This window comes from Brachycentrus maculatus, unplaced genomic scaffold (genome assembly GCF_059751285.1).
Source record: "Brachycentrus maculatus isolate JH-2025_06_01 unplaced genomic scaffold, ASM5975128v1 h1tg000586l, whole genome shotgun sequence".
In the NCBI taxonomy this organism is placed as follows: domain Eukaryota; kingdom Metazoa; phylum Arthropoda; class Insecta; order Trichoptera; family Brachycentridae; genus Brachycentrus; species Brachycentrus maculatus.
Window position 1 is genome coordinate 47,170 of NW_028281326.1, and position 144,179 is coordinate 191,348.

Sequence of the window (144,179 nt, forward strand, 5' to 3'; positions counted from 1 at the left end):
TTAAAATATTGAGAAACAAAAAAATCCTCTATTTCTTAAGTACCTACCTCAGTACTTTTAGCTATTTTAAAAAACTTTTTAAAAAACTGAAAATTGACAAAAGAATAGAAAATATGATAATGAAAACAAAGAAATTAGAATTTATTTATTTAGGAGGGTAAATAATATTTGATCTTAATTGCATTAATTTATTAAAAAATGTAATAGCGTAAACCTGGTCATGCCTTTAGACGTAAGACAATTTTTGGGCATATTAGAACAACTTGCACAAAAACATGAATGAATCATGCTTTTGTGCTAATAATGAAGATGTCTTCTTCTTTGTGGGTTACAATCTTTGTGATGCTTCTTTCATGGTCAGTCTCCAGCCGGCCCTATCCTCCGCTCGTCTCTTCAACTCGGCTTACCCGCTACAGCGCATTTCGGAGATAATTTGGACCATGTAGGTTAAGCGAGATCGTCCTCTGTAGTTTGTGCCTTCGCACTTGCCTTCCGCAATCGGAAGAAGCAGGCCTGGGTGTCTTCTATTTTGGCCCATCCATTTTTGCTTTTGTGCTTCTTTATTTAGTAAGCATCTACTAGACCCAGCCCTACTTAAAACCTCGTTTTCATGTGTTCCAACTAATGAATCTCATTTAACACCACATCTCAATGCCTCCAGCCGACCCCGTTCTGCCTGCCCGATAGTTTCAAGAATTCCACATGTCTATCTAGACCTTAGCGCAGATGAAGTAGTATATAAATATCACTCTCCTTATCATTCATCGTTCACTTTGTGTATGAATGATAACGAGAATGTTATATTACCATGACATAGAGTTAACACTGCCATTCATTTACAAAATATAAGCACAAAATTTTTACCTGAACCCGAATAGTTTTCTGACCATTATGATTTACATAGATGACACAATACCTTCACCCTAATAATAAAAATGAAACCATATTATATCATTAATAAATGATAATAGTAATTTAAAAATGGCATTAGAGACTGGTTATTTCATATATTAGTACCCTGACAAATTTCATGATGTTCATCACAATAGACCATATACATATGGACACATTATTAACGTATGTACTTGAATAATCATGAAAAAGGTATAAACATGATTTATTCATCAAGAGCATTGAAGAATTGAAATGGAATTATGAATAGCCTGATAATGTAGGCTATAACTCATGGAAACTTCGCGTGACGTGTTCTATTCTGTTAAACATTGCGTGTGTAGCGAGAAAAGTATGGGACAAAATTTTGACAGATTTATTTTGGGGTGTGTGGTAAAAAATTAATCCAATCTTCGTTTGGTGTTTAGAAATATCATCTTACATTTAAAAAAGAAAACATTCAGATAAGAATTCGTATTTTCAATCCAAACTCGATTCTCAATCAAACCCTTTTCTTAACATCCACCTCTTATTCTCCGTCTTATTCCTCATAACTGAGGGTTGTTACCCGTGTCGAAGCAATGTCTCTTCTCCAGTTATACCTTGACTGCGCTGTACGTAGCGCTCCAACCACCGAGGTGCCTGCTGCTGTCTTCATTTGAACGGTCCATCGTGTGGGGAATTTTCCTCTTCTTCTCTTCCATTCCAGGCAACCAATCACCACTATCCTCATATATATAAAATATAGATTGAAAAATAGTTTATTTTTCAATACCCTTTTTTTTGTAAACACTTTATAACAACAATTTTTTTTTTGCCATTTTTCATTTTACTTTTCTCCAACCGGTTTCGACAAGCATCTCATCATCTTAGGGACGGAGTACATATCCGTCCCTGATGATGACGAGGTGCTTGTCAAAACCGGTCGGAGAAAAGTAACAAAAACGAAAGTCGTTCAAAACAAAGTTTTAGTTATATTATAAAATATACTTTGGAATAATTCAATGGTAATTTTTGAAAGCAAACACAAAATAAACATAATAATATTAATAATAGCAGAGAAAAATTTTAAAGTACATATGTTTATTTGGCTCTAAACATTTGACGTTTTGGATTTTCAATTATTTTTTTACAGATATTACTTGTATACTATATTCCAAATTCCCCGCGGATTCCCAAAGCGCGATACGTCAAATAGCCGGAGAATATAAGCGAGTTTAAGTACAAGTACGAGCTTACAGTCCAAATAGGCTTTAAGTGAGCATGCAACAAAGATTTATCAGCGAAAAACGCTCTATTCATTGAAAGAGCATAAAAAGCTCCGTCGCGGAGAAAAGCTTTGAAAGCTCTGAGTCAGACAGCGTAGACGTAAATATACGTATACTCCAAAGTAGGTTTGTAGCCAGAACAGGAAGCGAGTAGGTTCCATGCTATAGTACCTACATCCGTACACTGGTGTACCGTGTACGTTGAGCTTTCTGTGGAACGTACTATATATGTATAGAAGGCTGTACTCAGACCTCAATACCTCTATACACCGTTCCCTGCAACTAACACTACCCTAGTTCTATATTTTTATTGGGTCTAGAGTCTGCGGCGCTTTTAAGTTAAGGTTTAGGTTGCCCTACGCTAATTCTGACTCAGCTAATTTAAAAATTAGATCTATTTTGGATGAGAAACTTTGAAGTGAGAGAGTATTAAGTAAACCTGGTTGGAATTCTTAACTCTTTAACAAATAACATAATAAGTTATAATTTTTTATTAATTGATTCGGTAGTCACTTTGTGGTAGAATCTATATACTTTTAATTTTACTTTAAATACCACTTTTCTTTATTTACCAAGTAAAACTTTAAATTGGTATTAACTAAAACTGGTCCAGAAAGCGAATGATGTTGGTTGTAAAACTCATTCGCTTTCTGGAATTTTTATATAAACTTTTTTCTTCAGATAAAAAATCTTCATGTTTAATTTGAATATGCATGTCGATCTTCAAAAAAATGAGATAAATTATTTTTGCAAGGATTTTAAATAAATTTAAAACTTAATTTCTTATATTTTGAGTGTATCAAAATGTTGTGTATAAAATAATCTGGTCAAATTATAAGTGATATATATTATCCACTGACACTTCGTGATGGAATTGCATTTTTAATTTATTATTAGATTAAAACCAATATTTTTAGCTTTTCCACTTTTTTATTTGACCAGCGACCGGGTTTCGTCGTTACAGACATCATCAGACTGGTCAAATAAAAAAGTGGAAAAGCTAAAAATATTGGTTTTAATCTAATAATAAATTAAATTATAAGTGAATTGATAATCATATTTACAGGCTTTTTCCAGTATGTAAAATAATCTGGTAAGGAAAGATGCAAGAGCATACATCCAAATAAAAGGGTTCTGCTTAATAAAAGCTTTCCTAATCCAACCATAGATGGCTCTAGTGAACCTAGTGTCATGAGATTAATGATGTATGTAGGAATTCAGTAAATAGCAGTAAATAACCCAAATACTGTCACGATTCTTCATTCATATCTTCAAACCGGATATTTGGGTTTAAAAAATAAATATATCCTTGTAATTCTCGAAAAGCAACGATAAATCCACATGGGTCATGGTTATAAACTGAAGCCATAACCTCTGGGATCCCATGCAAAATAGGATTAGTTCCACACCCCTCACCAACCCCTTACCTTTCCACAGGGGTGGGGGAGAGCTTTCTAAATCTAGTTCCGATAACATTTTTTTTACAAAAACGACCCCTAAGCTGCTCGGTGCCGTATCATAACTACATAAGTGTAAAAAAATATTGTTAAAAAAAACTTAATTTTTTATTTCAGAAATAAGAGGAGAACTTGAAAAAATGACCGTTAATTGCGTGCATTTTTGCTATTAGTACAAAATTGCTTGGTTTTAAGGTAAGTCTTTCAAAAATTCGTCCGGAAATAAAGTGTCAATATTTAAAGCATTTACTTTGTTATTAGTCATTTTTACTTTCATATATTTTTTTTATAAATATTAGTTATGTTAGTATATAACTACAACATTTTGAGGGTGTCCAAATACTTGTTCACAAAATCTGGATTATCTCCAATTAAAGGAGTAATTTTCATATTAATTTTTGACATCTCATCAAATTATTCTTCTTTTTCTTTGATATGTCAAAAAAAAATAGTATATAACCACTCACTGAGATTTTTGCCTACCAGTTTTGAGACGTACTTATCTCTTCGTCAGGACCATCACTACAACAGCGTGCAAAAAATACAACACATCACTACCATAGCACTATTTACACGAATGGGTGAAAACCTACCATTCAAGACATCAAATTTAAATTTGTAATTTGAGTATTGTGCATTTATGTAGTTTTTCACCCAGAATCCGTAGGCAAGTTTTGACTATAAAAAGAGATCCGTGAGCTAAAACAGTTTGGGAACCACTGGGGACTTACCTTTAAAATATTTCATATTAGTCATCGATACAAAAATATTAAACTTTTTCAGATTTTAAGATTATTTTACAAACTTAAACCAACTCTTACTTTTCTTTCTTTATAAAATTAATTTACTGAAAAACGAAACAAAAAGTTTTAATTCTTAATTTTCTAAAATAAATCAAGCGTCAATTTGCAAACAAAATGTTTAGTTTTGTAAATCTAAATGTATACTTACCATTTTCATCATTGTATGGTTATACAATGGCATCTTCACATAAATACAAAAAAATAATAATACCAGACAGATCATTGATGTAATAAAAGAGTGTGTACTGCACCTGGTGTGTACAGGAAGGGACAGAAATTGATAACCTTTTTAATAAATATATACTAAAACATCTTCTTCTTACCCTTATTCGCACCCAATGGTGCATAGGGCACTGCATCGTATTGATCTGCATCAATGATCTTGATAGTTACTTACACGAAGGCAAGGTGATCGCTCCCGCTCTTTAGGAACCGGTCCAGGGTAATGTCAAATAAACATTAAAATATAAAATCACTTATATTTTTAAATATTAATAATATTGACAATCTCACTTATGTTTATTGTTCACCCCCTCCCCCTGGGAATCAAAGCTGGGACCTCCAGCACAATTGCTAAACATGCTAACCATTACACGACGGAGGCGGATAAAAACTAGTGCACTTTAAACATTATATAATTTAGCATGATTTATATTTTGGCATCTCAACATGGACGAAGAAGAATATGAAAATCTGGGTACTTACAGGGCTTATGTCCTGTCATAGGGTGGATAAGTGATCACTTTACACATCCATAACATTTGCCATTCTAAAGCATCATTAATAATCATACTACTCAATTTTTTGGATGTCATACATATATGATCAATCTCAGACGTTTCGTGATTGAGTTCATATCAGCCAACATTGAACATTGAAGTGTAAGTATAATAATTATATGTTATATAGTATATTTAAACTTTTGATCCACAAAGCTTTACGTAAACTGTTTTAAAATCAATTTACTGAAGAGTAAAAAATATTTTTCCATTTAGTTTTAAAATAATATGTCGTGTGAATATTGTGGGTACGGTGTTATAATTATGGAATATAAATCATTTTGATAAATGGGCTAAAATAATAGGCAATTCATTCAAATGAGCCATAAATATACCGAAGTGTCAATGTCCAGAATTTTTGTTCGAAACGCCAAACAACGGTTTTGTGTCGACTTCTATTGTCTCACAGCAGGTATAATAATTGCTTTTATTTCAAACTTTCCTTTTGAGTGTCTATGAAGAATCCGCTTGGCCACTCCTGAACGGGACAAAAGCTCAAGATTCAGAAATGGGACAAAGAAACTCTACCCCATATAGGCTCGTCTGGCAGTGTGGAGTTCTCATGTTCTTTCATGCACCCTAATGTCTGCAAATTCCCATAGAATTGCCAGGAAGGTGCGACCTTTATTTGGAATACAAAAATCCCAAGGACTCTTTTTTCGCCTGCTTCGAGTGAATGCGGATTTTTTTGCCCCCAGACTTGTTCGATCAGCTGGTCTCCGATGTTATTGAAAGCAACGAAATATCAATTGTCGGTACATACAAAGTGGATGTCAATATATATAATACATGCACATATATATGTACTATATATACCGATCTTAAGCAATTTTGCGACACTTCAGAATTTCAGGTTTACCACCAGGTAGATTTATTATTCGTAGGTAAGAACGCAAAATTTGAGTAAGCTTTTTATAGCAGAGACATTTTACATCATTTTAAATGTACGCAAGATCCTTCCCGAATTATTTTACATACATTTACCACTAAGCCGCTTCCCCGCAGGGGTAAGCAGAGGGAATAGAACACCTTACCACCCCGTCATTGCAAACATTCTTCGCCTCTTCCACATTCATGCATCTTTTCATTATTTCGACTCCTGATTACACATACCTGATTGTGCTTCCTCTGCTTCTTTATCCAACCACATTTGCCTGAGAAATTTGTTTTATCATACTTTCCTCACTCATACGTTCTACATGTCTAAACTATCTCAACACACCTTTCTTTATTTGATCGTTAATGCTGATCTCGGCCTTGCATTCTTTCCTTATTACACCATTCAAACAATATCATATCTATACACCAAAAATGTTGTGAATTTGGTATGGATTGCTGTGAATAAAATATAATATTTGTTTATTACACATAATAACAAATTATAAATTAATATAATGTGCCCTCGCCGGGCTTTCCAGTCCAGTCCAGGGTAATATTAAATAGATAATAAGGCCCAGGGAATCAAACCCAAGGTCTATAACATCGTATCTATATATTCTTAGTTTCTATTAGATTTAAGTTTTGTACTGACATTCATGGTGAAATAGCATTTTATACTTATAATAAAATAACAAATGTGTAATTTTTTCCACATGAATTTTATTTGACCGGCAACCGGGTTTCGTCGTAACCGACATCATCAGACTGGTGTGAGGCTAGACAAAATTCTATGTTATGTGCACAACAAGGCAGGAGTTAAAAACCATGATTTTAAATAATTTTTTGACGGAACCCGGTTGCTGGTCAAATGAAATTCATGTGGAAAAAAATATATAGTTGTTTTTTAATATATTCAAAGTTTCATTAATTGATTCGACAGTTACATTTTGGTAATATATAAAATATTATGAATACCCACACACAGGCCATGCCTTTGTGGGATATTTTTACTGTATTTATATGCTTTTTTTGTACTTGTATTTACAACATTTTGAGTGTGTCCAAATACTTGTTCACAAAATCTGGATCATCATATCATATTAATAACAAAAATGAAAATGGTATTTTCTGGCGTTTCTCATGTGTGTTATTATAATCCGGGATTCGGACCTCACATACTAATATAAGAGTTTATGCTTAATAAAAAGCTTCTTTACATCTCACCAATAGATCGGCTGTCCAAACTCAAAACACAGTAAGGGACATTTTTTTGTAGTACATTTTTTTTGCATTTTTGGACTAAATAGATTCTACTTAGTCCAAAAATGCAAAAAAAGCGTACTACAAAAATGTTCCTTACTGTGTTTTAAGTTTGGAGAGCCGATATGTCTCTAGTGAAGTTCTAGTGATTCAAGAACAAGGTTCTAAATTGGTTCATATACATATGTAGAGCTTCCAAGAATTTGAGTGGTGTGGTTGTCAATAATGGGTAGAATTGGTGAATGTTACATGTGTGTAAAGTGATCACTTAAACCAGCCTTTGACGGTCGTCAGCCCCGTAAATGCCCAGACTTCCATATTCTTCTTCATCTTTGATGAGATGCCAAAAAATAATACTTGTATTTATATTATGTTGTGAAATGCAAAAGAATTTAAAATAAAGAAAATAAAATCTATCTATTTTTAATACAAGTCTTACTTGGTAATTACCACTATTTCTCAGAATCTATTTTCCATCTTATGAGAAATAATAATATTTACCAAGTAAATTTTGTATTAAAAATATTCTAACCACAAAATTTTATAGGCAGACATTATCGAATCACACAAATAAGACATTTTTTATAATTAGTAAATACATTATTAGTATTTTTATGTATTGTTGGTATTGTTTTCGTACGTTAGACTAATTTGTATTCATCTTATAACACCAGATGCCAATTAAAATTATGTAGGTACATAGTATCTTGAGAGATAAATTTATTATATGTATCTAAATTAAGTTTCTACTGAATTTAATCAACTTTGTTGTGTTGTAGGCAGTTAAAATACTTGGATACACGTTTCTACATTTAATTTGGTTATTTATCATGACCGACAGAAGGCCTTCTTATCCAATATGAATTGTACCATAATAAACCTCAAACCACGATATTTAACTTGTATTTCATTACAATACTTGAAATTAAACACGATGAAACATCTGTTCTGTTTTTTTATCTACTTTCATATTTGTACTTAAATTAAGTCAACGTGTCGCTTAAACAGCTTTCGAATTGCCCCGTCAACAGTTGTTTATTCACTCCTTGTTGAAGTGTGTCGAATAAGAGTGTATGATTTACAGTGGAACCTCTCATAACGAGATTAATTTATTCCAGAATATTACTCGTTATGTGAAACACTTATTAAGCGAAGCAATTTTTACCAAATAAATCATTGTAACATAGGGTTCCATACCGAAAAAGATAATCATATTTTAAAACGTTTGTTCAAATAAAATTACGTACACTTTTAAATTTTCAAAATGCGTTACAATCTGGAATGAAATTTCGATTTGCATAAAACAATAAAATATTAAATAACTAGTTTATAATAATATTTTCGAATTCATAACAAATAATTCATTCGTTTTTGAGACATTTGTATTTGTCTATGCTTCAAAATTCGGTGAAAACGTAATACCATCATCAATTATTAAATTTGTATTTATATGTTAAATGTTCAAATCAAAAACTAATTTTTTGAGTCTATTAAATTGTATTTTATTGTTAAAAAAACACAAAAAAATATTTTTGTGACAATTGTTTAGCCTTGTTAAAGGCATTTTCAAACTAATATCATTCGAATGTCAACGAATGACATTCCTTTGAAAATGCCATAACATACTTCTTAATGTAGGATGCATCAGTTTACCATGCTTTCAGTATTTCCCTTATTGCGTCAGAAGATTGTTGCTCTGCTACTTCCTCCACTCGCTATGCAAAATGTCGCTCGTTAAGGTGGAGACTGACCGGAGCATTTTGTCGTAACGTGTTACGTTACGACAAAATGCTCCGGTCAGTCTCCATGCGAGCATTCAGGAAGTCAGTACAGCGAGCCGAGCGCTCTATCCATAGTTTCGGATGCTCGCTGATGCTCGCCGCGAGCGATGTTACGACGTTATTTTACGACGAAATGCTCTGGTCAGTCTCCACCATTAAAGGAGCATTTTTGACACGATCATTTTTGCTCGTTATGCGAATTACTCGTTATGAGAGGTTCCACCGTATGTTGGATAGTGTGGTAATTAACATTTTATTGACGTGCCCTCACTCCTCGCGGTGTTCTGGGAAGTCGGGCTTCTGGAAATCTAGATTCGCAGACACCATTGTTTGTGAATTCCCGGTTGCATTTTAATACGCCGATCAGAAGTGCAATTTGCGCAATGCACAAATATTATTATTATTATTATTGCTGTTCCCAGACTCTATGGACGATGCTACAAAGGAATTAATTTCAATTGCTGGTTATGCTAATACCATATTGGTTATTCAAATGGGATCAGCGTGCATGAAATAATAACGGCTGTTGGCCGCAACCCTGATTTTAAGATTAAAACTATGGTACGTTTAAATATAACATAATAATACAACTCAAATACATAATAATACAACTCGGGTATGTATGAGGAGATGCATGAACGTGGAAGAAGCGAAGAATGTTTGCAAAGACAGAGTGGTGTGGCGTTCTATTCTCTCTGCCTACCCCTGCGGGGAAGAGGCGTGATTGTTTGTTTGTTAGTTACTTAATACAACTCAAAACATTTTGAGTGTGTCCAAATACTTGTTCACAAATCTGGTTTATCCCCAATTAGAAGTTATTTTTATATTATGAAGAATATGAAAGTCTGGGCATTTACAGGGCTTACGACCGTCATAGGCTGGTTATACGTCATAGTTAGTTAGTTACTTAATACAACTCAAAACATTTTGAGTGTGTCCAAATATTTGTTCAAAAATATGAATTATCTCCAATTAGAAGTTATTTTTATATTGTGAAGAATATGAAAGTCTACGCATTTACAGGGCTTACGACCATCATAGGCTGGTTTAAGAGTTTCATTCACTTTTACACACGTGTAACATTCTCCAATTCTACCCATGATTGACAACCACACTTCTCAAAGTGTCTAATTTTCGATAATTTCAAAAATAGTTGTCCAAAATATTTTGAGTGTGTCCAAATACTTCTAAATATATATATATATATATATATATATATATATATATATATATATATATATATATATATATATATATATATATATATATATATATATTTAGAAGTTCCAAGAATTTGAGTCGTGTGGTTGTCAATCATGAGTAGAACAGGCGAACATTACATGTGTGTAAAGTGATCACTTAAACCAGCCTATGACGGTCGTAAGCCCCGTAAGTACCCAGACTTCCATATTCTTCTTCGTCTATGTTGGGATGTCAAAAAATAATATAAATAAATAACTCCTAATAGGATATAATCCAGATTTGTGAACAAGTATTTAGACACACAAAAAATGTTGTAAATAAAAAATCATCATTACAAACATTAACAGTTTCCCGCAAATGCCCAGAATTTCATATTCTTCTTCATCTATGTTGAGATGTGAAAAAATAATATAAATAATTGTCTAATTTATCAAAACTCGCCATTTATACAATAATGTCGTCTCGAGAGCGCTTTACATTTTTCTTACTTAGTTACGTTTAATTTGTTTATTTCAATAGTAATTTATTTAATTACAGAATAAATACTATTATTTAATATAATAATAAATACTATTATTGTATAATAAATAATAATAAATACTATTATTGTCCGCCTCCGTAGTGTAATGGTCAGCACGCTCGGCTACCGTTCTGGAGGTCCCGGGTTCGATTCCCAAGGGGGGTAAAATAAATATAAGTGATTTTTTCACAGTCATATTTATTCAAGATTACCCTGGACTGGTACCTGAAGCGGAGGGCTGATCACCTTTCCTTCATGTGTAAACCATCAAGATAACACTGCGTTTATATGACGCAGTGCCCTATGCACCATTGGGGTGCGGATAAGGGTTTTATTATTTTTTTATTATTTATTTATTCGACATTAACCTTGTGGAATGACATGTTTATTATTTTTTTAATTAAACACTTATAAATCAACATATTAAAAAATATACTTATTATAAAAACCCCTCCCTTCCCTATATTTATTAACCTATATATACCCCTAAATATATGTTTTGTTCGTTAGTTTTGATTTGTACCAGAAGATGAAAACATCTGTAAAATTTCGAAACTAGTCGTATATATAAATAAAACTCATCAAAGTGGTATATTCAAGTGTTTAATTTAAAAAAAATAGTAAATACTATATTCATACAGTTGGGCATTTCGGCTGTCCAAATTTAAAACACAGTAAGGGACATTTTTCGTAGACTCTACTTAGTCCAAAAATGCAAAAAAAACCTACTACAAAAAAATGTCCCTTACTGTATTTTAAATTCGGACAGCCGAGTTAGCTAAGTCACCTAGGGGAAGTTTCTTTGCATTATTTTCTTGTTCCGAAATTTCTTTCCGTTTTATTTGTCCGTTAACATCCTTGCTTCCCTTACATTCTGTAACGGTCTTGGGTCCCACTGTGAAATCAGCTTCACTAAGAGGGCTGCCCGCGGAGCCATACAAATTGCCACCAAACTTTCTTGTATTTTGGGGTTGAAATAAAGTAATAAAAGATTTGTGAACGTTCTTGGGGTCGGGTAGCAGTTAGCAGTCCTCCCTTGTAGATCGAACGCGAAATCAGACACGTCGTATCATTATACTTTAACGGTTTTATAAAATATTGAGGGAGTTATGAAATATGCTCTAGAGTAATTTAAAATTCTAAATCGTAGACATTGAATGGAGGGTGAACCCTGGGATTGAACAGTATCTCAAAATAAGATATATGGAATAAGGCGGGGTAAACAATGTGTTTTGGAACCAAGCATAGAATTATCCATATAAATCGAAAAATATCTTCACCCCTGAAGGCAAATACGTTTTTAAAACCATCTCTAAATAACTTTGAAAAGATTAAATAACTATCACGCAGCTTCCTCGCAGTGTTAGGCAGAGAGAAAAGAACGCCACAGCAATCTATCTTTGCAGATATGCATCACCTCTTCCACATACCATACATGCATCTTCTCATACATACTCGCCGATGAGTCCATTTCCTGACATGACCCCGTTCAAGTTTTTGACATATTTAATTAATATGTATAAGGTAGGCAGAGAGAATAGAATGCCACACAAATCTGTCTTTGCAGACAATTTTCGCCTATTCCACATTCATGCATCTCCTCATACATACTCGCCGATTATTCTCCGACGTGCCCACATTTGTATTTGACAAGTATTTGACATATTGATTCAATATGTCAAATAATTGAAAGCGGTAAGGTTAGGAGTTGAAACAATCGCCGGGTATGTATGAGGAGATGCATGAATGTGGAAGAGGCGAAGAATGTTTGCAAAGACAGGTCGGTGTAGGATTATATTCTCACTACCTATCCCTGTGGGGAAGCGGCGTGATGGTAAGTTCGTTAGTTTATCCATACAATGTTATTTTGTGTATTGTTTATTGTACAATTGTAAATAGAAGTCATATGATTTTTATAGAATGAATATAATTGAACAATGAGCATAAAACCCGGTTTCGCTTATTTTAGGGTTCCATAAAATATTTTGCGTTTCAAAAGGGTTTCATCGCCAGAAAAGTTAGAGAGCCAATGTCCTACAATATTGGATAAAAAAATTGAAGATATTTTTGGATGATAAATGATTTTTTTATGTTTTTTCAAGTAACCCGTATCCTTAACAGTTGTTTTGCTAGAAATTTTCTTACATCTCACCAATAGATGTCTCTAGTGAAGTTCTAGTGATTCATGAACAAGGTTTCTAAATTGGTTCATATATATAGAACTTCCAAGAATTTGAGTAGTGTGGTTGTCAATAATGGGTAGAATTGGTGAATGTTACACGTGTGTAAAGTGATCACTTAAACCAGCCTATGACGGTCGTAAGCCCCGTAAATGCCCAGACTTCCATATTCTTCTTCATCTTTGATGAGATGTCAAAAAATAATATGAAAATAACTCCTGTAATTGGAGATAATCCAGATTTTGTGAACAAGTATTTGGACACACTCAAAATGTTGTAAAGAAATTTTTTATTTAGATTTACAATCCTTGGCTCAGTAAAAAAATAAGTCAACGTAAAACCATGTCCTCAATATAATCATTGAAATACAAAAGACCAACTTAACTTCAAGCATTTTTTCTATTTCAATTCGTAATTTATTTTTTGTCTTATATGTTTAAAACAACATTTCAGGTTATATGGAAATATCTTTCCAGGTATGGCCAAGAAGATATGAATAATTTATAAACTCAAATTGATCTCGATGCGGTTTTAGGAGATCAAAGATATTTGAGAATTTTACTACAGACTTATAAAAACAGATAAACCGAATCATAAACGAAATAGGAACAATATCTCATTGCAATCTTATCAAAAAAGGGGTAAAAATACTTCCTGAAATGATACAAAATCAAATAACACAATAGTCCTTTGAAAAAAAGGAATTGCTAATAAAACTATTTGTCCATAGAAGCCAAACTAGCAGTTTACAACGGAATGCTAGTGCCAATACTGTTATGTATAGAAGAAAAATATAGAAATGGTAAAAGAAGTATGAAAGCAGAATGAACGCTATTGAAATGTGATTCGTTCGTGTGAGAAAAACTATGTAGATATGACAGAATTCAAAATAAGGATAGAAAAAAGGAATCAAAGGATGAGATGCGGATAATTAAAATGAATAAGTAAGATTAATTGAACTTTATTGAAGTTATTAAGAGAGTAAATTTGCAAATTTGAATGGAATAACAGAACAAGGGCTACCAAGAAAGACTTTGCTTGACCAAATTAATCGTAACCTAAAGTCTAGTCGCGTAACCGGATGAAGTGTGTGACTAGATGTATAGATGTGGTGAAAGCTAGGAGTGTGAAGGAAAGGAAGGAAACGTCGTATTGGTAGTGGTACATACATAGTAACCCACACAAAAAGTTATTTTTGTGTAAGTATGTTCTTTTGTTCCTCAATTTGTTCCTTCGTAAATATGATATGTGCTTTATTTTTGTTTCGCGTACTTATGTTATTTTGTATACTTATGTCAGTGTAGATATCATTTTTATGCATTTCTTTTATTTTTTAAACATCGCTAACTTAAGTTTTCTGTTACTACTATTCTGTTAAACTATTTAAGATATTATTTTTGTTAATAAATTTTGTAAATACTGAATTTTTGTGTTTTTTTTTAAATAGGCATTAAGGGGATCCCGAGGGGTGGGGATGAAGTGTCGGCCTCTGTCCATACATCCTTCTCCCCTCTCATTAATCTGCGTAGACTTTTTTTCCTTAAGAATTATTTGAAAATTTTTCTCTATGTGCAGCTGACAAAGCGTCTCCCAGGACTCTATAACCGCTGCGGGTAGATTGTGTGTTTAGAATAAAAAAAAAATGTAGAAAGACAATATTCCTCAAAAATTCTACACTAAATCCTTAAATATAACAGTTTTGAGAAAGGTTTTTCTCATATTTTCAATTGTTGATGTTGCTTAACCACGAGATCTCAAAAGCTCATTTTCACATCCACAAACACGATTTGTAATAATAATTGAATGTCTAACCGCAGCCTAAATTATTACAGTAGACCCCCTCTAGTCCACCTTTGACCTGACCGTGCTGTAACTGATTATATCTGACATTATACCAAGTATTTTTTTACTATAGACTAGCTTCAATTTGGTATTATTGTAGGTACACATACAAGTATGTTGTATTGTATCGCTCTTATTCAATAATAGAAACAGCTTTTGGGCTGTTTATTGGAATGTTTTTAATGTAAAGAATAATAGGTAGGTACATACATTTCAACATAGATGAAGAAAAATATTAAAATCTGGGCCTTTACCCAAACTTCCATATTCCTCTTCATCTATGTTGAGATGTCAAAATGTTAAAATATTATACTTCCATCTTCTTTCATATAAAGAGGTGCGATAGATGTTTCACATCAATTGACATCTCATCCGTAGGGTGAATAATCCAGTGTCTGATATAATAAATAATATAAATATTGTACAAATAACTACTACGTGAAGAAAACCAGATTTGTGAACAAGGATTGTTCACAACATTTTTTGGATACACCCAAAAAATGTTGTGAACAATACATACAGTCGTTTTTGACCTCAGATATTGTTTATTCTACTGTAAAAACGTAGTTTTCTATATTTCTGATAATCCAACCTTTTTGCGATCCGACCATAAGTCTCAAAGGTGGCGGATCAAAGGTGTTCTACTGTCTAAAAAGTTATCCATATAAATTAATGATTGAAGAATTCTATGAGCTATGATCAGCCAACCATATCTTCCATCAGTCTTCATTAATACACACTGACAAATATCAGAATAAGATATGTCGTAAAACATAATATCTGATATTTTCTACATATTTCACAAGTCGAAAAAGCCGAAATAATGTCAGATCTCTCCGTTTTCCCTTTGATACTGTGTCACAAGCCATCGCGGAATTGTAAAATAATGTCGTGTAATGTTCTCCTCATATCCTCCGTAAGAAAACGTATTCTTATTATTAGATTGCCTACATATTTCAGAGCTCCAATTCGGCACGGGGAGATATACTTCTATCAGCCGATCACGAGGCACGTATTCCATACAACTGACACCCATCTTGCATATAAATGTCTTATTTTCTTCTCCAATTCACTTTTCCCGAAAACCTTACAGCAAAAATTACTTGACCCATTTCGTTGTTTGCGGTTCATATGTTGAGAATTTAAAAATAATGTATTCGATATTACGTATCTCGTAGAAAACCGTACACCAACAAAATATCTGTCATTATTGAAAACAAAATTTCATTTCTTTTTTTTTCTGGAGATAAAAAAAAAGCTTGAAAGGTCACAGAAGCATAAATTAAGTTATCCCTTTCGTATTTTTTTAAAAGATAATTAATTGTATTTAAAAACCTGTTGTGCACAATTTATGTAGGTAATTAGATATTCATACTCGTATGAGGATTACAAAATAGCAAAAATTAGCAAAATTTGTAATATTTTTATGATAATATTAATAAATGATATTAAAGTACATGGAAAGGTAAAAAATGCATTTCTTTATTCCAATATTACTAATTATAATAATGTAAGAAATAAACAGATTTTATTTAGGTGAATGGAAATTTTAAAAATACTCGTTTTTACATAATGGTTTTTTGTTACATAGTTTGCAAACGTAACAAGTTTTTCTCCTGTAGCCGTTTTTTTGTAGAACTATTTTAGTGATCAAGAAAGTTTTTAAGTAATCCGCTGTAAACCAATTTGTGAGATAAGTACTTTTTAACTATTTGGCAACATTTAGCTTTTACGGCTATTTTTAAGACCTCATATTAGGGGTTTAATAGGATGGTAAAATTTATTAGATTTTCACGGTATTTCTGTAAGTACTCATAGTGTTTTTATGGATAATTAGTACTATGTTATGCATCGTTAGCATTCCTTGTCGATGTTTTGGATCGCGTTACAGCCTCCATCTTTTACTATCAGTATTCAAACAGTGTTCACGTATTTCAGAGAGACATTTTACTATACTGTAAATGCATTTTAAATATTATTCTTAACACCATTTTCTAAATTTTTGTTTTGTTCTATAATGCTTTAAATATCAAAAGTTCTATTTCCTGTCTTCCGCTGATATTCGTATTAATTCCTCTATCCCTCGTATCGATAATCGTTAAGGGCTAGTTTTAAATAGAAACCGTCCCATCTAAAATCTTCTTTGAAGTGATTCCGATTGGCCGATACTCGTATTATATCTGACCCAAATATCGGCTCATAAAAATATTGTGAAATTCTGTTTTCCGATAGAATTATTTATTAAAAATTCAATGTCTCATAAATTTCATCATCCATGTCTGACTTCAATAATTTGAGAGTTTTGTCCTTGGGACGTTTAAGGATGAGGACAGGGGTTAGAGGTACTTCTTTTTGAACATTGGGAACATTATTAAATTTATAATTATTGATTTAGCCTTATTTATATTATTATATATTTCTTGGGTTACAAAACGTTAAAGTTTAAGATATTTAGTATGCTATATCTAATAACACCAAAGTTCTCACATTTCAACATTTTTCTTCAATTTAAATTTTACTTAGTAAATACCATTATTTCTTAAGAATCTATATACTATATCTATATACTTCACTATACGCATATTATACAGTATTCAATTTTTAAAAAGTAGTGATATTTTCAAATTTAAAGTTTAAAAATTTAAGCACCAAATAATTAATTTTCGTTGTAAGACTTTTATTTAACTTTTAAAATCCTGTGACCAAATCCCAGTATATTTATACAATTTATAAAATTCAGCGTTTTTAATTTTCATTATTACGTTAGTAACAATAAAATACAACTTAGTAGATTAAAAAAATCATTCAAACCCTTATCCGCATTCCATATAATCCCCATATAATCGATGACGATCATGACGATATCGATAGATCGTAAGCCCTGTAAACGCCCAGACTTCCATATTCCTCTTCATCTATGTATATTAAAATGTTTAAAAAAATACTTGATTTACAACATTTTGAGTGTGTCCAAATACTTGCTCACAAAATCCGGATTATCTCCAATTACAGGAGTTATTTTCATATTATTTTTTGACATCTCATCAAAGATGAAGAAGAATATGGAAGTCTGGGCATTTACGGGGCTGACGACCCCGAAAAAAGCTTCTTTCATCTCACCAATAGATGTCTCTAATAAAGTTTTAGTGATTCAAGAACAATTTTTCAAAATTGGTTCATATATATAGAACTTCCAAGAATTTGAGTAGTGTGGTTGTCGATAATGGGTAGAATTGGTGAATGTTACACGTGCGCAAAATGGTCACTTAAACCAGCCTATGACGGTCGTCAGCCCCGTAAATGCCCAGACTTCCATATTCTTCTTCATCTTTGATGATAAATAAAAAAATAATATGAAAATACTTGATCATGAAAAGTTATCCCCGGTCTTCTTCTTCTCTAGCCAACCACATTCACCCCATAAATTTGTTTAACTATCATTTCTAACTATCCGTAACAATCGGCGGATATGTATGAGGAGATGCACGAACGTGGAAGAGGCGAAGAATGTTTGCAAGGACAGAGTGGTGTGGCGCTCTATTCTCTCTGCCTACCCCTGCGGAGAAGCGGCGTGATGGTTAGTTAGTTAGTTATCCTTTCTTCATTAATTGATTCGGCAGTCACTTTGTGGTAAAATCTATCCATTTTTAACTAATGTTTTACTTGAAAACACGGTGTTTGAAAATGATGGGGAATGCATCGAAACACGTGTCATAGTAGATTTTAAGAAATAGTGGTATTTACTAAGTAAAACATTAGTTAAAAATATCATTTTTTCACTAAGAATACGGGATAATCTCTGTAATGAAAAAAAACCTGTAACCCGGTCAAGCGACCATGGGAGTCTACTGTATTGTAAAAATAATAATTCAACCAGTCACATTAAGGATACACAAGTCATTTGGTCATTACAAACACGTCCAGACATTCGACCACGCCGTCAATAAATTGTCCCATAATAAATAAAAATATTTTTTCGCGAATAGCATCAGCAAGCAGCATCTCGTGATGTCATGTTATCACAATTTTAAAAATGCGTCCGGCTACTCTTTATTTATTTTTAATACATCTTAATTTATGTACATAAAATGAGAAACTTGACTAACACAATGTTTGAGATGATCCTTACTGATTTTTTATTTATTGTTTCGGCATTAACATTGTGGTAAGACATGTTACAATGATCAAAGAAAACACTTCGTTTTTTACCACTTGAGTTTTATTATAGACTACATGTTTCAGAAGTTAAACTTCCATCATTCAGGTCTGTATAATAACTAGTTATTATACAGACCTGAATGATGGAAGTTTAACTTCTGAAACATGTAGTCTATAATAAAACTCAAGTGGTAAAAAACGAAGTGTTTTCTTTAATCATTCTTACTGATTTTGTGACGTTTCTCGCTTATTCACTGAATTGTCTTTAATAGTTTACCTCGGAATTAATACTATTACTATCAAACTGCAGACTTTTATCCGCAATCAATGGTGCATAGGGCACTGCATCAAATTGATGCAATTGATTGATCAAATTTATTTAAAATCGGTCGTTAATTACCATATGGTATAAAAGGCAAGATGCTCTGTCCTGCTCTGCGCAATCTAGTCCAAGGAAGTATTAAATAAATGTCAGAGTAAAAAAACATTTATATTTATTTTGACCCCCCATGAAATCGAACCTGGGGGGTGTGCACTTTTCGTCTCAAGGTCAAATTTTAACAGAATTTTTACTGTCTGTACTACCGTCAGTGAGCCACATTGTCATGATAATTTTTGCAATTTATTTTTTTAAATACTACTACTTAACCATTTCCACTCCATAGGGCGTTTAATAATTGCATATGGAGTTCACAAACTGCCTCCATACTCTTCTGTCAGCTGCCAGCTTCCTTGCACCCTCCGTCAGGTCGGCGTCTCGAAGTTCAGACGAGAACTGCCGACGGATTGTCAACAGTAGACGTCCTGGACGGCGGGAACGTGATGCCTTGTAACTGGATATGTTTTAGAGTTCCCTGTCGACTCACCTGGGCAACTGACACCTTAGTGCTTCCTATATTTATCGTTCATCAAAATTGATTAATGATGAATATAGGATTTTGGTATATTCAACTCGACATTGTCATCGCTGACGTCATTAACTTTGTAAGTCAACATTGATATCTTGGTGTGTCCCTCGTTTCATATAATTTGTCTTTGACCTGAGCTTTGATCTTTCGCCTTTCCCCTTTCCCTCCCACCCGTCACTCTTCCAGGTATTTTCGCAAATTTACAAATATGGAATTTTGCTATTGGAATAGTACTTATTCTGTAATGCTGGTATATGTGAATGACTTGATGTAAGTGTTCTGTTAAATTCCCAAACATTTTTGTAAAGGAAAACTTGATTAAGGCAATGTTCTTACACCTGTATTCAGCGTTTACTTAAACAGCCTGATAGGTCGTAAACCCTGTAAATACCCAGACCTCCATATTCTTCTCCATCTATGTTGAGATTTGAAATCTAACTTTGTATCATTATGACACCAACGCCACCTTATGCCAACAATGGGGCACTTCGAGAAACTCAATTATGGTTTACCAAATTTGTCATATTATATTTTGACATCTCATTAAAGATGAAGAAGAATATGAAAGTCTAGACATTTACGGGGCTGACGACCGTCATAGTCTAGTTTAAGTGATCACTTTACACACGTGTAACATTCACAAATTCTACCCATTATTGACAACCAAACTACTCAAGTTCTATAGGTGTATATGAACCAATTTTGAAACATTGTTCTTGAATCACTAAAACTTCACTAGAGACATCTATTGGCGAGATGAAAAGAAGCTTTTTATTGAGCAGAGACTCTTTTATATTTGACCTGGTCAAATCAATGTTCTTACACCTGTATACAGTGTTTACTTTAACAGCCTGACAGGTCGTAAACCCTGTAAATACCTCCATATTCTTCTCCATCTATGTTGAGATTTCAAATCTAACTTTTAATCATTAAGACACCAACACCACCTTATGCCAACTCTGGGGCACTTTGAGAAACTCAATTATGGTTTACCAAATTTGTATTTATTTTTAAATAATAATAATAAATTTAGATAATTTATATAGCGCCATTTTCTTAAAATACTACCTCAAGGGCGCAAGTTTATAGTTTAACAAGGACAGCAACATTAAAAGCTTTTAAATGTATATTCGTAGTGTACTTGGGATACAATTTGTTTTTTAACATTTTTTTATAATTTTCGCTTATTTCAAAAAGAATCCTTCGCGAGAATTGTCTGTCAGAAAGCTTAGAGCTTTTGTATCAGATCCGTGAATGCGATGGGAGCTTTCAATGTTTTTCACTTTTAAAGCATAATTTGATAATTTTATGTGTTTGGTTTAGTAAATAAGTAGGTTTATATTCCTAGAATACTCACATTTATTATAAAACCTTCTCACCTTTTTCCATTTGTAATATATATAGTTACGGAATATCCATCTCTCGTACATATATTAATGTACCCTTTGAATTCTTACTTATGTTATTATTAGATAGAGCTTTTGTGGATAGCATGGCGATTTTTTTTTCATATCCATTGAACAGCCATGGGAAAATATACAAATACTCTTTCAGCCATATATGTACTATACATTTTGTATGTATACTTTAAGCAATATACAAAATATCGTTTCGCCATATATGTATGTACATTTTAAGCGATGTATGTGTATATTTTAAGCAATATACAAATTATTGTTCCAGCCATGTACCTATGTGTAAATTTTTATGTGTATATTTTAAGCAATATACAAATTATTGTTCCTGCCATGTATGTATACATAATGCGTATATTTTAAGCAATCTACAAATTCTTGTTCCAGCCATGTATGTGTATATTATGTGTATATTTTAAGCAATATACAAATTATTGTTACAGCCATGTATGTGTAAATTTTTATGTGTATATTTTAAGCAATATACAAACTTATTATTCCAGCCATGTATGTGTATATTATGTGTATATTTTAAGCAATACACAAATTATTGTTCCAGCCATGTACCTATGTGTAAATTTTTATGTGTATATTTTAAGCAATATACAAATTATTGTTCCAGCCATGTATGTATACATAATGTGTATATTTTAAGCAATATACAAATTATTGTTCCAGCCATGTATGTGTAAATTTTTATGTGTATATTTTAAGCAATATACAAAATTATTATTCCAGTCATGTATGTGTATACTTTATGCGTATATTTTAAGCAATCTACAAATCATTGTTCCAGCCATGTATGTGTATATTTTAAGCAATATACAAAATATTTTTCCAGCCTTATACTGTATGTATGTTTTAAGAAATATACAAATTATTGTTCCAGACATGTGTGTTTATTTAATACGTATATTGTTTAAAATCTACAAAATATTTTTTCAGTTGTATGTTTATTTTATAGAATATGTATATTTTTTTCAGCCGTATATGTATATTTTGCATGTATAGTTTAAGCAATGTACATAATATTGTTTCAGCTATTTATGTACATTTTGCATGCATATTTTAAACAATATACAGAATATTTTACAGCCATATATGTAATTTTTGTATGTTTATTTTAAACAACAAACAAAATACTGTTTCAGCCTTAAATGTATATTTTAAACAATATACAAATTGTTGTTTAAAATGTCCAAAATGTTGTTTAAAATATGCAAAATATTGATCACCGTTACATTTTAATGCTGTGGCAAGTTTTTCGTTTAATGCCAAAGTAGCTTCGGCTCCTCCTTTGTGTCATAGATGGTAAGGGGTGTAGCGAGGAATAGAAGGTTATGTGCGATTAATAGGAGGGTTAGAGAAGAATGGGGTAGAAAGAATAACCATGCCATTTCGATACAAATACGTACTTTTATTATTGTTATATTTTAGCTAGTTTATGCAGAATAATGATTCCTATTAAATATAATGTATTTTCAGTAATAATAATATAATAATAATAATTATGCATCAATAATGGTTAATATTCCATACGTCATGCTGCAGTTAATATTTTAATATAAATATATATAAAGTCGACATATAAATATGACCAAACAAATGCTATTTAAGCTATCTCTATGAAAACCTTCACGTTAGAAAATACAGAACGATTTACAGTCGATGAAAACCTGCCCGATATGATAAATTGCACCTCTGTTTTTTTTAAGCGATAGCAATTTCTCAAATAGTACGCAAGGAATTCGTCGAAAGATAATCGAACTAAGCTGCCATTGCTTGTATTTCTGTTCCCCTCTATAAGTAATGTAAAATGATCTCCGTTAGTCAGAAAATATCGTGTTAATGAATACTAATCCTAATTATTTAACTGGTATAGAAATACAATGTATGGAAAATAATCTTCTGAAGAGAAAAATCACATTAATTATAAAGGAAGTACAAGAATTACAAGAAAATTCCATTTTCGGATTACACACGCGTTTCTTATCAACAGATATAAAATCTATATGAATTTGTCGATGGGCATAACCTCAGAACCAGATTTATCAACAGACAGCATACACAGACAGATCGGATCACATTGAGCTTTTGAAGCGCTGTTCGCAAAGACAGACTGGCACTATACATGTGCAGGTGACGTCACGAGGTGTCTGTATATGCCATCTTATACATTTATTTGTGATACAAGACATTAAACACAGACATAGAAAACTGTTTGAACGGATTTCGGAGGACCTCGCAGCGGTGTTAGAATACTATTGATCAGTATTACAGACTCGAGAATATCCAATGCGAGCGACCACGAAACCGGTTCAAGTTTGTTCACAACATTTACCAATTAACATATAAGATATAATATCGAGTAGTTTACAAACATTTACGTCGAGTAATATTAATATTCAGTTAATTATTGAGGTTATGTACGACATCCTTGCCTTTCGTGAGAAACAAACTTATCCATCGCCTTAAACCTACAGGATGATGAAGAATGTATCTGGAGTATTATTAGAAATAGGATGAAGGAAAGCTCCGAGAAAGGATTTGGAAGTATCGAGCCAATAAATGTATTATTATATCGTAGTTTATAATGAAAACTCCATTGCTATTCGTTGCCTTTAGTTATGTTCACAAAATACACTTCCCGTGCGGTAATTATGTCTAATTTAAACGTTAATGCCATTTATCTATGAATAAATACTAGTGTACAAATTTCACTATGCACATCACTTAAACAGCCTTCGTTTTTATCAATCCCATAGAACAGTCTAATATTACAGCTGACTGCCGATCCATCCTTCGCCGAGAGCGACGCGCTCCGAGGGCGACCACCCTCATCCCTTCAAGAGGATTTCCCACCAGACATTTCGCACACTTATACCCGAATCATTGGTAATAAAAATAACTTATCGATATTTATCGAGTGTCCTTATGAGTGAAAATATCTACGCCTACGTATAAAAAATTAGCACTTTAAATGCCTTTCTATATAATAAAATATCGTAAAGACGCGGTTCTATGGAAGCTATTAGGAATATTTTACGAATAGAAATATAGATAGGTATATATATCTATAACGACAGATTCTTAAAGGTACAAAAATATGATTTATCAACCGTGATTTAAACAATCAATACTGATCAATATGAGATGCGTAAATATTTCGTACCACAAGGTTAACTTCTATCGATACAACATTACCCTATCGTTACGTACTCCTACATGTATCGCGGTAATCGATCGGCAAATGAAAGGAATTAATCGAGCGTTCGCAAAGTTGTTGCGTGCGCTCATGTGGAGATGCATGGAAAATCCTTCTTGCGCAGAAACGGCTCGACAGATCGCAAGTTGCCCGACTCGGGAGCTGATTCCTTCACCTCCTCAATGTATGTACAACGTGTCAGGGTACCGAATGCTCCGGTAATTGCGTAGCAGCAGATTCAACTTCCTACACCTGGTCGCCGATACGTCGGACAAAATAAACAACAATAAAATATCCTTAATAATTTGTAATATAATTTTATTTTAATAAACCAATTCTTAAATCATATATAATAATATATAAATATGAATTTGTAACGAGCATGCAACATCGGGTCACTACAGGTTTCGGAGAGACATTCCACGGAACTGTCTTCGGTACAGAATAAAACTCAATCGATACATCAAACATAATAAAATTATGAGAACAAACACAAAGTAGAACACTCTTAAAATACGTATACATTTGAATAAAGGGCTGTGGCGAACATGCTCGCCTGCTCGGCGTCCTTCGGGGTATTCCTTTCCTAAGCGTATTTCCTAATAAAACGGATTTTCCTATGCCGACTGCCTTCCTACGACGGCGGCCAGTCGCCTTCACTACTAATATTTCACTAAGCATGTTCCAGCATTACCTAATCCGATCCTTCGCACGTTCTCCGAACTGAAAGAAACGTCCATTTTCAACTAGTTTATTTTACAATTCGAATAAATTTCTCCAAGCAATTTATAATTGTGTTGGAATGTATACATGATTTAGAAAAATCCAATAATTCTTTTAAACAACTTTTGTACTTAATAATATAAAATTAGATTAATTTGAAAATTTTAATAGGTAATGAAATCGATCAAATGATGATATATATTAAGATTTCAGTTCGATCAGCCACTTCCCAAGGATGAATCCACTATTACGTAATTATCATTATAGCTAAATGCTCGGGGTGGGCTTCCGGTGGAGGGGAGGGGGGCGGGGAGCCCTCTCGCGACCCTCTTCCTATAAATAAATTTTATAAAAAAAATAATCATTTTAAAATTCGCGTCACCGTCAACGGGCAATAGAGTCCGCGAAGTTTACGCACCCCGTCCTCCGACCCCGCCTCACCCCCGCCCCTTGACGCAACCGCTTCGGACTACATCTTAAGTACACTCTCGCGTAAAATTATTATATCTGATTAAACGGCTACAGAATTCCAAAAGGTCCGTTAAGAATACATATCGTACTATTGGTGATTTCTCCGTTAAGAATACATATCGTACTATAGGTGATTTCTCAATGATAACTCGAAAACAAATAGAGGTATTCAGTTTATTACTCATTTTGATTATTGGGTGACGATAAAATACTTTAAGATACAAATCTTAAGAAACATTATAAGTTTACGGTTATTAAGAATTACTCTCGAGTGATAAGATTATCTTGACGCCCTTTAAAACATTCACAATACGAAAATATATGTGGGTAATTTAGCTCGCTTACTGAATTAAGGGTTCGCTTTCACTCGTTTCCTTTCGCGGCAGATCGCTGCAGATCGCTGCAGATCGCTACAGATCGCTACAGATTGCTAGAGCGATGCGCGACTGGACTGGGCTCTGCGGAGCGGATGATCACTCGACTCTACGACCGATCTCTACTCAAAAATCAACGATCAAAAATTAGTAACTTTCATTGTAATTTTGGCACCAGGGTTTAATTTTAATCTTTAAATATTAAATATTTAAACTTACGTCTTTCATATAAAAACTGCGCGAATTATGTTTTAGAATCGAGAGTCCGATATTTTCTATGATAGCAATATAAAAATCGATGTATTACCGTAAATGATCCCAAACAGTAGTTTTAATTATTGATTTCCTTCAGTTCGCGCGAGCCCTCGCTTTACTGAACGCGACCGGTTCGTCCGAGTGTACGAGATACCCGAGGTAGCTCCTCGAGAACTGAACGAGATCTAGTAGAATCGTAGAATTTGAAGTTTACAACAAGGTTTATATAGAATATGCGTAGGAGACGAACCGGTCCGTTCGGCGCGTGACGCGCTCTGTTCCTGCAGCATCCACGTCCCGACCCGTTACAGCTACACCCACTTACCCGAGAGTTCGACCCTAATATTAATAATTACTAATGTCACTAACTTCACTCGCGACATCCCCCCGGAGCGCAGAGGGATGAAGGTTTACCGACGCTTACGTTGATTTCTCTATAGTATAGAACCGAACCGCTTGAAGACTAGGTCAATTTTGAGCACGTTTACAGGATCGTTCGACTCTATAACCTAATTATAAATTCTGCTTAACATGGCATTCCTAAGGTTTTAAATGCTGACTTAAATATTATAATACAAAAAGACAAATATCTGACAATTTCAACATAAAAAGTAACAAAATACTGGCCTACCAACTTTGGTGACCGCCTACTACCATATAACGTTTCCAATTGAATGTGATCACAAACGGGTATGTTGCGTCGCTTATAGTGCCTTTCCAATAAGAAAATAACCCTGTTATTGCGAATATTAATCATTGTTCGTCGTGAATACAAAATCTGTTTCTATATAATCTTTGAAAAAAGCTTCTTACACAAGCTGCTTATCCGTAAACGTATCAAAAATACAGATATTTTACACAGAATTTCTAGAGAAAACCTTACGAGAGCGGAGCAACACTTTACGAAGGAGACGGGTTCTCGTCGAGGTGTAACACTTACTAAATAAAACTTTTCTTCAAAACGAAACAAACAATCAATACTATCTTAAACGCATCGTAATTTAAATGGCACATTTATGTCAAATAACAAAGGTACAGAATTTAAGCAATAACTGTAGATTTACAGAAAATAGATATTCTAAAGTAATAGTGCGGGAAGAGGAATCAGCGACCGAACATCCGGACTCGCTGGAGCTCTGCGTCTTCGCCGTACAACGCCTTCCGAGTATGCTTTCATTAATTCAGTCTTTCTAATCACAGTAAAGCTTTGATATGATGCCAAAGACAATGCCGACGAATTTCGTCAATTTTATAAACATTTAGACATTAATTTTAATACAATTAATCCAACCCGCCAAGGGATCGTTACCAAACCAAATGGAAGATTCGTCCTTACAACATTACTCGGAAAGTGCGTACAGCCAGAGTGACTCGCCTCCCGTTGTACAAGTGCTTGAGCGGGGGTGAACGAGGAGACTTGCCCGAGATGTCGGTTCCTGATCTCTCCGGGTTTTTACAAAGATAAATAGATATTTTTCGGTAATTTGGTTTTATAATATAATTTAATGGTATTTTACAATAATAATCTGCTTCGTAATAGTTTAAGATCAGAAAGGGGTATAATTTATTTACGCGATTATTAATACATTCAATCTCAATACGCTACTTAGGTAAAGTGTGAATAAGAGAACCGTCAGGGTGGCAAGGTGGGCGAAGAGCTCAGGCGGGCAGCTCGCTAATGTAAGAGAAACGGTAAAAATATTATTGCTTAGTCCAACCCTTATTTACTATACTCGTACCGGCCTGAGCTCTCCGGCCACCTTTCCTAAAATACACTGGAATCTACAAAACTATTCATCCAATACACTTACGAGCTAATACAATATATAAATATTTCACTATTTTATACGAATATTTTCCGGTAGTATTCCCGAAGTAATAAAATACCAAAACGATTTTTAAACATATACGTACTTTATTACTTAATGACTCCGTTTATGACGACGAGCTATTACTGGGTTAGGCCACGCGCCTACCTGGGGATTCTGACTTTCCTAAAGTTCACCAACGAGCATTTCCTAATCTTCCTCAGTCTGTTAGATTTCTGTCCCTCGGAGAAGCGATCTCGCTCACATCTGCTCGCAGCGCGGCGCTAGCTAGTGGAGCTTCACGGCGACGGGTTCTGGGTGTCGGCACCGAGCTGTGGTCGTCGGAAGTGTTGACCAGACAGACTCGCATAGCTTGAGAGTGAAGATAGAGTGTGTGGAGAGGTAATATTAACAATATCAGTCATTATTATGTGAAGAGTCGAGCAGAGGGAGCCAGGTGAGGAGGCCCACGCGCGAGCGACGCGCAGAAGATTCGAGAACGCCGTCGGTAACATCTAGCCTACGGCTACACTACGTGGGGTATGTATTCCTAATCTACTTAGGTTCTTATCGTTTATTAAATTACAAAAATACAAACGTCCAATTGTTATATGTTACGAATAATTATTACTTACTAAGCACGTTTCATCGTTAAGTCTATGAATATACTTTAATGTGTTAAATATAATAAAACGGTTGCCACACGGACACTTACATAATTGAGTATTTTAAGTAAGAATATATTTTTTAAACTTTAAATGTTTATTTCTCGACAAAATATAAAACGCGTATGCATCTTTTCCGTATGTAAACCTATCGTGTAATATTTACGTGTAAATAATCTTAAATTACTTTCAGTATATTCAAAATGAAGTCGTCTTTTGTGCTAGATATAAACATGTCATAAAAGGACTCAATGTGAAAAAAACAAATGAGATCTCAACAACACCTAATCCTTATAATAAATATGTGGATAATTATTATTATTACGCATTCCGTATCATTATATAAAATATATAGGAAATCAATACAAAAATAAAAAATAAAAAAACAAAGGAGAAAAGATTAATTACAAAGTTTATTTCGACAATATTTGGTAGCAATTGTTCTAAGTTAGCCGTGCTCATAGTAAGCAGTACGCGGGCTCGCTAAAATGGCGCGGCCCGCAGTTTGAGCAGCTGCTTGTAGCACCTCGGTGCCGTAACATCCAAATTACTCAAAATGAAATCAAACATCGTAATAAATCGCCCCGTCACGCGACGTTTTAAAATATTTTCATTTAATCAAATATAAATCGCTATTTTAAATATAAATCTAACTAAGCTAATTGAAACAATATAATTAAACAATATTATAATGGTCTGAGTGGGAATCGACCCACCTTGTACTCGAATTAAACATTTTTCGTGAAAAATTACGTAAAAAAATAAAATAATATTTATGCAATAATAACTTAAACAATCTAATATAATAATAAAATGAGAAAATCTGCGAACAAACCTTAAAATGACTAATAATAATAACTGACGAAAATACACATTACAATTCATACAATAGAATAGTTAGTAATAATCATATAGAATAGAGAGAGAATGCAACAACTGTTCGGGGGTCGGGTGCTCGCACAACACACAACCAGGCCGGGGCGGGCCCCGAGGGCCGAGCGCCCGCGGGGCCCGCTCCTCGTATCATATACTCCGACACCGTACACCATACACCATACAGCGAACGTCTAACAATTAGGGATATGTATCAATTATTATCTTTTGTTTCATCTATCGGTTAATAATAATCATAATATATAATATACCCAAAGTGGCACCCGACCTCCGTATCATATATTCTAGCCGTCCTTAAGCGGCTCGTAATTTTTTTTAAATATTTATATTTTTTTACAATATCATCAATATATTATTGTTTATATTTTCATTATATTATATTATTGGTTTTTTTCATTTTTATTTAAATAATTCAAGAGAATTGCCATATCGATCAGCCTTAAGAGAATCACGGCGAATTATACAAAAGGAAACAAAACAAACAAAAAACAAACGATAAAAATACTTTTCAAAAACGAGTAGTAGTAATATAATATCGAAAATACGAAAAGGAGAGCGATCGGACCGCGAGGAGCGCGGGAGGCTTAGGAGATGATGCGGATGGCGGAGGCGGCCGGAGTGCAGCACACCGGGCAGGGCCGGGCGCTGGCCACCAGGCGGCGCGCGCAGTCCAGGCAGAACAGGTTGTGGCCGCACGGCACGAGCGCCGCCGTGACGGCGCGCTCGGCGCACAGCGCGCAGCCGCGCGGCGAGCCGGCCGGCGAGGGCCGCGTGCCCGGGAAGGCCCACACGCCCGCCGGGCTCTCGAAGCTCGGCGACTCGCCCAGCCCCTCGTCGCGCTCCCGCTCGGCCGGCGACCAGATGCTGGCCAGCCCGGGCGCGCACGAGCCCGAGCCCGACGACACGGAGCCGGAGGACGAGAAGGCGCCCGACGAGCACGACTGCCCGGCCGGCGCCGTCTCCAGCCGCCCGCCCAGGAAGGCGCCCAGCCCGCCCAGCCCGCCTAGCATGCCGCCCAGCAGCGGCGCTTCCTCGGCGCCCGCGGCTCCGGCGCCGCCCGCGCCCGTGCGCACGGCGATGTGCGCCTCGATCTCCTTGCGGGCCGCCTCCACGCTCTCGGGCAGGCCCGTCACCTCGAACACGGGCTCCTTGTCGCGGCTGGGCGTCACGATGTACGTGTGCGTCTGGTGCTGGATCCTCTTGATGGTGGCTCCCTTGGGGCCGACGACGAGGCCCACCACGCGGTAGGGCACGCGCACCTGCGAGGTCACGTGGCCGGGGGCCGCGGCCGGCGGGCCGGGCGGCGCGCCCGCGGAGGCGCGGCGCGAGGCGCGGATTTGGCTGAAGTGCTCCGCGGCGGACAGGATCTCCCTCTTGGCGCGCGCCACGTCCTCCTTGCGCCCGGTCACCACGAACACCGGCTCCTCCCCTCGGACGGGGGTCTTGATGTATGTGTTGGTCTTGGCGCGAAGTGCCTTGATTTTGCATCCTGAGGAAAAAAACGAAAAAAAAATACGTTAGCCGGGAATATATTCGAAAAAAACAAACAGAATAAAATAAATAATTACTTTTTAGGGCAAACGAGCCGCTAATTTTCCCATTACTTGGCCGTGATAGCGACCGACACGCTACATAAATAGCGACGCCTGGAGAGATAGGCAACTGATAGAGCACGTAGCCGGGAGAGTTGCCTACTCGGAGTAAACCGGCGCGAGAGAACAGTTCTGTACAGTCGGAGGGCTGAGAGTCGAGGAGAGAAATAAGGGAGAACGTTGTGTACGTTTATTTACCTTTTAGGTAGATACATAATACCGCAATTATGTAATCACACGAACAAAGTTAACAGGGGTATAATTAGCGATGAAATGAAATAACAATTAATTAAGAATTCAAACGCCATTAAGAAAAGAAAAAAATAGGACATTAGGAAATATAAGGTTTTAAATGATAAGCCTTTATCTATATCAGAGATTTATATGCAGATCTGTCCTAGTAAAGAAAATATAATAAATAAATGAAAAGAACGTAAAAAAACACTTGATAAAATACATTACCAAATGAGTAATTTATGCATCCCCAAATTTTGCCTCGTGCGAAATAAACGTTTATTGCTTTTTCTAATTGGGATTAGAAAAGTCTACGGTAAATGTACTTCTCGTTACCATAAATTTTATAGTTTGCACGTTTTAACGACAAGTTGGGAACTGTACGGAGTAAGTAAGCTAACAGAAACAAAACACTCAACTTAATTAACCACTAACTGGACCTAGCTATAAAATCCATTTTACTTAGCACTACCGGTGACCCGACGGGAATACGTTAGCAGCTATTAGTTCCTGCGCCGGTATATCCTAGTAGGACCTGGTCACACTAACGCATTGCATACTATACTATGTACATTGTAACACACATCGTTACTTATTATACGTACATACTTATGAAACTTTAAAATGATAGAAGTATTATATGTGAAGAAGTCTTTTGACGTGACTTTGATATCACAGAAATTGCCAACCTTCAAACTGGGAAAAAGTAAAAGAAAACGCTTATTTCGATGTTATTTTATTATGGCATAAGCTGAAAGATCGTCAAAACAAACGACTTGTCAACTGATATGATCAGATATGAAAAAAATATTATAGATGTCTCAATTTGACAAGAAATCGTTTGTATACGAAACAAGATGAAAGTCTGAGCATCCCAGGGTTTACAACCTGCCACTTCATACACTTCTGTAACGTTTTTTCTGCCCATCAATGAATAAACATTTCGCTTTTTTTTCAAATATATATGCAATGCAGGTCTCTTTCGCGTGCTAGTTCTTAATTCATGGAACTCAAGTAGACACCTGGTAAATTGAAATATCATCCGTGAGTAGGATAATCCAAAACTGATCAAAAAATATTAACGTTTGATTGTTACTAATTATTGTCAACCTGATATTGGCTTGATCGGTGCCAACGTTTTGTTTGGCTTTCTGATAAATTTGGGAATTGAAGTGAATCCCGTAATAGCCTCGTGGATCCCATTCTGGTGAGCCCACATTTTCAAAGTTTCCCGTGCGGCAACATTGACGAATCCCCCGCAAGAAACGTGTCACACGCGCTGCCGATACAGATTGTCCTAGTCAAAATACGACCAGCTCCTCTCGACAAGCTCTTACCTCAAGATGGAGAGCAAAGCGAGCGACAAGTGTAAAAAAGAGCGTCGCTAGCCATATACGAAAGATCTAGAGTCGTAGATATCCGGCCGCCTTTTTACTAGAAGCGAGCGGCTGTATCGGGTGTTTGACGGGTTCGGAACGAGGCATCGAGCTTAGAAAAGCGGGAAAATGGCACACAGTCGTCAGGGGTGGCGAGGGGTTGTCATGGCAACCGGGAGTCGGGGGAGGTAGCGGGAGACTTGCGTCCCAATGCGGCAAAAATCCGGCAACATAGCCCGGATACGGCTGTACTCTCCACTCTGTAGCGAGCGGCCCGCCGAGCGTGGCGCACCGATACCAGAAGAGGCAACACATACTTAATCATAAAATAAGAAACAATTATGATATTTTATGCTTTATAAGTTAAAAAGAAACAACAACATTCAAAGGACTCTGTTTTACTGAGTAAAACGATAAATATATCAAAATATACGAGGGAAAACGATACCTTAAAAAAGGTTTTTTTTTCATTACTTTTAAATTCTTTTGCATTTTACAATATGTATAATTACAAGTAAAAATAAATATATAATGTTAATACGAAAAAGATACAAAAAAGATCCAACAAAGGCATAGCCTATGTGTGGGTTTACATTATATTTTAGGTTATAATAAAAGGGCACTGGCAAGAATACAATAGATATCAGAAATAAAATTATATTACATATATATTACAGGTACATATTTATAGATTTGGCATAAACCTATATATCAAATATAAAAATCAAACACTGATTTTTAGAGTCTACTTAATTGTATTTTATAATTAAAAACACATAAAAATAAAATTTGTGACAATTGTTTCCACTTGTCATGGCATATACAAACTAATTGTACAAAAGTACTTAGAATTGCAAAGCTATATAAGGACCCTCAGTCCATTTGATCTTCACATAAGTTTGAAAATGCCATAAAAACACGAAACAATTGTCGACGATTTATTTTTTATGTGTTTTTAACAATAAAATACAAATTACATACTAGACTAAAAATCAGTGTTCGATTTTAACATTTCTCCTATTCTAATTTATTACTTCGCTAGTGCTTTTAAAAAATATTTTAATTATCGATAATCATAGCCAGATATAAAAATTGTGACGCATTTGGTCGAAAGTAAAATTATACAATACCAATCTGAGAATCAACCTACAATTCCAGGCTTGCGAAAATGTGAAATAAAATATCCCAAATAGCTTTTCAGCCGGGTATAAATATTTTCCATAAATTTCCTCGGCGCTATTGTGGCAGAGTGATTTGCAAGTAATTTCTCCATTATTCGGGGCTCGCTAACGCCGAAAATTATGTGTCCTTGATATTTGAGCGGTGGGCAGGCGAACAAACGTCACGTTTCGCGCTTCGGAAAAGTATTTGTAACGCGATCGTTAATGCCGAATAATCTTTCGCGAACTTATTTCATTGACAAGCAGAAAGAATCGGCGGAAATTAAAGACAACTTTATCTGTATAGGAGACATAATATGGTTGAATTTATTCAAAACGACTTGTATTATGAAGTGAAACTTCCAAGAGCACGGTAGAGGGTATCAACTTCAAACAAACGTACTACTAAAAGTTGCATAGGCCCTCGAACCTTATTATGTGGAGAAAACCCACAAAACTAATGATTATAATATGTAATAATTTAGAATAATTTTCAAAGCGCCATTTTCGTAAAATATTACCTCAAAGGCGCTTCACTATCATTTAATTGGGGAAAGGGAGATTGTGGGAATGATTAGCAAACTAACCAGCTTCCCGACATGTTTCCAAAATATAATCCAGTCCATCCAGGGATCCAAAATGAATGAACTGAATAAATACTTCATGGAAAGATATTTATGTTAGTGATTAGTTTTTTTTTCATTTGTTTCCTTTTAACATGCTTTGAGAAGCATGTTGAAAGAAAATAAGCCTAATATTTTTTATATGCCTTTTTACTGTACAATTTATAAGGTAAGGCTAATGTTTTTTTATATGCCTATTTACTGTACCTTTTATTGCTTTATATATTACATTTGCCCTGCGTTTTTTATTTCTTTTTTAGACTTGTTAGCCTTCATCCCATGTCCCTAAATGAGTAGGCAATAGAAATTATTCATCGGGAATATTATATATGTGTTTTTTTTTAATAATAATAATGCGTAAAGATGCACGTTATTTTTCTCCATTATCCTTTCATTTTTAACGTACCGAGAACCGACGCAATAATTTGAAGAACTCGTCAAAGACCGTTAGAAAATTTACATTACAAAAGTTCTGGTGAGAGCTGCAAGCGAGCCGTTTAAAGGGGCTGTATTTTTATTTTCACCCTTCCGTTGGCGGCCAACACAAATCCAGGGTAGACTTTTTGTCGACACACGCAACGGTATAGCACGGTTGTTAAGTCGATATATTTAGGGCAATTGTTTATACGTATTTTTATATTCGTGCTTATCTACATATTCGCCGTTGGCCAAGGGGTATTTATTGAATGAATAAGGAAAATATACGCGTAATTACTGGCCGACTGAATATGACATATTGGATTTTTGAGGTGAATTCTGTGCTAGCCTTCAGTCACAGGGAAAATGTTTCATTGCATTGGAAAATATGGAAATAATTCATGAATTTTATAATGCACTACTCGTACACTTGTTTAACATGCTTTTTTCTGTATAAAAATAAACTAATATTTGAAACTCATATGTTATTTCCCTAATGAAAAAGAAAAAAAATAAACGAAATATGACATTTACACGATAAATACCACTTTTTGGACATCTTAATATAGATGAAGAAGAATATGCAAGTGTGGGTATTTATAGAGCTTATGCCAGCCTATGACTTCTTCATCTATGTTGAGATGTCAAATATGTAAAATAACTCCTACATGGAGAAATCATAACATAGCAAGATAAAATAATCCAAACCACAATAGAAAGCACAGAAAAAATATTGATTCGGCAGTCACTTTACGGTAATATCTATCCATTTTTAACATATACGATGTTTCTCCACCGTATACGACGTTTGAAAATGATGCGGAATGCATCGAAACGAATGTCACAAAAGATTTTAAGTAATACCATAGTGACATTTACCAAGTAATCCTAAAATTAAAAATAACATAAATATCCTAGGCATGCATTTTTACGTAGATATTTTTACTTTATTTCATATAAATTGTATTTTATTTTAACCCCTTGCCGCATCAAGTAATTGAGAAGCTGTCAAAATAAAAATACGCGATTCAACCCCCATCAGTTTGAAGATATAATAAAATTATTAATCCCGGAAGTTCAATACGTCGGAGAGCCGGAAAAGTGTCGTTTATCATAATTTAAGATTTATTTCCGCCGAGAAATAAAGTATTGCAATTTATCGGCTGCGGGCGTCAAAACAGCCTCGCGAAACTGGAAAATTCCCTCGAGAGACTCGAGATGCGAGATAAAACATGAGAGAATTGAGAAGTCCACTTGCAAACCACGTTATGTAAAAAATCAATTATTTGAGAAAACTGATAAAAACGTTTATTAAAGTTTTACTTGGTTAATACCACTATTTCTTAAAATCTACTGTGATACGTGTTTCGATGCAATCCGCATCATTTTTAAACACTGTACTTTAGTTAATTTTGGACTACGATTTTGCATAAGTCACTACGCATCTTAGCAAGTTTACAGTAACTTTGAGATTTTTGAAAGTCTAACTGTCTTTTTTTGTTTTGAAAGAGTATTGATTTTTCAATTCCATTTTATTCCTACTTCAATTAATTTTCGGAGATTATGTTAAACATAGACGTTAGTATTTTAAATCTCCTACCGATTTTATTTTAAATTCTTTTGCATTATACAAACATGGTAAAATTCAAATACAAAAGAAAATAATAAAATATAAATACAAAAAAAGATCCCACAAAGGCATGGCCTGTGTGTGGGTATACAATATAATTTAGGTCATAGTAAAGGGTATAAGGGTATAGGCATTACAAGTAGAACTAGGATAATAGTGTTAATATAAAATACAAAAAATACTTGACTATCAGAAAACAATTTTTAATTTTAAATTGATTAAATTATTTTTTTTTTACATAAAGTGGTTTGCAAGTGGACTACTCAATTTAGAGTCTGTAAATGGAAAGGCGCTATTCCTTCGGAGGCTGGGCCGTTTGTTTTAGTTTGGCTGCTTTATTGGGGTCAGAGTGGAGGGACGCATCCCTCTACGCATGTGTGAACCCTCGGTTCGGGAACCTGGGAATTTCGGCGGGACCGTTAATAATTACACAACAGCATTAATCGAAACATGCCAGCGGGGAACTTTGATAATTTCCTGAACAACGGAGATGCGAAATAAAGGAAATGTGATATTAAGTACGGAATTGGGTCAACACGCTTACGTGAGATTGATTCACAAGCGCTTAAATCAAATAATGTCAAGACTCGATGGATTATTTTATTTTAATTTATCATTATCATCATATAATTGTAATAGACGTCTTTAAATTATCCAAATTATTATTATTATCACATATATGACAATGATTAAAATTAGTGTTGAGGTTAGCGCGTTAAGCTATCGTACTGGAGATACTGGGTTTGATAGCCAGGGAGGTTCAAATAATTATTATATTAGTGATTTTTCACTCTAATATTTACGAGGTACAAGATTGCCCAAGGTGCAAGATTGATCACATTGCTTTCATGTGATTAACGATCAAGATAAAATTGTCTCGATACGATGCCCTATGCACCATTGAGCACGGAAAAGAGTGAGAATAATTTTATGGCGTAAGAAAACCAAACATTTGTTAAAGTTGTAAAAGTTTTTTAAACAAGTATATTTTGTCGATAATTTAAATGATTCGTACGCGAGTAAAATAAATTATTATCTTAGATATCAAAGACGTTAACTCTACTTAAAGAACAAGCGTAAAAAAATCACGACTCGATGTGATCCATTCTGGCCATTTACTTTACTGAGAGATGGAGAAACTCCAGACTATCCAGCTTCTATAGAATATAGAGCCATCTGCAGCGTGGTGAAAAACAGCGCCGACTTCGTAATACTGGAATGTATAGCAGTTGAACAGTATAACCCCGTTTACAGCGTGGTTCATACAAACCAACCCTCATAGCGCAAGTAGGTACGGCAGTGTGGCTGTCTACTGACGGCAATATCCTCCGCACGGTTAATGGGACAACGAACGTCGGCGGGCGAGGGGAGGGTTATCAACCCCACACCACGAGCGAGCGTAGCCTACTACAGCACGTGGAAAACCCGATCTCAGCCGAAAATAGACGAAACCACCCGAGCAGCCGAAAGCAGAATGAAGCAGCCTTCGTCGAAACTCGGAAAAGCACGATTCGACTGGAAATACGGCATGGCGTAAACTGCGGGAAACGCGGGAGCTTTCATACCTCGAGTGTTTTCACCTGTTTACGAGGGAGGAATGAAAGAAACAAATAAATTGGGGGCGGTTCGCGGCTTACACTGACAGCTAATGAAATTTTCAAACGAGAATGGAAACCGAAAAGGTTTCACCGGATGCGATGTTAATATTTAAATCCTGAAAAAATATCATTCCGAATCGAAATAATACAAGAGGAAAATTTAAACTTTCAGCTTACGAGATTAAATTATTTCAATACATTTTACCACGTATGTATAATATAATATAAACAAAAATAAGCCGATCAAAATGTACGAGTATAAAACCGTCAGCGGAAAATTAATCCATTATTCAAGTTTTATCATAACAGCAACCTACCTGGTGAAAAGATGGGGGGAATTCGCGTCTTGTAACGATTCGGACTAAAACGCAAAATGATGATTGATTCCCGAAAGAATTATTAAACAATAGTTGACGCGTCCACAAAAGAGATGTCGCCTTAGCGACATGATTTATCGTCCGAGTTTCCCGGCTTAATTTCCTCAGCTTCCCGGGCGGATCTGTCTGGGTACCGTGGGTAGCCAGGAGCGCAGAGGCTGGTAGGGTATAGATACTGGGCTACTGCGTAGGGGGTGTGTCGGCGTTCAGGGATGGTATCGATCCATGCGCCAGGGTGCAGTGACCGCGCCCTGCCGCCGTTCCCGCCGACTCTGCAGCGCTGGTCTTGCCTTACTCCCGGCTAAATCTGACACCAGAACGCATCCTCTGCCCATACCCAAATTCTGACTAAACGCTTTCTAAATTCATTTATTAAATCGGCAGTTGATGGGGGGCAGGTTTTGTACATTTTAATCAAACATTATAAGATAAATATTTATTGACTTGGCGTTTAATTTGTAGAACTCCATTTTAATTTATGTATTAATTTTAAATCAAACACAGATTTTTGAGTCTACTAAGTTGTATTTAACTAACAAAAACACATAAAAAATTATATTGTGACAATTGTTTAGCCTAGTTATGGCATTTGCAAACGAATGATTGAAAATTCAACGGTAATTACAGAGTAATTTTTAATTTTGCTTATTTACTATTCTTATTGAAGTACATTACATCTAAAAATATAGGAAATCATTCATTTGTGAAAATACTTCAAAAATAATAAATGATAATGATGCATATTGTTCAGATTTTCTACTAACAGTGATCGGTAAAAGGTTCGATTCTCGAAGTGGGTCAATATAAATATAAGTGCTTTTTAGTTTTAATATTTAATATCTATCGCCCGCGACTGATTAGACGCGAAAGTGCTCATCCTGCCCTCATGTAATTAAGGATCAATGTAACACTGCGTCGATGCGATGCAGTGTCCTATGTGCTATTTGTCGCGGAAAGGGTCGGAAGAAATAAAAAAATTAAAAAACGTTTTGTATGAATCATATTTTCAACTCAATTTATAATATACGATGTAGGTATAGAAAAGTTAAAATACAGTTTTATTGAGTTTTTACAATTCATTTATTTTTTATGTATTTTATTTTTGTTAAATCTATTTTGTAAAATACGTTTACGCAACTACTGGGGCAAAGTATTGCTAAGCAAACCGAGAAAAGTACTTAAACAAGTCGAAGTACAAAAACAAGCGTTTTAATTAATTTTCGTAAACCCAGAAATACATGAAAATCCGAGAGGAGCAAGAGGGAGAATTTTCAAGACAAATATCGACCAAGAAAACGGTTTCCCATGGGCTAGAATGTCTTCATAACCCCCTCAATCCTGGTCTCCCAGACAGCTGGACACTACTTTAAGATTTTTGGTTAAAATCCTATTTCTATTTAAATGTAGAACAGTGTGGAACCTAATTATGTTGACAGCTTTGTATTTACTAAAGCAATATTATCCATTCTTTCATGAAAACAATTGTGTATTTAAATTTCAGCGAACTATAAAAATAACGCTACCCTGCCAGAAAAATAAAAATATTAATAATAATTTGTTGAATTTATATAGCGCCAATTTTGTAAAGTACTACCTCAAAAGCGCTAATATGTATTTTTTTAAATGAAACAAAACGTCGTCTATCTTTAATTCACACTCCAAACACAAACTTTACATGCATACAAACTTAAATTCATAAATATTTATATAGCAATGAACCCTTGCTTTCATTTTTTCAAATAAATAAGTAAATAAAATTCATGTATTTTTTTTTTTATTTGACATGTTTATGAAACTTTTTTTACTACTTCATATTTCTAATGTTAACTAGGCAATTTATACAGAATGATAGAAAAATATATCACATATCCTATATCATTCCTTACTGTGGAATTCATTTATACTTTCAACGAGTCCAAATATCGATTTTTATTTTATAAATAAATATCAATATTTGGACTCGTTAAAAGCATAAATCAATTCCGCAAAAAGGAATGATAGAGGAAATGTGATAATTTTAATCGAACAAAGTACAAAATTTCGTACTTAGTAATTCAGTTTATCAACTAAATAACTAATTAACCATCACACTGCTTCCCAGTAAGAGTGGGCAGAGGTAGTAGAACGCCACACCAACTCTGACTTTGCGAATAAAAGAAGAAGAAAAAAATCTTTTTTTCGTCTGGGACTGAGGAGGTTGAGGCCGCGTCCCTTTATGACCGACGCGCAGATGCGTGCAGCCTTCAATTCTCCCTTGTTTGTGTGCAAATTTCAGTAGCGTAACTTTACGATTGTGCGTCAGTGTTCGTACATCCCCACGAAATACTGACGCGGCAAATTTCCCCGCAAGGCGTGTTCCTGACGCCACTGCTGGAAAGATGGATTATGCATGATGAATGTGTTATTCCGAGATGTGATGGCGTTCCCATTATGAACAGAGGGTTGCTAGTTGCTAAACAAGGGCGGAATATCGTTGGCAGTGATATATTAAATATTATTATAGTGGCAAAACTTTCGGGTGAGAAACGTTTGGGAAAACAACTTGTAACGACTTGAGAAAAATTATGCCCTTTCAACGAAAGAAAAAACTACTACTACTACAATCACCTCCATAGTCTGGTGGTTAGCACTCTAGGTGGAGGTCCTGGGTTCGATTTCCAAGAGGGTCAAAATAAAAATTAGTGATTTTTCAGTCTTATATTTATTTAACATCACCTTGGACTAGTACCTGAAGCGCAAGGCACCCTTCCTTCGTGTATTTAACGATCAAGATAACACTGCTTCTATATGATGCAGTGCACAATTACTACAATCACGTCATTTTCCTGCAGAGAGGATGGAACGCCACACCTTGCCACACTTGCCAACCACAAGACTCTCTTAGTCTATTTTTTTATATTTTTGATAGCAGCACGGCTTGGAAAATTATGAATAATTTCTTGATTTTGAAAAAAATCAATGTGTCAAAATGTACCAGCACGATAAGACATACTTAAAAATCGTATTTTTACCATATCCATGCATCCATACATCTAGTTATACATTGTCTACGTAATCGTAGGGCATGTATAACTAGATGTATGGATATGAAGGAAGCTAGGAGTGTATGTCAGGACAGAAGAGTGTGGCAATCCATCCTCTCTGCCTACCCCTGCGGCGAAACGGTGTGATGGTAGTAGTATTAGTAGTAGTAAGTAAAATTGCGCTATTTATTTTAAGAATAAAGTCATGTGAGTTATTACTTTAAACTAATTTAATACATGTAGCCGCATTACTTTATAACCTGAATAATAAAACATCCAATCTCGTGAGGTCATCAGTCACCGATCCGTACAGCAGAAATTAAATTCTCGCCTAAAAACTTAATCGTCCTTCGTTAGTATTTAATTTGCAAGAAGCCGGCTGCGTAAAAAAATACCCATAAAATTCGTAATAATATATACACACGAAAATAATTACAATATTAAGTGTATGTACACGTTTAGGAGTCAATGTAACAATAAGAGGAACGCGAACTCGAATTAGCGTTTATCGTCACTCCGACATAACTACTTCCGTGGATAAAAATAATGAAATTACACACAAGACCTAGATTCTAGGAACACACCGTGACCGGCGCCGTTCTAGGGAAGTCTAACTAATAATCAGAGGACACTCACTTTAGAAGGAAAATTGGCCAAATAAACCACAACACAAGAACCGAACAAAACATGCGCTCGTGTCAAACAATACCTGATATCGTATCAAGCAAATTAGACATCATCTTTTTGGTGAGTTAAAATATTTAAAAAAAAATAGACTAGGGGCGCTACGCGAAAAAGTTTGAAAACCGGTGATACATATTTGAGAAAATTATACACACCTAATTAAAATGATCATTTTGCAAAAAAGTCTTCAGCAATTTTTGCATATTATATACTACTACTACCATCACGCTGTTTCACTGCATGGGTAGGCAGAGAGGATGGAACGCCGCATTATTCTGTCCTGAGATACACTCCTGGCTTCTTTCACATCCATACATCAAGTCATACATGCCCTCCGATCTCGTAGACTTTTGATGCAGCCAAATTTTAGGTTCCGATTGATCTGGTCGTGCCAAATTATTTTTGGCCGTCCTCGTTCTGTTCGCCCGTTCAAATTTGCCAAATATACTTTATTAGTCATTTACTCGCTATCCATTCGCTCTACACGTCCATACCACCCTAAAGAATTCGTTTTATTTTCAATTATCTCTAGTAACGCGAGAAAATGTAAAACTTGGAATTATACATAAATTATGCAGTATATTTCTGTCCGCTTCCATAGTGCAGTGGATACCGCATTTGACAATCATGCTAGACACTAGGGATCGGTTCCCAGGGAGGATCATGATAAACCAGGTGTTTTTTTATAGTCTATGCACCAACGGGTAGTCAGTAGTGGTACGTAAAAATTGATATAAAAAACTAGAAGTACGAAGTATAGTATAAGTTTAAAAATAATTATGTTTTTAAGAATCTAGTGCAAACTACATTTTTTTAAACGTTAGCGGTAACAAATGAGTTGATTTAGTTCCATAGGTAACGGATCTTAGGTCTTAGTGAATATACGCATAATGACTCCTTTCGATTCTTGGCAATACTGGTCATGTCTATTCTCTACTTCTGTAACAGTTCTAATGTCAGTACACGCGCGTTCCAGATTTAAGTCAACTTTAAAAAAAGACTGTCGCGTTTTGGCCTATCGAGGCGGCGCATCGTGGCTCTATAGACAGGAATAAACAGCCAGGTTTGTCTGCTAGATGAGATGGCACGGAAAATGGAAAGATTGGAATGGAAAACCTAGCTACATACTGTATAGCCATCGCGTTGCATCGAGGTGCTAATGTCGCTTTTTTTATGTAAACAAAAACAACGGCCCGCTTGGCGGCGCGCCAGGCGCAGGGCCGCCAACCGGGAGCGAGCGCGCGAAAAGAAAAAACATGGCGGCCAGCTGTCATTCCACGCTCTCCTGGCAAGTTTCTTCCAACTTGGCAGTTTTTTGATGAATGTATAACAATAAATCGGTTCGCATTTTCGTACTGGGACGTATTTCAATGGCTGTATAAGTTTGGTATTTATAAAAAGAGTAAATAAGTCTTATTCGTGGGAATGGATTATCACGACCGTCCCAAACCAAAGGGCAAATGAAACATAACCTAAGGGAGACGCATTTTATGAGTGCAAATAAATAAATATTTAAGTATGCGATATTTTCTCGTTAATTCAACGGCGGCATGATGTCTAGAGACTAATATATTTAGTAGTACGTTTGGCTACCGTGCAAGTTCGATTTCCGACTGGCTTAACAAGAAAACAATTCAAGTATTTAATTTTTTTTTTCCCTGGACCGACATACTGCGTTTAAATTTTAAATACCTTTTTGACATTGAGTAAGTAACTTTTCAACTAGTCGCAATAGCTCTCCATCAATATAATGTGACATCGTATGCAATATATGTAACACACAATTATTATTCAAGACATTTTAAAGTTTTTTTTTGTATTCTACGTTAGCGGATAGTGACATTTCCTTAATTTCAATACAAAAGCACCAATAACAAGTTAAAGAACACTAATACGGCATTACAAAAGTGGTTTGTATCCGATTGATGTCATTTTTGACTCCATTATAAACTACATGAACATATGCAAAGCGTAACTGCCGAACAGCTGTTGTACATAATGTACTGGACAATAATATCCGTTGGCGTCAATGACAGTTAAAACCGCCATTTCTCTGCAATTTGTAGAATCGACAGCGTGAAAACGTGTTATAATAATGTTGCTAGAGTTGTTAATTATTGAACACACTCGTTATTTCATATTCATTTCCTTGTCCGGACTCAATGGCGCATCTGGCACTGTATCGAATTCATGCATTCTATCGTGATCGTTAATGACATGGAAGAATGATGGGAAATGAAGATTTGAGAAACATATTTGTTACCCGCCTGAAAACATGATTTTCATTTTTTATGTGGGTTATAATTTGACCGATTATTTTATTTACAACATTTCGAGTGTGTCACTCGAAATGTTCTAAATAAAATAAATGCTGTGGTGTAATAAATGTTGTAATGTAAATAAAATAAATAATTGACACACTAAAAATATGTTTTTTTAATTGGTTTGTATACTATCTCTCAGATTTCAAACTTATAGGGATGAACATGATGCTCGTTTCTATCAGCAGTAAAGGTACTATCGCCTTTTAAACATTTTATTTACTATAGTGCATTTTATTTATGTTAATATGTATGCAAATTTTCATGAATCCTGAAACTAAAAAAATTGTAAAAAAATATTCTGATTTTGAGTTGCACAAAATGTTGTGAATAAAATAAATGTTGCAAGTAAATAAAATAAAAAAATTACACAATAAATGTTGTAAAAAATATTCTGTTAGATGATACGGCGAAGAGACTAATGTAAGAAATTGAACTTTGTCGAACGCATATTTTATAACGAGTTGTTGTAATAAAACAAATGTTGTAATATAAATAAATAAAAATTTGACACTAAAAATGTTTTTAAATAATATCATGTTAGAATCTAACGGTTAAATAATGCGGCAAAGAGACTAATGTAAGAAATGAAATTGGTCGAACGCAAATTTTGTAATGAGTTGTTTCCGAACACAGACAGAGAACAAAAATGCTATTAAGCGTCTCCAGAGACAATAATGGAGACTGCATTCCCTCTTCCTCTGGCGATCGACGTAACTTTTTTGCGTCCAGAGACTTCTGACGCCGGTCGCCCAGGGTTGCCATCTGTCAAGAGCGATGAGGTGTATAAATAAATACCCAGACGAACATCGAATTAATGCGGTTTCTTAAGGAGTTATTACTATACTAAAATTATGGACGACTTCTTCCGAAACGGTGACGGTATTGTGGGATTAAAGAATGAGGAAACATCTGTCACCCAAGAAGTGAAATTAAAAACTCATATTATTTACAACAGTCCCGACGGTGTCCAAATACTTGTTCACAAATCTGGATTATCTCCAATTATAAAAGTTATTTTCATAATATTTTTTGACATCTCATCAAAGATGAAGAAGAATATGGAAGTCTGGGCATTTACGGGGCTTACGACCGTCATAGGCTGGTTTAAGTGATCACTTTACACACGTGTAACATTCACCAATTCTACCCATTATTGACAACCACACTACTCAAATTCTTGGAAGTTCTATATATATGAACCAATTTAGAAACTTTGTTCTTGAATCACTAGAACTTCACTAGAGACATCTATTGGTGAGATGTAAAGAAGCTTTTTTACTAAGCAGAAACTCTTATATTAGTATGTGAGATCCGAATCCTGTGAACAAGTATTTGGACACACTCAAAATGTTGTAAATAAAAGTTATTCTTCATATTATTTTTTAACATCTCATCAAAGATGAAGAAGAATATGGAAGTCTGGGCATTTACGGGGCTGACGACCGTCATAGGCTGGTTTAAGTGTTCAATTTACACACGTGTGTCATTCACCAATTCAACCCATTATTGACAACCACACTACTCATATTCTAAGTTCTTGAATCACTAGAACTTCACTAGAGACATCTATTGGTGAGATAAAAAGAGGCTTTTTATTAAGCAGAAACTTTTTATTAGTATGTGAGGTCCGAATCCTGGATCATAATCACATACATAAGAAACGGCAGGAAATATCATTTTCATAAATATAATTTTTATATCATTTGATGATCACTTGATCAAATTGATCCTTTATTCGACCCCTCTAAGGTACTTAACCATAAACAATGTCATCTAGACAAAAAGCACGTGGGTACCGATTCTAAATGGCCACAGCCGAAGTCTTTACAATCTGTTGGTAAGTAAATTTAATAGTAACTATGTTCATTATATTTTCAAGGTTTTTTCCTTGTCTCCTGTGTCTATTAAGACTTCAATAAAATTTAAAGGAACTGTATTTTTTATTTTATTAGTTTAGTCTGGGTTCTGGGTCAACTCTTATCAGAATTGTACATAATTACATTGTATGTGCGTTATGTTACATCGGAATTGCTTAAATAATGCATTCATTGTTATTATTTTGATAAGCAGATGTCGACGGTGAATAACACAGCTGCTTTATTATATAAATAAAACGCGAAGGAGGGAGTTATCTTATCCGTGTATTAATGTTATCACTCGCCAGAATACGGCGGGATTCTTAGAGTGGTGACTGGCCGGAGCATTTCGTCGTAACGTAACATGTTACGATGCGAGCATTCAGGCAGTCAGTACAGCGAGCCGAGCTGCTCGCCGATCGTTCCGAACGCTCCATCCGAAGTCGGATGCACTTTTAGGTCAGTACCAGGGTTGCCTATCTGTGGGAAATTCCCCGAACTGCGGGAATTTTTTTTTCTTCATCTGGAGTAAGCTGTAATTTATTAAAATCACAGAACCAAGAGTCACGCCTTCGTCGTCCGACATTTTAACTACGAATGCAAAGATTCATACAGATTTTGGGTTATTGATTCCATACAAATTTAATGCAGATTTCTAGACTGTAATTCAGATTTTTTGTTTTGGCATATGGCAACACTGAGCACAAGGCGACAAGCGAGCAGTTGTGTTCTAAACGAGCACTGATCGCGGTCAGTCAGCGATCCCGTAACGTCGTAACGTAACATGCTCGCCGCGAGCGATGTTACGACGTTACGTAACGACGAAATGCTCCGGTCAGTCACCACCCTTAGAAATGAAAACTCGGATGAGTTTGGACAAGCGCTCGAGGGAACCGACCGATTTTTGGGATATTTTCCCATTTTCTCCCAAAGATGGTGGATTTGTCAAAAGTCAGCTGTTATTCTGCCGCCATATTGGAAGCGGTCGCTCACTAGCGCGAGAATGTCTATTCTATATCCGGCGCCCGTACAAATAGCCACTCTAAATGTCGAGGGTTTGGAGACCTGACTACTATGCGGCGCCGTGACGTCACCGGGCAAGACTGCATTCTCCCTTCCTCCCCCCTCCCCCCTCCCGCCGGCCCGACCACCCATTCCGAACGCGAGCGAGCATACATCAAAACGAAACTACCGAGGAAAGAGGAACGGGTAATTGAATATCTCTGATTCACGACTCGGTGTTTGCGATCGAAGCTTGTTATTAAGTGACTGTTTACTATCTGATAGAGTGCGCCGAGGCTAATACACTCGGGGCCAATGTAGCGACAGAACACGATGAAACGGTTCAACACGCGATAACTCATTTTCCCTTCGCGGAGGTGAATGAAGGGGATGGTCGATAGTCACAATACTACCCTATTAGGTCGATACGAGGTGCGTGATTTGGAATGGTTTCATTCGTTTGTGTGAAACATAACGCACGTCTAGTTAACTTAATCATCGCGTTAATATAATAAAATACTCCCACTGAATACTCCGACTGTCTAAACCCAGGAAAGAGCACAACTTCCTTGATCTTCAATAAACCCGAACGGAGTTCTGTGAAGCATTGTACTCGCGATGATTCATCACAGCGGGAAAACGGGATACTGGACGCAGAAATTAAACTCCTTGTGACTCAAGTCATTAAAACAAAGAAACCCAAGCCTTTAACATAATGTTTAACTTTTTCGCACACCCTGTAAACACACCCACGCCTAAATTCTCCTCATCCCCTTCCGCATGAAGGTGAATTGATTGAATTCGAAGCTAAAGGTAATCTTATACGAAGGGTTTAAGATGAGAGAGAGAAAGGGAATTCTGCGGATAGAATATTAAGATCTAATGCTTTCGCAGGCGAGTCATGGACAAAACGATCCTGGTGAAAAAATTGACGCCGATTTCCGATTGAATAAACATTAAACATAGCCCGTCTGGAATTATGACATGGTCAGAATTAAATTTGACTGTTGACAGTTTAAAAAATAAACGAATATTCGTGCACTGACCGCCGGGAAGCAATAAACATCCGATAAGGTCAGATTTTATTACCAATAAAGCGCTTATTCTGAAATATTGGAAAACACATTCGTGTCGCTGAAAATCGTCAACCAAAAATGTCGGTTACGAAACTTCAAAGCGAATAGAATTATGAATATTTTTTTGACAGAACGTGCGTGAAATGAAATCAGATTCTAATTCAAATTTCGTGTGTGCCTGATTATTAAATTTTCATAATATTTTTATAAAATCGTAGAGGCATAAATTTCTATCGCTTCAGACAGACTACATTATGTGTTGTACCTAATACTCGTAAAATGAGGATTTATAAAACGAAATGTGATAAAAAATCCTTTGAATTGAATAATAAAAAATATAACATATTAAAAAAGGAGCTTAAAAACATTTTTGGCATTATAAAAATAAGTTGGTACACGTTCAATTCATAGATATGGATATATATAAATATATATATAAATAAATTTATTACATTTGAAATGATTTTTTAAATACCATTTATTAAAAAATCGGTTTAGTCCTTTTCGTTGTGATGTGTTAAGTATATAAGGTAAAGAAGGATGTAAAAAGTGGGTATTAGGAAACGTTGAGGAAATAAAGCCCAAATATTGGGTTGAATATTACGGCTGAAGAATTGAGTCGTGTGGGCGTCTCAGCAGTCTCAGCAAGTGAATGAACTGATGACAATAATAGACCGATGGGCGAACAACTTTAGGAACTGTTAAAATGCATCTCACTTAGATTAAAGCATTACCGCTATCATAACACGGCTAATTTCCGCGATAATTCACAGCCGACACAATATTAAGCGAAAAGCGTGAAAACTTGTTAGCATAAAGCCATTTTCCGTTTAAGACAAAATGGTTTATTAAATATTTATTTTAACTGCAGACAGTTGGAAGAATTCCATATTGAATCGTTGGGTAATATTTCCAAAATTTAACACGGTTATTGGATTGAATTCTACTTTTATTCACATATAAATGGTAATATGTGATAACCTCCGATTATTCTGACTTCCTGACCACATTAATACATATCTGAAATACTTGACCAAGACAAGTTTTACTCAGTCTTTCTCTGCTTCTATTACCAACAACATGCATAAAATGTTGACTTGTTTAAACGTAAAAAAAATGTTTACTTTGTGACAAACATTAAAATTTGTTGTGTCAGTTCAAACAGTTTTCACCACTAAATTATATAAATTTCATCAATTGATTCGGCAGTCACTTTGTGGTAAAACCTATACATTTTTTATTAAAATTTTACTTGGTAAATACCACTATTTCTTAAAATCTACTGTGACACGTGTTTCGATGCATTCCGCATAATTTTCAAACACTACTCAACTTCTTAATGTTTCAGTCAATATTTGAGTGGTTTCCTCTCTCCTATTAAAAATTAAACCGCTACCCATGTTTTCCAATGAAGATTTAAAAATCAATAATGGGGTGTTTTCATTGAGCAGAATGATTAGATATAAAAAAATATCATTTTGCGAAAGAAAAAATGAAATCACGTCTCGCAACATCAGCTTACGTAATTCGTATGAAATAATGTAATCTTACCGGCTGGAGTTCTTTGTTACTTGCTACAAATAGTGAAAAACGTATTCTTGGGAGTATTACCTGGAACAAAATAAAACAAAGCGTTAGATATACGTATAATATACAAACATTATCACAATATTACATGCATACAAGGCGGACACACAATAACACGGGGCTAGAGGGGAGGCTTAGTAAATAAAATAACAAAAAACTTTGTAACGAGGTGTTGCCATAATGACCTAATTAATCAAAAGCTCCCTTGTTCGGCTTCGTATTATTTAGTCGATTCAGCTTTCATAACGCGCAAGCACAAACACGATAAAAAATTAACTAAAATAATCAACTTTCGCGTTTAGTCGTAAAAAGGAAACAGCCCTTTAAAAGAGTAAGTGTTAAATAGGCATTCACTTTGTGGAATTACACGAGCTTTCATATGAAAAGCACAATTTATGATTTTTTTTTAACTACCTATCACGCTACTTCCCCAAATGGATAGGCAGAGAGAATAGAATTCTATACCAATCCGTCTTTCGAAACAATCTTACCTCTTCTACAGTCATGCATCTCCTCATGTATACCCGCCGATACTCCGACTCCTGACCTGACCACTTTCAAGTGGTCAGGTATTTGAAATACTTGATCATGCCAAGTTTTCCTCGGTCTTCCTCTACGATTCTACTGAATTTATTTATTTTCGTAACAGCTATTCCGCCTTCAAAGCTCATTATCATAAATCGTAAATCATCCTTAAAAAATGCTTTGTAAAACGTCCAATGACGTGTGTTTGCGAAAAAAATCTGGGTGTTTTAAATTATGTTTCTAAGTAGAAAGGGTGCGATTATTCCGTTCTGCATGGGAAATGTCTGATTTGTATTGCATGGCCTTTTACCTCTAGTGCATTTCTCTTCTCGAGAGTGCTTTCCCCGAGGACCCGCCGACTGACAAAGGATGCAATGCGTCACATTTTGGAGGAAGTTGTAGGCGTAGGGCAGAGATCGGCAACCTCTCTGGCCAAAAGAGTTAAAAATGAGCATGAGTAGCAAAACGGTTTGGAAATTTTTGGGGTGCCAATTTTCAATTTACAATAATTTTATTCAATTTATTGAATGTTTAAAAGACGCATGAGAATGGTTGTCTTTAGTGTAAATAGGTATGTTTGCTAACAAACGAGCCTTTTATTGGCATAAAAGTGGTTTAAAAGTAGTGTGGTTTTTCATAGGTTTTTTTTCTTTTCAATGTTTACATTTTTAACAAGACTAAGGTTTTATGAGGGCTCCATCCCTCCTTTTTTTAAATTATTTATTTAGCAGTCACCCAGTGAAAGGATGTTTCTGCCAGTGTCAAGTATTATTTTCATTTACAAACAAAAAATAATTAAATATAAAAATAAGAAGTTTAAATGCGTTTAGCTTTATTATTTTAGAAATTATGTCCGCATTTCTAGAATTAGGTTCAGAAAGAAGGGTGGATACTTGGGTGGAGAGTGGATTTCTGCCCGTGTTAAGCTATTTAGAAAGTTATCCTTCTCTGTTGTCAGCGGACACTGAAAGAACGTATGGTTTGCATCCCCTATATCTTGTCCACATTCGCAATATGGTGATGTAACGCACTTTATCACACGGAATGATTTTTTTTAATCTCTGTAAAATATGTCAGAAATAGCCACACAAATTGCTGATAGAGTTACATGTGGCTCGCGAGCCGCACGTTGCCAACCCCTGGCGTAGGGCTTTATAATTATTATAATAATGCTCTCAATTTCGATGCACCAATCACGTGGGATGAGTAGCAACATCAGTTGTTTATTATATTTTATTTTCAATTTCACGTTATTAAAGGAATACGAGAAAATAAAATGACGAGTAAAATGACACACTGCATCAAGATGTTCGGCTGTCTGATTAATGCGCTCGTATATGCAAATTTAAAAGAAGATGAAAGAAGTACAAATTACTACTACCGTCACGCCGTTTCTCTTCAGAAGTAGGCAGAGAGGATAGAAAACCACACTCTTCTGTCCTGACGTACACTCTTACCTTCTTTCACATTCATACATCTAGTCAAACATACCCTACGATTACTTAGACTATTGAAACCGACAGATTTTAGGTTCTGATTGATCTGGTCGTGCCAAGTTTTTTTTACTGTCCTCATTCTATTATCCTATTCAAATTTGCTAAATATACTTTCTTAATCATTCTCTCATTATCCATTCGCTCCACATGTCCATACCACCTTGAAGACGCTTCTTTTTTTGCTTCATGTCCTTTGATTATCCTTCAAGATGTATGATTATTTTAATTTAATTATACATTATACACTTAAGGACAGGTTAATAATTTCATTAATGGGCGGTCATACGAATAACACCATTATTATTTTTAGTATAAAACTATTTAAACCGACTGGAAACATTATTTTGAATGTCCATAATTGGGTGACTGTCCAATAACGGCACTCGTACCCTACAATCGTGAAATTTTAAAACGAAACAAATTTAGCTTAATGTCGAGGACTCTGTATTATTTCACTCTCTCCCCTTTGTAGGGATAATATAGGCAATATAATAAAAGAATAAACCTACGAATGACCTACTTTTCATAAATAGCCGAAAAGGTGCTCAAATCTCGCCCCGAACGATTCGCAGATTTCAGGATATTCCCGTGACGTAACGCATTATCCTTTATCTCTTTGATAACACGCGACCTTGTTCCCTAAATGGAGTAACGCCAACCCCACTTGATTACAGTCAGCTTAATGGACCATCAGATTTAGTACGTATGTCCATATATATAATATTAGTACTTACTTATGCATATCTCGGATTAAATTGCGAAATTCATAACGCAACTAAAAAAATCCTTTGCCGTATATATTTTGAAAATTTGTCGTAAATAAAGCCAGAAAACCAAAGTTTTACATAAAAACCACTATCCAACAATATGTGCACAGTGGAACCTCTCATAACGAGTAAATCGCATAACGAGCAAAAAAATTGTGAAAAAGTTGCTCACTTAACAAGCGACATTTCGCTTAGCGAGTTATAGAAAAAGGGGAACCCCTTTTTCACGACATACACTTGTAAGCCGGGACTTCCGCACCAGTCAAAACAAAAAAATGTTTCGCTTAACGAGTAAGTTCTGAAACGAATTATGCTCGTTGTGAGAGGTTATACTGTATTTATCTATAGTTTAGTGTAAATTTATTTTATATTATACATATTTATGTTCTGTCTTAATTTGAGACGAGGAAAAATCGTTTTTATACAAAAGAAAATGGAAGTCTAAGCATTCCAGGGCTTACGATCTGACATTTGGATAGATGCGTCGTCTCAAGCCGAGACACCTAAAATATATATTGATATCTTACGAAGGGTTAATAACCAGATAGAATAAATAGTAGTGTCGAGTTGTGGTCCCGTGGTTAGTGTCGCGGACTCTTGAATCAGAGTTTCTGGTTTCGAGCCCACCGCTAATTGGCTCACAGAAATAGTATGGAATTTGAAGTATTTTTGTAAATGATAAAAACACAAACATTTATTTAAAAAAATATATTAAAATTTTTAAAAAAAGTTAAATTTATTATCTTTAAAAGAAAAAAGTTTTATATATTCAGATTTAGATTATCACATGAGACCACACACACGAAGATTTTAGCATAATAAAATATTTACATTCTTGCTATAAATTTTAAATACTCATAATTGTGGGCAAAACAGTACATTCATCTCAATACTATCCATTTATCATAATTTGACCAAAGACTTCAAATATACGTAACGTACATGGCCAGTCAAGAACCAATGTTACCATGCGGAGTATGCAGATCAACTTACATTATGCACATTATATATAACCTTGGATTAGATGCTTGACTAAACATCTCAACTGATATTTTTATAAACATAATTTTTGATCTCCGCACAGTGGACCAAATTCACACAATTCGATTTTATGACAATACATGTAAACGAAAAATGTTAAAAGTAAATATTGTTGGTAATTATTTTTAAGATTTTGAATAAAGTAAAAAATAAAAAGAAATAAATATTACGACGTATTTTATTATGTTCGAAAAAAACTGCATGAATAACGTTCGTAGTTGAAAATTAAATAAATAAAATTACACTATATTATGTCGGTTAATAGTTTCGCATATTTTTTTTCTTGAAAATTGTGCGAATGTTGAATGTTCGAAAGTCGGGACGTATAAAAATACATATTTTACGTATCTAATAACATATTTTACGAGTTTATAAATGATTATTTTTTTCTGTTTATATCACTGTACTTTCTCCGTTTCTCACTCACTCATAAAATTATAAATATTCAACAAGGGCAAAATATATTCAAAGAAAAAAAATAATTAGAATATTTTTGCAATATTGAAAAAATGTTTTGAGTAGAGTTTTTTTATGTGCGAAAAAGCAATTTGTTCGAAATTCGAGAGCCGTCTGTTCGGTTTTTGCCAATTTCGGTTATGTATTTATACAAAAAAAATACTCGGTATTTTGTATTTTGCCCATAGTGCGCCGCTTAAAAGGATTTGGAATATCGAATTACTGCACCGTTATTGGCTAATATCTGTGCATAATCCAATTGCTTCCATAAAGGATTCAACCATCTACAAACATCGGCAGTTTGAGAAGCTACAAAGAATTTAAGCTAATACTACAATAACCCTACGGCATTTTTTTCAACTATCTGTTCGTTTGTAAAGATGTCGCGATCAACCTAACCTAACCTAAGTATTTTTTTTATTCTACCAGATGTTTTTTAGTAGCACTCAGGGTCAAGGATGTCGGGGATAATTTATAGGCCATCCATTCAATTTCTTTGAAAGAAACCTTCGACAAACCGACCACCGCGCGTGTCTTTAATCCGGATTCGAACCCTTTATTCTTTATGTGATGGCATGAGACTATACCCTACATCGAGATTATGCTCTTCAATTTGTATGGACCATTGAGATGAGGTCATAAAAGTCGCTTGGAGACAGCGTTTTATTATGGCAGACATAAATACCGGCGAATGTTTTGACTTACAATCGTTTAATCGAAAATAAGAGCGCGGTTAATCGCCGCGCCGAAGCGATTTATTTGAAATTATTCATACATGTTACGTTTTATATTTAACGTAGGGTAAACCATAGGGTAAATGGTCAATGTCAGTAATTCGACACATTTTTAAAAGGATGCTGTCATCCGAATGTATTATACTATTCCTATTCAAGATGTAACTATTAACATGACTTAAGTATAGAAATAAAACACTTGTATAAGAGCACTTTTATTTCAATGTTTTAATATAAACACGATTAGTTTCGAGATCTACAAACGTGCAGGTGAAAATACAAGCTGTACGTATGTAACTGAAAATAGTCGTTTTAACTATCGAAAACTAAAAAAATGGTATTATACAGGTGTTTTGTTTTTATATTTCATCATCATGTTATTCCACAAAAAAAGCCAAATCAATAAATAACATATGCCTGTTTTGAAAACCATTTTTGTACGTCAGATATTCGTCAAAATTGTCGTAAATTACAATATATCATAATTCATTTGGTCGAACAGTACAAATTTACTGCGACCAAACGACCAGTCCCATAAATTAAGAAAAAGTCCATTTTGAAAGCAGTTTATTTCAAATAAATATTATTGTAACGATTCAATTGAATTTTGCAAGTTACCGATATCTGCTGCATTGCAGTCAGCTGCATTACCGACTTAGCAATATGATCCTCCCCATATCAACTGAGCAATGCACTATGCACCCTCGGGGGGTTGCTGGTAGCCACCCCTCAGACTAATATCGCGTTCACTGCACTTCGCAGGCTGCGACGCAGTAGGCATACATTACAGCGATACCTACAATTATTCTACCTGAACTATAGCTGTATTGATCAAATAATTACTCACACATTCAAAGACGCTCAAAATGAGGGAATCGATACAATATACGTATTATATACAACCGATGACTAACAATTCAATAAAAGTAAAAAGGAATAGACTGGTTTTTGTTGTCAACCATTGTACGCAAAGCTCAATAGAATCGCGTCTGATGCCTTATTTTCTAAACATTTCGAATTTCTATGATGTATTGTAAAGAGATTTTTTTGCTTCATTTGTAAGGACGAAATGCTCCACATATTTCGATATATACCTTCATAATACATTTCAATTTGTTACTAAATATAATCATTTTAAAATATGACGCTGGTTAAATGCCAAAGAGTCACAACGCAAAAAAAAACTGTTTATTCCAAATATGGTATCTAAATCGTTAACATTTTCATTTGCGAAAAAGAGCCATTTTTGGAACAAACAGTTTAATTTTTTGCGTTGTGGCCCTTTGGCATTAAACCAGCGAGATGTTTTCAATAAGCACCCACATAAATGTATATGTCGCTCACTCCTTTTTGAAGAACGTCATAAATCAAAAAACTTGATTTTTCAGGAGAACGTTTTTAGAGTTTAAAAATATAACACAATGTATTAAAAATAAATATCAAGCCACTTATTGAACTATGCAACAGATGTTTTCAGGTAAAACCTGAAGGTTTTTCTCCATTTGAAAAATATTTACTTTGTTTTTTTTTTTTTAATTACGATACCTTTTCTTCAAAATGCGAAAACAACACTTTCTGCCCTGTAGCGGGTAAATATTAAGTTAAAAATATGCCGCTTTTGTTGGGATATAGTACATTTTCTGGGCATTCCGAAAAACATGCACAACTGAAAATTGACGATTTTTGATTTATGACGTTCTTGAAAGGAGTGAGCGATGTGTGCTTATGTACTAAAAGATTGACAAAATCATTTGGTTTTATATTTTCAAAGCCTAAACTGATATGCCTGTTTCTCGTACCTTATAACATATTCTGTCTGCGATCTCCTTTCTTCAATAAACCATCCAAACGATTTTTAAACTAGATGACTAGTTTAAAGTTTGACAAGTTATTCCAGTCTGAAACTACTCCATCTGAAACTACCTGGTTAGGAAGTTTTCCTAAAGTTGGAATGGAACTGAGGACGATAAAGTTTCCAGTGATGAGCCCGCAAATTTGTGTTTGAATCGATTTGAAACATCTCTTGGACAGTGTAGTAACACTATTAATTTTTAAATACTACAAACCACACGGAAATGCGGACATAATGACGCCAGGTTCGATTCCTAAGGGGAGTTAAAATAAATAGATGCAGGTTTTACTCTAATATTTATCTGTTGCCACCCTGGACTTAGTACCTGAGGTTTGATCGCCTTGCCTTCACCTAATTAACTATCAAAATATCACTGCGTCGATACGGTACAGTTCTCTATGCACCATAGGGTGTGAATAAGTATTAAAAAAGGATAAGACATGGGAATTCAGAATTTACGTAATTTTATAAGACTTCCGACACTTAAAAATATATACAACATTTGGAGTGTGTCCAAATACTTGTTCTCAAATCTGGATTATCTCCAATTATAGGAGTTATTTTTCATATTATAATTGAAGAAGAATGGGGATGTTGGTCGTAAGCAAATATGGTCGTAAGCCGCGTAAATGCCCAGACTTCCATATTTCTTCTTCATCTATGTTGAGATGTCAAAAAATTATATATTAATATATACGCGATGTTTGAAACACTGTCTACCATTCAAGTTTTTTGTGTATTTTTAGACAACGGAAAAAAACTAGAATATTTCAGGTAGAGATATGTATAAATTTCACACTCGGTTAAATATTGTACGCGGAAGTCCACATAATCGAATTAAATTCCATAACGATGACGTAGCAGGTGATTGATCGACTATTGATCTGATGGTCCATTTTCCTCTCCGCGATCCCAGGATCGCAGAAGCCATAAGATGTTTCGAGCTCCGATACTACTATGCCGCCTCGGCCCCTTCCGCCCGTCCTCGCCTACCCTCGGTTTCTGGACCCGGCGCAAAAAAACTTACCTGGCAACATTCTTCCGCTCGAGTTGGCCGGCGCGGACACAATGGGCAGGGTGGCAGCACTGCGCGCGGCCTATGCGCAAATGGCGGAAAATGCACCGAAAAACCCATCCCGCCAAAATCGAAATCTTTCACTTTTTCCACAAGCGGTTGTTGTTCCAATACCACCGAGTCTGCGAGACTCATTGCGGCTGTCCAAACTCAAAACACAGTAAGGGACATTTTTTTGTAGTACGTTTTTTTTTTGCATTTTTGGACTCAGTAGATTCTACTTAGTTCAACAATGCAAAAAAAACGTACTACAAAAAATGTCCCTTACTGTGTTTTAAGTTTGGACAGCCGATTAGTCTTACAGGTTTTTTATTTTTTAATATTAAAAACAAAAATACTTTTTATTTGTGTTTTTATTATTTAAAAAAATACTTATAAACAATCAATTATGCTAAAATCCTGTGTGTGTGGTAAAAATCTGTGTGTGTGGTATCATGTTAAAATCTAAATCTTAAAATGTAAAACTTTTTTCACTTAAAGATGATAAATTCAACCTTTATTTTTATTTTATTTCAAAAAGTTTATATAAATGTTAGTGTTTTTATCATTCACAAAAATACTTCAATTTCATACTATTTCTGTGAGCCTAAGCGGCTCATTATTAGAAATAGGTATCAAATTGTGGCAGAGTGGGTTCGAACCGAGAAACTCTGACTCAAGAGTCCGCGACAGCAACAACGGGACCACAACCCGACACTATTCGAATATATTAATAAAATATATTCGAATCAATCAAATGATTTATTTTGATATCAATAGGGATTAGAAATCGTACGCATAAAAATGATTTTTCATTTGTAGCGTGAACTGTGTACGAAGATTTAAAATATATATTTAACGGCCTAAATATAAGAGAATATTCCGAAGAAAAAAATATTCGATGTAAAAAAACTAATAAGCAAGTGCGCAGAAAATTCGACTGTTAAAACACACTTATACTTCCAATGAAATACGACATAAATGGAATAATCGTATACAAAATGTAAATCCCCGGCGAAGTCAGGTGATAAACTGAGTTATTAATAAGTTAAATATTCTATAATGTATTTTTAGAAAAAATGGTAATCTATAATCCTTTGATGACTGGTTTCCCGCCTTCGGGAGTAGTGCTCCTCCGCGTACGTAAGGGCCATATTCGTCGAACGAGGAGGGAGCACTTTCGATTTCGAATCATTGACGGCCTCCCGGAGGTACGTTCAACTGAGGTCTGTCTGCCTCGCTCCGTTGCAAGCCAATTTGAGCCTTAAGTCGTCCTTCCCGCTCAGTGAAGAGTCGCGCTAACCCATTACACACTTTTTTACTACGCGAATCGTGAATGATGTAGTAAAAAGTTGTCTATAAAAAAAAATTGGAAGTAAAATGGGCGTCGGCTCGGATTTTCAATTACGCAACAGGAATAAAAGGGTATTATTATAGATGGCGTTGAAGGATCCCATTGAATTTAGCGGTAGGAATGACAGTAAAATAAATTTTTCTACATATTATTACATAGTTAGCGTAGCAATTTTATCCGCTAGGACAGTTAGAAACAAGATATTTGCAGCTTATAATACAATTCGAGATATGTTAGTTCGCGCCATACAACTCCCAAAATCAGTCGATGTTGTTCAAACATTTACAATTCGGGATATGTTGGGTCACGTCATCCATCATGCAGGTTACAACTCAGGCTACGTTAGTTCGCGTCATGCTACATGCGCTTACTACTCAGACTTCATATACATAACTCGAGCCACGTTGCTTTGGATACTTCACACGGCTTACACCCGAGGAACGTCAGTCCGCGGCATACTTCACAGTCAACAAAACAAGGAGATAACAAAACAAAGCGTGCAATAAATATTAGAGATTAAACGTGCAACGTGAAGTGCAGCGGGTTAAGTGCAGCCGCCTGCGTGCAGTTTGACCGTGAACCTAATAAAATCGCATCTGTGGCCGAGTGCATCGCCGTCTCCGTGTGGGAACATCGTCTGGCCAGAATTGGCGGACCACTGGTCGGCAGTCAATTATTGCGGAACGAAAGCGCTCAAGCGATGACGGTGGCCATAAATGTGTCATATTTTGAAAACATTTCAACGGTTTTATTTCATTGCCTGTCAATAGAAAATGGCATGTAGGTTTCGACTGCGTCTGACCGGCGCTGCAGAATGGCAGCCAATATTTTCAAAGTGAATTTATACCACATCTTAAACTACACACCTTTTTAGTTTATTTCACGAACGGCAATTGATCCAATTACTACAGATATGCAAAAAAAAAACCTTCATCTTCTTTCTTGGTGGTTTTTCAACATTACTTTTAAATTCTCGCTATAACTATTTTTCAAAATCAGTAATATAGATTTCCTAGGCAAACATTATGTAGACATCATAAAATATAGCATATATGATACATACTCATGAAAAACATTGTAGAACATTTAATAATAATAATAAACCCTTATCCGCACCCCAATGGTGCATAGGGCACTGCGTCATATAAACGCAGTGTTATCTTGATCGTTTACACATGAAGGAAAGGTGATCAGCCCTCCGCTTCAGGTACCAGTCCAGGGTAATATTGAATAAATATGACAGTGAAAAAATCACTTATATTTATTTTACCCCCCTTGGGAATCGAACCCGGGACCTCCAGAACGGTAGCCGATCGTGCTGACCATTACACTACGGAGGCGGACATTTAGATGAATAAATAAATACGACCATTTTTATAAAATAAAACATTAGTAAAAATGTTATTGTTTTAATGTCTTATTGTCTTATTGTTTTATTATCTTGTTTTATTATCAGATAATTTCCGTTTTTTTTCCTGAGTCAAATTTCCGTCTGACATACGCACATTCTGAAAACGTTTCAGAAATAACACGGTATAGATACACCTCCCCTTATGTATTTAAAAAAAAATAAGTACAAGTTTACAAGCTATAATTAATGATTTTATCAATTCCAAACATCTCAAATTAAATAATAAAAACCATTCGTCCTGAGATAGATTGTAAATGAATTAGAGCATTAAAAAATCTGCAAAATTTTCTTAGATCAGGAACATCAAAAAATATCCAGTTCCAAGTATTTTTTCTAAATTAAAACTATCTCACATAGTCTTCGATAAACGAAGTGAGTTGGGTTTAACGTGATAATTAAGCCAGTCTCGAGGTTATTTAATTATCGTCTAATTAATTTCGCTTTTGGTTTTTATGTTTCTGTTAAAAATCTGAAAAAAAACCTGCCTGTCCTCTTTGATGTGATACCGTTATGAAATTAATAAATACATAGTAATTTTAACATCAAAAAACATTTTTTTTATTTATATATTAAATGTCAAACACTGATTTTTTGGCTCTAATAAATTGATATATTATTAGATTAAAACCAATATATTTAGCTTTTCCACTTTATTTTTATTTGACCAGCGACCGGGTTTCGTCGTTACCGACATCATCAGACTGGTCTGATGATGTCGGTAACGACGAAACCCGGTCGCTGGTCAAATAAAAATAAAGTGGAAAAGCTAAAAATATTGGTTTTAATCTAATAATATATTAAAAATGCAATTCCATCACGAAGTGTCAGTGGATAATATAAATCTAATAAATTGTATTTTATAGTTAAAAACACATTAATTTTTTAGCAGTTTTTTCGTCTTGTAATGGCATTTTCAAAAGAATGTCACATGCGACATTCGTTTGAAAATGCAATAACGAGGTGAAACAATTTGCAAAAAAAAATTATGTGTATTTTAACAATAAAATACAATTTAGTACACTAAAAAAATCATTGTTTGATTTTAACATTCAATATATATTTTTTTTTAAATATATAAATAGACTTTACTACAAAGTGAGATACAAAGATAGACTTTACTACAAAGTGAGATATCAATGCTAAATAAAATGTAAAAAAATACATCCTTTGTCTATACACGATGTAATATGTATATGTAAGTGTTATAATATAATAATATGTTACAATTATTATTGGTTAATCCTAGTTTAAATATTATTATTATATAAAACATCGTAGTAAATTGCTAGTTCGCTATGGTCAATACACACGTTTTCCGAAATAATTGTTAATAACAACCTTTGCGAATTGTTTTTTTTTGCTGTTTTCGTGGTTCAACGACACTGGCTCAGTTTCCTCATTGGAATATTGCCCCTGGGCAATTCATATACCGCGATATAATAAATATAATACGACACGTAATAAATACATACTACAAACATGAATCTGTTAATTTAATTACTCTAGTCAGTAAAACTGGCCAGGTTTATCTTGTCACACAATACAAAACGATGCCATCTCGCCTGTGAAGCTGATTAGAATAAATACAACTTCATATACTTAATTTGAATCGACGATATCAAAAAGCCCCAGATTCCAATATAAAAAAAAATCGGAAAACATTAAAAAAAAATGGTAGCTTTCTTTGTGATCCGGTATTGTATACATCTTGATGAACTGGTACTTGAAGCGGAGAGCTGATCACCTTTCCTTCGCGTGTTAACAATCAAGATAACATTGCGTTTATATAATGCAGTGCCCTATGCACCATTGGGGTGCGGATAAGGGTTTGAAGAAAAATATTGTATACATCAATCTAAAATGAATTATTTTACGTCACAGGAAATTATAAATTGCTACAGGACTGGAACCTAGATTCTTCTAGTATCCGAGCAGTAAGTACATGTAATTGCGTTAAATACTATGTTATCTGACATCACACACATCATACGAACAATAAACAATAATCGACCATATCTCTGAATCAGTCCTTACCTAATATTTATTAAAATTTAATGTAATTAGTAATATGACAATATTCAGTCATACAACCGATATTACGTAAAACTGGACTTCGGTTCTATTCGCTTTCCGTGATTGAATTACAGAAACACGCGGGAAATGTAAGACATATCTTTTTTTTAAACCACAGGACACAGTTCGCACGCTCGCCTCAAGGATAAATAATAAACTGATCAGATCTGATGTAGACCTAAGTTTTTTTTTTGTAAATTTTGCCGGCCAATAATTCTGCCATTTTATTTCAGCCTTTTTCACGGGTCAAAACCCACGGACGAATTTAATTCTTGGAAATTTATCAACACACGAATACCGCGAAGTACAAAACAATCGAGACGAGAACTAGTCTGCAGCGGATATGGCATAACAATGTACGCAACACATTTTAGTCCACTCAATTAATACGTTTAACTTATTTTGTCAACTGCATACGCGCGTTCAATGAGCGTCATTCAAAATAAGGGCCTCAGCGAGTCCTCGAATATTTTATTTCATAAATGAATCGTACTTTACACCAATTGGTGTAAAATACTTTACAATCGTACTTTACACCAATCGTACTTTACACCTTTCGTTAAAACCCATATCCGCACCAGATGGTGCATAGGGCACTGCATCATACAAACGCAGTGTTATCATGGTCGCCAACACGCGAAAGAAAGGTTATCAGCCCTCCGCTTGAGGGTAATAAGGGTAATTGAATAAGAGTGAAAATTTTATAAAATTAATTTTAGTATTTTTTTATCCAATCAATTAAATAAGACGTTTTAGTTTGAGAATAAAAAGCAGGAATAGTAAAATGGCAACGAATTGATTCACGGATCTCAATTCGATATTATCTCGACATTTGTCGCTTTTTCGGTGATTTCCGGTAGTCATTGTTTACGACAGCAACAAAAACAAAGTACAGATAAATGTTTCAGCGAATCGTCAGCGATTAGAACAATATCGCGTTATTGCTACGCAAGTCTATTGCACTATCGAGTTCACTCGAGGGGTTTAGCAGTAAGGCACTAATGAGGCGATCGATGCTCAGCGGTTAAGGCATTGCCCTGCTCGCTGAATGTACCAGGGTCAATACCTAGGTTACTCCGACCACTCTCAACGCGAGCTTCCGAGAAAAGGAGGCAAGACATCTGATTATTTTTGTCTGACATCACCTCACTCGCGGTTTCAATCCGTGTGATTCTGGCTAATATTTAAATTTAGCCCAAACACGATCTTTCAATCATAACACCGCATACAGTTTAGCCGAATAACACTCGCGAGACATACATAAAACGCTCACTCCTTTCAAGAACGTCAAAAATCAAAAATCGTCAATTTTCAGTTGTGCATGTTTTCGGAATGCCCAGAAAAGTTACCATATCCCAGCAAAAGTGGCATATTTTTAACTTAATATTTACCCGCTTTAGGGCAGAAAGTGTTGTTTTTTGCATTTTGAAGAAAATGTATTGTTTAATTATTTTTTTAAATATTATAAATATTTTTCAATTGGAGAAAAAAAGTTCAGGTTTTACCTAAAAAGATCTGTTGCATAGTTAACAGTTCAGTAAGTGGCTTGATATTTATTTTTAATACATCGTATTATATTTTTAAACTTTTAAAACGTTCTACTGAAAAATCAAGTTTTTTGGTTTATGACGTTCTTGAAAGGAGTGAGCGAAAAGTAAAATTACCGAGCGTATTACAAATTTACTCGCAGTTTACAACTCGAACAGATGTGGTTAAATTATTCAAGCGAGCATCATCCCTGCCTAGTATAACTCCGCGCTATGAATGAATTTTAAGGACTTTTATTGAAACGTACATAAGCCTGTATAGCGTATCCTTGCTCCTGACATACTGGCGCTGGGAGAGGCCATTGTCGGTTACAATAGTGCCAACTCATGGAGAAAATTACAATAGCGAAAGGTGCTAAGAATGAATATGTTTCATAGCCAATAAACATCAGAAACGAACCAAATAAACTGCTTTTATCAATAAATCATTACATTATTATTAAAATATCATTTTGTTTTTAGTAATTGTTTTATAGCATAAAATGATTTTAGTTAATACCTACATTTTTATATTTCACACTCATTAAAAACACATATAAAAACTCTGAAGATTTCGATAATTTGCGCACTCAGCTAATAAAGTTTTTATACTGAATTGAGCGCTGTAAATCGACGATTTTTTCTGAACTTAGTCCATTAAAAATTAGTGTTTATATTTTTTTTAAACTATTTTGTTGCTAACTAACTATACCTACTTTCAATAAAAAATATCTTATGTAGTAGAATGAGAATAAATATATATTGTACATTAATACTTGTATTTTCCAATTACTTATTGTGATTATAATTTAATATTATTTTTACACATATTAAACGCAGTGAAGTTAACAGTTGACAATGCACGAATACGCCACACAGGGTTTGTTCACAGAATATTCTTGGTCTGAAAAGAAAATAGATCACAGTAAGAGAAAAAACATAGATGGAACTTTTCAATACAAAGATCTCAATTATAATTTTATAAATAAGTATACAACATTTCTTATAAACAAGGAAGTACCAAAAAATATATTAAAAAAACTGCACATCTTTTTCGCTTTCCGTTAATTTGTGTTAAAATAAATAACAAAAAAAATACAAGAAAACCGCATTTTTCATTCAGCTTTTTTCAAACTTATTTTCAGGAATACTTGTATTGCAATTATTATTTTTACTTACATGGCATTAGCCATACTGTCTATGACTATATAAATAATGACATAGACAGTCTATATATCCATGTCTATATAAATAATGACAATACTATATTCCGTTTTTTGGTCAGCTTCCTATGTTTATCCTTGTCTGGATAAACATAGTTTTTTTTTTTAAATTACTAAAATAACTTAATACCAATATATAGCAAAACATTTCTTACAAAATACTTAAGAATTTCGCTGCCAATTTTCATGGTTTTGGAATTTGAATCAGAAAAATATATTTTGAAGGGAAAGAGTTTTTTTGAGAGTTATGTGTGGTGAAATAAAATCAACTGATGCAATTCTCTCATGCGGCTATCCCTGTCTAACCACAGAGTTGGTCCATACAAAAAGTGCATAACAATCTTCCATCTCCCTTGCTGGAATAAAGAACATTCCAGTTTTGCCCTAATTGTACAGCGTGGCCCAAAATACGTGGCCTGTAACCGAGACGATATTTTTTTTCGTTTTTTTCTTAAAGGTTTAATATCTGAGATTGTTCTAAAATAAATAGATTCGTTTACACCCTCATTATTTAGGATTAACAGAGCAATGTTAAAAGCATAAATGGCATAAAAGAAACATTAAAAAAAATAGACTTTATTTGTTAGTTTTATGGATTGACAGTAATTAGTGATAGTCATTTACTATCATAAATGATAGATAGGCATTTTTATATTTATTCACCCATGACGTCATATCACGAATTTAAATTTTCATTAATAATCTTCTTTTTCTTCTTCAAACCCTTATCCGCACCCGATGGTGCATAGGGCCCTGCATCGCACACCAACATAAATACAGTGTTATCTTGATCGTTAGCACATTAAGGAAAGGTGATCTCCGCTTCAGGTCTAGGGTAATATTGAATGAATATTAAAGTGAACAAAATCACTTGTATTTGTTTGATCCCCCCCCTGGAAATCGAACCCGGTACCTCCAGTATGGTAGCCGAGCGTGCTGGCTATTACACTACAAATTTAATCAATAAAAAGCATGTAATTTACGAAACTACTTGAAATGAAATAAGAAATGCTAATAAAATAAAGTTAACAGTTTTTTTGTTAACTACGTAAATTTTATTAATTGATATCCATCAAAATCGACATATTTTGATGACGTGTGTTTTGGCGGTCCAAAACCATCTCGGAATTTAGACGCAATATTAAACATGTCGACGTTCAACGAACTCTTTTGTCTTTTTTTATTTATTTTAATTGCACGTTTCCAAATTGCAGCGGTGCATTCTTATTGGCTACTCTGTACTCCCTTCGTCCCTTTCTCGGTGTTCCGCTCTCATTCCCTCCGGACCTTGAGACCAGAAGTTCAACATCCCGCGCCCGTCTGGGAAATAATCGTACACACACTCACACTCGCTCGGGGAGGATCTCCGACTGGCTAAGCACCGCTCCTGAACTCCTGGCCATGGCGGAAAAGGAAAGTTGAAAAGTTAACAATTCCGGATAACAAAAGACAATCAAAACTCAAACTATCAAAACTCAGATCGTACAGAAAACAAAAGAATGCACAAAAAATCAATGCATCAAATGAACATCATTTTAAAGACCACTCATGAAAAATATAAGGATAAAATGCAAGACATACATATCAATGGAATTCATTTTATACGTATCACGTTAATTGATCAAAACTCATAAACAATCGATAATTTTAATTAGATTCAAGTTTTGTACTGACGTTTCTAGGTGGAACTGTATTTTATAGAATAAAATTACATAGTTGTTATTTTATTCGAAAATTTTAGCAGCTGAAATAAGTTGCTACAAAATCAATCGAATGCTTTGTTTTTAAAACCTATTTTTGGAATTAAGTTTAAGGAATAACATGATGATTTACGTATACAAATAAGACACCTGTATAATACCACTTTTGTGAGTTTAATATTAGAAACCCGACTAGTTTTGAAAACATCTATAGTTTATATTTACAATAATATAACTCATAAAAGAGGTCTTAAACAAGTGTTTAATTTTTTATTGAAACCTATTTTAGTGCTAGAAATGCTATCGAAAGTTCAGTACATATGTGTAATAAATTGTTTACGCGTGTTTACCAAATACTTTTTTTTAAATCACAAATAGATATATTATTATAAAATGACTGCCGAATCAATTGTTAAAATATCCTATTCACAAACATTATGTTCAGGTCTTTCTTTACATTTTCCTGTTAGTATTTACTTACGATATGTGCAAGTTTATTAGTATGTTTTGTTATATTCGCTGCCTACACGCACTAAGAGTCATTAGGTCTCGGAGGAAGAAAGATCCGATGGTTTCGTCCAATTGAAAATCCCTATCGGCGTATGTGCAAAGGTAAGCTATAATTTGATGGTCGGGTCTCGAATTCCATTTAGGCAAAGAAAAAAATTGGGATCACCTTTTATCCTTCGTCTGAACCAATTTCGTGCACACAGCCATGCCGTATCAATTCATCGCCTAAAGATCTCGCCCAATCAAAAAATGTTAACATAACCAACAAATTAACGAGAACGTGAACTATTTATTTATTAAATCGTGGTGAAAAATAACAATTTATTGATAAAATCATTAACTCAACAAATATGTGATACAAACAGCAATATCTGAATAAAAAAAACGTTGTATAGTAGAAGAAAAAACATATCTGAACTTGTACTGAAATAACGAGTGACATTTGTTGTTTAGCTTGTATGGCTACAACAAGCTACTCTCTTTATATATTTTTTTGCTGTCAAGTTATCGTTTAATTTGTTATTTTAATGAAATTACAAAACAAACCTCTTAAATCAACATATTTTTTTAAAAGAGAAAACCGAATAACTAAAAATATTGCACCAAAATGTAATCAAATAGTCGTGGTTGAGGGGATCACAAATTAACAAAAAAAAATACAGATTTTTACAGTACACATTGAATAAAATTACATTCGCATATTTTTTTTAATTCTTTGAATCTAATGTCATAAATATGTTATTCGTGAGTTTATGGTGTAGGAAAAATGAAATAAAATGGTGGTAGAATGTGCGTATGATAGACCTTTTTATCAGTAGTTAATTGCTAAAATGTAAATTTTACTTAAATTGCATTGTTCTAAGACGATAAGTAAATTCAGCTCTTGAAATTAGTCACATATCCAAAATCACGAAATGTTGTGCTTTGAATTTTTGAACGCGTCTAGCAGTGAATTGTACGGTACCAAGAGTAAATATTTGAAGGACCCAAAGAAAAGTTATCTTCTCGCTCCGACTCGGATAGATTAGGTAAACTTTTTATATACTTCCTCCCGTAGCTCAGCTTACGAAAGCAAAGACATCTGTCGCGCTGAAAATAAATACAAACCTATTAAAACCACCAAGAACAGATGTCAAGATCGACAAGGAGTCGCTTCCACGGTACAAGTGCTAGGAGCTGGTTTAAAATTAATAGACTCGATCGTGTAAGGCTATTGGTATTCTAGCCGTGCGGAGTAGGGCAACTTGCTTAGCAAAAAAACTTGCAGGATCTTAGTGCCTTGATTCTCTTTGTTTTTATTTTTCGATTGTTGTAGAACGAACGTCAATGGCATTAATATATTCAGCGGTCAATACGTGTTTTGAAGTAAATGTACCGACATTATAAAAAATATATAATTCGCGGGTCAAAATCCTCCGAACGAGATTCTGGTACGGCGAAGTATGATGCACTCTTGTTGGGTGACCTCAGACTTATAGAATTCAAACATTCCACTCATACATACGTGCCTACCTTCAACACATCACACAAGCTCCGTAAAGGGGAAGGCAGAGAAAACAAAGCGACATTAATTGCGAATTGGATATATTGATTCTCAAAGCCAGCCAATATACTCGTCCATTAACTTTTCACAAAATGTTTTCCATTAAAAAAATTCGTAAAGTATACCGGTATTTAAAATAAATCTCAAACATTGCACACTTAATATCTTTATATTGTGAAGGAAATTATTGGCTTTATTATATAAAAGTAACCTCCTTGGGGGTAATCTTATATTCTTCCACATGTATAGTAAGAATCTCGCAAGTCATGTGATATTTCTTGGAAGAATTTGTAAACATCAACATAATACAAGGCGACTCATTCAGACAACATCGAGCAATGCAAGAGAAGGTACACTGAAATCCACCAAGTAGCTAAAATCATATAATTATGTACATATAATATTTCAAACTGGTGCTATCTAAATGTCCGCTATTAATGCAAATTGCAACAATTTTCTATATAAGCCTTTATCCACGAGGCATTTGAAATGCCTTTATTGCGATGAAGTTATTCGAAGCTCATTTTATCCTCAAGTTTTCTTCATGAAAGCCTTCTTGTCGGTTGAAAACCTGCCATGAGGAGTTATGCTCTCAGCTCTCAACGAGTTCGGTCAATGCCGGTCATTTTGTTCAGGTAATATAAAGTTGTTAAACTTAATGTAACGCGGTAATTTAATCTGCAATCAGAATAGTCTTATTTATCAGTTGGACAAGAACAAATATCAAGTGAATAAATGGTGCGATTTCCAAAAACTGTAACCAAAGTCAAATCAACAAATAAAAAAAACTTAAGGGCTGGCTAGACCTCCGGGTTTCAATAAACCTACAAATCAGCATCACCTCGAGAGGGGTTGTTCAGGGTGGATAAATGACCGAAACATAATAGCAAAACACACAGGTATAAAACCTTTCATAAAGACATATTCAAGTTTTTTATTGGCTTTTAAATTCCAAATATTTAAGGCAGGTGTTGTAAGGGTTTCTTCTTTCTACAGACTATTTTAAAAGATATATTTCATTTGAATTAAAATGAAAGATTCTTGTATACCTCTTTTGAAAGGAACCAAAAGAGGGAAACGTCATCTCATTGTTGATTGCTTCATTCAACATTATTGCTGAACAATTGACGATACGCGGTATCAGGGAAGCATGAGTTAAAAATAGTACACACTATAAAACGTATCGTGTTGTCTATGTATTGGATGTGCGGGGGGGGGGGGCGTGGACATGTAGGTATACTCGACGCGACGGTTGTATGTAGCGCGTATTAAATCCATGAGGTGGTGGGGGGCAGTATGTCTGTGACTCAGCCGGTGACCGAGTCACGGCTGTGTGCGGCAGGTCAGTGCTGCTTACCCCAACACCCAGTGGCTCTTCTGCGCGCCTGGTACTTGGACCAAACGAAATCCATCATCATAGAATCGGGCCAAAGAAGTAATTTTCAAATTCCAGTTTTCATTTCTATTATTACAAATTTTCCCAAGAAATTCGATATGAGCGCGAAAAATCGATACATATCGTAATTCCACCTGGACATAATTTCCGGTGTTTGAATAAAAAAAGTTAAGATAAGATTATAAAGAATAATGTAAATAATCTCAAAATATATTTGATACCTATGACTAAACATTGATTTGTACAGCCATATTCTGATGTTTTACATACATGGTAGTTGTTGCTCAAACAGTCAAAGCCACCCACATACTTCTCATTTCATGTACTCCTGATAACGGACGCTACGAGTTGAGACTGGAAAACAATAAACAATGTTGGAAAGAAATTTAAGCCAGCGAAAGAATCGAGCGATACCTCCAAACCAATATGTTATCCTGGTATTTGCAGGTTGATACATTGTACACTTCACATACTTTGTAATCACAGCGCTGCTACTAATAAATTCGCTATATTATTGAAGCAGGCGAGAAGGCTGTCCAGCGCCTTGTTATGTATGTCCAATGTCCAATATTTCTCTCATATTCTTTTTGAATACAATAAATTTACATTACTCATATGTAGTAATAAACATACGCCACGCATACAATGAATGATGATTCAATGAGTAACAAAAATGTCTTTTAACTTTTTTCAATTAAATTTGACATATTAATGAATAGACTGCTTAAAAATATTAAGTGAATTTTATTTTATTTTACACAAAAAAAACATTTACAAAGTCCAGTTTTCAATTTTTTTCTATTATCGTACGTAAAAATTATGATAGTTACGCCAATTGGTAGAATATTTATCAATAGGAAGTGCATTTCTGGATGCTAATAAAACGTCCGGAAACTGAATCCAACTTTAAACAACAAAAAACTGTTCCCACGATGGTTTTTATAAAACTTACAAATATTGAATGTGTAAAAAGGTCTTGGTATATAGAGTACGTTTGCGCCTGAAAAAAAACACACTCGCCCGATGAGTTGCTTAAAAGGGAATAAAACGAAAAAAAAGTTGCGTGTGAGAATTTTTCCGGATGCAGAAAAGTACCTGGACGCCGCAGGAAGTGGTAGCAACGCCGGACAGTTAATCAAACTTCAATTTTCAACCACTCGATCGATTTAATTCTTTTTTCCACAGACCACATCCGGTCGGAACAAAGGCCACTGCGCGAGATAGCAGGTAGACGTTAAAAAAGGGTTCATTCAATATGAGGTAATAAGATCCATCCACCTTAAGGTGCAATGGACTGGAACCTTCGGAAGGGTCACTAAAACGAAGAAAAAAGGATTAACAGATTAATCGCGCGAGGGCACAATATTACGATGGCAAATTTTGCACCAGGAAAACAGAGACATCAGGAGAATAATAGTAAAAAATTATACCCATTTGGACAAATATTGAGACTAGGTTTAAGTTGCGACTATCAGTAAAAACACAAGTGAAATTTTCAATGAAAATTCAATGAAAATTTCACGTCGCTGATGCTCATTCATGAGCAGCAGCGGCATTTAATAAAAAAATGAATTGGCAACATTATTTTTAAAAAAAACTGTTGAAAATATTAATTTGTAGAGAAATTAATTTTTAATCTAGACACTTTTATGATACCATCGACGATCTATTGCATGCAACCCTGATACGAAAAATGTGTTTTTAAGTTCAACATGTTTTGATGTAAAAAAACACAAAACCAAGTAAAAAAAATACTACAAAATAAATAACTAAGTAAATAAGCATGTAACAAATGCCCAAATCAATTTTATATATATATTTTTTTAAACTCAATAATTTAACAATAAAACGAAAGCATTGGCTGAGAAAACACGTGGCTAGCACACATGGTATACACATAGTATAGACACATTTTCTACCAATAATAATAATTTTTGCCTATATAATTTTCCTACCGAAAGCAAGTATAAACGGTATTTTTTTAAAAGCAAAAATAAGAAAGGTAGCGTAATATTATGAAGGTACATACATTTATTTGTACCAACTGACGTTATGACCGAATGGCCTAAATGAATGGTATATTAAAAATATCAACAAAAACCGAAAAACACGTTTACGTAAGTGTGTGGGGAGACGTGAGAAGAAAAACTTGTTTACGATAACCGACTCAATTTTCGATGACATGTTTAATATAAGTCACCAATACCGCATTTATTAAAACATGAATTTTTTCAAACATATGACGGTAAAGAGATCCTTAGGCAAATCTGGCACAGGTTTTCATAATAAGAAATTACCAGTTGCCTCGAATGATAAAAAAAATTGTTTTCAAGCGTTTCTCAAATATGTGAATATAATCCAGGATTCAGACCTCACATACAAATGTAAGTTTCTGCATGATAAAAGATTTCCTCATCCCACCATAGATGTCTCTAGTAAACTCTCGCACACAGTTTTTAGAGTTTGATCAATATGGCATATGTGTAGTTGTCAATCATGGGTAGAATTGGTGAATGTTACACGTGTGTAAAGTGATCACTTTAACCAGCACTGTGATGCCCAAACTTCCATTTTCTTCTTCATCTATGTGGAGATATCAATTATTATATCAATTACAACTGTCTCAACTTGATCTTGATAAAACATGTATCGTTCTATGCGGAATGCATCAAAATACGTATCACTATATTTTTTTTTATTAAATAGTGGTATTTACCAAGTAAAATTCATATTAAAAATGGATAGATACCACAAACTGGCTGCAGAAAATGCCCAGACTTATTATTCTTCATCTATGTTGAGATGTCAAAAATAATTTAAAAATAAATACTTAAAACCTATGGTGAAAATCAAAAACCCAGATGCAGTTCGCTATACAATGCATCACACAAATGGACTTCAGGGCCGACGGTATAAATATCCTTACACGCTGCACTTTTATTAGTTATGGTGTTTCGTTTCAGAGCTTTTATTTCACAAATTCCCTTTGTTTAAATTCCCAGTCGCGGCTTTAATTTTATTGGTCGTTAAACATGCACAAACTTAAAAATAAACTGTCGGAACAATTTTCTCTACAACGCTATTTCAATGACAACCCTGATAAGGAACAATGGTGAATAAAAAAAAAAACAAAATAAATTCAAATATATGGTACATATATTGAAATGTTTAAAGCAATATCGTCGCGCTGTATTTCAAGATTTATATCTTGAAATTTAAAAACTTCAAGTTATAAATCTTGAAGTAATAACAAAAAAAATTATACGAATGTATGTGAGTGCCATACACTTCAATAGTATATGAGTACCACCATGCTATGATAAGTGAAAATTCTCTCATTCCCCATCCGCATAAAATGGTGCGAATGGCATCTAAAGGCGAACAGTTGATTGCTATAATATTAAGGTTCTGTGCTCCAGATTCTAGGATATATTTATAATATATTTGATGGGATACATATGACGTAAAGATGAAGCTCAGAGTGAAGCATATTACTGCTTTATTAGATAAGAATATATAGAAGGTAATAAAAAGAGAAATGCAACGAAGTCAAACGCACTCAGCGTTGCATTACCGCACTCGACTAGCTAACTTCCACATTGTATTATATAGGTCCCCAGATATCAGAGAATAAATTAGTAACGATGTCTTGAAACTGAAACTAACTGGAATGAACACATTTTGAATGTATGTAAGTTTTACTTGGTTAATAATGTTTTTTAAAATCTATTGTGACACGTGTTTTGTCATTTTTAAATATCGGGAACAAACACAATTTAAACGGTCGAAAGTTGTTATTTATTTGTCTTAAATAAATTCAGGTATTCTAGTATTTGTGACAAGAGATCTTGATCAACATAACGATCTATCCGAGCGACATTAATTGAAAATAAAGCCTTTTTTACGAAATGCATATCCTTATTTCTCACGATAATTATCTTACACGAAGAAAGAGAAAGAAATGGGTCGTCTGAATAATGGGTTTGCTAAATAAATGCACAGCCGAATTCTTAGTTACGTTAAATACAAAATACAACATACAAAACGCCAAATAATAATATGCTTGGATTAAATACAGATATTCCTTTTTGTACCAAAAACCAATTGTATTGAAAGGGATAATTTGGTTGTCTTTTGTATGGGATAAAATAAGTGCATTTATAATATGGAAAACTTTTTAATTATTTTGTAATTTATATTACCATGGCATACAAAAATGGCAGTATTCACCCATCACGTGCAAAATTACAAAAAAATGTTTTATGTGGTTTTTCAGGAATAATGATTTTATGTGTTCGAAAATGGTTTTATGGTAAAATTTATTTGTGGACTTAAAATTACGATCAAATAATTAGTATGATAAAGGGTTACTTTCACAGAGCCAGTTGCGATGAAAAAAGCTTCACAGGGTTTTTATAAATATGTATATTATTAAATATCTTTAAAAAACACTTGAACATGTAATTAAAAACTTTCATGGTGCATATACGAGTAAACAAAAATACTTATTTTGCATTGTGTACATCATTAATCTAATCACTAATCAGTGTACTAAATAATAAATTAAATTGGAGCGAACGAGTAAGGGAATATAGATAAAAATAAATTTGAGTCGAATGCAGTTGGAAATAGGTGCAGAGGACAACTGACGAAAACTTGGCATGATCAAGTATGTCAAATTCTTGAAAGCGGTCGAATCAAAAGTCAGAATAATGAAAGGATATGTATGAATAGATTCATTAATGTGGAAGAGGCGAATAATGTTTGCAAAGACAGCGTGTTGTGGCGTTCTATTTGTTTTTTTACCAGTGCGGGGAAGTGGCGTGATGGTTAATTACTTACAAAAAAATAATTGTATCAATACATACATACATACAATAAAAAAATATTTATGTTTTGTATTGACATTTCTTGTTGGAACTGCATTTTAAATAATAAAATAACAAAAGTATAGTTTTTTTCAAATAAAAAAAATACATCAATTCTTTACAAACATACAGCAGAGAGGTATTGTGAACAGGTAAGTATGTGGAAATAAGTTTTCGGACTCTGAAATCACTTTAAAACCACAAAAGCCCGTAAGAAATGGAAATCTGAATATTTGGGTTAAATGTGGGTAACGGCAATCTTCGCAAGTCAAAGAATATACGACGGATTCAATGGAAGCTGAAATGAATAAAGTTCTTTTGGAAACTGTCGAAGTGTAATTGAGAAAATTCGCATAATTATAGTTTGCCGAAGTCGTATAAGTTCGGTTGTAGGAGCCGGACGGAGTATATGGTGTACGGCGAACTTTCCAATAAATAATCGTTACCCGTACTTTATTTTCGGTTCCAATTCGCGTCATGTGCTTTTTTATTCATCGACAACTTGTATTGCACGTCCCATTCATAAATCTTCGACGCTTATCTCATCATGCATTCGGTTCGCATGGTACAACTCTAACCTACTCTGCGAAACATCCAAATTCGCGCTAGCGTTCAAGAGAAAATAAATAAAAATATCATCGTTGACAAACATAAGAATAACAATATTCTCAGATTATAAATATTAACAGTTTCCCGCCGGTGATGCTTTTACGACGCAATAATTAAATCTTAGAACCATCAAAATTAAAATCGCGGGAATTCTAAACTAAAAGAGATAAAATGTCACTTCACAAATGTCCCATAGCCGTGACGATAAATATGCCCATTTCGATAGCCGATACACAGGAGGATTGGAGAATTATACAAAGCGATAGCGTCCATTAATTTTAACAACTAATAATAGCGATATATTAATTCGATTTCGTTGTATTCGGGTTTTCATTAATCAATACGAGCTCTAATGCTGTTAGTTTGTAATTTCGGCGGTCGATGATATTTCGCAATACCGAAATACTATAATTTCGCGCACCGCACGCACCGAGACCTTGGTCATACCTCTTCACCCACTTTCGATCGATCCACACAACTTTCCCATCAGCGGTGGCCGACATTGGAAACCCGCCACGTGGCTACGGCCACACTGGCAACTCTTATCAAATATTTCGGGCGATCAATCAACCACCGCGCGTACTAGTCTAAATTCAATAAAACTTCCACGTTACGTAAACAACTATTGTGAGGCGCGGCTCCTGTTAACGCTGCGCTAAATGCGTCGTTTTGTGAACAAGCACCCTAACTCAAACCAAACAAGTAGGTACAGTGGAACCTCTCATAACGAGTAATTCGCTTAACGAGCAAAAAAAAATTTAAAAACGTTGCTCCCTTAACGAGTGACATTTCGCATAATGAGTTACAGAGAACGGGCAAGTCCCTTTTTTACGACATTAACTTGTCAGCCGAGACATCCGCACAAGTAAAAACAAAAAATGTTTCGCTTATCGAGTAAGATTCTGGAAAGAATTACGCTCGTCATGAGAGTTTCCACGGTATTTTCCACACTATCTTTAAATGTGCGTCGAGTATTATACATGACATATTTTGTCTATATCATTCCAGGCAGACACGGAACTGAGTACCGTCGAGTCGTCATTACTCATTTCCAATTTCGGGACCGTGACTGGAGGCTGCGGGTTGGCAGTAAAAAGCCGACAAATGAAATTGGAACACGACAATAAAATAAACGAAATTGTGCTTTTATTGTTTCTCAACAATACGTGGACCAGGGTTGGTGGTGAGGAAACGCAGAGAAGTCGAGAATACGGTCGCAAGTAGGCCAGAAGCAGAAAGAGTCGCTCAACTGCGGAGCTTTAATAACCTTAGAGTGTACGTTGCATAAAGCTCGTGAAGCAATGGCGGTTGTGGGAAGCCTTGAAAAGTTAAGTGATGGGATACGGATTTCTGCAATGGTACAAATAACGAATTATCGGTTTGAACCATGGAAAAGATTAAATATTTAAGTAGAAAATGAACGGTGTTACTATAAAAATTCATTACACCTAGATGAATTTTTACTTGTTAAGCCTAAATATGGTAGTTGTTCGCGGGTTCGAAAACAACTAAAACCTTCTGCGGAGCATTTATTTGAGTGCAAACGAATGCAATTCAGAGTGCGCTTGCATTTCTGGACGTATTAACTGGCCGATTCTTCACAAACCAGTTTCCATGACGTCTCCTTAAATGGTGGCTGGGATAAATCGAGATTGCATGCGGCCAAACACAGGTGGAACGTGATGGTGTTAATTCCTAGTACCCCAAAATGCGACACCGAGAAAGAGTGATGGAAACACAGAGAATATTCTAAAAGCACTAAATTATGGCAACAAAAAAAAACTAGATGATAAAACCCGTCGAGAATGCGTAATTTAAATTTTAACCGATCTTAAATGTCAATGTCGCCCGAATATCGAGCGTAACAATTAAAAATAAATTTATATAATTACTTCGGCTAGTCAATAAAACATCGGGAGGTTAATATCTAGCTAACTACCTCAGATCAATATGCAAATAAATATATTTACTGCCCAAGATTGTCAATAATGAAACTCAATTTGTATGTGACGACACAATTAATGTATTTTCCAGTGGAAACTCATAAACTACGGCATATTTCAAGAGGCCGTTTTGATTTTCTAAGATTCGAATAAACGACTAATCGAATAGAGGAATAGTCACATTCGATGGCTAAAATAAATAATTTAAAGGCGTCAAAGGAGCATAAAGCGAATACATACATATATCCGAGAGATTACTTTCCGTTTATTCGGTAATTCAAAGTTAACGCGACTATTTGAATATTGATTTATTGCATATATTTACAAAAGTAGAAATAACTTATGTATTTGAGAACGCCGCAGCTCGTTGAGGAAATCGACGAGCGAGGTGGGAAATAAGAATGAATCGGTCTCCACGTTCTGAGAAGATCGTACCATCAGACCACAATAAAGCCTCCGACATATGTAAGATGAACAAAGGAACGGAATCGCGAATACTTATTGATATTTCTGCCGCAATTCGAAGGAAATATTTGCATGGTCGTCTGCCTTAGTGGCCATGAGACGGAAACACATCGGCGTGGTGTAGAACAACGTCAGCCTTTGTCTTCAGCGCTCAACGTGTGGCGGTCAGAAAGGTAATAATATCAACGCTGTTAAATTAAACTCCCTCATTATTATGCTCTCCTGATACCGGTATCAAGTTGTTACAAGCGCGAGTGCTATTCTCCCATGAGGTATTTATTATTATATTTATACTAAAGTTACACGTTTCGAAAGACGAGCTAAACAAACTACTCAGAGTTGGCTCAAGTAACTAATTTCGTTAATTATGGACTTCAGAAAAAATGCACTACACAGTTGTGGCAAGATAAGATATTTATTCACTTTCGTTATATTTCAAACTTAATTGATTAATTATATTTATAAAATCAAATCAAGTTGTCTGTATAATATAATAACAGAACAAAAATCATATTTTGAACATAGGTATAGCATTATTCAAAGATAAAACCGAATAATTAAAGTAAACGCAGAAAAATAAATAAATAAATTGACATTACCATTTTTTTTGCAAAAGTCAAGTATCGATTATGAAAAATTACATTTTGCTACATATTTATAAATTATATTTCGAAGATTGAAGTTATAATAAATATAATTGAAAATTATGTTTCTCTACTTACAATAGAAGAGAAGGGGTGTGAATGACTGTTGTACATACCTGGAAAAAAAGAAAAAAAACGTTAGACATAAAAAAACATAACATTAACAAGACGTCAATATATTAATTATGATTGTAACTCTTTATATGAGAAATAATTCAATGCAAGTAATTCGTCGAAAGACAACATAAACTTGGTATAGGTGTACAGTATGATGAAAACTATGCTTGACTCATCCCTAGTAGATGATTTAAGGATCTCGGTTCAACAGAATGTAAATGTGTAACATATGTATTTTGTTTACATTATTTATCCGTTCCATTTCTAGAAGACTGGGTCCATAAACAGTGGTAGCTATGAAAAGCAGTAATACATTATTGTGTACAATTAGACCACTGGTATTGTTTTCAACTTCATACATTTAATAAAATAATAAAACCCTTATCCGCACCCCAATGGTGCATAGGGCACTGCATCATATAAACGCAGTGTCATCTTGATGGTTTACACATGAAGGAAAGGTGATCAGCCCTCCGCTTCAGGTACCAGTCCAGGGTAATATTGAATAAATATGACAGTGAAAGAATCACTTATATTTATTTTACCCCCCTTGGGAATCGAACCCGGGACCTCCAGAACGGTAGCCGAGCGTGCTGACCATTACACTACGGAGGCGGACATCATACATTTATCACAAATTATCTAAAACCCAAGAAATCCGTACCAATTTTATGATTATTACAATTATTAAATATGTATGGATAATTTCGCTAACAAGTTACAATAATAAAATTTGATTTATTTTTAAAAATTCAACGCTAACGCAGCATCTTTGGAAATATTTATCATTTAATAAATATATATTAGCCACAAAATAGAGATTAGATATTTTCATAAGAAAATGCTGATAATAAAGCATCCTCGCCATCTATCATTGTTCACTTTGTTATTAGTCTATATTTGACCTGATGAGGGAATGGTTATTCTGAAAACGGTAATAATAATAATATTTTGAATATTTATATAGCGCCATTTTCGTAAAATACTGCTAAAAGTCATGAAGAAGAGTGAACAATGGAATGATAAGAAGAGTATTATAATACCATACCACAGAGTTAATAATGCTTTTGAAATCCAAAATATAATAATAAAAATGCCATAAAAAGACTATATCTGCAATTTTCTTGCTCGTATGTACTTAAATATAATGTAAATAAATATTTATGTTAATAAGTAAGCAAATAATGTTAGATAAAATGTATTTCTAATGAAATTAATTCCTTTTGAGGAAAAATATGGGGATTTAATTATTTTGTAACAAAAATGAGACGCAGGCGTGTGTGGAGCGAAAACCGGGGCACCCCGAGGCTTCAATATGTGAAAATTTTAGATCAATTTAATTTTGTTAGAATTTTGTATATTTCTTCGTCTTCGGGTAGTTATGCAGCCCGGGGCGGGATCTGGAGAAGAGCCGGCCGCTCGGTTTTGGGTCGCAAACAAAAAGTGGTCTGCCGCCAACATTCGGGAACATCTGCCACCATACGAGGCAACGTTGCCGGTATGCTTGTACTGCAAACTTCGACATTTTACGTAAAAATATTCAATGTTAAAAACGCGATTAAAAAGTGCGCAGTGAAAACAAATGTCACCGATCTGTAGCTTTTACTATACATAAAAATATATAAACCAATGAAGCCAATGTGTGTACCGATATTTTATGTATTTGGCGGGAATATGAAACGTCACGAATGACGCGTGTGGTAAGTTGATGGCCCGTTCCTTCCTGCCAGCTGCTCGCTGCTCACCCTTTGTCGTTAACGAACCCGAAATGTATAATATCCGTCGTTACAACCTCATATTTACTTATGATATCCTTGTACCAGGCGCCCGATACGGCGATTAGATCGCCAAATCGATCGGAGTTCACGGAGTACATATTTTTTCTGCATGCACCTTGATACCCATTCTATGTCGGACAACGCCTTAGCCTTGAAGATTTTACTAAATAGCCAAAGAAATCAACAATCACATCGTGATTATTATATTTTATTAACTTGGAATCGACGGAGCCGCGTCCATTTGAACTTGTCAAAACATCGCTTCTACAATTGATAATTTATGCAAGCTTATTTTACAATAATATCTCAACTCCGTGGGAAAATGAGCAGAATATTAAATCATATTGACGTCACAGTTTTAGAGGACACAATTATATATACGCGGATATTCTAATCCAAATGGAAAGATCATCAGACGGCAACTGCTGAAAGTGAGCCGACATTAGTTTATGTTAAGTCTTTGTTCGTTGGTCCAGGACCGGCGATCCGACGGAGGATGGTATGGATACGGCCACTATCCGCCATCCACGCTACACCTGTCGCGCCGGAAGGTGCCGGTTAAACTGCCAACGGGCAACTTGACCAAATTAATTAGCGAACGAAACAACGGAGAAACTGGATACACGATTCGGTGTTGGAAATTTAACTCGCCCAATTATTCCGCGATACATAAAACGGCAAAACAAAAACTCATTTAATCCGGAGCAGTTAAAGCTTTGAAGATCTCCATTATAATACACGAGTTTCAAAGAAAATCCGTAAGACAGCTTATCCCTCATGTCAAAATAAAGATATTCTTAACAAAACGTTCCATTACGAACACCAAGAGCGCTTGTGCACTACACGGAATTTTACTGTCCGGCAGTCTGGTTACCATGAAAAGACGGATGATTTGCTTGTGCAATTGTCCTTCTTTCTCCGTATCGGTGAGCTCGATCGGTACACGATCACGGTGCGCGTAAACTCGATCACGCTAAACTATCGTAGTCGTTTTTATTTATAAAAAATAAAAAAAAACGGGCTGCCGGACGGTAAATTGTGCACTACACGGAATGTAGTGCACAAGCGCCCTAAAGGTGCATCTTATAATGTGTGGAATTTGCTCTTGCCCGCATAATTCAACACGTAATCTTTTACTACCTCTAACGTGCACTCGTTAATAGATGATCAAGTACCTCAGCACTTGCAGTTCTCTTTTACGAGAGTACTAGGGCACATAACCAAGGATCCATTCTCGCCGGAGACCAGACGGCTCGAGAAAAACTAAACCCGTAAACTGTAGACAATGAAGCATAGTGTCCAATGAGGCCTGCGTCCGCCTCATGCCCGCACGGACGTATCGGGTGACATTGCCAGGACCCGCATCCCAGAGATCCCACAAACTCGCAATCCTCATGCTATATTCTATATTCACAACACTAGTCCTTCGCCATTGTAGGACACCCGATATCCACGAAATACCAATCCGTGCGACGACTATCGACTTTCAACGACTACCTAATGAGCGGACAACCTGCATCGCGTCACATCCTTTGTCTCGATTTAATAATATGAAGCAATCGGTGGTCTCCTGCACATCTGTTTGGGTGGCAAAACTGGGACATTGAAAATGAAAGGACACCCTCATCGCGTGGATAAAATATTCGAAAGCAAAAAAATAACAATGCCAAAGAAAAAGACAACTGATTTCATAGAAATTTTACAAAGTTTATTGAACAGGATTTACACTTTTGAAGACATTGACTCGCTAACATTAACACGTGGCTACACAATCAGGAAACCAGTTAGCAACAGACTAATAATTCGCCATGCAAAACTTTTTTGTGTATTGATAGAATAATTCATTCGACTCCATATTTCCTTAGCGATACAACATCTGGTTTGAAGTCAAAATGACATACTTGGTCACAAGATCAACATTTGCCAATGGGATCTGAAAAAAAGCTGCAGTCCTGACTTCTAAATGAACCTTGTGAAAAAAAAACAAAAGATTATCGTAATAAATTTTAGCAGCATCGCGAACCGTGATGAACTTTACTAATGTACTTTGTATTGTGTCTTTTTTTCACGACATAACACGTTATAGTAAATGTAAATCCCAACTTTTGTGAATTGGGCATCGGTATATTGATATATTTTATTTTATCTCGGGTCTTATACCTGTTATTTCTAAACGATGCATCTCAAATCAACGCGGCATTCGTGTTCTCCAGGAAAGGTGGTCCCCATAAAAAATAACAGGATATCCTTCGACATTTAGGCGCCTTTATTAACTGGGTTATCGCATGAATTTCAGATAGGATTTTTCACACGCTTTTAATATCACGTTAGAGAGGATCAGCCCCGTTCGAGGATAAAAGAGAAGAGACGACAAAAGGACGACAGCTGTTGTATTTTGTGATTTAAAGTAGAAATGGGGCTTTTTCTTTTTTGTGTACGCTAAAGAGGGCTGAAAGTAACTGTCGCGTGTGATATTATATTTTATTTCGCTTTATGTCTTACAACATGATTTATGTGTTTGTATCCTTATCTGTTTATGAAGATTTGACATAAATCTAACAGTATTCTTCGAGGTTTTTTTTAAACACGAAGCAAAATTTTATTTCCCTACAAAATGATTCGGAAGCTTCTTTTAAAGTGTCGAGTATCACAGCCAATAAATTGATAACATGATTTTTTGTACATTATAATACATATATACTTATCAGCTTAAAACATTAACTTTCTAATATTATCAAATTAATTAAATTAATATTTTTAAAATTCAAATTAATTAAATTAATATTTCTGTCCGCCTCCGTAGTGTAATGGTCAACATGCTCGGCTACCGTTCTGGAGGTCCCGGGTTCGATTCCCAGGGAGGTCAAATAAATATAAGTGATTTTTTTTCACTGTAATATTTATTCAATATTACCTTGGACTGGTACCTGAAGCGGAGGGCTGATCACCCTTCCTTCATGTGTAAACGATCGAGATAACACTGCGTTTTATATGAAGCAGTGCCCTATGCACCATCAGGGTGCGGTAAGGGTTTTTTATTTTTTTTATTTAATATTTTAGTTTCACTTTTACATACTTGGTAAATATCACTATTTCTTAATCTATTGACACGTGTTTCGATGCATTTCATCGTTCAACGTCCTAAGGACGCACCTCTAATTCAAAACATCATTACAACCACGTCTTATTATATTTTTATAAATCTGCGAGGTTTCTAAATTTCGAAATCTATTTTTTCCTTAAAATAGAAATTTCTGTGAAAATAATTATCATTTGAGCTATTTGTCGAGTTGTATAAAAAGCACTCTAAAACTGAAAGCGTAGTAAAACTAAAAAGTAAATAATAAAAGGAAAAGTCACGCTGTTAAAATACTAAAACCATACTGAGCTTCCTAGAAGTGGTGTAATATAATCATAACATAAAGCTGCTTTAGGCTTTGGGGACTTTAGAGCAACCCTGTGCTAAAGCTAGTACCTACATTAGAAATCTCAGGTATTAAGGCAATTATCCGTTAAAGAAGGGACCGAAAATCTTTGCATTTGTGGAGTCCAACATCTTACATTTAAATAATAAAAAAAAAAACACATTTACGAGTGAACAAAATCCCTTTTAAAAAATCAAGAAAACTGTATTTTTTCTTAGAAATAGATGCCTGTTATTAATTATTTATTAGGTCAACATAAATACAAGGGAATTTCATTTACAATAATTAAATATTTCGCTATTGCTGGGACCTAAAATAATATTGGTAATCATTTTTAATTACTGATTATATGATTAACGATTAAGACAACTTCGCATAGTAGGTACGGGTAATAAAAAGAACATGAAGTGGTGTTTTAAAGTGATATTACACAAAGTGAACGATGAATGATAAGGAGAATGTTATATTACCATACCACAAAGTTAAAAATGTTTTTAATATGGAAAATATTTTTTTACATTAACCACGAGTGTGACAAATCAGTTTTGAGAGTGATTATCGCCGTTTTTGGAGTAGGCACTTGAATATACTCAATTCTGCTGTTTTAAAATTTTGAAATGTGCATTTGTGTTTCGAGTTTAGCAGTGTTGAAGGTGAAAATTCAGTTTTGAGAGTGATTATAAAAGTCTGAGACATTACTATCTATCATTAGATTCCTGACTGTCCATCAAACTTCCTCCCTTAGTTTTTTAACTCCCTTTTTCCTTTGCCTTCCTTATTATCAAATTGTAATTTATGTTTTTATGTTCGAGTACTATCTACCCTCTGATTGCAAACAGCTATATACGAGTATATGGTATCAAACGTTTTGTCCAATGTCACTAGTCAGTTTTTTTAATTGGTTGGAAGATGTTTATTTTAAGCAATGAGCCCGCCAGTGCATTTTATTCTTTTCTGTACATGAAGTTTAAATAAATAATTTTTCATATTATTTTTTGACATCTCATCAAAGATGAAGAAGAATATGGAAGTCTGGTCATTTACGGGGCTGGTTTAAGTGATCACTTTACACGCGTGTACCAATTCTTGACATTATTGACATAATGACCCATTATTGACAACCACACTACTCAAATTCTTGGAAGTTTTATATATATATATATATATATATATATATATATATATATATATATATATATATATATATATATATATATATATTTGAACCAATTTAGAAACCTTGTTCTAGAATCACTAGAACTTCACTAGAGACATCTATCAAAAAATAACATGAAAATAACTCCTGTAATTGGAGATAATCCAGATTTTGTGAACAAGTATTTGGACACACTCAAAATGTTGTAAATAATTTATCACCGCTTTTTGAGTAGGTACTTGAATGTCTCAATTCTGCTGTTTTAAAATTTTAAAATGTGCATTTGTGTGTCGAGTTTAGCAGCGTTGTGTAGCGGTAGGTCCTGCGCAGGTAGTGGCGGGGAGGGGAAGGGGCCAGGTGGAAGCATGTAGCCACAACAATGGCCAAGCTCCGCTTCCTATGGCCCAGCCAGGTAGTCAGCAAACACGGCTCATTTGTTTGACGTGGGGTCTGTGTACACAAGGAGCCCAGAACTATTCGAAACATGGCATCTCAAACCACGTGGTGTCGGCGTAAGGACGATTCGGTTGACAACGTGGACCGTGTACCACGTACCGAGACAAACATGTTTACAAATACAGTAGTAACTAAACTCCAATACATGAAAAATCCTAAATGTGACTTGAGATATTCCTGCCAGCAAATATCTAGCAATTGCAAGACCAAAATGCAACTTGAGAAATTCCTACCAGCAAATATCTAGCAATTGCAAGACCAAAATGCAAATTGAGAAATTCCTGCCAGCAAATATCTAGCAAATGCAAGACCAAAATACAAATCGATAAATTCCTAGCACCAAATATATAGCAAATTGCAAGACCAAAATCCAACTTGAAAAATTCATGTCAACAAATTCTAGCAATCAAAGGGCCTGCAATAAACCACTTTTTCTTCTTCTTCTTCTTCGTTGTCAGCCGTCTCTCCACTGCTGGATGTGGGCATCTTCAAATTTTTCGAATTAAAATAATTCTTGTAATTCAGGGTTGGAATTATAGCGAAAAGATAACGCTTTAACTACTTATTGTAGATATGAATTTACTTCTTAAAAAATAAAACTGATCTCGCGAAATGTGTGTTTTAAAAAAAAAATTATCGGTTAATTATCAATTGTTTAAAATAAATATATATTTATTTTTTAAATACAGACATTACAAATATAGTAGCCTGTATCGTGTGAGCCTGTGAGATTTTGAAGTTAAGAATAATAATCAAAAAAACGATTTGTTGTTTAATTTGCAAGATAGATAAGATCAAAAACGAATTTAATGTTTTATTTCAACCGAGACATTCGATATTTACATCGTTAATACGCAAAATAAGTTGAAGTCGTCTTGTTCTAGCAAATGAGACAAAATATTTATTTTATCACGTGAAACACACCAAAGAAAGGAGGTACGTGAAAATTTATAATCCAGATTATGAATTTTAAATTGTAATTAATAATCGTTAAACGTTCTTTTCCTTCGAAGCATTAAAGATTCGGAATTGTGTTCCCATCACAGCACAAAGGTGCAGTTGCAACCCGTCGCTCGCTACCGAGGCCTAATAATGAAGTCGTTAAAAAAACTCGAACAATTCATTTCACGTTATCGTGTCGCCTACTTGTTCGTGAAAAGAAAGAAGACAACAAAAGAAACGAATAATACGCAGCTTTCGTAATGCCGAACGTAAATATACATTTTAAGCAGCTTTCTTGAATACCAGTTTGGGAACCAAATATCGGACGTTATGTCAGTTAATTCAGGTTTTGAAGACCAACTGTCAATTGGAGCCCTTAACCCTTGCTCGATTCAAATAAGGGGTAATAAGCGACCTAAAAATTACAGATAATAAAAAAATAACACGCTTACGATTCATGTACGCTTATTTTATTACACGCCTAAAAAATGGTAAAAAATATTACCATTTAAAATTGATGCGAATTTTCAATAATTCAAACCTAATTTAGGAGCCATCACGCGATACGCAATACTATAATCTCGCAGGCTGCTTTATATCAGGTGAATGACTCTATATTGGGAACATTTTTATAGGACATGATCTCGGATGCTGCGGTATTATCTCCGGGAGGCAGCGGGGTCGCAATCGGCAACAACAAACGCATAATGACCGCAACATTATCCCACAGGCGAAACAAAAAATGCACCAAACAACAGACTCTAGATACGAAAGCGGAGATCGGGCGGCTCAAACGAACGAGGGAGAAAGGAAGAAAAAGGCAGTGGACCAAAAATGCGTCAAACAAAAAAGGTTATTATTTTCGGCTGGGAGATAATGCAGACCCGACACATGCGCCGAGGTGCGTGCTAAACCGACAGCTGCGGTCCGAACGAGGAGCGAGTCTCGAGATACTCTTACACCTTCGTTCTTCTAGATCCACTTCTCCGACCAAACTCTCCCAACTTCCTCCGCTCTAGTGACGTAAGTCGATTACGAGCTTTCGGTCACGACGGAATTGTAAAACTTTTGCGAAATATTAAACATTCGGAAAGAGAAAATACGGCTACCCGCACCATTTATATAATCCATCGTTGTGCACGTTTTTGTCGCTTATATAAATACAAACGATGTTTTGAACTGTTGACAAAAGAAGCCATTAATTTTCAGGATGACAAATTCTAATTACCGCAATAATTATACATTCCCACCGAAACGCCTGTAATTACAAGGGATCGTAATAATTGTACACAATTATACGAGACCAAATTGTTGACTTTTACGGATTCAACAATCCTAATGCACGTTTTCCAAGAACGCGCGATGTGTAATAAATGATAAATTCGCTTTCGTGTAGTTTTTGAAGGAATATAACATATAAACTTGTTTAAAAATTGTTTGAATGGGTGAATGTATCGGTATTCGCGGGCACCCAGCAGAATGTGGCTGTCGGAGGCCTTCGGATCGGAGGGCCCCGAGCAGGTGGCCCGGGCAGCTGCCGAGGCAGGTGCTGCCACGTCGGCGGCCCCCATCCGAACGCAGCGACACATTACCTGTGACCAGGTAATGAGCAAATGGAGCAATGCTGCGGCCAAATTTACGACGTCTTCGACGGTTAATGCAGAAATACAGCCCGTTTTTTTTTGTAATAAAAGCATCTGGCCGAGTACCTGACCTGCGAGAAACACTTAACGGAATGTTAAGCGAATTCTGCTCGGGACAGATGTTCAAACTCCTCGAAAAGTTCATCGTTACAGCCTACAATTCGAGTACTTCTGACCGATATCGACATTACCAGAAGTGATACTTACACCACCTCTTCCGTCCTCGTGAAAACCCATCTGCCCAACACGAAACTACGAATGGGCCTATTAAAAAACAATCGACGAATATACGAGTATTTAGAATATTCATTGAATTAACCAACCCATTTCATAGCATAAAAATTTACAGTCTTATAAGCCACTGAATAAGTTTTCAATTAAGTGTTCAACGCCATGTCGCGGAGTTATCGATTCCATAAATACAACATAGGTGTCAACATTTCCCTGTCTCTACGATCTTATTGCGTACTGTAAATTTAAATATTTATAGTCGTAATTGCCTTGTGGCGGGCAGGTTCTTACTTAAAACAACGGTTATTAACGATTTAAGAGGAAAATAAATAATTCTCAATAATACCAGAACAACCAAGACCAGGAAAAGTGTGTGAGGATGTGCGTGTTCACACATTACAACATTCTCATAATCTATAAAGATATTGATTTCTTTTAAATGTATATTCATCAGATTACGATTATAGATTCGTTAATGGCGTAAAATTAATAGATATTTCGAAAACGTCAATAATCAAATATATCAACAGTTTAAAAAGCGACACACATCGTTTCTGTCTCGGGGAATTGTCATAAATGTCACCCATATAAGTCGGATTTACGATATTAATTTATATTTCACCTTCCAATTCATATTATCCTTATGTTATCCTGGAAACATTTCGCGTACAGATGTTGGTCAATAATTACTTTGATGATAATATTTTTTCAAAGGTGTTTGCGAATATGATAAAATCGACATCATGTAAGCACGCACTGTTTTCCGCGTTAAAATATGCGTACCGATACATACGTCACGTACTAAAAACTATTGGCTTACTAGGCGCCTTCTTACATCCAGTAGGTACAAAAAAGCTGAATGTCAGGGGTGAAAAATTAACGCGCAAAGCGAGTAATGTATAAATTAATTATAAAATCGATATACTATACATACGTAAAAAATTGAGACACGAAGAAAATTAACGGGAAAAATTAAACCTGCAAAAAAATCTAAAAATAAATATAATATTATGGGACTAAATAAAGCTCAACGAAGAGACAAATGGCTACAACTGTTTTTTTTTTAAATATATATTTAAAAAAAAAACAATCGTTTCAAATCATAATAAGTACATATATTTTTTTAAATAAATTCCATAAAAATATGGATTGGAAAAGGACATGAGTATTCGGAAAACGCAGTTAAAATAAGTTTTAAGTGAAATTGCAAGGAATGAAATAAAATAATTATTTTTCATTTGTTATTTTTTCCAGTATTTATTCTTGTATTTCGGAATTTATACTTGTTTGCAATAAAATTTGCGTCTCTCAATCCGTGAATGTCAACTCTCGAACAACAATGACACGCTTTTTATTTATTATTCTATATTGGCGAAACCCACGTGACTTTAATATTAAAACATTTAAGGCTAGAGGATGGACGCTGTATAAAATTATTTCGAAAAAAGTCGAACAGAATCGCTTAACACACTTTCAAAGGATCAATTTACTATAAATAAATTTCGTAGGAGATTTATAAAATTAAATAATTTAACGTGTTAAATTGATGTATTTACCAAACACAAATAGACAATTTAATTATGATTAATCTACTAAAAAAACCTTCATAACTATTCTCAAACGCTATCATAATTACATCTGAGGGTGTCAAAAACAACCAGTGCAATCTCCAAATGAATCACTATTACCAAGATTTTAATTGTTATCTAAACTTAACTATGTAATATCACTTAAACCAGACAATGACAGGTTGTAGGCTCTTAGACTTTCATGTTCCAATCTCAATTGAAAAGAACACTTCTCCATCTATGTTGAGATATCAATAAAAACCTGTCGATGAAAACATCTGTAGTTTTCGAAACTAGTCGTATGAAATGAAATTAAACTGAATTAATAGTCTAATAATACAAGTGTTTATTTTTTAATAATCAATAAAAATCGTGATATAAATTAACTCCTAAGCTGAACAAAATTCAGTTTTTGTTGTATTCAAAACTGATTTTAAAGGAAATATCGTGAAATATAGCCGGAAAATAGCGTTAAATATAAAGTAATTTAACTGAAAAATTTATTAAAGACTAACTTAGAAATTAACTAAAAAAATCAATAATATATTATTATCAAAGATTAGGTGCATACTGCATAGCTATAATAGCTTCGTACGTATTTTCATGAAATATAAATATTTTCGCATTTTTGACGTGAGGTAGCACAAAAATGATAGTTTGGAGGTAGCTGCGTTTGCTTGTCCTCTACATTTTACCATGCAAGACTAACAAAATAATTCGGTCATATGTATTTCGCTATGCTGATTTTCATTATTGGGTGTTAATGACCATGATTAAGTCAAATAATAAACTTAGCATATCGAATGTTACAGAAACAAAATAAAAGAAGGATAAAGGTATTTGAAAAACTTGGGTAAAGATTTTTTTCAGCGCGCAAAACTTGAACTTCGTTTGTGGGGTCCGTGAGATCATTAAAAAAACAACTGATTATAGATCAAGGCGTTCGGTATATATACATCAGGTTTAACATAATAAAAAATAAACAAATATATGCGGTTAATAAAGATAAATCATTATCTTCGTTCTATAACGATACACGACTCGAAAATATTAGTTTAAAAATACCTTACTCGGCAATCGTCAATTAATTTATGAAGAAAAAAAAACTTGCAATATTCAAGTTGTCTACAAGTCTACAAACTTTTTATTAAAATATTATCCATGGTGTGTATTAATTGGAATATCATTCTCGAAGAATGTCGTTGGATTTTTTTATAATCAAATACAAAACGATCGCCATAAGTCGCTATTTGATTTTTGGAAGCATTTCACGTAAAATGTTTTTTTTTCTTCTTCTTCATTGTGACTACGTTAGGCGCTAGTAATATTATTTATTAATTTGGCATTAACTTTGTGGAATTACATGATAATTTGAATATAAAAAAATAAAAACACTTTTCTAATACCACTTTTCCAAGTTTATTGATGTAAACACGAATAGTTTCGAGAATATTTTATAGTTCTTGAAAATAGTCGTGTTAACTTTAATAAACTTAAAACCATGGTCGTACTTATGTTTAATTGTTTATATTTAAAAGGAGAATTATTCATAATACTCATAGTTTATAAATGAAAGAGCGAAAGCATGGCGGTGTTCGTAAAGTTTCTCATGAACCTAACCTTACCTTAATCAACGGTTTAACATCCAAATAGTTTAACCTATTCCATAACCTAACCTAAGTTCTCGTGGGCATTAACGGTTAAAGTTATAACCGAACTTGGTGTATGTTCGGGAATATTCCCTAACAGGGTACTTATCTAGACGGTGACGATTCGTTCGTGAAGTCTCGTTCATGGGGCAAGATATATCTTCAGCAGTATGTGTCTCGCATTTATAACAGGTGTGAAGACTAAAACAGCGGATGACAACAATGGTATTAAATTTATCTTATGTAGCTGTTTATTGAGGTACACGGAGGAATTGAGAAACCCGACAGAATATAATTGACTGATTTAAGCGAAGAAGGCGATTAAAAAACTTTTAAATCCTTTTACATGCATTGCTCATATTTATTTTTAAATTACTGTAAATTACAATAAATCGCACGAAATCATTTGTTGAACTTCGAATCATTTGTATTAAACTAATCTTAAAAATGGCATTAGCAAATATGCAAATTTTGTGATTCTGTAAAATATCGTAAGTTAATAAAGCGAAAACGTTCAACTAGCGAACGATTGAAGATCTGATTTAAAAAGTGCTTCTGTGCCTTTACAAAAAAAGATAGATCGTTTTATTTAATGTATTTCTATCACTAACCCAATTGTTTTTACGATTATGATGTTTTCTGCTAGTAAAATGCTGCTTTTTCATACCTTTAAACACTTGTGTGATATAAGTTGTGTAGAATCAACGTGCTGTCCCAAACAAACATTTTAATAAGATTACAATTATATTTATACACGTTCCACTCTTGTGAGTCTGGCATGGGTATATACTATATATATAGTTGAAACAACGCCCGTTTCGCATGTTAAATATTGTGAGAGGACGTACTAAAGAAGAATAGAGTATGAGCAGATTGTCCATTCATTCACGTGAAAACACGGAGACAGAAGCAGGAAATTGAATAAATTATCCTGTAAAGCAATTTTGTTTTGGTTCTGTTGACGATACGAAGATAAATACTCCTTCCTATAGAGTCCTATGTGAATCATTATTTTATTTTTTTATGATTGGGTGATGTTTAGTTTTCGATCAAGAAAGCGATTTAATATTGAGTAGATCGATAATATAAATCAAACTTGTTCGGAAGAGCGTTGGCTGGGAGTAGAATCCTTTCCATTTCTAGTAGTATTATGAACGTAAAGAGTAATAGCGCTCACTCTCGCTTTCTTACGGGCGTAATCCAAGCCGCAGTTTAGAATGCGACGGGTTCCTTGTGTTAGCCAGCTTTGATCTTGTACTATTATGGCGTCTGCGCCTCTTCAATCTCCACTGGGAACTTGCCACCAGCCACAGGCTTGCCAGCGCAGGTGGACCACAAATAGATCTGGCGGGTTCAATAAATGCACCAGTCGATAAACGAGGCGATTGACATTACCGGCCGACCGCTGTAATCAAGTTTATTAGTGTGCGAACGACGCTAGGAATCGCTAATCATTTTAGCCGATCAGAAAAACTCGATCCATTAAGCAGTGCGAAGTAATGATTTTTCAGCTTAGACAACGTAGTTTTTTTAATGTAATTTGAATGTACAATGATAAGCAATATTTAAGCGAGACCACAACGCGATTACTGCTGTTATTATGATTTTTAATTTATAGCCGGGAAACCAGAGGTTCAAGAAGTGTTGACCCGACTAGTAATTGCAATTTGGAAAAAAACAAACCTGGTATTCATTTCAATTAATTCATATAAATATTTCAATTACGACGCTAATTCATCAAAAATTCTTAGTCAGAATACGTATAATAACGTTTTTTTTACTATTTATTTTATCAAAATCCCGTAAAATAAAAGATCAGTAGACTGACGATAAAGGCAGATTCAATTCTACAGAATATTTAATCATTAAAATAAAAGTAGCACAAAAATATTTAAGTACAATAAAATTACACATGTATGTTCTTTGATAATACAAATTAAAGTATTGATTTGTTTTTATGTACAATATTCTTACATACTATTGTTTTTTTTTTAAACTAAAAAACTTTAATTTAAATATATAACAAACCTGGAATTTAGTAGTATCGTTGCTATTGCCAAAAACGATTAAAACATCATAATTCACGCGAATGGCTAATAATTTATCATCATGCCACCCAGAATCTAAACACTCATTATCACTTGCAAGCAATTAATAAGTTGAAAATCAACGTTTATTTCAAAAGATCTAATCTATTTCGTATATATTGCAATCTAAAAAGAGCAATAAAAATTCATGAAATGCACGCTACGAATAGTTATTCCAGATCCTTTATACAAATGTGTGTTAATGGCTCGTCTAGTACCTAGGAGATGTTGCATCTCGTTCTCGAGAGCAGACTGCAACCTACTAGTATAAAAATCCTGTTCTCTTCCACGTTTTTTACCCACGTTGAATGTTAGTTGTTGTTACCATGACCTAGCCAACTTGCAGCGAGCACAGACAAGCCGTAGGTCATCCAGCCTAGCCGGTGTCGGCGCATGATTTAACATCAGCATCTTTTATTGCATTATCTGTGGTCAATATTTTTATGGCATTCTGCACCGGAGGATTTTCCGGCTCTAAAATGCGACATTATCTAATCTCGCCAATAAATGCATCTGACATCAAAGATAACCGATTTTTAAGTATCCATTTTGCTAATTGGTTTGTTTCGCGTTGATTCAAAAATGCATTTTTATGTATTTCAAATAAAAGCTTACCGATGTTTTCATCTGAGAAATTCATTAATTATTTGATTTACCAGACACGTTATGGCTATCATTTTACTAATAGTTTTGTTTTTCTTAAATAAACTACATACATAGACGTTTAGCAGAATAATAGCGATATTGGAAGCAAAAACAAACATCTCCAAATGCACCGGTTATTATTTAATTCATTTGGAGATCTAGCAAATACACATATACGACCTAAAAGATACTTAACATCCTTTTGTATACCAATAATCAGTCATTAACACGTTGATTGGCGGCCACGCGTATACGCGTGATCCAATCCGTCAGCCGATGGCCAATCACGCGTTACCGCGTGATATATATTTACAACGGGCTCTAGAAGTTTCAAGGTTTGATTCCACTCTGCTTCAACTTGATTCCTATTTTCAAACACATAAAAATAAATAATAAATAAATATCTTAAGGTATTTTTCAACAATCAACAATTTTTTTAGGTACTTTTAAAAAAAATCGTTTGGAGATTGCGATGTTTGCTTCCAGTGCGTGTTTTTACATTAAGCACAAACAGCATCACATTACTCCATCCTTTGTTCACCTTAAGTGATCTTGACCGTAATATAATTAAGATTTACAAAATGAAATAAAATAATCGCCTCGAAAAATACTAAATATTTACCAAAGGCATAATAATATAGGTAGATATTGTGCCGATTTTTATTACTGATAGCAACACTACAAAAAATACAACCGGGCGAGTAGGTACTCACGTTGAATATTTTTTTGTCTATAATAAAATATATGGTTCTGTATGGCAATGATAATATAATTTTAAATTGAGAATTTTCTTGGTGCGCGCTCCGGCTGCGCAGTGGCAAGCGGTGTGACACGTGGGGTCCGCGCTTGAGCGCCCGCTGTCAGGGACGTACGGCGACCCAGCGTTAGTTTGTTTCTGCCGGCTACAACCGCGGACAGAAGGAATGTGTGTTATATATTTTAATTACAAGCACAACTGAGTTATGATACTCGATTCTTGTACTATAATGTACCTATATTATAATAAAGCGGTCATGAAACCGAACGTTATGCCAGGTGAAATCAAATCCCCGGGTAAAATCAACCGCCACGGTATTGACGCTTAATGAATTTAACTTAATTTCGTCAAGGGTCTGTAATTATTACTATTATGTCTACTTAAACGTAATAATGATAGGGTATCACTCCTTGCGAGAAATATTAGTTATAAGTTACCTCACATTTAATGGGCCCATTTTAACACTAAAAATACCGACATACCTACAATATACCTAGAGCCAGAATCATTTTCGCTTTCAATGTTATACATACAATATACTGGAAATGTCAATATTATTGAAAAGAAAAAAGGATTTTTTTAATTAGTACCTACGTTCTACGTAAATTTAATTTAATTCACGGTAAAAAAAAATATTGATTTGTTTAAATTTACTAATATTATTCGCAAACAAAGAGTTTACGGTAATTAAATCAATATAAAAATATTACGTTGCAATTTTACGGTCGAATTTATAGAAGGTAGACTAAAGAACAAAGTTTATTATTTTAGGAATTGATTAGCAATTTTTTCCCCAGTATGAGAGCTTTTATTAGGGTTAGAAATGACATTTAATTTTTTTTATTTGTTGTAAAATGTTGCCAGCGAAGAAAAAAGTCCCTGGAACCAGGGAAAGAAAAGTTATCTAATAATTAGGGGTAAATCTAAGATTTGAAATGTATATAATCTATCGTTTATCCTTTATGTTTTCGCATACGCTCTATTCACAGATATTTTACCTCTATTTGTTTTTATATAACTATTTATACTTTAATTAATTTAACTAGTAAAAAAAAAGATACGGGTAAAATAACTAAATAAAAAATTGAGGTAAAATAACTGTGAACAGAGCGTACCTATGGAGAAGCTGTCTAGTAATATTGAACATAAAAGTAAATTTAATTTGAACATTGTTCTGAACCTTGGACGGATATTAATTATTATTTTACGGTGAACTTAATGATATAATGGAAATGAAAAAGCAGTACAAATTAGGTATTTTCCCATTACAATCTTTATGTGCATTCGTTACAGATAGCATCGAGCTGTATCCCGAGAAGGCTCGAATATAACTAGGGAACGGTGAATTTGGTCTACCTTCAGTGGCTTGTGCTTTAAAAAGGGCAAATTAAAATATACCTGAGACAGGAACAAAAGCAGGGATACACAAAAAATCTGAAAGTTGTAATGGATTTACACATTATTTTGTCTAGTTTAGTAAACCTAAGGGTAAGGTAAGGGTACGTAAATAATTGTTTGTGGGGAATCTATAGATTTTATTTCAATTTTTCGAAAGGAAATTTCGGACCTTTTCAGCGTGGATTGGGGTGTTGTATAAAAAAAGTTATTGTAAAAGTGCATACATAAGAATAGGTACCTACTTGTTATGCCAGCTTACAAAATAAATAACAATGGAAGTAAAATTCAATATTTTAAAACGTATTTATGTTAAAATATTTTTAAAAGCAGTTATAATTAAATTAATTTATGATCTTCACTTATTATTTGTTTGTGAGTGGTAATGAATACTTATAATATAAACATGACTTTTGCAATAGCGATTTTTTTTTTAAATATATTTTTGGCTGAAATAGTCATAGTTAATTTATTGTTCCGAGTTCAAAAGAACTGCACGGAAGCCTGTAGGAGTAATGGACTATTGTAAAGTTACAAATAACGAAACTTCGTTTGAAGGTCATGACAAAATAAATAATATTCAAATACTCCAAGGCACACATGGTGTCTGCCGCAAGTAAAAATATGTAAGCTACAACGGATGTCGTCGCGAAGCGCACGTGTGAGCTTACATTTATACAACGCAATTACACGAGTAGGTATACTAAATATAAATCCAAAATACCGAAGGGTAGGTACTCGAAAATAGTGAGAGAAATACCGAGAAGTTTAGTGACAGGTATAATACCGGAAAACCCCTAATAAACTCGATAATGCTGCCATACTAATTTGAGGCCTGCCCGAAGAAGTGCGGATTAACAGAAGTCGTTAACGATAAGTAAATAATTCAGAGTCATTAGAAGCCTACACGATGTGTTCCAAATAGCGGGATAGTAGTGTGGATTGTGTACTGGCACTTGGTGGGCGTACGAGCGAGAGAAAATCAATACGAGCACGTGGTCGCCAGCCCGGTGGCGGTGGAGCCGATGCTGCCCCTACCCTTCCGCGAAACATCCCCAAAGTAGACGCCGAAGAGAGCGTCGAATAACCAGGCTACGCACCTAACTGAATTCTACCCCGCAATATAATATTTTACCCCAGGCCTAACCTATTTTGAAGCACTCCACTTAATAATGCAATGCATCGTTACTTTATCAACCTTACCCGTTTTCTCTTTTTATTTTACCTCGTCTATAAAAAACAATCTTTTGCAAAATTGGAAAAATCGAGCTTATTTGCATATATAAGAAAATATGTAGCTGTACATACTATAATTATACGCAAATAAATCACTTATATGGCAGAACATAATACTGTATTACGTTACGCAGGTACTTGCTTGCTCAAAACTATTTTCGCATAGGCAACACTTTTCTAAAACGATTTATTTTATTCCAACAAAAAAAGAATGAGAATATATTCCGCGTAATGATTTATAATAATTGTTTCGCATATTGGACTATGCGTAAAAAATCTTATCATCGCGAGTTCATTACTATAATACTCGGATCAAGGACACGGCATTTAGAAGCTAGGCAATAATGATTCGAGTTCCCCGTAATTTGTTCAAGGACGCCGGCCGGCCTGTCAAGACGAAAATGTGAGGTTATCTCGTAGACGCTAGAGATAAAAAGGATACAATTGCCTATTGTGTTCCAGATATAAGGGTGTTGACTAAAGATATGACATTTACAATATATAGGTTATTCTATATGATTACGTGTTACATTTTTATCGTAAGAGAAATACGTGAAAGATAACAGAAGCGTTACGATCTAAAATTTAAAAAAAAACTAAGTATAATTTAAATATGAAAAGTGAATATTACCTGAGAGGCTAATACCTGATTATTGCTATGTCGATTATACAGAATGAGATAAATTAATGTGAATATTTTTAGTATTAATTAGCGAATTAACATAGGTACCAACATCTTCCCTGCAGTATTTGTTGCAATTGAATTAATTTTTCACTTTATAAACAAAATGGTCACTAAACAATCACTATATACTTTGGAATAATTCAAACTTTTTTGAAATTAAGATAAACCCTTAAAGATAAATAAGTTCGATATACGCAATTAAGAAAAAAACCTACCAAAATGTAATTTCTAGAAGAAAAAAAATACACTGCTGAACCATTTTTTTAGGTACATTGTGAAATTATGCTTGTGAATTTTTTTACCTGACTCAGATATTTACTTTATATCAAACTATAGGGTCAAATATAAGAATCACCAGTTTATATACGTAAATTATTTAGTTATAATATTATTTAATGTGGCTCTAGAATACATGTGGCTCTAGAATATTCCATAGCCCATAATACAAGTACCAAAAAATCAGCAGTCAGAAAGACAATCTTTAGCCCTAGTATTTTTCTAGTGTTTTGATTTGAAGAAGTTTCCAATCTAAAGCTAACTAAGAAAAATCTTTTAAAAAAACAGTAAATAGATCGAGGATTATTCCTTACAGAACATGTTGATCGAAAAATCAGTTAGCATTATAAATTATATAAATAAATTTTTTAAGCGCTTTTTGAGATCTCAAATTGAGAAATTTTTTACATAATAGATCGAATGTTTATAATGTTATCTCAACTTCTAGGATAGAAATATGAAATGCGAACGAAATTTTCATAAAATTTAATATTAAATTATAATAATTATAAAATAGTGGGAGAACAAATATACATAGGATATAACAACAGAAAATAAGTGTCTACGAAGCCAACGTAAATAATGCTGCAGATTATTTAAAATTTAATTTAATTGAATTTATTTCATTTCATATTAGTAAAGTTATGTCAAAGGGCGTAGAAACTACGTAATTGATGTACCTTTACCTCTGCAAACGATAAATATATCATTAGATATATGTATATTTCAAAAAGGTTGGAAAAATATATTTCAATGAGAAAAATTCTTGGAATAAAGAAATATCAATGAGAAAAATGATACAATTTGATGTTTGCTGCGTAATAATTTTACGCATTGATTTTGATATTTTTATCCGATGTATTCAAGGGAATACGAGGTGGAATCTTCCCTCGTTTGCTGACTGAAAGTCAACAATACAATTTGTGATGTGAAGAAGAGAAAAGAGAACTAAGAAGGATTATATCTGCGGCGTAGATAATGGCCCTACAAAGATTAGTTTTTAGTGTGGTTATTCCATCTGATAAAATTATCAGATGGCATGGTCAGGGAAGAAAGAAATACGCAAGTTTACATCGTATTCCAACATTGAAATTATATAATTTGAGTAATAAAAAAGAGTAACTGAATGTCGTGGATGAGATAGACATTTAAAAAAAATATGTTTTAGTTGCATGTTAGTAATTTAGTTTCCGGGCATGCCAGGATAGCAGCAAGTGCAGGAGGTGTCTTGTCTTACCTTGTCTGCCGACTATCTCCGCGACGTGTTCGGAAGACGGGACCGGCACGCACTCCGTCATGTTCTGCGACTTCTTGGCGCGGTCGTCAAGGCTCTGCTGGCACGAGTAGGCCAGCGGAGGGCTCGAGGGGGCCCCGGGCTCCCCGAGCCCCAGCAGGGACAGCTCCAGCGCCAGCTGCAGGGTCCTCTCCTCCACTAGGGCTCCGCCCTCCGAGAATAGGCTGGACGGCATAGTGTCCGTGAAAACCATCTCCAGCACTCGACTTTACAGAGTTCTAGCACAACCGGGATTACTTATAATAATACTGAGCCACCAGCGACGGGCGAGTCTGTCAGTCAATGAGTCTCGTTCATCGATTGTGACAATAATTTGTAAAAAAAAATACGCGAATCGTAAATGCGAGTGGCCTGTGTGGCCGGCCGGCGAGTTCTGAATCAGGTGACAAACTTCAGTTATTGTTTTTCATTTAAAATTTCGACTAAACGGTGCGAAAGACGAATCGGCGAGACGATCGTATTAAAAACATTTATTTAATATAGTCTTATACCAATTATCCTGCGCGTATAAAAATATATTTAAAAAAACGTTTATTGTAACTTTGTTTATACCGACCGATCTCAGGGTTTAAATAATATAGTGTACATTTAAATTAATTCGATTTTTTATATATTTTTTATTAGCGTATACTGCGTGTACCGCGCGTACGTACAACGCTCTCAACTGTCCGTGAACGACTGGACGAGTTTGAGTGTGGAGTAGAGACGATCCCCTCGGTCCCAACCCCCCCTCGCTGCCGCTCCTTCCCCTCTAGACAGGAGCATCCCCATCCCCCCTCTACCCTGTGCCCCGCATCGCATCACACCCCTCGCCCTCTCCAGAATTATGGTAGGTACTCCCAGAAAACTCGCTAACTGAGGAAACTGTACAACCGAATTAATCTGGTGCTAAAATACTTGTAAAAGATAGCCGATTATTATTTTCAATACTGCCGGGAAAAGGATTTTTTTCAATTAATTTTTATTCCTATTCTTACTTGCTATTTATTTAAATTATTATTATTATTTTTTATCTTACTTATTTATTTTATTCAATTAATTTTTATAATTCTTGTCCAGCTCCGTAGTGTAATGGTCAGCACGCTCGGCTACCCTTGTGGAGGTCCCGGGTTCGATTTCCAGGGGGTGGGGGTGGCAAATAAATATTGATTTTTTTTAAAGTGATTTTTTCACTCTAATATTTATTAAATATTACCCTGGACTGGTACCTGAAGTGGAGGGCTTATCACCTTTCCTTCATGTGTTAACGATCAAGAAGACGCTGCGTTTATTTGATGCAGTACCCTATGAACCATTGGGGTACGATTAAGGGTATAAAAAAACCTTATTATTTTTTTATATGCCCATTTACTATACCCGCTTATTGTTTTATATTTTACATTTTGTCCCGTGTTAGTTGTGTTTATTTATTTTTCTTTTTTATTTTCTTATTTTAGTTTCAGTCTTTTTAACCGTAATCCTAAAATGAGTAATAAAAATTACTCATTAGGAATATTATTTATGTGACTTATGTATGTATTTTTTAAAATAATATAATAAATAATCTACCACAAAACAAGGAAAATGGGCACTGAAAACTAATTTAAATATTATTTCCCCTATTAAAAAATATTGTAAAAATAAGTGTACAGTAGTTGCATATGTTCTTATTTTGTAGCCATGCGTAGTGTAGTGGTTAGAGTGTTTAGTTACCGTGCTGGAGGTCCAGGGTTCGTTTTCATGTTATCAAAATAAATGTCCATACATAAGTGTTTTTTCACTCTAATATTTAGTTTTTTTTCTTTAATAATTATAAAATCAAATACTGATTTGAGTCTACGTTTTTTTAACTTAAAAAAAGTTCGTGACAATGAATATAAAATGGAATTCTACAAATTAAACGCCAAATAATTAATAAATAAATATTTTGTAAAAACAATTCGAGTGAAAATCACTTATATGTATACTACAATTTACGATTGCGCATGACTGATCATCTTGTCTTCACATAACAAATTATTAAATTAATATTCCATCCATTTTGTGCAGTGCCCTATGCACCATTGGATGAGGATAATATTATACGAATACTTTGAATGCCAGGCCTTATATATTCCACTGTTAGCCTAATTAGGCAAGATTGGCCAAAAGGCGCTTGACTGGAGGCTTAGAACAGGACGCAGAAACGTGGGTAGGCCCCAGACAAGATGGTCCGATGACATTAGGAAAGTGGCGGCCTGCACTGGAAAAGACTCGCGTCCAACAGACAATTGTAGAAGTCCAAAAGGGAGGCCTTTGTACAATACTGGACACAAGAAGAAGGCTTAAAAGCAAAAGGAAGGCCAGATTTACCAATGTAATTCAGTGAATCAGTAACTGAGTTCAAACACAAGGCAATTCAGTTCTGACTCGGTACTTCTATCGTATACGCTGATTTCATGTCAGTACAGCGCTGTTTTTTTTTTACCTAACGTCCAAGTGACTCTGAAATCTAGCTCCGGCTTATGCAACACCGCTTTTCATGTCCCTACTTCAGCTTCAACTTAACATGTTTCATAGTCTATGCCTACTCGTGAGTGGATTTACTCTTTATGTTTAAAGTTACTATAATTTAATGTAATTCTTGAGTGAAAATTCTATGCAAAAACACTCGCTATCTCGCTAGAGGCATGAGTTTATACATTTCATTGATTCTAAGTTAGCAGGGAAGTTACTTAGGTGTATGATTTTAATTCTTGATTTTACTCAGGTAGTGAAAATAACTGACTCAATGTAAAGAAAGCCGTATTTATCCCTAATTTCTTTTCTGTCTCGATATGTGCATAATACCTTCACACGAATCTAACAAAATACGTGAATATATAAGAAAGACACGTTTCACACACGCTCTGATCACGTGTGGCTCATCATCACGCGTTTTAGCAATGCTAAATGTACAAGGTGGGCAACGATTCGCATACAAAAATATACCAGAAATGCACTTATATTGGAAACAACCGACATATATGTACCAAGTACCAAGATGTGTTGAATATAAGTAGACAAACTCTGATCATGGTTTAATTTATCACGCTTTTAACCCTTTGGTTAACAGGTTTGAATATTTTTACTTTTATTTACTAACATAGATTTTTCCGTTACAACTTTCCTAATAACAATTTTCATCAATTTGATCATTTCCAAACCATCTCAACACACCTTTCTTAATTTTATCAATAATGCTTTGCTTATCTCAACCTTACATTATTTTTTATTTCACCATTCGAACATCTATCATACATCGTTTTTCTGCACATTCGTCCGAGAGATCACATTACGACTGCAGAGGCGTGCATTCTATGTGGGCAGAGAAACAGTGCCTTACTCGCATTCCATATAGAAACACGACCGGTGCCTACTATGCCTTATCCTTTCCCAACCCTACTGCCTACCCTGGTTAAAAACTCTGTGCACGCCACTGGACTGCATTCAACCTACTTTAATCCTTATTTGCCAACTCCATGCCTTACTTGTATACGTTTTTGTTGGTACTAGGACTCCATTTTGTACTACCTTACATTATTTCCTCATATCACACCATTAGAACATTTTATATATTAGGATATTTGTTTCTCCTCCCTTAAAAACAAATGCCTGGAAAGTAATGTCAAGTCAGACTACAAAAGGTCCAACACCAAGCTTTCTTTATCGTCCACATTTCATTTTTTTTAAATCACCATGACTCCTCTATAGCTTGTGTCGAACTCGTATTACTGAATATATAGGTTATTGATTTGATCCCCCCACCCTGAAATCTCCCTTGCTCCCGGATGAAGAATACTGGTAAACATTTTAAAAAAAATCTCTTATTATTATATAATAATAATAATAATAAAATTGGATAACTTATATAGCGCCATTTTCGTAAAAAAATACCTCAAGGGCGCTTCACGGTGTGTGTGTGTGTGTGATATTAAGAAAAACAAAATACGATAGGATTATATTATTTTTTTGACATCTCATCAAAGATGAAGAAGAATATGGAAGTCTGGGCATTTACGGGGCTGACGACTTCCATATTCTTCTTCATCTTTGATGAGATGTCAAAAAATAATATAAAAATAACTCCTGTAATTGGAGATAATCCAGATTTTGTTAACAAGTATTTGGACACACTCAAAATGTTGTAAACAAATTGTCTGGTCAAATTATAAGCTTAAACAATAAAAATGAAAATGATATTTTCTGGCGTTTCTCATGTGTGTGATTATAATCCAGGATTCGGACCTCACATACTAATATAAGAGTTTCTGCTTAGTAAAAAGCTTCTTTACATCTCACCAATAGATGTCTCTAGTGAAGTTCTAGTGATTCAAGAACAAGGTTTCTAAATTGGTTCATATATACAGAACTTCCAAATATTTGAGTGGTGTGGTTGTCAATAATGGGTAGAATTGGTGAATGTTACACGTGTGTAAAGTGATCACTTAAACCAGCCGATGACGGTCGTCAACCCCGTAAATGCTCAGACTTCCATATTCTTCTTCATCTTTGATGAGATGTCAAAAAATAATATGAAAATAACTCCTGTAATTGGAGATAATCCAGATTTTATGAACAAGTATTTGGACACACTCAAAATGTTACGATAGGATTACACTATGTATTCATATTGATATGTATTACATATAAATTTTTTTATGCACTAAAATTGTGTTTATTTTGTTTTTGTTAGTTTTGTTCTGTCATTTTTTGGTGGAACTGCATTTTATAGAATAAAATAATAACTTAGTATGTTTTTTTCCAAATGAATTTTCAATTCCACATGAATTCTCAACCAACGTTTCCAGATTTATATATTTATATACATAGATGTATATATATATATATATATATATATATATATATATATATATATATATATATATATATATATATATATATATATATATATATATATAATTTTTATTTACACACTTAATTCATTTTGTCAGAAAAATTATAAAAATCATGATTTTCAACCCCTGCCTTGTTGTGTATAAAACATTTTATCTAGCCTCACACCAGTCTGTTGTTGTCGGTTACGACGAAACTCTGTTGCTGGTCAAATTAAATAAAATAACATTTGTAGTTGCTATTTTATTCTACTAAAATTTTGGTTTTCGACAGAAAGAAATCGAGCTCCGGGCATCTGACGCGGAATACGTATATCTCATATGAGTGGTCAGGTGAGGAGTTGAAATAATCGGTGGGTTTGTATCAGGAGATGCATGAATATAGAAGAGGCGAAGATAGTTAAAAAAGACAGAGTGGTGTGGCATTCTATTCCCTTTGCCTACTCCTACGGGGAAGCGGCGTGATGGTTAGCCAGTCAGTATATTATTTTTCATGTTTTTTTTTTTAAATATATTATTAATAAAGTTTATATTTAAAACTATTTTTGAAAATTAAATGACAAAAAAATGCTATGAACAATACGGATTTAGAGGATCGTCGCTATAAACAATAGTCAGTCTAAATAGAGCTTAATGACGTAACGATTTTTTATCGCACCAAGAGATTGATTAGATCATTTACTGGTTTTTACGTGGCAAAGGCAGAAGTTAACCGGTTATTTTTCACATAAATCTGTTTATTTTTTTAGAATATATATTTATTAACCGGATAGTTGTTTAGTCTTTATAATAATCGAAATGAAATTGCGTAAAAATAAATGGCCATATTGAAATTCCATCTCTTAATGAGAATAATAAATTTATATAATGTAAATTTTAAAATACTACCTTAAGGGCGCTTCACTGTGAATGATTTGGGGAAAGGAAATAATTTAGCAAACAAATGCGTTTTTACTTTTTTTCTAAGGATCATCTCAATCTCACTATTTCTAACAACAGAGCATTCCACGCCTTCCGTCCCGAAACGGCAAAGGCAAGCTCTCCAAATTTAGTGCACTGATTGCGACCTGGTAAGAACACTTTGCCTATAGCAGTTGTTGTATCCGATCGAAGCGTGAGATTTCTGTCAACCAATTCGTCTGGAATACACAGCTCTTTTAAATACTCTGGAGCCATATAATGTATTGATTCATACATGAGTAGACAGAGCTTGTGTCAACTGTTAACGTGCTGAGATAATTTAATTAATTTTTTTATATTATTTTTTGACATCTCAACATAGGTGAAGGAAAATATGGAAGTCTGGGCATTTACATGGCTTACGACAGTCATAGGATGGTTTAAGTGATCACTTTACACACGTGTAACATTCACCAATTCTACCCATGATTGACAACCACACTACTTAAATTCTTGAAACATCTATACATATTGTTCAAGCACACACACAAAATGTTATTTTATTTTATTTGGCTTCTTTATTTTTAATTTTAGTTTTACTTAATAAATACTACTATTTCTTAAAATCTATTGTGACACGTGTTACGATGCATTCGGCATCATTTTCACATTATTATTTAAAAGCTCTTTCAAACTTCAAACACCGAACTGATATATTTTAAAGAGCTTTTTACTTTATTATTTTTAATATATTCTTATTTCAACATTTTGAGTGTCTCCAAATACTTGTTTACAAAATCTGGATTATCTCCAATTACAGGAGTTACTTTCATATCACTTTTGACATCTCATCAAAGATGAAGAAGAATATGGAAGTCTGGGTATTTACGGGGCTGACGACCGTCATAGGCTAGTTTAAGTGATCACTTTACACACGTGTAACATTCACCAATTCTACCCATCATTGACAACCACACTACTCAAATTCTTGGAAGTTCTGTATATATGAACCAATTTAGAAACCTTGTTCTTGAATCACTAGAACTTCACTAGAGACATCTATTGGTGAGATGTAAAATTCTAACCATCATTGACAACCACACTACTCAAATTCTTGGAAGTTCTTAATATGAGAGTTTCTGCTTAATAAAAAGCTTCTTTACATCTCACCAATAGATTTCTCTAGTGAAGTTCTAGTGATTCAAGAACAAGGTTTCTAAATTGGTTCATATATACAGAACTTCCAAGAATTTGAGTAGTGTGGTTGTCAATGATGGGTAGAATTGGTGAATGTTACACGTGTGTAAAGTGATCACTTAAACCAGCCTATGACGGTCGTCAGCCCCGTAAATGCCCAGACTTCCATATTCTTCTTCATCTTTGATGAGATGTCAAAAGTGATATTCTTATTTCAATTGAAAGTTTTCATTTTTATTTTTAATTATTTTTTTGAATTAGGACGGTACCCCTTGTCTCATCCAGTACTCCTAAAATGAATACATGGTTCAAGTGCATTTTAACCAGGCTATGAAAATTTGTAGCGTCAGCAAAAGAGATATTTCAAAATATTGATGCGTTATTTTCAACTTATTAAATTGAATACCCTTTTGTTCATTCAGTGCTTTCTCGGCATTTTTTTTCGGCTTTTTCTCGATCGGTGACAATGTTTTGCAAAATATGGAAGTACCTAGCACATTGTTTATTTTAATTTTACTGGTAACGTGTGTATTATATATTAGGTATGTATATTATATAACTAACCAACTAACTAACCATCACTCCGCTTCCCCACAGGGGTAGGCAGAGAGAATAGAGCGCCACACCACTCTGTCCTTGCAAACATTCTTCGCCTCTTCCACGTTCATGCATCTCCTCATACATACCCGCCGATTGTTACGACTCCTAACCTGACCACTTTCAAGTATTTGGCATACCTGATCGTGCCATGTTTTTCTCGGTCTTCCTCTGCTTCTTTTCCCACTAACATTCGCCTCATAAATTTGTTTTACCGTTCTTTCCTCACTCATTCGTTCCACATGTCCAAACCATCTCAACACACCTTTCTTAATTTTATCGATAATGCTTATCTCAGCTTTGCATTCCTTCCTTATTTCACTATTCGCACATCTATCATACATCGTTTTGTCGCACATTCTTCTGAGAGATCGCATTTCGACTGCATTTAGTCTACTAAATATAGTGTATATTATATAACCGAATATTTTACATTATCAAAATTATATTGACATTGAATATGAAATACATAATGGCTGCTCTAAATTAAAGCCAAAAATTAGGTATGGAATTTTTACTAATACAATGAGAATTTTTACAACATTTTGAGTGTGTCCAAATACTTGTTCACAAAATCTGGATTATCTCCAATTACAGGAGTTACTTTCATATTATTTTACGTGTGTAAAGTGATCACTTAAACCAGCCGATGACGGTCGTCAGCCCCGTAAATGCCCAGACTTCCATATTCTTCTTCATCTTTGATGAGATGTCAAAAAATAATATGAGAATTTCTAATGAGAACTTGAAATTATGATATCATTAAAAAATATTTGAAAAGGAATAGTTTAGGTAAATGTAATACGTTTATTAAAAAAAATTAATTAATCAATTAAATTTAATTAAATTAATTTAATAAAATTAAAAATACAATTTTTCAATGTCTGTTACTTTTTAGTTCCTTTTTATATATTTATTTTTTATTTTTCTATTATTGAAAAAAAACTGTTTTCTCAGCATTGTTTTTCCGTTTCGTTTTTTTGCATTCAGTCTACTTTCATCATTCTTTTGCCAACTCCATGCTTCACTTCCATACATTAGGGTTGGGACCAGGACTCCATTGTGTTCTGCCAGTTTACACTGCATTCATATGTTATTTATCCCTGTTTTCAATTATACCTGCGCCTGCGTTTCTAATCGAGTTACATAATGCATAAAATTAAAATCATTTTAAATATAAAACAAAAATAAAATTTAAAAAAGGGAAAAAAATAACTCAGTTCCTTTTGCTATATAATATATTGTACAAATAAATAAATAAATAAATATTTATTGATACGGCTATAAAAAAGAATGAATTTATTTATTTTCAATAATTAATTCGGCAGTTCTTTGTAGTAATATCTATTGCTTTTTTATTTAAGTTTTACTTGTTAAATACCACTATTTCTTAAAATCAATTATTGTAGTCAACCAATTTATTTAAAGATAGTGCTGCTTTAAACCTTTTCAATGCATGCATTATTACCATCTGTGGGCTAGTTCAGTAAACTTTAAAAATATACGCCTCATTCTGTCTCCTTTCAAGAACGTCATAAATCAAAAATCGTCAATTTTCAGTTGAGCATATTTTCGGAATGCCCAGAAAATGTACTATATCCCAGAAAAAGAGGCATATTTTTAACTTAATATTTACCCGCTACAGGGCAGAAAGTGTTGTTTTTGCATTTTGAAGAAAAGGTATTGTTTAATTATTTTTTGAAAAAAACTAAATATTTTTCAAATGGAGAAAAAATCTTTAGGTTTTACCTAAAAAGATCTGTTGCGTAGTAAAAAGTTCAATAAGTGGCTGGATATTTATTTTTAAAACATTGTATTATATTTTTAAACTTTAAAAACGTTCTCCTGAAAAATCAAGTTTTTTGATTTATGACGTTCTTGAAAGGAGTGGGCGATATGTACTTATCTTTGAAGTTCAGTTTTTAATTCCAGTTTTACTTGGTAAATACCACTATTTCTTTAAATCTATTGTGACATGTGTTTCAATGTATTCCGCATCGTATACGGTGTTTGTAAATGGTACAGAATGCATCGAAACACGTGTCACAATAGATTTTAAGAAATAGTGGTACATATTTACCAAGTAAAACTTGAATAAAAAATTAGTTTATTAAATAAAAATGTCAGGTCGTTCAGTATTAAATTAAATACCTCTAAATAGGCCTTTGTCGGGATGTTGGATTATTGGCTAATAAATTAATATGAAAAATCACAAGGCTGTCGATAACATTCTTATTAAAATCTGTTGGGAACTAAGGGAGAAATTAAAGTTTAAATTTTAGATATTTGAATAAAACGAAAAATGTGCGTTCGCATACGTCATCAAATTTCCGTCATCGAACGTTTTATGACGTCATATGGTTTATAGAGCTGTAATACAGTAGTAGTAAGGTGGACTGTTTGTTTACCACTATACTACCATTTGTGTTATACAAATATGTAGGGAGGGGGGGGGTCGGAGGGTGGACCATAGACATCAACAAATAGAGCCGCCAATAATTTAGAAATGACACCAACATTAAAATAACTCCGTCGTTTCTGTGACGTCATTCATTGCCAACCTACGAAAATAACGTTTTTACGAAGGTGAATTTTCCAAAAGAAAATGATGAATGAAAATATTGATTATATCGGCTGTTTTAAACACAAAACGAATCTAATACAATCCTTTTCAGGTTGAGTATGTTAAATTAGATATTCCTCCCGTCTGACAAAGATCCATTATAACATAAAATATACAAAATTCTCAAGACATGCACACGTCAGGTAAATGACCATGCCGAAAGGTCCAGAAAGGTGTATCGCCCTTTCTGAATAAGAAGGTATAAAATATGTAATAATAATAATCCAATACTTGGAAGAGCATTTTGCTGGAAAAAAATATCCTTCTAAAAGGTTATATTGTTCATGAAATATCCAAATGCCAAATTATTGACTATCGGCTATTAAAACCGTTTAGGCAGACATTTTTTTAAGTTGCACATTTTGTAGAAGTGACTACGTACTATTAATTGGGTGTTAAGGTAAAATGGTTATAAAAACATATACGTATGTACAACATTTTGAGTGTGTCCAAATACTTCTTCACAAATCTGGATTATCTCCAATTATAGGAGTTAGTTATTATTATTATTTTTTGACATCTCATCAAAGATGAAGAAGAATATGGAAGTCTGGGCAACGTTTCGAAATTGGTTCATATATATAGAACTTGCAAGAATTTGGGTAGTGTGGTTGTCAATAATGGGTAGAATTGGTGAATTGATGAATGTAACACGTGTGTAAAATGATCACTTTAACCAGCCTTTGACGTTCGTCAGCCCCGTAAATGCCCAGACTTCCATATTCTTCTTCATCTTAGATGAGATGTCCAAAAATAATATGAAAACATTTATGTATTATTATTATAATGTATGGTTAATTCCGCTTAATTGGGCCGGCAATCAACTGATGCAGAAATAGTGAGCAGCCGCTTATTTGGGCCATCCGCTTATTTGGACCAAATCACAAAGGACCGAATCCAAACCAAAAAAAAACTAATACAAATAATTTTCGTCACTTTTATATTTTAGAATTTTCATTAGTCTGCTTCATTGAGGAGAAAATACAACAACTTCTTCTTCTAATAACTATCAGCATTCAATGTGTTTTATCTTGATCGTCAATAGCGTGAAGGTAAGGTAATCAGTCCTGCACTACCTTAAATTTACATTCTAAAATTTTTTAAATTGGTATTACAACAATTACATTTATTAAAATTTCACTATTTATCCATAATTATAAAAAGGAAGTTTTTTATGGTTTAAACTGATTATTTTTATATTCGTCAGTAATAATGCAAAAACAAAAAGTTATTTCTTTATTGGAACCTAGTAAAATGTACAACGCAATAAAAATATTATGGTATGACATATTTTTATGATCAAGTAAAATGCAGGGGGTCTTTATTATCGTTTTACAATATTTTTTATTATCTCTTCATGTTTACCGCCTTGACAAATATCATTATTTCGACTGTTGGCACCCAACAGTGATTGACAAATAACTGTTTCTCAGGAGAGGCATTTAAAGCACCATTTCATTAAATAGTCGTGTTCCTATACAGTACTATTTAGTTATAATTAGATGAAATACAGTATGCGTACAATAAATATGAATACATGACAGGTTAATAAAATTATAATGTTTTAAATTTTGTAATCATTTTTCTTGGTGGAACTACAGTTTATAGAATATAATAACAACTGTGTAGTTTTTTCCACATTATTTTATTTGACCAGCGAACAGGTTTCATCGTAACCGACATCACTGATGATGTCGGTCACGGCAAAACCCGGTTGCTGGTCAAATAAAAATTCATTTGGAAAAAACTATATAAGTATTCATGTATTAATTTTAAATCAATCACATTTTTTTTTTAGTCTACTTAGTTGTATTTTATTAACAAAAACACATAAAAATGTTATGTTTTTTAAATATTTTTATGTGTTTTTGTTAATAAAATACAACTTAGTAGACTCAAAAAATCTGTGTTTGATTTTAAATTAATACATAAATTAAAATGAAGTTTTACAAATTAAACGTCAAATCAATAAATATATAAAAACTACATAGGTAGTTCTTATTTTATTCTATAAAATAATAGTGATTCAAAAGCGTCTTCTGAAAAATATTTGTCACTCATGCCCTTCGCCTGGCAACAGTCCATATGTACAATATTTATAATATAATACCCTACTACAACATACGATAAGCAAAAAATAAACAAATGAAAAAATCGGTTCACGGCAGTTCGAGAAAAGTTCGTAGAAACCAATTACATAATTCTTATTTCTCGACGATGGAACGTAATGTACGAATATTTATTATGTCTAATCAATTACATATACTTACTTCATTTGCGTTTTATCTCAATAGGAAACGTTATTAAAATATTATACCTTTATTATTTTACTTTATTTGCGCGTGGCTCCGGCTTCTTCTTCACTCATATGGGCGTTTGTACACTACACGGAATTTTACCGTCCGGCACTTCAGTTAGCGTTTTAAAACGACGATTAGCTTGTGTTTTTGTCCATCTTTCTTCGGATCAGTGTTTTTGATCGGTGCGTGGACACGTTGCGCGTAAATTGGATCACGCTTAAGTATCGTAGTCCCTTTTATTTATTTTTTTATTCAGTAAAATTCCGTGTAGTGCACAAGCGGCTTATGGGTTTGTGTCTTATGGGGTTAGAGTTTTGGCTACAATCTTGTCAGCCAGTCCACCGCCTTCGGGGTTGCCTCATGGATTCCCGAAGGTCACCACCAAAACCAGTCGACAGTCCTGAACTGTATGTCTCATGGTCTGCTCAGCTCCACACTCACAATCAGGGTAGTTCCTTTTCTCCCACCTCCAGAGCAAGAAGTTGCAGCAACCCTGCTCCGTTCTTACCCTGTTCTGATGTATCCATATTCTTCGGGGCCGATCAAAACCCGATACTCAAAATGTTGGGTCCACGATTAATTGTTTGTTTGTTACGTATTCAGTGCTCCATCTTTCTGTCCACATTTCCTCTTTGTTGGTTTCGTCTGCATCTATGTCCAAATACGTTTGGGATTTGCGCTCCTTTGGATTATTAATTTATGATAGAGTTACCAGACCTGCCACGCCAAAGTCGCAACATGCCCCGCTTTTGGCGCTTTTTAAATTCAACTGAGAACTGTGATTACTTCAGATTACTTCTTTCTACTACCTGGGGATCTGATATGCAATGAATGTTTGTTCTTTTCTCTTGTTTGCTGTCGAATAAAGTTGGATTTGTATAATTTTTATTTCTGGGTTGTATCGTATTATTAGGATTACTTTGATGTTGACTTTTATCAGGTAGGGACATATAACGAAGAAACAAAACGTTTGTACTGCAATCCCCTAGCGCGTATTGGTCCTCAGGTCCAAAATCGCATGTGATCAACATTTTATGTAGTTACAAGTGTGTGAATAGTGCTATAGTAGTGACGTGTAGTATTATTTGTTGTAGCAATTGTCCTGACGAAGATACGGTACTTCTCGAAAGCGGTAGACAAAAATCTCAATGAGTGGTTAAATACTAATATTACTAACATTTTTGTAAAAAAACGTTAAAGCATAAATGACTTACCACGAAATAAATGCTTTAAGTATTAAAAATATTGGGAATATAATAAATAATCTAATTTCAAATTATTTATTTATTTGATAGTAAAGACCAGTTTTTCTTAGTTGTCATTGTTTATTACTGGGATGTAATTGCAATCGTGGTTCGTAAAAATGAACATCATCAATGTTATAAAAGATAAGAAGGTTGAGTTGAATTTTCAATATTCAGGTACTGTTGGACATCTATCGTTTTTTTTACTAAATAAAATAAGTCGTGACTAGCGATAGTATCGAGTCTTCGTTAATGCATAGAGTGCGTACAGCGTAACAAAAATTACACCACAGTACCTACGTACCAATACCATTTATATTTTCAACTTTGTCATATTTAACAACTATTTTTGGAAATTGTCTACCAAATAAATAAATTTTTGTTAATATTCATATACATGGTCTCATTTTATTAAAAAAAAATAAAAATGAACACTTAGGAATAAATAAATTGAGTTATGCGTATTCCGGAAAAGCCAGTCGGTTCATCTGACGTTTCGTTCCAATTATACAAATTAGTTAGTCTTTGGTTGTAAGCGGTTGTAAGTTGAAAGAAATCCACAAAATGGCACGTCAGCAGCAGGACGTTGATGTATTATTTGACATCAGAAATGCATTTCTCATCGGTAATTATCAGCAATGCATAAATGAAGCCCAAAAGTTAAAGGTAAACTACATTTTTAGCACTCCATATTCGTTAATATAAAAGTTAATAGCGATAACATGAGACCACACAGGTTATCATAAATGTCAGTTGTCTCGAATATATACTTTTCAATTGCTTATATATTTTAATGTTGTTTTTATTTATCGATTGGCATGATTTGTTGTAATAGATTAATATTTTGTTTTAGTGTAAAGATCCCGAAGTGGCTTTCGAAAGGGACGCCCTACTCTACAGGTCATTTATCGCCCAAAAGAACTACCAACTGGTTGCAAACGAATTGACCGAATCCAGCAATCCAAAACTTCTTCCTTTGAAGATGCTTTCACAGTATTTCAGTCATCCTTCTATGGCACCAGGACTTGTTGATATACTCAACCAAAGGGTAAACTCTGAAAATTTTGATTATTTTTAACTTTGTTGTATTAACACGTTGAGTGGCAACTACGAGATAACTCGTAGATTGCGTTCTTTGCTAGGACGCCGACTGCGAGTTATCTCGTACTGTGTTTACTTGCCATATTCGTGCAGCTACGATGAAATTCCTAGTACTGTAGAACGGGGCTACTTGAACTTTGATGTGTTACTTGAACCCAGTACAATTTTTTTTATTTCGATCTGTATTCTGTCTACAATAATGAACATATCGACATGATTCTTTGTATTGTTGGGTAATATATCCAAAATAAAACAAGGTTTGTTGGATTGAATTCTACATTTATTTATGTATATGATAATTCGTGACGCATTTTGTCTTCTTAGGACATTATCAAACACTTATTTTATATCAAACAAAATTATTTGAGTGTTTGATAATGTCCTAAGAAGACGAAACGCGTCACGTACTAACATATACATAAATAAATGTAGAATTCAATCCAACAAACCTTGTTTTATTTAGGTTATATTACCCAACAATTTAATATGGAATTCTACCAACTGTCTACAGTTACAATAAATGATTCTTTGTTTCCATGACAAGTTCACCATAATATTTTCCCCAATTCATTCACAGTGAAGCGCCCTTGAGGTATTTTTTTTACGAAAATGGCGCTATATAAGTTATCCAATTTTATTATTATTTATTATTATTAAGTGACACTTATGGTCACGATACCTTTATTATTGTAGACCAAATACAGATTTAATTTTTTTTGTACTGGGCTCAAGTAACACATCAAAGTTCATGTAGCCCCGTTCTACGGTATATCAGTGCTAATATGGATAGATGGGGCATGGGAAGAGAACAAAAAATCAATGCTGGCTTACATGAGCAGAAAATTTATGAATAAATAAACAGAAAATATAATTTTATACTATTATTAGAGTTTTTAATACATGATAAAATGAAATTGCCTTTTTAGACTGGAATTCTAAAAATTGCCGTGGCATTTAACGTGTTAACACATTGTTGTCCGGCAGATTTACGCGCCAATTACTGCCAGTAGCGGGCGTTTTTTACGTATTTTAAAAAAAATTATAAATTTGTTTAGGTATCTGTATGTCCTCATCATCATTACTAGATTTTCCAATAACTCTTCACCATCATTGTCGCAAAAACAATCTTAAAAATTGTCTGCAAGCATTCGTCTGCAAGCATTTCATTGTCACTATCGTTATTTTCCGAAGACATTTTTATGGGGAGTATATTAACTGACACCTTCTGATTTCGTTGTTGCTTTTTCCAGGTGTCCATGGGTGAAGATTCATCGAATGATGTATTCCTGATAACAGCAGCTACTATTTACTGTAATGAAGGGAATAATGAAGCCGCTTTGAGGTTAATGTTACAAATATTCCATCACAGAATTAAGTAGATAAGATCCAGTAACCGACGTGTTCAGACATGCAATATGTACTTTGAGTTAGGCCAGAAAAGAGTCATAATAACTGCTCTTTTGCTGCAAAATACCGTTTAACATCTTTCAGTTTTTTGTATAATAACTTCCGCTTCTGGGCCGCTGGACGGGATTTGATAATTATGTACGTATAGTTGAGACCTTAACAAAAAGATTGATACATAATATTCATATAAAGACATTAATTATGTAATGCCTTCTTTTCTGACTTTGAAAAGAACTTGACTTGGCCAGCGCAGAAGGTAAAAATACCCTTCCTGTCCTTAAGTACAATCGACTGAACGGGTAGAAATACCTTTCCCGTCCATAGTGTTTTAATATTGCTCTTGATTTGTAAATAATGCAATTATTTGTGGTAATTTTAGAGTATTGCATGGAGCGGAGTCGCTAGAAGCCATGGCGTACGGATTGCAAATCCTCTTGTCTCTGAATCGTCCCGACTTGGCTAGGAAACAACTGAAGCTGATGCAGGAAAAGGATGATGATGCCACCCTCACCCAGCTGGCTCAAGCGTGGGTGCATCTAGTTCAGGTATATTTCAAATTGCCACATTAACAATTAACAATTTTTTGGACAGCCCTGATCTCCTAAATCAAATAAAGCTTAGCGTGCGTCAAAGAGGTACTAGGCAAAAATCTATATTCGCAGTATTTGTACATAATGCAAACTATGCCATGTTCTCTCCCATTCCGCGGCTTCACGTGTTAGCCAATGCTTTTGAAAGTATAGATTTATTTAATATATTGTTATCCACCTTGAAATCTGTACTTTTACAGCATTTCTTCTCCATGTTATAATAGATAAATTTAAACGTTGTGTTTCACTCTCTCTTGCTACTCGCTCGCTGATAGTGTGTGAAGGAGACGTGTATTTACCAGTGCTTACTATTTGTTATTTTATTATTATTTTATGTCATAAGACTTTTTGTTTCTCTATTAGTGTTTTTATATTAGATATTGTAAATATGTATTATGTTAAAGGCTTTAGCCGTTCAATAAATAAATAAATAAATAAATTACAGAATATGGATTGTACAATGGCGCATTATTGTGGAGAAAAATTACCTGCTCATGTCTGCTGGTAATCGGGCCTTTTGTCGAACAGAGCTCGGTTGAGTTTGGCCAATTGTCAATAGTAGCATTGAGCATTGACGGTTTCTTCCAGTTTTAGCAGCTCTTAGTAGACAATACACTTCCGATTCCGCCAAACACAGCGTTGTTTTTTTTACAGTGTGATCGGGTCCGCGATTTAATGCGCTTGGGATTCTTGAAAAATGTCCATTGATATTCCTTCTCAGTATTGGGCATAGGTATCAGATAAATTATACACGCAGTATCTTTTCACTTTCATTAATACTGTCTGATACACCACATTGGAGGCGTTCAGGTATAGAGACAAAACGTCCGAAAGTCAAGCACTTGGCAAATAAAACGCTCACTAAGACGTTATTAACATGCAATTTCAAGAAAGATTTTTTTCAGATGGGAGTTGCATTTATTATTTACCTTGCTCATTATCTACAAGGTTTATAGATCCATTAGTGTATTTCTGTTCCTTTTAGCTTAAAACGTGTTTTATTTTAATCTGTATTGAGAACAGGAGGATTTGTAAGGATCTAGTTTGGGGTAATAGGGAACTTCCAGCGTTTGCTCATAGCTGAGAGAAAACCATGTAAAACTCCTCAGGAGAAACTGGACTGTTGACACCTTCTAAGAATTTGAGTAGTGTGGTTGTCAATAATGGGTAGAATTGGTGAATGTTACACGTATGTAAAGTGATCACTTAAACCAGCCTATGTCGGTCGGCAGCCCCGTAAATGCCCAGACTTCCATATTCTTCTTCATCTTTGATGAGATGTCAAAAAACTAATATGAAAATAACTCCTGTAATTGGAGATAATCCAGATTTTGTGAACAAGTACATATTTGGACACACTCAAAATGTGGTAAACTTTCATTTTGATTCCAGTTCAGGAGACTCGAGTTACTACACAGTCCTAGGTATAATTACTGAAAAAGTGATGGGTAGACTAAAAATACTTGTAGTATAATGATCGAAGATTTTTCCTTGATTACTGGATTTGATGAACAGCTACTTCTTACTTTTGATAAACTATTGACCTCTATTTGAAGATAAACATGCTTTAAGAGCTTTTAAATATTATATGTTTCCAGGGAGGTGCCAAGCTGAAGGATGCGTACTACATTTGCGAGGAGCTGTCGGACAAGCTGGGCGGGGCGCCGGCTCTGGGCGCAGCCCTGGTGGCCACGCACGCGGGCTGCGGGGCCTGGGCCGAGGCAGAGGGGGCGGCCCTAGAGGCCATCGCCCGCAACTCCACCTCGCCGGACCTGATCCTCGCCATGGCGGTCACGTCCATGCACTCAGGGAAACCAGAGGTCAGTAGGGATAGTTTATTGTCTTACGTTTAAGCTCTTCCGGGCTTCATGCTTCCGTAATTTCATTAATTGATTCGGCAGTCACTTTGTGGTAAAATCTATCCGTTTTTAATTAATGTTTCACTTAGTAAATACCACTATTTCTTAACCTGTTAAAAATCTCACTTGACACGACACCCCAGTATGCAGATTTTGTATGGAGGATGACGAAACGCCAATCCACATTCTTTACAATTGTGATGCACTCGCTCACAAACGAAGTCACATCCTTGGAGGACCTCTACTGGACTCCGAGAAGGTGAAGCTCCTACCACCAAGACAGGTCGTGAGTTACATGACTCATGTAATACAAAGGGAGGTCACAAAAGACCTAATATGGTCGCAGTGACATAAAGGATGCAAGATCTCTTGCCCCCAAAAAAAAAAACCTATTAACCATGCGGTCCATCGTCCAATTACGCAACTTGAAATGGGCGCAAATACTGATTCACTCCGTGTCTTAAATTCATGTCGAGACATGTATGGATGATTAATACCTTTGTTGTTCGAAAAATATACGTCTATATATATAATATAATAAACATATATTTCAAGGACGTACTCATAATATGACATATTATGTCCTACCCGTACCCAATATTGTTTACGTGTGACGTATTTATGTGTCCCGCCCGGTTAACAGGTTAAAATCTACTGTGACACGTGTTTCGATGCATTCCGCATCATTTTCAAACACGGTGTTTGAAAAAGAATGCGGAATGCATCGAAACACGTGTCACGGTAGATTTTAAGAAATAGTGAAATTTACTAAATAAAACATTAATAAAAAATTCATGCTTCCTGCCTGGGCACAAGTAACTGTTATGTTGCTCGAGTAATAAATTTAATTTGGTGAATACTTTATTACTTTGTCTGCCTCCGTGGTGTTATGGCTAGCGTGTTTAGCCACAATGCTGCATGTTCCGGGTTCAGCTCCCAGGGGGGGTGGAAATAAATATTAAATAAATATTATACTGAAAAATCACTAACACTTATTTTGACCCTCTTCGGAATTGAACCCGGGACCTACAGCATAGTACCGTAGCGCGCCAACCATTACACTATGGAGGCGGAAAAATATATTAAACAAAAAAATGAAATTTAAAAAAAAATACAATATGTAAGAGTGAAGACTGACCGGAGCATTTCGTCGTAACGTAACATGTTACGATGCGAACTTTCCTATAGTCAGTACAGCGAGCCGAGCTGCTTGCCGCTCGTTCGGAATGCTCCATCCGAAGTCGGATGCAATTTTAGGTCAGTACCAGGGTTTCCAATCTGTGGGAAATTCCCCAAACTGCGGGGAATATGTTTTTTTTCTTCATCTGGATTAAGCTGTAATTTACTAAAATCACAGAACCATGAAAGTCTTTGTCGTCCGACATTTTAACTACAAATGCAAAGTTGCAAAGATTCATACAGATTTTGGGTTATTGATTCTATACAAATTTAATACAGATTTCTTGACTGTAATTCAGATGTTTTGGTGTGACATATCGTAGTCATACAGGAGAAAGTGACCAAGTGCATTGTTTTACAAAAACGTGATCATTGACTGTTTGATATCTTACTAGCTTAATACATATTGCCCTGAAAAAAATCCCAATGGATTTTAAACTTGGAAGTATAATCTGACTTAAAAATAACTAACTGCATTGATGTTTATTTTCTTGCCAAAGCAAAAGTGACTTAATTGGCCCTCCTGAACATTTTACGTTTTGTTAGTTGGTCACTTTCTCCTGTACGACTACGATATGGCAACACTGAACACAAGGCTACAAACGAGCACTGATCGCGGTCAGTAGGCAATGCTGTAACGTCATAACGTAACATGCTCGCCGCGAGCGATATTACGACGCTACGTTACGACAAAATGCTCTGGTCAGTCTTCACCCTAAAACTTCTGAAAAAAATATCTGCATCTGAGCAGTTGTAAATTTAATTGCAAAAAAATTAATTGCAATAACTAATTAAACATTATCTGGCAGGTCGCAAACCGTTACCTGTCACAATTGGTAAGTAACAACCAGTATTACAAGCATCCCTTCATCAAGGCATACAGAAGAAAGGAAGAAGAGTTCCAGAGAATAGTCGACCAGTACAAGCCCTCGGCGCAGTCTGACGACTGAGCAAACATCCATTTTATATTATTTTTAAGTAAATTTCTATATTTTGTCTTGAGTAGAGAATGTGTACTAATATTATGAAAATAAATTAAATATTATCCCATGATATTTGTTGAATTTTATTGACACAATAATTTACATATAAATATATTCATTGCAATTGAACTTGGATAATAAATTGGTTTACAACATTTTGAGTGTGTCCAAATATTTGTTCACAAAATCTGGATTATCTCCAATTACAGGAGTTATTTTCATATTATTTTTTGACATCTTATGAAAGATGAAGAAGAATATGGATTCGGACCTCACATACTAATAAAAGAGTTTCTGCTCAGTAAAAAGCTTATTTTCATCTCACCAATAGATGTCTCTAGTGAAGTTCTAGTGATTCAAGAACAATGCTTCAAAATTGGTTCATATATATTGAACTTCCAAGAATTTGAGTAGTGTGGTTATCAACAATGGGTAGAATTGGTGAATTTTACACGTGTGTAAAGTGATCACTTAAACTAGCCTATGACGGTCGTCAGCCCCGTAAATGCCCAGATTTCCATATTCTTCTTCATCTTTGATGAGATGTCACAAAATAATAAATTGGTATGTTAAATAGACTTTCTTAATATTTTTTTTTTAAATAATCTGTTTTCGCATCCCTTACATGTACTTACTGCTCAGTAGACTCGGCGTGAGTAAAATATTTAAAATTAAAAATGAAATGAACTTCTTGGGTAGTAAGATATTAATGACATTTTAAAACATTGTTTAGTTAGTAGCAACCCCCCCCCTTGCTAGGCGGATGAAAGCAGACTGAATATAGACAAATATGAATGTACGGCAAAATAATGTATGATATATGCCATCATGGATAGGTGCCATCAGAATCGTCATTTTCATCTTCATAGGTGTTCGAATCGTGAGATAAGGAAAGAATGCATTCTTTCATCAAGGCTGAGTAAACATTATCGATAAAATTAAGAAAGGTGTGTTGAGATGCTTTGTGTTGAGACGAATGAGTGAGGAAAGAATGGTAAAACAAATTTATGAAACGAATCCAATTGGAAATAGGGGCAGAGAAAGGCTGAGGAAAACTTGGCATGATCAAGTAGGTCAAATACTCGAAAGTGGTCAGGTCAGTAGTCGGGACAATCAGCGGGTACGTACATACCCGTTACACACATTATTAGGAGATACATAAATGTGGAAGAGGTAAGAATTTTTGCGAAGACAGAGTGATGTGACATTGTATTTCTCTGCCCGCCCCTGAAAGTTATTAGTTAGTTATAGCAATAATGGGCGCCAGTATACTTAGTTTGAAAATCTCAAGAGATTTTCAAAAAATCCTTAATTTATTAGACTTATCAAGTTGAATAAATGAAAAATGAACATTTGGTTTAAATATTGTTTTATTCCTTTTAAGTAAATTAAAGTACAAACATATATGTTGCTTATCTATCTATACTATCTAATACATAGTAAAAATAAATGCCTGGAAAAAAGCAAATCAAAAACAGTACAGAGAAGAGGTTTGAAATATAAGAAAACATAAAAAAAACTATTTCTGCAGCATTAAGTAATTATAATCTGATTCTAGGTATATTTGGTGTATAAGCTTAAAAATAGCATTGTTCACATAAAATATAAAAATAGTTAAATATTATTAACGGAACTCATTAAGACTTTGAATAAGGCTGAAATTGTTTTAAAAAAATACAATGGCACATATTTATGATAAATCACAGTATTTTATCCGCTAATATCTTATTAACTACATAAGAATATATATATGAATTAGATTAATTATAAGTTTTATTTAATACTATGCGATTATGCTGTTGAAATAAGACTTAATACATTTTTTTAAATCAAATATTACTTGGTAAATACCACTATTTTTTAAAATCTATTGTGACACGTGTTTTGAAGCATCCTGCATCATTTTCAAACACTGTATGTGAAGTATGTGTGTATGTATGTCTAAATTTTAGAGTTGTGTCCTTGGGACGTTGAAGGATGAAGAGGGGGTAAGAGATGTTTCTTATTGTTATTTATTTATTATTTTTTATCAGTGGGAACATAGACAAAAGGGGTAAAATTTAGACTTAGCTTCACATACGGTGTTTGAAAATAATGTGGAATGCATCGAAACACATCGCTCACTCCTTTCAAGAACGTCATTAATCAAAAATCGTCAATTTTCAGTTGTGCATGTTTTCGTAATGCCCAGAAAATGCACTGCATCCCAGCAAAAGAGGCATATTTTTAACTTAATATTTACCCGCTACAGGGTGAAAAGTGTTGTTTTTGCGTTTTGATGAAAAGGTATTGTTTAATTATTTTTAAAATTTTTAAAAATATTTTTCAAATGGAGACAAAACCTTCAGGTTTTACCTAAAAAGATCTGTTGCACAGTAAAAAAGTTCAATAAGTGGCTTGATATTTATTTTTAATACATTGTATTTTATTTTTAAAATTTAAAAACGTTCTCTTGAAAAATCAAGTTTTTTGATTTATTATGACGTTCTTGAAAGGAGTGAGCGATATGTCACAGTAGATTTTAAGCAATAGAGGTATTTACAAAGTAAAACTTAAAAATCGATAGATATTACCACAATCTGACTGTCGAATCTAAAATTTAAATAATTCTATTGTCTTACCTGTGAATAAAGCGATGGTTAAAAATACTAAACATTTATCGTACCTAAAAGTATCAAAAGTGGAAATAATTATAACAATCGCAGTGTAAACAACACCTACTGATAAAATCTAACAAGTAAAAAAGTTCGACCACCATCTATCGGCGCGGTGAAAACATGTTTAGTCAAAAACACAATAGAGGTCGTACAGCGATTACATTCAAAAGGCTGTTATGTAATTTCTAAATTAAGGTAACAGACTGCTTAGTTCAATCGGTAGGGCAGTGGACATGTCATCCAAATATCCTGGGTTCAAGTAAGCAGTAATTTTTTATAAGACTTAATTTTTTCACATTGTAATCGCTTAGTTTGTTTCTTACTCTGCGGTTATTTCTATGTATGTTTTTTAAATGAAAGCAGTGATCTGCAAAAAAAATACTGTTAACACAATATGAATTGAATAAAGCTAGTAAATAATAAATTTATACCGATTATAATTATACTATCAAATATTTAATAGGTGACATTATTTTGCCCGCCTCCGTAGTGTAATGTACTGGAGGTCCCGTGTTCGATTCCCATGGGAGGGGGGGGGGGTCAAATGAATATAAGTGATTTTTTCACTATAATATTTATTCAATATTACCCTGGATTGGTACCTGAAGCGGAGGGCTGATCACCTTTCCTTCATGTGTAAATGATCAAGATAACACTGCGTTTGTATGACACAGTGCCCTATGCACCATCGGGTCTGGATAAGAGTTTGAAGAATTGAAGAAGACATTGATCAACTCTGATTCCTATTCACACCCAATGGAGTATAGAGAACCACATCAGATCTACTAGGAGGCCAGGTGATCAGTCGTGTTCTTTAGATTCTTGGATTTAGGAGTGGAATCTATTGGATACAAATGACACAAGTAAAGGACATTACTATATGTTACATGGAAAAGGGAATGAAGGAGGAATATTAATTCTGAAAAAGCTGGTTTTGTGCCTATGAAAATGCAACTTATTGAAAATTTAGACTTAAAATAGTTCTGCACTACAAGGATGACAAGCGCCTTCATGATTGCACCCCAAATGATTTGAGAGAAAAAAACAGTTTGTAATTTCATAAAATTTTTGCACCCTCAAACACAATTTTTTCTCTGATTATTTTGATAATACTTTTGAGTATTGCGATTAATTAGTGCCTTCAACATCCTCATAATTAATGGTGCCGTCAGAATCATCATTTTCGTCTTCATCTTCGTTCAAATCATCGTCCGTTATATCCATTATGAGGGATATGTTTGAGTTTTGTTTCATCGTCTCTTTGATCTTCTTCATCGTCTCTATAGCCCTCTGTTTGAGGATCACGCGCTCCAGTTGCTTCAAATACTCCGCATCACCGAGGTCTCCCTTGACCTTTGATTTGGTATGGGGTCTGTCTATTTCGCCTGATTCTCCGTTTGTAGTAATTTCTACTCCTGTTTCCTCAACAATAGGCGGGGAATATGCCTCCAAAGCAAGCTCATCTTTGGCTTTTCGGGCATTCTCCTTCATCTGCTGTCTTCTCCAAGCGTTCTGGATGTTCAGTTTTGGAGGGCTGAAGAATAAAAGCATTGAGTAGTTTATCAATTTACTTTTTGTAAAATAAACAAGGGGCTGTGAATGATAGTATACAAATATATATATCGTGGGTGTACTAGCAAAAAACTTAGTTAACTCGAAAATATGCAATTTTGACTGCATACACAACATTTTGAGTGTGTCCAAATACTTGTTCTCAAAATCTGGATTATCTCCAATCACAATTTCATCTCACCAATACATGTCTCTAGTGAAGTTCTAGTGATTCAAGAACAATGTTTCAAAATTGGTTCATATATATAGAACTTCCAAGAATTTGAGTAGTGCGGTTGTCAATAATGGGTAGAATTGGTGAATGTTACACGTGTGTAAAGTGATCACTTAAACAGCCTATGACGGTCGTCAGCCCCGTAAATGCCGAGACTTTTATATTCTTCTTCATCTTTGATGAGATGTCAAAAAATATAATGATGCATTATTATAAAGTTTTCAATGTTCTATCAACTGGCAAAATACACTAAGTAGTTTGAAAAGTCATATATATGATGTGGTTTTAAAAGTAAGTTCAACTTTAAGTTTAATACCGGGTATTTAATTCAGGCTAAAAGCTTTAAATAACAGGGATTATTCAAACAGGGATTTAAGGGTTAATGTTTTTTACCAGTATACCCAAGATATGTGAAATGCTTATTACTACAAAATGAGATATACCCTAAGAAATGTTTTAAATAGTATCAACAGGGTTGAAGTAAATGCATGGTCATCACTACCTATTCGACTTTGGTTTATTCTATATATACATATAACGTGGTAATATTTTCCTTCGTAAATTGGGTGTAAATAATATGTAAAGTGGGTGTATAATAATAAAATAAACAATGTGTTGCTTTGTAATTAAAGAAACGACAATAAAAGTTTATTCATAATTAATCTTTACAATAATTTTCCCTCTATCTGATTCTGACAGTTAACAATATTATATTTTTTCTATCTTATGTCTTTTGTTTTATTCAGTGCGACGCATGCGGCATCTGGTGGTAGAACTGTTTTATGTAGGTACTATTTGTAAGTACTTAATAAAATGTGTAGATAGGTACCTAGGTATTTTATTACATACATTTAAGTTAATAGATAGCTCTAATTGAGTGACTGCTTTTAAGGAGAGACTAATCTAGAATGCTGCTTGCCAGACTATGCGGATATAAACACGCTTGCGGGATGTTGGTATCACCACTCTGTCAGCAACATACCCATATTCCTTACAGTTTTCTTTCTGGGTGTTGATTTTCATTGTGTTATTGATTTACACAAATCAATCAACCTGGATTAATACCTAAGGTGCAGGACTAATCATGTTACCTTCATGGTTATTACTACAAAATGATATACCCTAAGAAGTGTTTTAAATAGTTTCAACAGGGTAGAAGTAAATGCATGGTCATCACTACCTATTCGTAAAGATCTATGGTATGGGTCGGCAAAGTGTGGCTCAGGAGCCGCATGCGGCTTTTTGACCTTTTGAGTGTGGCTCCGGCACAAATATCCGCAGGAAGGCTCTCTGACTCAACGTATTCATTATCCATGCGAACAATCTTTTTGAAGCATGAAACTTATTCAAAGCCAACTAAGAAATCGTCTTATTGACGAGAACCTGGAAAAGTGCTAAAAATAACGACAAACAAACCAGACTTGATCAAACTTTCAATGGAGATGCAAGGACATTATTCGCAATAAGTAGTGTTCTCATAGATACCTTAAATTCAGGTTTTTTATCTACTACTACTACTACCATCACGCCGTTTCTCCGCAAGGGTAGGCAGAAAGGATGGAACGCCACACTCTTCTGTCCTGACATACACTCCTCGCCTCCTTTACATCCATACATCTAGTCATACATGCCCTCTGATTACGCAGACTTTTGACACCACCAGATTTTAGGTTCTGATTGATCTAATCGTACCAAGTCTTTTTCGATCGTCCTCGTTCTGTTTTCCCGTTCACATTCGATGCATATATTTTTTTAGTCATTCTCTCGCTATCCATTCGCTCCACATGTCCATACCACAGTAAAGAAATCTTCCTAATCTTTTCAATTTTTCCTTGTTCAGCCTCACATTCCTTTCTTATATCTTCGTTTTTAATTCTGTCATACAATGATTTTCCACACATTCGTCTTAGGAAGCGCATTTTAACAGCGTTTACTCTGCTTTCATCCTTCCTTTGCCAGTTCCATGTTTTGCTTTTTTATCAGATTTTTTAACAATGAATAAAATCCTTTTTAAATGTGAAATCAAGTTTTATTGAGTGTACCCGTAATTTAACAAAGATCTAAAATTATAATTAAGGTATCCTAGAATTGCAAACAGATTTGGCCATCAATAATTTTTTTAATATCTGTAATGTGCATATTTGGCTCTTTGGCTAGTAAGTTTGCCAACCACTGATCTATTATATAAAATCCCATTAAGTAAGTTTCAAATACTCTTACCTTTCACCTTTAGGGTATACTTTGTGCTCTAGATTGATGATATCATGTCTCAGATCAGCCAGAAGAAGAAGTAAGAAGTCGAAGGATCCTCTCTGACCGCGGGGCCCCCTGGACCCTTTGGAACCCATCGAACCTTTAGGTCCCTCTGACCCCGGGGCACCTGGAGGACCCTAGAATCATTTCTAATTATTTCAAGTCTATTCCACATGTAACATACTGATGCCTTATGTGATTAGTAACGGGGTCTTTTTTATATTTGTGCAAATTTCACTAAGAAAAATGCTTGATTTGGGATGAATAAAATCAAAATTCTCTTTTAGAAATCACCAACAATCTCACTACACCGAGGCAGCTATAATTTTGGATAGGATTGGTAAATCAATTACAAGTCAGTTCATTAACCAGTCCGGGAGTATGGTCGTACAAAGTCGTCTAAAAAACTTTCCTCAAAGGAGTATGGGCGTACACGTACGGCCGCGCTTATATCTAAAGCCCGGTGACATTTATTTCTACAGTGGCACGTGTACTGCTATCTGTTGTTGTATTTGAAGACTAAAACCATACATCAGATTGTTTTTTCTTTTACCCACGACACTTTACTTAAATTTGTGTGATGTCATCATAGTGACGCTGTCGAAGAAAACCCATTTAATGAAACATGGATAATTTTTATGTAAATCATATTTATTTTAACCATATCTGCTCCCTAGGTGGAGCATATGGAGTCCACAAACTGTCTCCAGGCTTTTCTGTCAGTTGCCAGCTCCCTTGCATCCTCCCAAGTCAGATCTGCGTCCCGAAGTTCTGACGAGAACTGCCGACGAATTGTCAGCAGTGGTTGTCCTGGGCGGTGCGAACCTGATGCCTTGTAAAAGAGGCAAGCTTGATTAAGGCTCTCAGGAGGCATGCGGAGTACATGGCCAATCCAACTGAATCGCCTTTTCTTGACGACAGTTGTTACCAAGATTTGCTGCGTCCTACGCCTTATCTCTTCATTCCTCACAAAGTCAAACCACCGCACGCCTAAGATTTTCCACAAACACCTATTCTCAAAGCTTAGTACACGGCTGCTCTGGGCCCTTGTAAGGTGCCATGTTTCACAGCCGTATAAGAGAACAGGAGCAATGCAGGCATTGTATAGACGGCATTTGGTTTTCACCGACTATAAATCCGATCTCCAGACAGCCTTCATACTGTTGAATGCGGACCCAGCGAGTCCTAATCGCACTCCCAGTTCCTTTTGAAGGCTGCCATTTTCAGTCGCGTACACTCCCAAGTACTTGAAACTCTCGACCCTTTCGATGCGCTGGTTACTCAACATCAAGGGTTGTTGGGCATCTAGGCATGAGCTGTCATATTTACAGGTGTAATTTTTTTTCAAGAAAAAATGTGGCTTATAGCATTGATATAAAATTATAAAAAGTGAAAAAAAATTGGACAAAAAACTCACTTCCCACATATATTTTTGTCCGCAAAAACTCACTTTTGGATAGGTTTATATAGAGGAGTGTAGATAACTTAAATTTACTTCTGGACTTGTTTTTTTCTATATGTGAATTTTCACTGAAATATTGATTTAAATCAATCAACCTGGATTGATACCTAAGGTGCAAGACTTATCATTTTACCCTCATGTTATCAATATAACAATCAAAACAAAACTGCTTTAATATGATGCAGTGCCCGATGCACCATGTTTAACATAATAGTATTTTTACCCCCTGCGCTAGAGATTTAGAATCAAGTATTAGATTGGCACGTTATAGGGGGTTAATGTTTTTATATTGTATTTTAATTTAATAATGACTCATTTCAGTTATTTCCACTGGTTAAAATGTAATAATTCAATTTAAAACATTAACCCCCTGAAACGTTCCCTCTGATAACGGGGAACCTATCTAAAGTTTATAGGAAGGTTTGCTGTATATTTATTTTCTACATTAAAATTAATTACAGGAATTAAAAAAAAACTTTACCACTGGTCCTCTTTGACATTTGCACTGTCCGTTTGGTGTATTTACATACGAATCCAGCAAATTGTACGAGAAGTCTTCCCCATCATTCTCCATTCTCTGGCTGTCAGCCCCTAAAACATTTTGAACAAACATTATTAGACAGCAAATAAATACTAAACGAGTAGTCTTTTTTTTTCTTCGTGTATTCAAACTTCAGTGAAGCGTTTAGCACATTTGAGGTTACCATGCAAGAAGTCCTGGATTCGATTTACAGTGGGGTTACTTATATAGTTTTATGTTTCATAGCTAATAGGTGAGGCATAAGGGTGGTCGCCTTTTCTTCGTCCAGTGATAACATATTGTAATAAAGGTAACGTTGGATTCCCTCATGCCCTATGCACCGTTGGGTGTGGATAAGAATTTAAGAAGAGGAAGTATTCTTCAAAATAAATCTGAACTTCCCTCTCTCTTATCCACGTAGTGCATGTAGTTCTACCTATCTCTACATACATTTTGGGCTCTGACAATTATTAACATATTATTGGCGGGTGTTTTTTTTTATTATTTATCAATCCTGACCTTAATTATTATACTAATTAGGGTCGTATACTATTCACAAGTAACCGCAAACCCAACTCTAATCTGAACAATGTTTTTTTCAAATCTCTACTGTAATCTCTCACTGTACCAAAAGTAAGCAAATAGAGTGCTTATAAGCGTCTCCCACTCTCTACCAACAGTATGTTAAAGACGTTTTAACTGTTTTCCGTAACCAATGTTAACACAGATTATCTCACTGTACTTATATGATTATTTATCTTAACAAGTGCTTTTACCAGGGGTACCCGGTGCGCCCCATGCTCCGGGGGGTCCCGGAGGCCCGGGAGGTCCCGGGGGACCGCTAGCGAACGACGAGAGCCTCACAGCCGTCCCCAGTGCAGCTACATGTTCGTGCAAGGTCCGTATTCTCTCCTGAAGTCTGCTGACAGTTTCACAGCTTGCATAACACTTTTCCCTCGTTGCTGCTAATGAGGGGCTAGTAAGATCCGACTGAAATAATAAACACGCTATTAAAATAATCTCATTAGAGTAAATGCAGAGAAGTTTAGCTTGTGATTAACACGTTCTGTCTATTGAACACGGTTTCCGTGTTATATAAATATACAAATATTGCAGGAACACATTGATGAGAGTCGTGTTGATTAGGATTTAAAGCAGATTTTATTTTTTTACACTTATTTATGATGTTTAAATAGAAAGTAGAATATGATTTTGAACAAGGTTATGAGTTTTCTAAAATTCTCGCTGTGTGATATGAATGTGTTAATAAATCAGCAACAGTTGACTAATCCTCTCCAATCCTAGCACTGAAGTAAGATGAGAAGGACTAATGCTCTTAATCCCCATCCATACTTTATTGTTCAATGACCCTTTTTCACAATTCAACATTTTTTTACATCTTGTATTTACTCTCTACAATTGTATTTACATTTGTAGAACTGTGGTCACATGCATGTACGATTTGCGAATGTTGGTTTTTTTACTATACTATTTCTCGTCTCTAGATTGTAATCGGGATTAAACAATATATTATTACAAATAATTCATACCTCTTTTTTATCACATGATCTGCCGTCAGGATTGAGGGTGTATCTGTCATCACAACCACAATAGTGACTTCCCACCGTATTAGTGCACTTTTGCTCGCAGTCGCCATTATTATCCAAGCATTCGTTAATGTCTGGAAAAAAATTAAACATGTGAATGGTGGAAAAGATTATGTGCATTTTTTAAGTAAAGTTACTTGAAAAAAATCTAGATGTTTAGCATTATATTTACCTTCGCAGAAGGGTTTGATTCCATTTTTCTGATTGAACTTATTCAGTTCATACCCATGAAAGCAAGTACATATCACTCTCTGTAAATATACATCACATTTGTGTTCACATAATCCCAGGCTACACGGGTCTGTCTCCTGTGGAACACATCTGTAATAAGACAAATTTGATTTTAGCAAAAGTAAACATTTCTTCAAAGTTTATATGTAATTTTGTAATGTAGGTATTCTGACATGGGAAATAATAATTAATAAATAATACTATGTAATGTATTGGGAAAATGGTAATTTTAGTAATTATTTCGGAAAAGCTTATTTCAGACAAGTATATTAAATATGAACTAATATTTATTTAAAACGTAACTTTATTTTCAAATCACTTTAAATATTTTATTATAACTTAATTATAATGTCTACCAGTTTCGAAGCTAACCTCTTCTTTTTCAAGTAGCGGTTAGCTTCGAAACCGATAGACATTATAATTAAGTTGTAATAAAATATTTATAGTGATTTTAAAACAAAGTTACATTTTAATTATAAAATGGAAAATCACAAAGTTAGTGCTTCAAATATTAGATAAACCGTGCCGTGGCGTGGTGAGCCGCTTAGTTGGGTAGTCGCTCCATTGCAAAACTGATATCATGGGTTCGATTCCCACCAATTGCAAAATAAATTCAAGAAAGCTTTATTTTCAATTGGTCTGGGTATGTGTGATGTGTTTTTCACATTTACTTTTTCTATTCTTACTTTCCTACCTGCAGACAAGCCTTTAAAAATAGAGGCTTTACGGGTTATTCTTTTTAAGAAAAAACAACTTCTTCACCTTACTCTTATTACATGTTTTTTTTAATAAAATAAGTGAAAGCTTATTTCACTTATTTGTGAGTGATTAGTAAATTCAATGATTATATGGTGTTTTCATTTCACAGTATTTTAGGTTAGCTTTGTTATTTGGCGCAATTATTTAATTTTTACTGTGATAAAATTTGTGTAGTTTTGAGTGTGTAAATGGTGCTATGGTAGTGAAGGGTGGTATTGGTTGCATGCTGTGGTAGTGATTGTCCTGACGAAGAGACGGGTACGTCTCAAAACCGGTAGACATAAAAATCTCGGTGAGTGGTTATATACTAATATTATTAACATTTTTAAAAAAAAAAAGTAAATAAAAACTATTATATCTTTTATTATATAACATTAAACCACGAGTGTAAGTCCCTCTCCAAGCACAAGAGCACAGTCTCTTTTATGGAGAGGCACAGCGAATCGAAATATAAAAGTTCTCCATATGTATAAATGATTCAAATGTATTATGTTATAAATAAAAAAATAAATATATTAAATGAATAAATTTTTTTTTTAAAAAAAAGTAAAAATGACTAACCACAATGTAAATGCTTTAAATATGAATAATATTGAGAATATGATAAAAACATGTTATTTACTTTCCGGAGATGTAGATATAATCTGGGCAGCAATGTCTTCTCGTACAGTCCACCCAATCTGCTCCCACCTTGCATTTGTGTCTTGATGTTATCAGATTGTCTGTCGGACATTTCAAGACTTCTGGCCTGAAAGTATACCAATAATTATTTATTACTTCTAAGCTTATAAAAAACCCTTGATTACTCTCCATTTACTTAAAAAAAAATTGTAATATGCAGGGCTTCCATGGAACGATGTGAAACGGCGTTGCGGCACCTTTTTTCAAGGATTTTTTTTTTTAATTTTCAAAATAAATTGGACGAAACAATGTTTGCGCTTACGTAATTGCAATCTTTAATTATATAATTCGTCAAAATGATAAAATATGTTTTTTAATGAATATTTAAATGATATTTTAATGTACTTTTTAGTAAAAAGCTTGACATGAAGTGAGTCCCGGGATCTTTTTTGGTTAAAAAAAACCCATGTTTTTGTATTCAAGTCATAATGTAATTAGAACGGTTTAAGATTTTCAAATAAAAAATAATTAGAGGCAGTTTGTGAACTGATGTGGAGCGAATATAGACAAATAAGTAGGTACCTACGTATTTATGAAAATTTAAAAATGGAAGCAGTACATTTCACTTTTTTGAAGGCATGAAGGAAGTTTTTTTTATAGTGATGGGTGGTCGAATTTGAAAACCGAATTATGTAACGAGTTCTTCGCAAGTAGTTGATGAATTACGTAATTCGGTTATTGTATTTGATCGTTTAGCGCTAATCAGGTGCACAATTTTGTTGCGTATTTTCTCCTGTTATATTATGAATATGTGTGGTTTAATATTATAACATTAAACCACGCATATTTATAACTATTTTATGTTTTAGTTGATTTTTTTTATTAAATCTTCAAAAGTATAAAATTCTGTATAATACTTGATGTAAAGGCTATGTAATGAATACCCGAAAGTCATTAAAAGAGGCCCGAAGGGCTGTTCAACGTTAACCAGGCGGATGATCAACATAGGGCGATAATGCTGGCTGATAATCCAACAAACCTAGCAAAAAACCATCGTAAATTTTACAAATGTTTATAACTTTCTTGGGTTGATGATCCTTGACGGCAGTACAATTGTACCTACAAGTTTAAAAAAAAAACTTGTAGGTACAATCTAATCAAAAACGTCATAAACAATGTGAGTCAGCATTTGTTTATGTAAATATCTTTACCCCACACTCACTAACACTTACAGTACTTAATTAACCGGGTATCCCCAAATAAATTAATCGGAATAAAGACTAATTTATGAGAAGAATAAAAAATTGTTTCAAAAAATTCTTTCCGACTTTTCATTTGTGGAGATTATTCGAAGTCTTCTTTATCGCTACCGCCCTAAATAATCGAAAGTCCTCTGTGTTCTAATAAATATTTTATATGCATCCTAATCCATTCCACGCCAGACTTATTCTTTTTATTATTTTTTCTCAACCTAGCGTATTTTGATGGCACAATTTTTTCTTATTACGTAATAATATAAACAAACAATTGATGGAACCAAAGTTACTTACGATTTGGCCGGTTCAAAATCTCCCAGTCCATCGATAGGGTATCCGTCTTCGCGTGACAGAGGGTCGAAAGTCGCCAAACTTCGACCACTGCACAAAAGGACCACCAACACTCGGAGTACAATAATTTTGGCCATAACTTCGATCTTTTCTATCACAATATTTGAATGCCAGCGTCCATAATTCCCTCTACATGGTAACTGAGCTGCTACTGAAGTACTACTGAACTGGAATCGGACCCGGGGGAGTCATATTATTCCGTTGATTTAGAACAAAGAGCCTGTGTTTAGTAGAATCAAATAACAAAATGTACAAGAAACGTTTCTCAATTCTCCGAATCCTTCGGACGATATGAATATAAATGGTATAAATGGCTTATCTTTCAATCTGTATTGTACTGCTATAAAATAAAATATTTTTTCTTACTTTGTGAAATGTAATTTATGTAAGTTATAATAAGTAATATTCACGTTTTAATTATGGTATTAAAAATAAATAAAAAACATAAAAAAACAATAATATTATCATTATTGGGCTGTAAGGAGAGAAATTATTTACCCGTGAAAATTTAAGCAAATTAATTTTAATTTTGTTCGTTTCCGTAGTAAAATGGTTATCGCATTTGTTTTCCCTAAAGAAGGTCCCAGGTTTTATTCCCAGTGGGGTCAAAACGAGTATAAATGATTTTCCATTCTGATATTTATTTAATGTCACCCTGGACTGGTACCTGAAGCTCAAGGTCAATCACTTTGTATTCACGCAATAAAGGATCAACATAATACAGCGTTGGTGCGATGCAGTTCCCTATGCATCATTTGGTACGGATGATGAATGGAAGAAAAATATGTTTAATAATCTAGAGCGCAGTGCTTTCATATAATTAATGATTAAGTTAACACCGCGTCAATTTGATGTTGTACCCTAGGCACCATCAGGGTTTGGACAGGGGTCAAAGAAAGAAGAAGAATATTGATCTAAAGACTTTATAAAGAAAATTAGAAAAGAAGCAACTATTTTATTATTTCAATTCTCACATTCGGATCAGTGTGACGTTTTAAAACTTAAACTATTTACTATTTTTTTAAAGATTTATTCTATTACACAAAACGCGATTTAAAGTTCACTGTTTGCCAAATATTGATTAAAGTACCTAATTTATAGCAGAAGCAATTTGAGTGCCAACGCTTTTCACAACTACGGCACCAAACTAACCTTTATAAAATAGTGACAAAGCTGACGCATATTGTGTTAATTAGACTCAATTACAAATTATTTACTTTGAATGGGGACTGCCACAATTGCTCATTTAACAGCTAACGATAATTAACAAGGGACACTTGGGGAAACCTACAATACAAAAGTTATTTTTAAATAAATGTAGTAAGGCAGATATCGCTCACTCCTTTCAAGAACGTCATATATCAAAAATCGTAAATTTTGAGTTGTGCATGTTTTCGTAATGCCCAGAAAATGTACTATATCCCAGCAAAAGAGGCATATTTTTAACTCAATATTTACCCGCCACAGGGCAGAAAGTGTTATTTTTGCATTTTGAAGAAAAGGTATTGTTTAATTATTTTTTTAAATATACTAAATATTTTTCAAATGGAGAAAAAATATTCAGGTTTTACCTAAAAAGATCTGTTGCACAGTAAAAAGTTAAATAAGTGGCTTGATATTTATTTTTAATACATTGTATTTTATGTTTGAACTTAAAAAACGTTCTCCTGAAAAAATCAAGTTTTTTGATTTATGACGTTCTTGAAAGGAGTGAGCGATATAATATGCCGGTTTTCCTATATAAATTATTCAATATTACCCTGGACTGGTACTTGAAGCGGAGGGCTGATCACCTTTCCTTCGTGTGTAAACGATCAAGATAACACTGCGTTTATATGACGCAGTGCCCTATGCACCATTGGGGTGCGGATAAGGGTTTTATTATTATTATTATTATTATATTATAAATAAATACACCCACACATATGTATATTAAATTGAAATAAGCCGGATACTCATGCATGTTATTATTTAAAATTAGTGTATTTTTTTCAAAATTTCTATGATTGCGATATATTTTATATTGTTTTAAATGTCTTTTTAATTTCGAATTAACGAACTTTTACTGTAGAAGTTAGAGTGGCGGTATATGATATATTTACGTATTACGAAAGGTCGTTAAGGGGTTAACATTACCCAGGATCCCAGAAATGTAACGATTCTTTGGTTTCGTGCTTATGTGTCTGGTCGAATGAATGGGATCTGGAATTACAAATTGTCATTGGTTTATATCAAAGACATTTATTTGACACCGACGCCAGAAATTTTAGCGTTTTTTGTTGTTGTTACAATCTATGTCAGTAGTTTCCAAACTCTTTTGGCTCACGGACCCCTTTTCATAGTTAAAACTTGTATACGGACCCTGGGTAAAAAACTGCCCATGAAAAATTACAAATGATGTCTTGAATAGTAAATGGTGACGTAAAAATAAAATATAAATGAAACATTTTGTTGAATAAGTGTTTTCTGCCCGTTCGGTGTCTTACTCCAGATTAAAAATAATATCAAGGGTGAGGAATATGAGAATATTACCGTTGACGAAATTCGTTTTAAAATAAGCAAATAATTTATTCATTGTTGTTTATTCTTAATAACTTCCATATTAATAAAAATGTATCACAATTATTTTATTTTATACTTAACCTTGCGCGGACTCCCTGACGTCGTTCAGGGACCTTCTAATCAATTTTAATTTTACATGAACCCCCTGAGTGATCCCGGGGACCCCTGGGGTCCGTAAGGACCACTTTGGGAACCACTGATCTATGTGAACTTTTAGACAAAATACCGAGTAAACATAGATATAATAACTATGCAGAGATGTAATATAAATATACTTACTAAACTGTACGAACAGAGATATTTATTTTATGTGGGTTTTGTTACTTTTTTTAGACTAAGCCATAAGTTCAATGGTAAGTTATGTAACACATTGGAAATTTAAAGTACAATTATATAAGTTATCACGGTTTTATTATAGTTTACCGACATCTATTTTTTTAAATACATACAGGGTTTTTTTTTGACAAAAGATTTTTTTTTGAAGAAAAGAACTAACTTCATGTCAAGCTTTTTACTAAAAAAAAATATTTAAATACCATTTAAATATTCATTACAATACCATATTTTATAATTTTGACGAATTATGTAAATATAGATTGTAATTACGTAACCGCAAACATCGTTCCGTCTAATTGATTATGAAAATTAAAAAAAAATCCGTGAAAAAAGGTGCTGGAACGCCGTTCCACCGCGTTACATAAAAAAACGCCCTGAAAACATATATGTTACATATCTGTAGGTGATATCAAATATATATATAGACTATGAAAATGCAAATATCAAATATTATGTTTGTATTTAGCGAGCATCTATAAAAAAATATATATATATGAGAAAGACAAAATATTTTAAAATCACCAACAAGTGAGGGAAGGTGCAAAAAACAACGCGTTTTGTAATTTTTGTTCCACTCAACTTTCGATACCCAGTCGGAACAACATTATTTTTGTTAAAATGCCTTATCCAAAGTGAACTTAATGAAAAAATTATAACCTCAAAACCTTATTTTTACCTAATTTGTCTTCAGGATGTGATGGGAAATTTTATGTGCAGAGATATACTATTTTTTTAAGGGACCGCATAAAATTTATTTAAAAGCAGCGAGCGATAACTGAAGGTTAAATCTAAAAATATTTTAATGATATTTCGTTTATGGCCGAGTATAATTCAGTCGTGATGGAATCCAATAACAATCTTATTAGCCAACTATTTTGATACGTAAATTGCGATTATAATAATCGACGGTTCTCATTGGAAACCGTTTCAATGATTGATACATTGCATAGATTGCAAGTTTTGTAACATGGATTCGGGAAAAGATTACGCAGTATAAATAGCTCCATCTCTTTTTATCCATATCCTGTTCTATTTACGCTGGTTTGAATCGGAGTGACAAAGATAGATATCTTATCTCTTTTCTTAAGAAATCTTAAGCGTGGGATACACTTCGTATAAGAGAAGGTACATAAAAAAACCTTCAGAAAACCTGCAGTGAAAATACACTTACACAAAGGGTCCAGTTCACGGACTCATAACTTATATTGTACACAGACTGCCGACACCTCAAAAACTTGTGGCTGGAAAATACATTGCTCGTGGCTGGAAGTGATGTCGCTCGTGGCTGAGAGTAAAAATTCAAAACCCATCGCGGGTGAAACTGAATAATATGTAATATTGTAGATCTCCATCAATATTAAGGTCACGAGTAAATATTCTTAATATAATATGGTATGCTCCAGTGAACACAGTATCTCTGTATACCAGGACCGACGAGTGTGGCTTTCTATCCCCTCTGCCTACTCCTGCAGAGAAACGAAGTGATGGTAGCAGTAGTAGTGAGAAGGTGAAAATCACGTTTTAACTGGATTTTAAAAGTTTTTTGTTGACCTCCCTGGTCCAGTATACGCAAGGTGTACCCATTCCCACATTTTTTGGCAGAATTTTTTAAACGGATTTCATATTCTGTTTTTGACACCATGTCTGTTTCTATTTAGTAAATAATCTAGGCATGTCTGGATTGACCATTCATACGTGGATTCATATTTTTTCTGGCAGATATTTCTATAGTGGATAGGAGGCTTAAGCTCGGAACAAACTTTGACCGTAACAAGGCCGTAACTATATTTAGTAGCTTGTGGTTGGTAGTCGTAATTTTTTCATCTCCTTATCTGTCGTCGCGGCGCTGGTATCGCGCGCAATTTGCTCTTCGTTTCTGTCACATTTTTTCACCGGCCTTTAAAATGTTACGAACTTTGAGCAACGTTTTTAGGCTTCAAAAAGCAACGTTTTCATCATTGCCAGCGCCAAATGTTAAGCCGGAAATCTTATACACTGGGGTGAGTTTTCTTTTTACAATTTAAATGTTGTTGTTTTAATTGCAGATATATAGATAATAACAGCCGGTCAGTAAAACCATAATCCATGCTGCATAATAAAAATAGTATCATTATAGTACAAGTATCTATTAACGTGCGCCGTATATTGATTATTTATCGATCACAACTTCCTTATATTTCTTATTATATTCCTGTTAAAAATATTATTTATCTTGGAGAGGTGCAGAATATTTACATTAGATTTCTTTCGTAAACATACGTAATCATTATTTTTGAACAAACATCGCATAAAATATGCTCAACGTTAATTAATTCGTTGATATTTATGCATGCAACGCAATAAATTAATATTATGCTTGAATTTCCTTCTCCCACAAATACATTATTTTATTACGAATACAGTTGAAGCAGAGAATCTGACTTGTCAATAGGATTTCTGTATTTCAACTGCAGAATGACTGATCATTGCTCTAACAAGTTTGCTTTAATATCTAATTCAACATAATCGTAAAAGTAATGTAATGATATAAATTTATATGCAGTATGAAAACTCGTTTTTCAAATAACTACCTACATACATTGAAGTTAGATGAGTGCATGTGTAATATAATGCTACATATAAAATTATTTCCTCGCATGGACAAGTCATTAAATATCATCTCATTTCCGTGTCGCATTCACGTTCATATGTTGTACATAGCAGGCCTGATTAGTCTTACCTTAAGCTTTTAGAAAAAAAGAGGATATATTATATAAATATTACCATTTAATACAAATATATTACACAATACATCAATTTTGCTTGTTAAATATCAAGTTATTAATATGGAGTTAAACACAATATTCTCCTTCTTTTTCTAACCCTTATTCTCACCCAATGGTGCATAGGGCACTGCATCATATTGACGCAGTGTTATCTTGATCGTTACTTACATGAAGGCAATGTAATCACTCCTGCGCTTCAGGGACCTGTCCGGGGTAATATTAAATAAATGTTTGAGTGTTAAATTAATAATATTTATTTTTACCCACCCCCTCTGGGAATCGAACCCGGGACCTCCAGCACGGTAGCTAAACACCACGGAGGCCTCAAACACAGTATAAGTTAATAAAATAAAATTTCACAGGGATAGCCGTTTGTATCTCAAAATAATATTTAAACATGTCACTATCAAAAAAAAAGTCCCTCTCCAAGCACAAGAGCTCAGTCTCTTTTTTGGAGAGGCTCAGCGAAACTAAAATTATAAGATTGTCAGAAGTAGAAATGGTTAGAAATTGTATTGAATTGTATTTAAAAAATGTAACTATATTAATATTTTTTTAAAATTCATAGTATTTTATAACTGCCAGACATGCGTCTGTTTTAAGATATAGAATTATGTAAATATACACTATAAATTGTTATTACAATATATTGTAATTTTTTTTTTTTTCTTTATTTAAAATTCTTTTGCATTACATAAATTCAAAAACAAAAAATATTTATAAAAAATAAAAATAAATACAAAAAAAGATCCCACAAAGGCATGGCCTGTGTGTGGGTATACAAAATAAATAGTCATAGTACAGGGTATAAGGGTATAGGTTTCTAAGTATAATTAGTTAATACAAAATACAAAAAACTTAAATTAAATACAAAAAAAAATAAAAATAAAAATACTTGACTCTCAGTGAGCAATTTTTTATTTTATTTTTTTTTTAATTAGAACTTAAACATAAAAAAGATGACAAAGTAAAAAAGTAAAAAGCTAGCGATCATGTTCTAAATGAAAAAGGAACTTAAATCTGTCTCTTTTATAAATAATCTAAGCAATTTTTTTAATTTACACGAACTTAGGGAATTAACATCTAACAAATAGTCTTTGTGGAATAAGTTGAACAGTTTTGGAGCTATGAAAAATGAGTGTCTTTGCGCAAGTCTGGATTTACAAAAAGGGATTTCTAATAAATTATTAATTCGTTGGCTAGATCTATTATTATTTTTAGGAAATAAATGTTGGCGCAAATAAACATATTTTAGACACTGTTGGCAATAGATTTCTCGTAGCTCCAAAAGTTTGGCTTCCTGAAATAATTGGTTGGAAGGAAAAGTAGAATTTTTTTTAAGCATGATTTTAATAATAAGTTTTTGGACTGTTTCTAAAGGCTTTAAATGAATATTGAATGCTCCCCCCCATCCAATTATTCCATAACAAAGAGAAGACTGTACAAGTGCATGATAGACCATTTTGTTGGTGTTAGGATGGACATAACTAGACAAACGTTTAAAAATATATGTCAGATACCTAAGTTTGTTCACAATTTTTTCTATGTGCTGGTTCCATTTGAGTTGACAATCTATTGTTAGACCCAAATATTTTGTCGACTTTTCAGATTTCATTTTTACACAGTTATTACATAAATGGAAACGGGGTCTTGCTTTTAAATAACTAACTTATTTTCATATTATGATGTTTATTCACAGTATCAAAAAAATTCCTTATATCAAATATGACAGTTGCTTTAATCCTGTTGATCCCGCGCATCAGTGTGAAGTTAGCCTGACCCAGGAAGTGACATCATTCTCAGGGTTGCCACCCTCCCAGTGTTACAATATGTATAAACGAAGGTTTGATAGTCCCAAGAATTAACAATAAATATGGGAGTCGGAACACTGCAATATATCGTTCCAAACATTTTTAATTTGTTGCCGACGGATGTTAGAGGTCAAAATAAAATATGGAACAAAGGCAAAATAAAGGAATGGGTAAATGATCAAGAGTTAACTGTAGGAAAATTGTTAAATAGTTTATATTCTTAAATTTTTCTCTCTTTTTTGTGTGTATATTAGGTTAAAATGGATAAAAACAATAAAAAATGCATGTAAAACTCCACCGACAAGATACACAAGGTGGTTTGGCGGGTCTCTGAATTAAAAAAAAATGTTTATAATTTGTTTTGAATATTGAAAGCATTAACTTTGTGGATCATATTGATATATTATTTTGAGAAATAAAAAGACTTTGTTTTTTGATCCACTCACATTTCATTCACATTGATTACACTCAAATGTGAGTGGATCAAAAAACAAAGCCTTTTTATTTCTCAAAATAACATATGTTTATAATTGTTCTTTAAATTAATGTAAACAATTTATGTAAATAAATAAATAAATAAAAAAAAATACAAAAATTACATATATTTTCAATTTTTCAGATCTTCATCAATAATGAGTGGCACAAGTCTGTTTCTGGAAAGACCTTTCCTTCAATCAATCCAACCAATGGCCAGGTGATCGCAGAAATCCAGGAAGGTGATGCGGCGGATGTGGAAAAGGCTGCTTTGGCTGCCAAGGATGCATTTAAGTATGTTTTGTTATATAAAAGGATTGCACGTAAGATAATTTTTTTTAAAACTCATATTTAGATTAAACAAATTTATTTTAATTTACAATATTTTGAGTGTGTCCAAATACTTGTTCACAAATCTGGATTATCTTCAATTAACTAACTAACTAACTAACTAACCATCACGCCGATTCCACGCAGGGGTAGGCAGAGAGAATCGAACGCCACACCACTCTGTCTTTGCAAACATTCTTTGCCTCTTCTACATTCATGCATCTCCTCATACATACCCGACGATTATTACGACTCCTGACCCGGCCGCTTTCAAGTATTTGACATACCTGATTGTGCCAAGTTTTCCTCGGTCGTCCTCTGCTTCTTTTTCCAACTACATTCGCCTCATAAATTTGTTTAACCGTTCTTTCTTCACTCATACGCTCCACATGTCCAAACCATCTCAACACACCTTTCTTAATTTTATCGATAATGCTTATCTCAGCCTTACATTCTTTCCTTATTTCATCATTCGAACATCTATCAAACATCGTTTTGCCACACATTCGTCTGAGCGATCGCATTTCGACTGCATTCAGTCTGCTTTCATCCTTCTTTTGCCAACTCCATGCTTCGCTTCCATACATAAGGGTTGGAACCAGAACTCCATTGTGTACTGCCAGTTTAGCTTCCGCTGATAGATTTTTATTTGCTAAAACTGATTTTAGTGCACCATTCACTCTGCTCCCAGCATTCACTCTCCTTTCTATGTCTTTATCAATCTTTCTTTATCTTCA

General features: G+C 34.3%; 4 protein-coding genes and 2 long non-coding RNA genes across 6 annotated transcripts in view; 3 read left to right on the forward strand and 3 right to left on the reverse strand.

Moving 5' to 3' along the window:
- The first annotated feature begins 22,233 nt into the window (after nt 1–22,233).
- On the forward strand, nt 22,234–28,301 carry LOC148301269 (uncharacterized). Its single transcript, XR_015838817.1, has 2 exons — nt 22,234–25,837; nt 25,874–28,301. It is a non-coding gene; the product is annotated as an uncharacterized LOC148301269 (long non-coding RNA).
- Nucleotides 28,302–29,240: 939 nt separating this feature from the next.
- On the reverse strand, nt 29,241–101,480 carry LOC148301270 (RNA-binding protein MEX3D). The gene is made up of 2 exons (XM_088273486.1): nt 100,772–101,480; nt 29,241–31,228 (listed from the first exon to the last, which is right to left on the reverse strand). The coding sequence occupies exons 1-2, from the start codon at nt 101,019–101,021 to the stop codon at nt 30,324–30,326; spliced, it is 1,155 nt and encodes a 384-aa protein (XP_088129612.1). The 5' UTR covers nt 101,022–101,480; the 3' UTR covers nt 29,241–30,323.
- LOC148301271 (uncharacterized) lies at nt 70,120–71,496 on the reverse strand. Its single transcript, XR_015838818.1, has 3 exons — nt 71,433–71,496; nt 71,230–71,313; nt 70,120–70,241 (listed from the first exon to the last, which is right to left on the reverse strand). It is a non-coding gene; the product is annotated as an uncharacterized LOC148301271 (long non-coding RNA).
- Nucleotides 101,481–115,062: 13,582 nt separating the features above from the next.
- Nucleotides 115,063–121,731, forward strand: epsilonCOP (coatomer subunit epsilon). Its single transcript, XM_088273488.1, has 6 exons — nt 115,063–115,208; nt 115,396–115,590; nt 116,894–116,985; nt 117,430–117,595; nt 119,239–119,460; nt 121,488–121,731. The coding sequence occupies exons 1-6, from the start codon at nt 115,107–115,109 to the stop codon at nt 121,626–121,628; spliced, it is 918 nt and encodes a 305-aa protein (XP_088129614.1). The 5' UTR covers nt 115,063–115,106; the 3' UTR covers nt 121,629–121,731.
- A 1,288-nt stretch (nt 121,732–123,019) lies between these two features.
- Nucleotides 123,020–136,163, reverse strand: LOC148301273 (collagen and calcium-binding EGF domain-containing protein 1-like). The gene is made up of 9 exons (XM_088273480.1): nt 136,139–136,163; nt 135,108–135,331; nt 133,559–133,684; nt 132,119–132,267; nt 131,890–132,020; nt 131,116–131,329; nt 130,301–130,410; nt 128,325–128,494; nt 123,020–125,852 (listed from the first exon to the last, which is right to left on the reverse strand). The coding sequence occupies exons 2-9, from the start codon at nt 135,239–135,241 to the stop codon at nt 125,447–125,449; spliced, it is 1,440 nt and encodes a 479-aa protein (XP_088129606.1). The 5' UTR covers nt 135,242–135,331; nt 136,139–136,163; the 3' UTR covers nt 123,020–125,446.
- Nucleotides 136,164–139,884: 3,721 nt separating this feature from the next.
- Nucleotides 139,885–144,179, forward strand: part of Aldh (Aldehyde dehydrogenase) — a 15,052-nt gene continuing 10,757 nt past the window's right edge. Inside the window, exons 1-2 of the mRNA XM_088273475.1 lie at nt 139,885–140,062; nt 143,258–143,406. Of these exons, the coding sequence (XP_088129601.1) occupies nt 139,967–140,062; nt 143,258–143,406 (245 nt within the window). The 5' untranslated portion in view covers nt 139,885–139,966. The remainder of the gene's footprint in view (nt 140,063–143,257; nt 143,407–144,179) is intronic.

Bases quoted from the DNA above. Each gene is read 5' to 3' on its own strand.
- LOC148301270 (XM_088273486.1), bottom strand. From the start codon at position 101,021: ATGGTTTTCACGGACACTATGCCGTCCAGCCTATTCTCGGAGGGCGGA. The intron at 31,229-100,771 runs GTAAGACAAGAC...TTTTTTCCTCAG, and splicing joins GGAGATAGTCGGCAGACAAG to GATGCAAAATCAAGGCACTT.
- epsilonCOP (XM_088273488.1), top strand. From the start codon at position 115,107: ATGGCACGTCAGCAGCAGGACGTTGATGTATTATTTGACATCAGAAAT. The intron at 115,209-115,395 runs GTAAACTACATT...ATTTTGTTTTAG, and splicing joins ATGAAGCCCAAAAGTTAAAG to TGTAAAGATCCCGAAGTGGC. The intron at 117,596-119,238 runs GTATATTTCAAA...ATATGTTTCCAG, and splicing joins CGTGGGTGCATCTAGTTCAG to GGAGGTGCCAAGCTGAAGGA.
- LOC148301273 (XM_088273480.1), bottom strand. From the start codon at position 135,241: ATGGCCAAAATTATTGTACTCCGAGTGTTGGTGGTCCTTTTGTGCAGT. The intron at 133,685-135,107 runs GTAAGTAACTTT...GTATACTTTCAG, and splicing joins GATTTTGAACCGGCCAAATC to GCCAGAAGTCTTGAAATGTC. The intron at 125,853-128,324 runs GTAAGAGTATTT...TTTATTCTTCAG, and splicing joins GTATACCCTAAAGGTGAAAG to CCCTCCAAAACTGAACATCC.